At 42.0% G+C, this 135,253-nt stretch overlaps 4 protein-coding genes and 1 long non-coding RNA gene across 11 annotated transcripts; 4 read left to right on the top strand and 1 right to left on the bottom strand.

Moving 5' to 3' along the window:
* Window positions 1-17,064: 17,064 nt before the first annotated feature.
* DCAF4 (DDB1 and CUL4 associated factor 4) lies at window positions 17,065-31,349 on the top strand. 3 transcript variants are annotated; one of them, XM_082202445.1, is made up of 14 exons: window positions 17,065-17,168; window positions 18,948-19,100; window positions 20,225-20,313; window positions 23,576-23,733; window positions 24,292-24,374; window positions 25,781-25,883; window positions 26,208-26,351; window positions 27,125-27,174; window positions 28,433-28,512; window positions 29,212-29,307; window positions 29,383-29,480; window positions 29,843-30,019; window positions 30,140-30,254; window positions 30,924-31,349. In XM_082202445.1, the coding sequence occupies exons 2-14, from the start codon at window positions 18,991-18,993 to the stop codon at window positions 31,172-31,174; spliced, it is 1,554 nt and encodes a 517-aa protein (XP_082058571.1). In that variant the 5' UTR covers window positions 17,065-17,168; window positions 18,948-18,990; the 3' UTR covers window positions 31,175-31,349. The 3 variants fall into 3 exon arrangements, with proteins under 3 accessions (XP_082058571.1, XP_082058570.1, XP_082058569.1); XM_082202444.1 differs by lacking the exon at window positions 17,065-17,168 and adding an exon at window positions 17,352-17,498; XM_082202443.1 differs by lacking the exon at window positions 17,065-17,168 and adding an exon at window positions 17,522-17,678.
* A 295-nt stretch (window positions 31,350-31,644) lies between these two features.
* Window positions 31,645-34,382, top strand: LOC309520549. Its single transcript, XR_014214267.1, has 2 exons — window positions 31,645-32,253; window positions 32,295-34,382. It is a non-coding gene; the product is annotated as an uncharacterized lncRNA (long non-coding RNA).
* A 2,288-nt stretch (window positions 34,383-36,670) lies between these two features.
* ZFYVE1 (zinc finger FYVE-type containing 1) lies at window positions 36,671-61,002 on the bottom strand. Of its 2 annotated transcripts, none has more exons than XM_082224716.1 (12): window positions 60,726-61,002; window positions 59,009-59,822; window positions 52,236-52,740; window positions 48,711-48,925; window positions 46,234-46,340; window positions 45,321-45,429; window positions 44,662-44,759; window positions 44,435-44,552; window positions 43,658-43,828; window positions 42,661-42,865; window positions 39,298-39,411; window positions 36,671-38,794 (listed from the first exon to the last, which is right to left on the bottom strand). In XM_082224716.1, the coding sequence occupies exons 2-12, from the start codon at window positions 59,498-59,500 to the stop codon at window positions 38,562-38,564; spliced, it is 2,367 nt and encodes a 788-aa protein (XP_082080842.1). In that variant the 5' UTR covers window positions 59,501-59,822; window positions 60,726-61,002; the 3' UTR covers window positions 36,671-38,561. The 2 variants fall into 2 exon arrangements, with proteins under 2 accessions (XP_082080842.1, XP_082080843.1); XM_082224717.1 differs by having other exon boundaries at window positions 42,685-42,865.
* A 6,167-nt stretch (window positions 61,003-67,169) lies between these two features.
* On the top strand, window positions 67,170-98,157 carry RBM25 (RNA binding motif protein 25). 3 transcript variants are annotated; one of them, XM_082224714.1, is made up of 19 exons: window positions 67,170-67,317; window positions 73,461-73,579; window positions 73,833-73,882; window positions 74,513-74,683; window positions 76,751-76,808; window positions 77,422-77,582; window positions 81,764-81,946; window positions 83,947-84,000; window positions 84,257-84,340; window positions 88,006-88,286; window positions 88,790-89,003; window positions 89,490-89,579; window positions 90,753-90,826; window positions 91,605-91,755; window positions 92,128-92,452; window positions 92,779-93,053; window positions 95,460-95,558; window positions 97,416-97,463; window positions 97,608-98,157. In XM_082224714.1, the coding sequence occupies exons 2-19, from the start codon at window positions 73,474-73,476 to the stop codon at window positions 97,698-97,700; spliced, it is 2,517 nt and encodes an 838-aa protein (XP_082080840.1). In that variant the 5' UTR covers window positions 67,170-67,317; window positions 73,461-73,473; the 3' UTR covers window positions 97,701-98,157. The 3 variants fall into 3 exon arrangements, with proteins under 3 accessions (XP_082080840.1, XP_082080839.1, XP_082080841.1); XM_082224713.1 differs by having other exon boundaries at window positions 67,275-67,417; XM_082224715.1 differs by lacking the exon at window positions 83,947-84,000 and having other exon boundaries at window positions 67,275-67,417.
* A 4,582-nt stretch (window positions 98,158-102,739) lies between these two features.
* PSEN1 (presenilin 1) lies at window positions 102,740-133,471 on the top strand. 2 transcript variants are annotated; one of them, XM_082240522.1, is made up of 12 exons: window positions 102,740-102,844; window positions 110,361-110,491; window positions 113,886-113,924; window positions 116,408-116,667; window positions 117,782-117,923; window positions 119,312-119,379; window positions 120,383-120,603; window positions 123,174-123,272; window positions 125,160-125,246; window positions 125,789-125,965; window positions 128,608-128,726; window positions 129,951-133,471. In XM_082240522.1, the coding sequence occupies exons 2-12, from the start codon at window positions 110,408-110,410 to the stop codon at window positions 130,104-130,106; spliced, it is 1,452 nt and encodes a 483-aa protein (XP_082096648.1). In that variant the 5' UTR covers window positions 102,740-102,844; window positions 110,361-110,407; the 3' UTR covers window positions 130,107-133,471. The 2 variants fall into 2 exon arrangements, with proteins under 2 accessions (XP_082096648.1, XP_082096649.1); XM_082240523.1 differs by lacking the exon at window positions 113,886-113,924.
* Window positions 133,472-135,253: the final 1,782 nt, after the last annotated feature.

Here is a 135,253-nt window from a genome sequence, read left to right as displayed (position 1 = left end):
GCTCTCACCCTCACCCGCCATGCTGTGCCGAAGCAGCGCTGTGCCCGGAGCCTCCATCTGCCATGGCAACTGCAGCATGAAGCAGCCAGCTGAGCTGGGAGGCGCTGCGTCCAGCCTCCGCCTCTTCCCCGCCAGAGGAGCTGCCCTCCAGCCGCTGCTTGCCTCCTCCAGCCCCGCTGGCAGTGCCGTCCTCCTTAAAAAAAACTCTGGGAAATGGGGGGGAACGCCGGAGGGAGCTTTGCACCACGGGGCCGTATATGCCGTGCTCACCCTTAGCAGCGGTGGACATTAGAGTATCAAATTTCAGTTGTGCCATGTGCAACGCCAAAATCCAGCACCCCTTGCCTCTTGCTTTTTGTTGGATGTCATAGTTGCAGAGTCCCAGAAGCTCTGCACCAAGTGCAACAGCACCAGTAGCACTCCCCTAGATCTTCCTTTGCCTTTGGAGGCACACTCCATTGTCTCTCGTGACAGATGGATAGCAGTAACAACACCACATTGAATTGTTAAAAGGCATCAGCTAAGAATCCTATATCCTCCCTTCCAAAAAAATCTTTTAAGACTGTGTAAACGGCGTTTCCGTGCGCTGCTCTGGTTTGCCAGAAGCGGCATAGTCATGCTGGCCACATGACCCAGAAGTTGTCTGCGGACAAACGCCGGCTCCCTCAGCCTCTAGAGCGAGATGAGCGCCGCAACTCTAGAGTCGTCAGCAACTGAACCTAATGGTCAGGCGTACCTTTACCTTTTTTCTCAGCTATGAAAACAGCTTCCTTTCCGGTATATAAATTACTGCTATGGAGCAACTTCATTACTACAGCCCTGGTACCCTGAAAAATGTACAACTGTAACATAGAACCTAAAGAGGCTTGGAGAAGGAGAGGAGCTGTTTATTTCATTTTCCGAACACTTATTGCAGCCACTTTGGCTAATCTCATACAATTCAATGGGATGGTGAAATGGACTAGAGAGGATCTTAAGCAATGAGTTGAAATCTTCTGCATTTGAGTCTGATATAGTGATAGCACCGTGTGTATGTGTGTGTGCGCGCAATGGATGAGGCTGGCCAGGGAGGATGTGGCTTTTGCATTTTTTAACAACTGCTGGCTGTGCACTTGTGAGCGGGTTGCACAGCCTATGAAGAACAAGAGGGAGGGAAGGGACTTCTGAAATAGGGCACTCCTGTGAGCCAGCAATCACACACCAGCTTCTTAGTGTGACACTGAGGCAGCACTTGACCTTGCAAGTATTTTTTTTCTTTTAAAAAATAAAATATTAAATATAACCTGGAGCGCACAAAGTGGTGCAGGCACTGCTGCGAGGGAGGCAGCAGCTTGTATTGCACAATACCAGTAATGTCATGGGCCTGCTAACACCCACACAGTCATGTTTCACGGAATAGTGCTGCAATCAAAGTACTAGCTGGGGGCTACAGGATCACATTTTCCTAGTAACAGTATATGGTATTTTGAGCATTAGGAAAATGTGATTTTCCTGCTACAGCAGCATTTGCTTGAGGGAGGCCAATTGGATCCTTGGCGCCCACGAAGGAACTGCTGTGCATTCATTGCTCAGAAAAGCAATTGTCTGCATTATACAGACTGCATAAGCTCCAAAGACTCATCAGGCCAAAAGCTCTAGGGAGAATCCATGCCTAGAGCCACAGTTAAACACATGCAGTTCCAGCCACAAATTTAAGGGAGCAAACTCACCCATTATTGCAGGCCTGTGCATAACTCAGGGAAGAACTACAGTAGATAAATTGCCGCCTTTCCCCCTTGAATAGGGGAAAAGGGAAAAAGAACAAATTTTCCACAGAGAACTAGATAGTGACCCACATGGAGAAAGGTTTCGGTCATTTCAAAGCACCATAGCATTTATTTTATAAGACAGATATTATTTAATTTCATATAAAGCATTGTTTGTGTCTGAGGCTTTAAGAATATTTTTTTACCAGCGAGTGTTGCTTACCTAAAAGGGCCTGCAAAAGAAAAGATCCTGAACATTACAAAATTGTTGTTACAGGTTCAAGGTCCTTGTATTAATTTACAAAAAACTTGCTTCCAGGAGACCTGGGGGACCCCCTGAACCCTTATACCTTTGCTTGATCACTGAGATCATCTGCAGGAGTGTCACAGGTTGTTTCCCAAGTCGGTAAGGTTCATTTGATAATGGCAAAAAACTGAGTCTTTAGTGTCATCCGCCCAGTATTGTGGAATACCCTGCCAACAGAGATTCAGCAGGCACCTTCTGTTTCAACTTTAAAATACAGTGGTACCCCAGAAGCCGAACGGAATCTGTTCCGGAAGTCTGTTTGACTTCCAACATGTTTGGAAACCAAAGCACGGCTTCCGATTGGCTGCAGGAAGCTCCTGCAACCAATCGGAAGCCACAGAAGCCGCGCCTGACGTTCGGGTTCCAAAGAATGTTCGCAAACCAGAACACTCACTTCCGGGTTTGCGGCGTTCGGGAGCCAAAACGTTCCACTTGCAAGACATTTGGGATCCAAGGTACGACTGTATGTGCTGAAAACTTTACTATTGCATCAGGCTTATGCAGGCAATTAATAATGCATCGTAATAATGCATCTTTCCATAATAACTGATTTCTATTTTTAATATTTTTATATGGTTTCTATTGCATGGTTTTATATGCCTGTTGTCTTTGTCCATGGTTCTTGGCAGGGATACTGGAGTGGCTTGCCAGTTCCTGCTCCAGGTGGATCACGTTTGGTCAAAACTCTCCACTATGACCTGTCCATCTTGGGTGGCCCTGCATGGCATAGCTCATAGCTTCTCTGAGTTATTCAAGCCCCTTCGCCACGACAAGGCATTGTTGCAAACCATTCTGATAATTTTTATGACTAGTGGTATATAAATATTTTTAGGAATAAATGACCCCTTTTATTTATCTGACACCACAGACAACTCACATGTGCTGTAGCTTGTTGGCTCTTGGAGAAGAGACAGTAAATATCATTGTCAAATCCTTCAGCCTCAAAAGCAGATCCTCCTTGCAAATACAAGTCATCTTTCTGAAGAGGTAACAATGAAGATCTGCAGCAGAAGCAGACACCTTTTGCTAACCCCATACAACAGCAGGAGCCACATTATTCAAACCATAGCTTTGTTTTTAAACACAATTCCTTCCAGTACCACCATAAACGTGGAATGCCTCAAGGCTATCAAGATCTACTCAGCATCTTCTGAAACTGATGGCAATCTCAGAGTTTACACAAATCCATTGAATTCTGGTACTATGGGTCCTATTTTCCAGGATAAATGGAGATGGAATCAGTGGAGTTCTGTTTTTTAAAAGAACCAAGCAAATAAAATAAGTAGGATTCATGGTAGACCTCCAAAGACATAACAAAAAGGCTACTTGTTTTGACCTCTAAAGCTCTGATCACTTTAGGCTCCTCAGACCTAAAAGTCTGCTGGCATTTTCACACCTAAGGTTTAAAATGCCTTTTTCCTTCACTTTGTAATGCAAATTATAAGTGTATTGGCCATAATTCTCATTCACATTACAATGCCCCTCTTCTAGGGTCTCTTCTGCATTTACAACAGCAACCAGACATAAAACAAAAAACAAAAAAAGAAGACTTGGAAGGCAATTTGAGCCTTGTTTCTGAAATTGCACTGCTTCTCTCCTAAGTGATGGTTTAAGTTGCTATTTCTTGGGAGGAGGAAGGTTGGCCATCCTAGTCAAATAAAATGTTGTGCTAGCTAGTGAACCCAGATCAACGCACCACTTTTGGATTGTGCCAGTCTAGACAGGAGCCTTATTGGCATGTATGGCAAAATCTGCTGTGTATTTCCTCTGTCTCCTGCCCCAACATTTTAAATCGACAGTTTTCCCACCATGCTTTTTCTCACCATTTCCTGAGATTTCCATCACGCGTTCTAACTTTCTAGAAATAATGGTGGTGGTTGGAATGGCATGCTTTAAGAAGAGAAGAAGAGCCCTGCTGTATCAGTCCAAAGGCCCACGTGGTAAAGCAGTGGCTAACCAGATGCCCATGGGAAACCCAATAATACTCTCCCTTTCATTCTTTTGATCCCTCCTCCTCCTCCTCCTCTTCTTCTTCTTCTTCTTCTTCTTCTTCTATCACTCGTAGCTAAGGTTGTCTTTCATGAATATGGCCTTAACAGTGTGTCTGTAGGTGACTCTGGAGGCCAGTTCTGGACCCACTTGTCCTGGACATAGGTTTCCAGGTAGGAGTTGATTGATCACAGTGAGGATTTGCCAAACTGGTACTCGAAGGCAAGCTGTCTCTAAGGGCTCCTCCACACTTCCATTAGCCCTGCCACTTTCCCCTGAGCAGCAGAGAGACTATCCATTCTTTACCACTGAATCAGAACAAACTACATTTGGGTTTTCCATAGACTGATGTTTGTTGCGATTCAGCAGTAAAAAGCGGGTTTTCCCAGGGAAAGCTGGGAGGCAAACGAGAAACCTCTCAGATCTGTGCTTTCTAGGCATGGGACAAACATGTGTGCATGAGCTGTAAGAGTGGAGACAGAACATAGTCATCATGAGTATTCCATGTTGGTTGCCATCACTACATGTTATGGGAGTGGATTCCAGAGTTTAACTAGGCGCTGTGTGAAGAAGCACTGTCTTTCGTCTGTCCTGAAATACTGCCTCATATATTACAGGTTAAAAGCGAGATACACGCTTCTCATTCTCTTAACATTTAACCACTTCTGCAGTGGCTGTGCTGTGATTGAGAAAGTCATGGGATGGGAGAGCCAGGTTCCTGGTTAGTGGCTGCTTTGCCCCATTAGACCACTCTGCCTTAGCAGGAAAGTGCTGCAGAGGACTTGTCAAGACTTATTATGAAATTCTCAGGGATGGATCAGTCGGATCAGACATATGCTGCAGGGCTCAGTACTATTTTTGCTGCTGACCATGTCGCAACACTGGCACACGGTTCGTAAGGATCCCCAGCAGAATGCTCATCAGACTCAAGGTGGTTTGTCATGGCCCAGGAAAGACAGATTAAGGCAATGAGCCTGCTTCTAACTTCACGATGGGCTGAGGTACATCACTTTAATTCAAACAAGCCCAATATTTATTTATAAAAGTATTTATATGCTGTCCTCACACAAAAGATCAGGGGGGTGCACAGCAACATAATAAAGCTTCAAAAGCAATACAGAACCATCATTAAAACGGCTTGCTACTCAATAAAAGTTTAAACAGCTACATAGTCCTGTTGTCATAAAAAACAGAGAAAAACCCAGATAACAGGGAAGTTAACATTTTCACCAAGTGAATGAAAAGCAAAGCAAATACTAATTGCACCTCAAGTTGTATAAAACTCTAGAATCAGTCTAAATAAAAGCACATTAATATTTTGCAGGTACCAGAAAGCCAGGCTTCTGAAGTTCTTAAATCCAGCTATAAAGGACACTACGGCAACTTAGTTACGTCTGAACAAGTGCACTATAAATCATTCTGGTGCGTGTGTGGATTCCAAGAAATAATAGCAGCAGCCCGTTCCTATGCATGTTTGCTCTAAGAAAACTCTTATTTCAAATACTCACATGCACAAGATTTCAGAACCACACTGAAATCCTATGCCCAGCCTACAAATGGAAAGGTGAGACTAGAGAGCTACCCACCTTCTACATCCCTGTGTTTCAGCTGAGATGGTCTCTGCTTCTGCCAGTGAGCAGCACAAGGCTACTCAAGAACCATCTTGTTGCATCAAGGTAAGAGGAACTCTAGTTCTCAATAAAAAAAAATCCCTCCTTGTCATTTGTCTATTTCTTCCCTGTTACATAGTATTAACGGATGTCCATTCAACTAATGTTTCTATGTACACCTCTTGGAGAGGTTCACCTGAAAAGTGGTATATAAAGAAAGGAAAAGAAAAGAAAAGAAAGAAAGAAAAGAAAAAAAGAAAGAAAGAGCCATCATGCATTGGAGGATCAGGTTGCCATAAACAGAAAATAATAAATATCCCAAGTATTGATATTGAAGCAGCTTGTGTGAACATCAAAAAACCTTCACACAATATCCTAAACACTAAGCTTTTTCATTCCTTGAATGTACTGACTTTAAGAGAATATTGTGATTTAGATATTGGAAGCTGCCTTGGGACACCATGGCCCTAAAAGGTGACCTAGAAATCTCCAAAAGTAAATGAATGAATGAATGAATGAATGAATAAATAAATAAATAAATGCAGGTTTATTTCCCAGACCCACTCTCTGGGATCTCTTTTGTACAGGGACCTTCAATTGCCTTATTTGCCCTCCTCAGGGCCAGGTCCTGAACCCAGAATCTCTAGCACTCTAAGTTAAAATCTCAGCATCTCTATAGACTGACCCACCAGTTTTAATCTACAAGACACATGCATCCTCCTGCATTTTCTACAGGTGAATTAGTTGGTAACAGTACGCACTAGTACCAGGCATGCTGCAGATTCCGTATTCTATTTATACGTTTGGAACAATTCCCCACCACCACCTAATGCTTTCCCTGGGTAAATAAACACCCACAGCGTGGAATAGATCCCACATTTCCAGAGTATGGAGGTTGCACACCAAGGGTCAGCATGCGAAGCGGAGTGCCAAAGATATGCAGCTGTTCCCTTCAGTCACTGTCTGCACTTACAGAACATGGGAATTCCGCTTGTAGTCCAAATCCCAACGTAAGCATATTATATTCAGAAGAACTCTGGAAGCAGTCCAGCTTGCAGCCCTAACAACAACCCGATTCAGATTCCTGAGCGGCATGACAACATTGGTGCAATAAGGGACAGATCCCTTCTGCCTTACTGTGAGAACTTAACCCTTGCCCCGTTCAGGCACTAAAGGTTCCAATCCTATGTTGAAAGATTCAGGGCCGATAAAAGAAAGTACTTCTTCACGCAATGAATGGTGAGATTATAGAATGTGCACTCACAGCAGGCAGTGATGGCCACCAATTTGGGTGGCTTTAAAAGAAGACTGGACAAATCCATGGTTGGATGCAGTAATGCTTATGAATACCAGTTGCTGGAAGCCACAGATGGGAGAGGGCTGGGCTAGATGGGCCATTGGCCTGATCCTGCACGTTCTGTCTTTTTCAGGTAAACACAGTCTGAAACATTTGCAGAAATAAAAGCAGTGCTTTTTTCTAAAAATAAATAAATAATAATGTTTAGGGGTCCTCTTATTTTGACTCAAGAAAACCACCATTTTATAGTTAAAATTGGGAAAAGTAAATACAGCAAATGGACAAAAGTACAGTGGTACCTCGGGTTAAGTACTTAATTCGTTCCGGAGGTCCGTTCTTAACCTGAAACTGTTCTTAACCTGAAGCACCACTTTAGCTAATGGGGCCTCCCGCTGCTACGGCACCACCGCCACACAATTTCTGTTCTCATCCTAAAGCAAAGTTCTGAATCTGAGCTACTATTTCTGGGTTAGCGGAGTCTGTAACCTGAAGCGTATGTAACCTGAAGCATATGTAACCCGAGGTACCACTGTACAAAGATTCACAAAATGTTTAGGGGTATGCGTACCCCTGAGTACCGTACCCCTGACAAAAAGCACTGAATAAAGGTATACTTTTTTTTCAAGAAAGAAAAATGCAAATGGAGAAACACCCACCACAAAACAGCCCAATCAGAACTAAGCATGTATGGCGGCCTCCAGGAGAATGCTGCGCATCAGATTGAAAATGAAAAACCAACAGAGAGCTGGCGGAAGGGTGAACTGGCCTGCTTCAGCCCCTTGCAGCTTTGCAGTCCTAGAGGAGGCCATGGCTGGCACTCTGAAAAGAAGCACTCTTGATCAGGTGTGAGAATAGACTGCAACATTCTGTTGCAGATCCTATTAGTTTAGTTTATTTTAGACACAGATAGGTAGCCGTGTTGGTCTGCCATAGTCAAAATAAAAAAATTCCTTCCAGTAGCACCTTAAAGACCAACTAAGTTAGTTCTTGGTATGAGCTTTCGTGTCCATGCACACTTCTTCAGATACCAAGAATTCTTCAGGTATCTGAAGAAGTGTGCATGCACACGAAAGCTCATACCAAGAACTAACTTAGTTAGTCTTTAAGGTGCTACTGGAAGGAATTTTTTAATTTATTTTAGACCTTATACTTCCCTTCTCTACCTGTCAGGACAGCATATTAAACAATGGATATATTTGAAATATCTAGACATCAACACAATGAACAAACCAATATTTGCAAAAGACAAAGCACCAGAAGGTAATAAATGCCCAACTTTTAAAATGGCATATTTTCATAATTAAAAACTATAAATGATTGCCTAGAATGGTTCAAATATCTTTGGAGACATTATATTTGCCTCAAGTTCACATTCCTTCCTCTGATTCTCTGTAGTGCATTCCAATATCTACAAACCTCCATAATTATGTTGAAAAACTAAAAAAGACGTCCATTCAGCTTAGATCTGCTGGGTTCCAGTAACCTCCAGGACTTATATATGCTAGTTTCAATGTTTTGCAATAACATTCATAATAGTTTATACATTTTCAAAAGTATACCCTAATTCACACGAGACCCCATTTCAACAAGATTCTTTATATGCATCAACCCACCACATATAATAGGTCCCATCAGGACAGTTTTATAGCACAGAGACGTGCTATCAAAGCATAATCTGCAGGGTCAGGTATTGATGGAGTGCTCCACCCCAGTCTATAATGTCCCAGATGTCTCTGCTCATACCACAACAGATGCTAGACTTTCGTATTATGTGACCTATGCTAAGATCTCAGCCTCCTTGATGGTCCCAATAACCAAAAGATATATGCAGAAAAAATAAGGCCTAGGCAATCCAAGAAAAGATACATTCTCCATCTGCATATATTATGCAGATTGGTGGAACTATAGAACTTGCATATTTCCTCTTATTTTGTATAGTTCTAAAAGTTTTGCTATCTTGCATAATTCTTTTGTTGTTTTTTCCTAGTCAAGGGGGGATGAAGAACACTGACGCCTCATTCAAAAGAGTCTCTGGCTTCTGAGTTTTCAGTAACCATTGTCCACATAACCTTCAGACATCTTTACAGCCATAAGGACTAGTAAAGTACTTGGTTTTTTTAAAAAAGTACACTACTACATTTTATGCTTCTTCTCTGCATAAAGACATAGCCCTGTCAATAAGGATTTCAACACACCCTGCGGCACTATTTTATCTATTTCCAGATGAGCCCCAGTGACCAAAATTTATTCACCAAACTCTGATAGAACCTAAATGTTCTATCTAATCAATTCCTTTCCCCTGGACATTTTGAAGTGAAGTTTAATTTTTGCATTAATTTTTCTACAGTGGGAATACATTCTTACAAAATTTAAAATGCCACATAAGACCTCCCGTGACAGTTATTTCTGCCACCACCACCTCACTGTGGCATTAATTACCAAGGGAGAGAAGATTTTGAGACACTCAGCAAATGTCATTTGGTGGCATCCTAGTTGTAATAATAATAATAATAATAATAATTTATTATTTATACCCCGCCCATCTGGCTGGGCTTCCCCAGCCACTCTGGGTGGCTTCCAAAAGAATATTAAAATACTATAATAGATCAAACATTAAAAGCTTCCCGAAACAGGGCTGCCTTCAGATGTCTTCTAAAAGCCTGGTAGTTGTTGTTCTCTTTGACATCTGGTGGGAGGGCGTTCCACAGGGCGGGCGCCACTACCAAGAAGGCCCTCTGCCTGGTTCCCTGTAACTTGGCTTCTCGCAGTGAGGGAACCGCCAGAAGGCCCTCGGTGCTGGACCTCAGTGTCCGGGCAGAACGATGGGGGTGGAGACGCTTCTTCAGATATACTGGACCAAGGCCGTTTAGGGCTTTAAAGTTCAGCACCAACACTTTGAATTGTGCTTGGAAACGTACTGGGAGCCAATGTAGGTCTTTCAAGACCGGTGTTATGTGGTCTCTGCGGCCGCTCCCAGTCACCAGTCTAGCTGCCGCGTTCTGGATTAGTTGTAGTTTCCGGGTCACCTTCAAAGGTAGCCCCACGTAGAGCGCAGTGCAGTAATCCAAGCGGGAGATAACCAGAGCATGCACCACTCTGGCGAGGCAGTCCGCAGGCAGATAGGGTCTCAGCCTGCATACCAGATGGAGCTGGTAAACAGCTGCCCTGGATACAGATTTGACCTGTGCCTCCATGGACAGCTGTGAGTACAAAATGACTCCCAGGCTGCGCACCTGGTCCTTCAGGGGCACAGTTACCCCATTCAGGACCAGGGAGTCCTCCACATCTGCCCGCCTCCTGTCCCCCAAAAACAGTACTTTTGTCAAGATTCAACCTCAATCTGTTAGCCGCCATCCAACCTCCAACTGTTGTAGCGCTGCCCAGGCTGCAGTGGGATAAATCCATGACAGGCAACAAGGTTATGACTTGCACCTGAAGCTCATCAGGCATTGCTTAGCCACCCTGATTGACCATCGGATGTGGGAGGAGGTAAGTGTTTGAACTGGTTGCTTGCTCATGAGTCAGCCAACCAGCAAGCAGCTGGTTGATAGGTTGCAGCTGAGTAAGAGAGCAGGGAGGTTGATAAGGTTTCTCCAGTGCAACGAGGGAATTGGGAAAGTAGTACAGACTGCTCTTGAAAAAAGGATGGTCAGCTGTTTAAATTCTGAGCAGTGTGGGACCCTGGGACTGCAACATGATGATTTGTGGACACCTATAAATCCATAAAACTAAATTTAAAAAACGAACATTTTAAAAACAAGGATTCCACTCCTAAACACACAGGTCACACAAAAGATGTGAATGGCATATCTGAATTTCAAGTACATAATATATGCAGGATCCATCCAGCTCTCTAAGAGTCCAGGTTCGCAGGTAGGTAGGTAGGTAAGTAAGTAAGTAAGTAAAGGCCCAATTCCCTGATCTTTCTTGGATGCACAGAAAGCCCTGAGATCCTTCATCTATACTACAGTGATAGGCATGTAACAGCTGGAGCCAGTGCAATGGGACTTCACCCCCTTCCTTCCTTCCCTCCCTCCCTCAGAGCAGGAGAACCCCCAGTACTTCACAGGGGAGAAGAGAGGAAATATAGTCTTGTCTGTACAAGCATTTCTGCTTCCCCTTAGTGAGTACAACCCAGGATCTTCTCCTTAGAGCCAGAAGTGAAAATGTACAGTAGAAGCCATAAATATGGGCTAGAGTCCTGCTCATAATTAAGCTGCAAAATCTCAATAATGACTCAGTGAGATTTAGACTGCCATGATATAAAAACTATGATCCAATAGGATGATGCAGAATGTCCATCAGGTGTCCAATTAAAATTTACCAACTTCTGCCACTTTAGCTCTTGTATAAAGACAGAAACCTCACTCTTGTATAAAGACAGAAATCTCACTCACAGAACTACCTAGGTTTGAGGCCTTGTAAATAATAATTTACAGGCAGTTAACCCTTTACCATTCAACTATGTATAAAACCCTTTACAACCAATGATTTCTTTCTTTCTTTCCACTGTATAGAAGATACATTACTTGAAACAGCAATGTGATCCTTTGCTCCTTTCCTTCGGGCAAGCCATAAGATTTTTACTGATACTCATCCAAACTCACAATAACTTTCATCATTTCTGTTGCCATCTTCAGATTTATTTTTTCTGTAAAAATGCTCTGGAGTGAAACCAAACAGTTCTTCAAAGAAAGCCGGACTGTCATCTGAAATTACCATTCCCTGTCATCCCTGTTGTATGTTACATAAATTGCCTTCCATGTCAAAGTCAGTGCCTGCTGTTGCTGAATCCGGCAGCTCTACACACTTGCAAGTAGTTGGTTGAGCTACAGAATCAGCCGTTCCCTCTGGAGCAGTGTTTCCCAACCTTTTTTGGGCAAAGGCACACTTGTTTCATGAAAAAAATCTCGAGGCACACCACCATTAGAAAATGTTTAAAAAATTAACTCTGTGCCTATATTGACTATATATAAAGTAACTCTCTTTAATAGGAATCAAATAAACACAAAGAAAGTATTTTATAATTACTTTATCGAAAAAATTCTGAGTTGTAAGAATGGGCTTGTATCATGCCAGATGGGGAAAGGTCACTTTTTACTTATGTAAAAAAAAAAAAAAGTAACAGCATAGAAGGTAATGGTTAGGCTAGCATCCCTCTTCCAAATATGCTAGGTTTTTATTTGCAGGGACTGTTCTACATGGGAAAGCATTCAGCACTGTCATTCTCCCATCTGCCATCTGAATTGGTACTATTCTGGGTCAACTTACTCTGCTGCATGTGTAGATGAGGCCTTATTAACATTTAAGCTGAGAAAAGTATGATGTTTCAGTAGACAGTCTGCAAAATGGCACCAAGTGTGGGGAAGGGGGCAGAACAGGTTTCAGATACAGGATATTAAGCATACACGTACCTCAGATTGAACTGGTTGCTTGCTTTGCAAGTTTTCATTTCCCAAATGACTGCCTTGGCAAGCGCAATACCTGCCAGGCTCAACGCCGGTCTCGTGCTGCCGCTTCCCGCGCTCTCAAGGCCCCGGGAGGAGGAAGGCGTGAAGGGAATCCCGAAGGCGCGAAAACCTCGCGCATGCGCAGGCCTTCCGCCTGCGACAGCCCAGTAGGCAGGCCTAGCCTAGCCGTGTGGCAAGAGCAGTCAAGAGCTAGCGTGCGGCAAGAGCAGTCAAGAGCTAGCGTGCGGCAGAGCGGCGATGGGATGTGGGAGGGAGCTCGCTCCTCGCCGCCGCCGCCGCCCCGCCTCTCGCCGCCCGACTCGCCCGCCTCCCTCCCACGGCACACCAGGTAACGTCTCGCGGCACACTAGTGTGCCGTGGAACACCGGTTGGGAAACACTGCTCTGGAGGAACTGATCACACACAAAAAATCGTTGTTTGTTTGCTTCCCTTGGCTTTACTGCACTTCCAAACCGCCTATCAGGAAGGGTTTAATCACTCTGTTTGTAATAGTGCAATCTGACAATGCCTCCTTTGGCATAATTCAAAAGTCAGCAATGGTAAAACCTTCACCTACTTATAGCTTTGGGTTGATCTCATTCAAAACAGACAGTAGTCTTTCATCATGGGATGACATCCCTGATTCTTCTGATTGTGCTTTTTAAACTGTTGCAAGCTCTGTCAGTTTGCATTTCTTAGTGCAGAAAGTATTGATCTGATGTGTAGAGATCATTCCTATTCTAATTAATTCAAGAGGGTTCTGGAAGCTTCTCTGCGTGAAAGAAACAAGCAAGGTTCATGACATTTGGGTTATTCCTTCAGAGAAGCTGAATACAGCTGGCTTAAACTGGTTCTGTTATCTTTTTCTGTCAAGGTCATGCTGACTATAATCGTAAGACTCACTCTCTTTCTTCTCTCTTTCCTTCTAGTGTGGTGTACTGTATATAGTGTTACGGTTTAATCTTATTATAAGTTATTGTAAGTTTAAGTTAAGTCTGCTGCAACTGGATGTCTTATGGACAGTGCCAATCCTGAATGTATGGATTTGTGACCATTATGCTCATTTGCCTTCAGTAGCGGTAAAGCTCTGCTGGATGAAATATTAATTTACTCTGCTAACTATATGTTGGAATCTGCTCTGGATCAATTAGAATACATGACAAGCTCATTCTACAATATTTGTTCACTTGATTTTCTTTCATTTGTGAACCTTGTTTTTGGCATCCATCTGCCTCTGGAGACTATAGATGAGTGCACCTTTGTGGGTGAAGTCAAACTGTTGTAAGGCTGCAGCGCCTTCTGTGACTGTGGAGACTGATGCAGGAGAGACATGTTTTCTTGCAGCTAGGGAAGATTAAGGTGTCCAGTTGTGCCGCTGCAGATGTGGGTCTTCTCTCTGTGCTCCTCCCAGCAGTCATTCCTTCAGTGATCCATAATCACTGTTATGGATACATGACCTGACTCTGTCCTCTTCAGGCACTGCAGTTGTCTGCAAGGGATTCCCATACGGCAGAGTTGATGTTGCCAGCCTTCATGTCACATATGCAGAAATCTTCGTAACGCAGAGTTGGTCTACCAATGGGCCTGGTGCCTGAAGCCAGCGCCCCATACAGAATGTCCTTGGGGATCCTGCCATCTTCCATTGCGTGGACATGACCAAACCAGCTTAGACGTTGCTAAGATAGGAGTGCAAACATGCTAGGAATGTGGGATTGGGAGAGCACATCTTTGCTTGAAACTCTGTCCTGACATGTGGTACCCAAAATCACACACACACACCCCAGTAGCTATGACCCTGTGTGTAATTATAGCTGGAAAAGATTCCTTGCAAACACAGGATTACTCTTGGTGTATTATACCATCTGCAATCATCTATCAAAATAAATATACAGGTGCCATTGTGCAAAATTCTTTTAAGTGTGGATGGGGCTGTATATACATTAAAAAACAAACAAACCAAGGGCATATCATGTCTCTGCAGTAGATAACTAGAGAAGCTGGGGGTGGGAGATAGTTATAATAGCTAACCATCTAATGATGAAGACTCACCTGCCTGATCAAATTTTCCTCTCAAAATATGATTGCACTTCAAGCTAGCCTATGCCCATTTAAGTAATCACTCAAGGGCCAAGAGTCAATGAAGGACCTGCGTATTGCACCCTGAATGGAAGGGGGAAAATAGAATTTGCTTATTCTGACATCATGGTTAAGCATTTCTGGAGCTTACATCCATTGCTTAAATGGAAGCAAAGACTGTGCATAAAGTATTGCAACAGGATGTAACATCAATATATTGAAACCAAGGAGATGCACTGTAACTTTTACTAGCTGCAACTCTCAAAAGCTCAGTAAAAATACTGTTGCTGCTTTTGTTTCTTTTAAAAGGAAGTATGGGAGTTTAGTGGTGGGAAGATGAATATTGACTGTTCATTCAAACATGAGAATGTCCAAGACCGGGGAAGTTGCATGTGAGAAGTTCAAGACACATCCCAAGAGGTGAATTCACTCCATATGATTTAACATCACCCATAAAACAGCATTAAGCTCATCAGTATGAGCATGTGGGGGTTTTGCTAGATCAGTTAGCTGGCTATTTTCCTGCTATGAGCTAGCACGGGACTCCACTTTCGGAAGAGAATCTCTCCAGAGAGGACATCTGCTATGGAAGAATTGCATCCAGATGCAGAGGAACATGCAAATGAAGCCCTGGCCTGAATCTTGGGCCTCAGAGACCAGGGATTTAGTAATAAGACCAGACTGCCTGTTTTTGCCTCTGGGTTGGCTGCGGGGGAGAATATGCTGCTACTGCTGTAAGAATTTTTACCTGGCAACATTGGATGGAGAAGTGAAACTTTTTGCTTGGTACTTGGGGGTTGGCGTGGGACAAGCACTTGACTCTTGGCTATCAGCATCTGATTAGCAAGGAGAACATTTGCTCAGTGGTCAGTTTCACTATGTAAAAGATCAGCCCTGTAGCTTTTGCTAAAAAACAGTGTATAACTGCTGCCTGCAATATGTTTATTGTGCTGTTTTATACTGTTTCTACATAGTTTTATTATTGCTAGCCATTCTTTTCACTCTTTGGAGAGGGAGGTCAGGATATAAATTAGAAATATAGAATAAATAGTAATAATACCAGATTAAACTATAAATGGAATGGTAAAAACAGCACAAGTGGTAAATTTAAAGAGAAAACCAATTCACCGATGCAGCATGTTAATTTTAACACCACATCTTCTATTAGTCAACCCAGAGGCCAGTATGACAACAGAAATGGTGCTGTATGTGACCACTTCCAAAAAGATTTTTGAATTGTCCTAACATACACTGCTTCACAACAAACGTAAAGTTTTATTTGTAAAAGAATGTACTCCATTGCCATTGATTAAAACAGAAAAAGTAAGTATACTGTGTTAATGCAATGCTGCTCTCTACTGGCTGGAATGAGTCCTGAGACTGAGCTTGTAAAAAAAACCCACCCTCATTCAGTGTTAAAAATGTTACTTACGGTATTTAAAATAAATGAGCAGATGTACTAGTAATCATGTGCAGTACTAGTAATTATGGATTTAAAAGTTTGACAAAGTTTGGCCCAACACTGCGAAATAGAGAAACAATAAAAAGAATCAAGAATACCTGGATTGCCAAATAATTCATTAGGGCAAAATGAAAAATCTTTGTATGAGACAATTAAGACTTCACAGCACAGTAACGCCACACATTTCAGAATCATGATTAAACAAAACAGACTGAATTAAAGTAACTGAACGTGCTAGCAGAAGCCCATACAAAGATCTCCACTAATGCAATGGGGTTTCCCCACCTCATATCCCCCTACCTAAAAAATAGCTTGGAGTGGTCAGAACACAAAAGAACAGCAAGGTGTGCCATCGCTAGTTACGATTGTTTCTGGATGCGAACGGGGCTCCGGAACGGATCCCGTTCGTATCCAGAGGTACCACTGTAATCACTGACTGGTGCAACTAAAGTCCAAAATTCCTCAAGCTAGAACTCACCCAATATCCATACCAAACAACACTAATTTAAAGGATTAAATCCATCCCAATTTTGTGTAGCCAGTAGGATTTTCACTGTATTGCTATATAGAAGTTCCACAGAATTCAACTCAGTATATATACTTATGGGTGGCATTCAATGAAGTCAAGACTCCCCTGAAGTCAGCTCTATGATCTATTTCATATATACATTAGTTGTCCTAGGATTTACTTAGCAGTCCCAAGGATTTATTTGCAGTTTCATAAGGGTATATATTGAAAGTAAATAGTTAAATGAGCAAATTAAATGAATTTGGAAGGTATTTTAAAAGGGGGGGAAAGAGGGGGGAAGGAAGTCAAACTTTGAAATGTTAAATTGATTGTAAAACTAATGAAATGTATAAACTTGAAAAGTATAAATAAAAACTTTTTTTTTAAAAAAAAGGATTTACTTCTCCCTAATTGTACTATTTCTATCTTAACACTAGGCTTTCAAGAGAAAGAGCTGAGCTCTCGATGCCCGCGCCTCCCGGGCGAGCAACAGCGCATCTCTGAGGTAAAACCAAAACCAAAAACTTCTCCCGACGGCAGGACGCCGTTTCCTAAACCCGTTTCTGCGAGTTGCTCGAAGCCACGCCCACACGGGTTCGTCGCGTGGCCAGAGAATCCTCCGCGCCCCGCCTACTTCTTCTGAACGGACAATACAGTAACCCCTTCCCCGCCGCCAAACAGTCACGTGACCGTCAGCGAGTCAGGAGGACCGCACGCGAGTGAGGTTGGGCGGAGGGGACGCGGGGAGAGACATTGGAGATACATAGTCCGGCCGCTCTGGATCTCTCTCTCTCTCTCCCGGCGAGGAAAGCAAAACGGGATATGATCGGCACCCCGATTCGACCAATTGAAAGCCTCGGGCGGGCGGAGAGGCGGGACGAGGAAGGGAACCAATGAGAGAGCAGTTGTGAAGGGGGAAGCTGAAGGAAGTGCTGAGTCGAAGTAGCTTAAAGCTTCCGAGTGAACGAGCGGCGGGGGGGGGGCGAGGCAGAGAGCAGTTTTTCCTGCCACGTCGCTGCTGGAGGTGTCTGGAACCTTGAAGATCAAAGATTAGGTGGGATATGCGTGCGCGCGCATGTGGTCGCTAGCAGAGGGAGGAGCTGGGAGGAGGAGGAGGAGCAGAAGCTGGGAGGAGGAGAGGCAGGAGTAGGAGCGACTCCTTGACCACTTCCAGAGTTTTGAGGGAAACGGAGCTGGAAGGAAGGAGGCTGCTGACGGCTGCTGCTTGAGGCTGGTAGGATGGAGTCCGGGGGGGGGGGAGCGGGAAGTTATGGGTCTTTGCTTCACTCCTTGAAGCGTGGAGGGCAGAGTCGCCGTGTGCTGCCGACTTTGTGGACTTCCCACAGGCACCCGGTTGGCCGCTACGGCCCCCTCGGCACAAATTGGCTGGTTTTTTTCTCCTCTGACTTTAGCTGTGGGTTAGGTTTTGGTTGGGTTGTGATAATTTTAGCTTATATTTTAGTGGTCAAGATTTAATGTATATTCTTAACTGCTGCTAAATCTGAATCGTCTCTGTTAAACCCAGTTGCAATTCAATGTATTCCTGTTGTGTTTTATGATTTTTCTGATCTTGTAAGTGAGCCGGAACTGGTCTGTGACTGTAATAATAAAATTCATTTTAATTGTTGGGTTGGATAGCCTTTCTTCCTCTTAAAGAGACCCTTGACTTAATCTAACCATAAAAATAATAGTTACAGGTAGTAGCCGTGTTGGTCTGCCGTAGTCGAAACAAAATAAAAAAAATACTTCCAGTAGCACCTTAGAGACCAACTAAGTTTGTTATTGGTATGAGCTTTCAGGTGCATGCACATTTCTTCAGATAGTCTGGCTTGTATAAAAATAAACAACTTCCATGAAAGCCGGTATAGAAACAGTTTCCATTAAAATCGGCCTAACAACACAATTGCAATACAAGGCTAATAATACTAAGACAAAACTAACCAGTAGTAGGAATAGCCAATACCTATATCCTAACAGAAAGCTTGTTACAGGTTTCACGTGCTGTCTTAAATGAATCAGAGAGTAAGTTGGATGAATGTTATTGTGTAGCGGCTAGGATCCAGAGAGTTTCTTTACTGCAGCTCTGGTTTTACTTCTAGCCCGGTGGACTTCTTTCCTTATTTTTTGTTTTTTAAGTTGAAGAACACATGTTTTATGTACAGTGGTATGTACAGTATGTACAGTGCTTCAGGATGAGAACAGAAATTGTGCGGCGGGGGCGGGAGGCCCCATTAGCTAAAGTGGTGCTTCAGGTTAAGAACAGTTTCAGGTTAAGAACGGACCTCCAGAACGAATTAAGTACATAACCAGAGGTACCACTGTATCACAAACTACTTTTTGAAGTAATTTTCCCAAAGAATCCTGGGGGAGCTACAATTCTCAGCAGCCTTTAACACACTACCATTCCCAGGATTCTTTGGGGAAAGCCATGTGCTTTCGGGGTGTATGATGTGGCCGTGAACACAGAATTTAAAGCAGCTGAATTGAGGTGTTATTTGTGTAGAGCTCTTCAAAACTGCTGAAAGTTGTGCTGTACAGCGCACAGAATGAAACGAAACTGTTGGCGAGGCAGAATCTGCTGGCGAGACAATCGAAGGCCAGGTCCCAATCAGACTTGGAGGATACGCCACCGCTGGACTTCTTCAGCAAGGCTAGGGTAGGTGATGATACTTTCAAATTTTTAAGGATTAATGCTTTAAATAGAATGGATGAGTCTTGGATATTTACAGTGAAAGTCCACGCTTAAATATTGGCACAATAGTTGCCCTGCCGCACTCAGTTTGCAACTCAGTGCTGCAGAACATCAGTGTCGGTGTCCATTGGAGGAAGCAGAAAAACTGAAACATTAATTTTTTTCATGCACTTTCTACAGTGGTTTACAGAAATAAATATGCAGATAGTTAAGAAAAGTAATAATAAATATGCAGACAATTTAAAATATTTTCTACAATTTTAAATTTTATGTGATTTCAATTTGTACGTATAATTGCTGTAAACCGCTTTCATTGTTTTTATGAATTTGAAGTATACAAGTATTTTTTAAATAAAATAAATATATAAACAATGAAGCGTTTTGGCCCTTAAGCATTATCTAAGAAGGTCTTTAGGGTTTTATGTTAATTTTTTGTTCACAGTTCATATGTGATATATGCCTTTTAGATGAAAATGGCTAATTTTTTGATCGCCCCTATTAAAACAGATAGCAAACTAACTAATGTTTGTGTGGACGTCACTCCGAGTCAATAGTAAATTATCTGAAGTATGTATAACTGGATAACTCTGTAGAGATTAGGTAATCTGTCTATAAACTGCATACACACAGTAAAATTGATTCCTATATTGGGATAGAGTAGACCATGGGACTTAACATTTGGTTATTGTAAGCAGTGTTGTAGGAGGACTTGGAAGTGAAAGATCCAGGGGGATATTAGACGAGGTGGAATTTGAGTATTATACTGAGAGGTGGGACATTTTTCCAATGCGGGAGGGGAAAGAAATGTAATAGCGGGGGAGAGAGAGAGAAAGCAGGGGACGTGTTCCCTTTTCTTATTCCGTTCTCTTCCTCAGCGTCCACCAACAAAATTGAGTTCCCCAATAGAACACTGGAGTAGGTGGCTTTATATTGCTCAGGGTAACGACATTTCTTGAAATTAGTTTCCTGCTTTTTTATTCACTCTTAACCTTTTCACTGATAGTTAATTCGATATTTGTACTTGTTTAATATTTAACCCACCAAATATTTTATGGAATCTTTCTTACTTATGTATCTCCTTCTTATAGACAAGAACCACCACTGCACCCAGACATTGGCGAAAATGAATCTCCCTCCGCTGCATTAGCTGAAATACTCTCGAACATGCCACCACCTGGTAAGGAATTTACCAAGAAAGTTCCCACTGCTTTCATGAGTTTGAGACCTTTGACATGTATTGCCACTCAACTTTTCAAAGGGTGCCTGCCGCCTGTGTCTAAGGAATATTTTAATCAGTTTTAAAATATTGACAAGTTAAATTGATAAATGTAGGGACGCGGGTGGCGCTGTGGGCTAAAGCCTCAGCGCCTAGGGCTTGCCGATCGAAAGGTCGGCGGTTCGAATCCCCGCGGCGGGGTGCGCTCCCGCTGCTCGGTCCCAGCGCCTGCCCACCTAGCAGTTCGAAAGCACCCCCGGGTGCAAGTAGATAAATAGGTACCGCTTACCAGCGGGAAGGTAAACGGCGTTCCGTGTGCGGCTCTGGCTCGCCAGAGCAGCGTTGTCACGCTGGCCACGTGACCCGGAAGTGTCTGCGGACAGCGCTGGCCCCCGGCCAATAGATGTGAGATGGGCGCACAAACCCCAGAGTCTGTCAAGACTGGCCCGTTCGGGCAGGGGTACCTTTACCTTTACCTTTAAATTGATAAATGGAAAGTAGCGGCTTTCTTGAAGTCAAATCTTTTTTTCAAACGATAAATATATAAACATTTTTTTCAAACATAATTCACATAAATGAGTATTTCAAGGCCTTGCCATGCCATCTTTATTAATACAGGTTTCTTTAGGGTGCATCTGCCAGACATGTTGTCAACTTCAGCAACTGAGAGTGAGGTTTCCATCTTCATTTCTGTACATAAGAACTGCCCTGCTGCATCAACCTGCATGATTGACAAATAATTCCATTACTAAATTCATAGGGTTAATATGCGGTTTAAAGATTCTCACATTCTAGCAATGTCAATAGGGATGAGTGGGGGACGACTGCCATATCTGGTCAGATAGAAATCAGATACATCTGTCCAGAGCAATAATTCATGTTCATATTGTAAAAGGAATTAACCTCCCTGAAGCCTTTTGGAGACTGTGAGTATAATGTGCTAAAAAAGTTGTCTGCAAAGTTACGGCAGTTCAAATCCCCGCGGCGGGGTGCGCTCCCGTCGTTTGGTCCCAGCGCCTGCCAACCTAGCAGTTCGAAAGCACCCCCGGGTGCAAGTAGATAAATAGGTACCGCTTACCAGCGGGAAGGTAAACGGCGTTCCGTGTGCTGCGCTGGCTCGCCAGATGCAGCTTTGTCACGCTGGCCACGTGACCCGGAAGTGTCTCCGGACAGCGCTGGCCCCCGGCCAATAGATGTGAGATGGGCGCACAAACCCCAGAGTCTGTCAAGACTGGCCCGTTCGGGCAGGGGTACCTTTACCTTTACCTTTAAAGAATGACTATGCTGTCTCCATTCCAGTTGGTGAATGCAGTAACTTTGATTTGCTGCTTTCATTGTAAATAGCCAAGGTGGATACAAATCAGTGATTTAAAAAATAGAAAAAAATGATTTTTAAAAATAAAATGCTTTTGGAGGAAAAATCTTTCTAAAGATAGTTTTCAAATAAGGATCTGCTTTTAATTATGTAGCATGAGGCTTTATATGCAATGTTTAAAATTTTTGGTAAATGAATTTCATTAATCCATTCACAATGTCATGCTCTTCCAGAGATTATTTGGGGCAGTTTTCTAACAAGAAGGTATTATCACAGATGCTTGTTTTTGCAGTTCTCAGAAGTGTGAATTTGTGTCTGCAGATATAACATGCCTTTTCTTCATAGGAAAAATGTTATAAACATACAGAGTTGAGGAAAAAAAACTTAATCCCATTGTTCCTTTCCAAATTTACATGCACAGAATCAATCCCATACCTCTTAAATGCTGAGTTCCAAGAGGTCCAATGAATAGATTGTTTGGAATGGAATAGATCTGCACAAGTAGCTAAGTGTGAAGCTGTAAAAATGAAAGTGCAACCTCGTGAGCAGAAAACTCCGCAAGTCTTGGGATCTTTGTGTAATAATTGTGCAAGTCCGTTGTTTAACCACATCAGTTAACAAACATGGATGCATATGCTATAATGTTACTGTTTTAGTTAAATAAATTGTTTAAATTGTTATTAAGGAAGTGGTTATTTTTCTCCTTCCAAAAAAGTACAGCAGAAAAGTTGTCCAAATATAAATAGTTAAATTATTAAATCTCACAATAATTTCATACTTATGTATTTCTAATAGTAAAACCAAATCAGTAATTTTTGCTATAACAGTAAAAACTACTCTGAAAATTTATTATTCCAAAAATGAGAGCTTCATCTGGTTGTAAATATTAAGATTATACCAGGAAGAACGAGTCTTTTTGTAAAAAGATTATTTAAATCAAATCTTTTTTTAAAAAAAAAATATTTTATTTGATTAGATGCTAATACACATACACTTACAACCATAATAACATAACAACAAAAAGAAAAAAGGATAAGAAGAAAAACAAAAGAAAAAAATTAAGGTAAGAAAGAAGTACATAAAATAGGTGGATGATAATACACCTTGGTGACTTCCCTCCACTAGCGCTTGTCATTTTTTCATTCAAGTTCTTATTTACATTGCAAATAATGTATCACTACATTATTTATTTTAGTATACTATACTATACTATACTATACTATACTATACTATACTATACTATTATATTATATTATATTATCAAGACAACTTTACGAGCTTAGTCTAAACATACCAGCATGGTACCTTTAGAGCAGTGTTTGCTCATGTACTCTTCAAACCATAACCATTGTGACCTTAATTTCTGATGTGTTTGATATCTTATTGCCGCAGTTAATTTTGCCAGTTCTATAAATTCTGTTAATTTATATAGCCAATCCTCTTTTGTGGGTATATAATTTCCTTTCCAGTTCTTTGCAAGGAGTAACCTGGCTGCTGCAGTTGCATAAAAGAGTATTTTTTTTCCTTTCTTGTGGTATCTCATCTCCTACTATACTTAGTAAGAATGACTCGGGTTTTCCCCCTAAAGATATCCTGAGCATCTTTTTTAGTTCCTCATGGATGCATCCATCCTATTTAAATCAAGTCTTACTGGCTAGTGATTTAAATAATGATTTAAATCAAATCCACCCTGTAAGTAGCTACAGTTGTCCTTGGCACTGAGTTTTTATATTTATTTGTAAGAGAACTACCAACTACTTCCTTGTGTTAAGCTGCAATGGTGGATGCTTTTCCTACCACAGAAAGTAATTGTATGAAGTCCTACAAATGTTTGCCCCTTGTTATGCAGTGTAATCTATGGGGAGGATGGAAGAGGGTTCTGCTAACAGTGTTTGATTTCTTTTTAAGAATTACCAGGATTTTACTACGATCCTGAAAGGAACCGCTACTTTCGCTTGCTTCCTGGGCATAACAACAGCAACCCTCTCACCAATGAGAGTATTCAGCAGAGAAGGATGGAGAGTCAAAGGCTAAAGCTCTTGGAGGAGGAAGAGAAATGCATGAAGGTGAGCTGTTGCACTTAATTATTCTCTCAAATCAGGTTCGCTTAACGCGTAAGGTCATTGCCATCAGCTGCTTTAAGGGTACGTAATTCTATGCCGGATTCTGGTTTCTGATTTCAGTTTACACGTTTCTCTTACGTATGAAAATCTTATTGTTCAAGCTTTAATTCATAAATTGAAAGCTTACATTAGTCATTTGATTAAGCATAGAACAAGATTATGTGAAGTCCACACACTTGCTTGATGTAAGAGTGACAATTGTACATGAAGAGTTCATGGAGTTGTATTCAATGAGGTCATTGGATGAACAACTTCCAGTGGTGCAATGGAACTTCCTACCTTTTGTCCTTCTGAAAGTCACCCCCCCCCAAAAAAAAAAAACTGCTTTGGGAGTTCCCCCGTTCCTCCAGAGCAGGACGGCGTTTGTGTGTACTCAAGCACACATGTGGAGGTTGGGAAATTCCATTGTGTGATAGTTCTGCTTATGGTTTTGTTGGATTCAGCCCATGATTTTTTTAAGCACAAGGAACATGATTGTGCACTTTCACCATTTTTAAACAGAAAGCATCCAGGTCTGGGCTGAACTCTTCAATCATTTTACGCAAGAGGCAGTTAGGTTTGCCTAGCTCTATCAACTATCGCAGGTAAGATGATTTAACATTCCTTTTATGTTGCAAAGCTCTTTCTCTTAAGCTCTGTGGAAAAGGGGAACTTCTCTAACAGGCCAGAGTGACTACAAGGTGCCCAATTACTGAATATACATTGTTACTTATGGGTTTATTTGTATCAGATTCTACAGTATGTGGAGGATGGATCTACAACATACCTTTCACATTTATTTGGTTTGCAGCCTACCTAAAACCTGTTTTGCTTGATTTGGTGGAAGAGATGGTTATCAAAGTACTTTTTTGATCAAATGGTAATCTTTCTCTGTTCATGGTACTTTAAAAACAATGTGTAGTTCTTGTATATAAGTTACTTATACTCCATTTTTATCCCACCCTTCCTCCCAAAGGGCAGCCTTTATTAGACTAGATTTTATTTCAGCTAAACAGTCTAATTGCTGCTGTCACTGAGGGTGATATCCAACTAACTCACTTGTAAATGCATTTGCGCGATTCACCTTACAAACCCCATCAGCAAAAGCCCTATGCGAGGGCTTCCACTTGCATGATGGGGCTTTCCCTCGTCTCTCCTCCCACCACTGTATGCCACCTGAAATTGACTGGTGGGGAGGTGGAGGTGAAGCCCCCAGAGCAGTGAAGGGGGGGATCGATCCATCTGGCAAGTAGATAGGGGAGGAATCACCTATTCAAATCAGCAGGCTTAAGTCTCCTTTGAGTATGGTGAACGCTGGATATCATCTATGGAATTTCACTGATGTTGATAGGCAATACACTGCAATTTATTCCCCCCCCCAAAAAAAAAAAAACAACTCCACTATTGGACTCTGCACTGGAAATGATAGGTTTGGGAACATTCAGGTATCACTCCTATGGCTAGTTGGTGGGGAAATATGAAGGCATTTTAACCACCCTTGTCAGACTCCACTGGCAGAATAGAAGGGAGTACAGAGTGCAGTCCTTCCATGACCATGTGTAAAATATTTTTAAAAATACTTTGGTTTTTCCTCCTGTTGGAAACAAGGGGCCGGATACATTTAGATAAAGTTCAGAAGTGTATGTAAATCTCCGAGTTTTGGACTGTTATCAGGAAACCAGGAGGGCTTTGGACCCAAGCAGCTTCCTAAAATGTCTTCACCCTTTTGGCCCTGCATCACGTTGGGCCAAGGTGTCAGAGGAAGCTGGTGCCATTGGAGAAGGATGCTCCGACACTGGTTCTCCCTGACCCACAGTTCTGTTTGTTATGTAGAAGGGTTAGATCTGATCTGTCCTATGAGCACTGCTACACCATCTCCAGGGGCCACAGGACAGCACTCTTAATTTATCTGATCACTCTAAAATAACACTTGATTATTAGCACTGATACTGGCTTGTTGACATTAAATGCCAGTTTCCTTGGTTGTTCTCTTTTCCTCGTTCTTATGTAGGTCGATCCATGAATTAAAAGTGAATTGCATGCAGAGAAGGAAATTGGAAATTGAGACCCCAGATTCCTCTATTTGTGGAAGCAACAATTTTAAATTGATAATGGTAAGTTGGAGGGGTTTTGTTTTGTTTTTTTACTTATGTTAGGACAGTCATTTATCTTGGTATTAAGGTTGCAATGTGATCTTACAGCAAGAAGGATCTCTTCCAGATGCATCCATGGGTACCTTTAGAAATTCTTCTGCCATTCATTTGGAAGAATGGCAGCTACTAGCTGGATCTTGGGGCAGGGTGGGTGGCAGGGGGGCATTTGGCAACTGATAAACTTTCTGTAACATTTTGAGATGAGCTTGCAATTTTCTTCATTAGTGGAAGAGCCCTCCTTGGGGAAAAAGTAACCCCTCAGCAATTCACACTTTGCTTTTGCAGGCAGACAGTGCCTCTGAAAGAATATTCACTGTGAATGATGTCGAGCATGGAGGATGTAAATGTGGTATTGTCAACCTCAGTGGTTTGGGGAAGAATACTCTTACTGTGGAAATGTACGACAACCTGTATTTTACAAACCGCAAGGTACTGCTCTGTCCTTTCAAGTTTAGAATTTATTTATTCTCTTTAACCCTAACTATTGAGACCAAGCAGAAATGTGGAGCACTTAAGTAGATTTCTGAATATCAGTTGCTGGGGAACAACACTTGGAGAGGAGACCAATTTACTTGTGTTCTGCTTATGGGCTTTCCATAGCCATCTGGTTTGACCGCTGTGGGACATGGGATGTTGAACTAGATAAGCCTCTGGTCTCATAAGCTGGTCTGCTCTTGTGTGAGAGCCTAGCCACAGTTATCTGTGTTCCAGGTTAGATTATTGTAACTCATATGTGGTTTGAATATGGAAGCTCTTTTCAGAATTCAGTTGCAAGACTGCTAAACCAAGACCAGACATTAGGAACATGTTTCATCTCTGCTTAAACAAGTTTTTGGAGGGTGGAATATCAGTCCTTATAACCATAGGGATGAGACCCTTTTCCAAATATTGTAGTGCACAGTATAAAAACACAAAATGCCTAACATTAAAAAAAGAAATAATTACACACATCCCACACAAACACACTTTTAAAAGGCCATAAATTGTTTAAAAGGCCTGGTTAAAGAGCTGTGCCAATCTGTATGAAATCTATGGATTCTCATTTATTAACTAGATTGCGTTCAGCTTCCTATTCATTTTCAGGGGGCAAGGGGAGCAGGGTTATACTTTCAACACTAGCCTGTTCAGTTAATCTATCTGCATTCATATATCCTTGTTCCAATAGGCATTTTCTGGTTTTTTTGTTTTTGTTTATTTTCAAGGTGAATTCTGTGTGTTGGGCCTCGCTAAGTCATCCAGATTCCCATGTGTTATATCCTTCTTATAAAAAAATGAAATGCTATCGACTGTCTGGCTCCGAAGCACCCTCTCTGATTGCATGAAGCCCAGCTGGCCCTGTAGTTTTTGCTGGAGATGAGGATGATGAAACAATCGCTGACACTGCTAGAGCACCGGTGGCTGAAAACTCATTCCGAGTCAGACCAAACACTGGTTAGAGCTCAATGTTGAGCCTACCAAGTGGTGATAGTGACGGCGACGAGGACCTTCTTCACTGCCTCTATTGCATCTGTAGAGAACAGCAGCAGGAGACTCTTTTCAAGTGGTTCACAATCTAGCGAAACCACCTTCACCATCAGGGCCTTGTGACGACCCCAATTATCTCCTGCAATGATTTTGAAAAGTTCTTTGCAGATAGTCACTCAGATTCAGAAAGAGGTAGACTCCACGGTGGGATCCAGGCTTGGGTGGAAGAGTGCTAGGGTCCTGTCTGGTGATGTTGCATGGGATCAATTCCAATGAGGATCTGGACAGGCTGCTTGGACAAGTGAAACCAACCACATGTCTCCTGGATCCTTGCCCATCCTGGCTCATAAAAGCGAGCCGGGCTGGGCGATGGGCTCCACGGGGTGGTGAATGCTTTCCTCTGTGAGGGAGCCTTCCCAGACCCGCTGAAAGTGGCAGTTATTAAACCGCTTCTTAAAAAACATCTTTGGACCTGGCCAGTATGGCCAACTATCACCCAGTCTCAAATCTTCTGTTTTGGGGCAAGGTGATTAAACAGGTGGTTGCTGAACAACTCCAGGCACGCATGGAGGATGTGCACCATTTAGACCCCTCCCCAAAAACATGAAAATCATGTTCTCTTCAGTATGACTCTAGAAAAATCAGTTTTCTGTTCTGGGGCTTTGAACTTAAATTAAGTAACGCTACTGCAATGTTTTTGTGCTTTGTGGTAGAAAGAGGAGGAACATGACTTCCATCATTTATCTGTTTTTTCCTTCTGTTTATTCTTAGTATCCATGCTAAAAGTAGGGAGCAGAGATTGGAGACATTGGTTTAAATGGGGGTTGGGAACCCCGTAAGTTAACACTTTTATCTATGATGCTTTCTTGATAGTGCATGTAGTACATCTTGAAATGCTCTGAAATCTCCTGTTTTCTAGTGAAATATTTATTAGTGCAACTGTGGCAGAGGCAGATCCGCCTCTTGGGCTGATTTAAAGTGACACATTCTGTTCCTGTGAGAGCTGTCTGTATTGTCTCTTTAATATCCTTAACTACCTCCATCAAGCTGTGCCTCATGGGCATTGCAGAAACTCTCGGCTGTGCCAGCCTGCTTCCAGCATCTTTGTTCAATAACTCTAATGCAGGTAGTGTATATCTGTTGGGTGAAGTCTTAGGCATGCGGAGATCCTATATGAGACATACCAGTTTTACAGTTCCCAAGTATGATTTTTCTGAGTGTTATAAGAATAACACTGACATTGCCTTATGTCCAGGCCTCTGGCTTTTGTTGGTTTAGTTTAGGTAACCAGTCAGCCTTCTGTCGGTAACTGTTTTGCTCCCTTTATTGAACATGGTTTTTTAAATTATGTCCGAAGCACGTTGCTAATGTTCAGCCACTGAAAGAGGCAAGCATATGCTTTGGGTAGAGGGCATACTTATAAAAGATGGGATTTAGGGATGCATCGTGCAATTTATTCATCATAAGGGAAAAGAGAATGTTAGCCGCTTTGAGACTCCTTAAAGGGAGTGAAAGGCGGGATATCAAATCCAAACTCCTCCTCTTCTTTTTCTTCTTCTTCCTCAAAGCAGTTTGACTAAAGTAAATGAGACTGCTTTGGTCTAAGTGGATTATGGCCTTGCTCCCTGGCAGGCATGCAAAGCAGGCATTGGGTCATCAGTTAAGCAGTTCAATGCAGCAGAAGCTCTTCAAGTCTTTTTTGCATTTGAATGTTTTGAAGATACAGTGGCGTGAATAATAAAAGATAGGTACCCTATACCGTTTTTGGGAGACAAACCTGGTGTTGAGGATGCTTTCCTAATGACTTCTTCCTTTTTCTTTTTAGGAGACCAGCCTGGAATGTTGTGCAGCTTCAAGATCTCCACAGCCTGGTCCTGTGCTTGGTGTCTGAATCCTCAGGCTGATAATTACTTTAGCACAGGTAAGGTGCAATACTTTACCACTATCATTATGGAGCTAATTACTTGTCTGGTGCTTACATTTCGTTTCATCTTAGGTTTAAGTCAACAAGTCCATGTGACCAATGCAGTGACCGGTCACCGTCAGATATTTTCTATCAGCAGTGATGCTCTCGCACAGCAGTTTGCCACCCAGGTAGGAGAGACTTTTTGTGCAACAAGCAGACCCAGGCAATGATAGCCCTGAATTTCTGTGGTTAATGTTGTCACCACTCAACTTAAACAAGCTTTGAGGATACAGTAAAGTTGTACTATAGAGTAGTGGATAGAGCACTGAGCTTTGGTGGAGAAAACCTGGGTTCAGATCCTAGTCACTGAATTTGCCTGGTTTTCTTTGGTTGGTATCATGTAGCTTATTTCAGATGGTTGTTGCTTGGATAAAATGGAGGTGGGGGAACAGCCCAGGTACACAACCCCTCGCTACCCAAGAAGGAGGGTTTGGGTACAAGTAGTAAGGCAGTGTTGAAATCCACTGAATTTGTTCTTTGGCTTTTATAGGCTCCAGTGCTGTATAATGGCTGCCGTTCAGGGGAGATTTTCAGCATTGATATCCGCCGCCCCATGAATACAGGGCAAGGGTTGAAAAGCCTCCGTCTGTTTCATGACTCGGCAGTCACATCTGTGAATCTTCTGAAGGATGAGCAGTACCTCTTGGCTGCAGACATGGCAGGCCGGGTAGAGATCCAGTTTGTTTCACGAAATATTCCACGAATACTGTTTTTACTGCCTTGCCTAAGCATTCCGAGGGTTTTCCTTTAAGTGATGTGTTTGTTCTCTTACTCTGTCCATTTACAGATAAAACTCTGGGATCTGAGAAAACTAAAATGTGTGAAAGAATATCACGGTCATCACAATGAACACAGCATTCTGCCTTTGCATGTCAATGAGGAAGAAGGGCTTCTTACAGCAGGTAAGGCACATGGTCATGCACAAAATGGAGTTTGCCTAAAAAAAAAAAAAGACTGTTGAGACAAAGCTGTCTGCAGTTGTTTTTGACAAATGTTTTGTATATCTCTAGGGTAGTGAGAGTTTTTCCATCGTTATTCAGCCACTGGATCCAGTGCATTTCACTCACAGTAACTGTACCAAGTCAAAATATTGGTCCATCTGCCTTAGTGTTGTCCACACTGGCTGGCAGCAGCTGCCCAGTGTTTCAGACGGACTTATATAACCTATAAATAGAAAATAATGCTGTCCTGCATTTGAATTGTGAAGAAATCTTAATAGCTGACAGGAAACATGCCCAGGACTCTACAAAATGTGTTTAGTCTGCTGACCCAAATTTTCAGAAAATTTCTCCTCTTTGGGAGATTCATTTGCGCTTTCTTCCACATATGTATTTCCTGGGCTTGTGTTTTACTCTCCACAAATGGCTGAGCTTTATCCTTGGCCTCTGATGTTGTTCGCCACCATCTCCATAAATCCACAATCAGTCCCATCCTCCTGGCATAACTCTTGCAGCTGCAGCAAGCAGCCTCGCATGACTGAGGAGACAGGGAGATGTAAATGTATCAAGTATTTCAACAAATGGACGCAATGGGCTGTTCGGTGCTAGAATTTTTGTTTTTTCCTTCCTCAGTGGGTCAGGATTGTTACACACGAATTTGGAGTCTCCAAGACGCTCATTTGCTACGGACTATCCCTTCTCCACATCCATTTTCCACTGACTCCATCCCAAGTGTGGAGTTTTCATCACACCTTGGAGGCTCCCGAGGGGTTCCCGGCTTGCTTATGGCTGTCAAGCAGGATCTCCATTATTTCTCCTATAAAACAGACGATCCATATTGTCTGCCTGCCAAAGAAGCGGACAATTCCACTCCACCTGAGTGATGGAGAACAAAAATGTGGAGGCTGTCTGTATGGAGATGGGCTGTGGTTCTTTCCTTTAACATTCTTTATTTTCTTATTTCGTGAACACTTCTCTCCTCAGTTTTCATTTTTTCAGAATATTGTGAATAAAGTCAACTGGTTATGGGAGCAGTTAGTTGCTTTTGCTATTTTCAAACACAGTTCTTTGATTTTTATTGCATATTGTCAGCTTCAGATGTTGAAGCTCATAGAATAAAAAATTCAGTATTTTCAGGTGGGTCTGCTCGTGTTCCCAACGTCCCAAGAACTAGAATTATCTAAGAGATATTTCAAGTGACATAAATCAAGCACAACAAATACTTGCTTCCCAAAGTATGTTTCTACTTTGATGGATAGGAAACAAGTGCATGCAGATTTATTCTAAACCTGACCTGTTCAGCACACCATTTTACGTTTTTTAAAATAAGTGGATTTATATTTTATTTTGACTGTTTGTTATTTGTTGCTGCTGCTGTTTTTAGAGATTCTGCATCTTCATCATTCCACTATGAAAATGTTTCTTAAAAAATAAAGGGAGACTGAAGTTCTTAGTGGATGGTGGATTTGAAACCGCAGATCCATTCCAGCACAATAACAAATGTTTTTGCAAAGTCTCTGGAAAAGTGGTATGGTTTTTAAGACAACAGCAGCTGAAGGAGGAATTTAATTATTTTACTTGGAGCTCAGATACCAGCATGTCTGATGACATCTAATCCACAATAGCAGCTTGCAATTCTAAAATGGGTAAAGAGTGAGAGACGGCTGCCAGAACAGAAATTGAGACTCTCTTGTCCACCTTTGGGGGCTTGGAAGACAGTTTTGGAAATATCAGCACAGCTTTTGCTGAGATAACTGTTAAGCGTCATTTTCAAAGGCTCCAAAAAGAAAGCAGTTCTGGGTGTTCTCATCTATGGTTTTAATGAGCGTTTGGAACAGGATATGACAGGTGTTTATGGCTTGCAGATATATTTGATTTGAAGGTCCCCCAGGGCTGTGGATTTGAGTATACTCATTGAGTTAACTTTTCCACTGGAGTGGCAAATGGGACTTAATGACATATTGTAGTTAGCATTCAAAAACAATATAAGGCACTTATTCCTAGACGTAAAGTGAAAACCTTCCTTACCAATGAGGATCAGCACAGTATTTCAAGACTGATCTGCTGGGTTGTTTCATTGCAGGGAACAATTTTCATTTAAGTGGGTCATTGAATCCTTAAGATACTTAGGTGTACAAATACCTACTCAGTTGTCAAAACTGTAATTTCATACTACAGGCAACCACCACCTCAACCCCCCCTGGAGAAGGAGAATCTGGAATATGATGCTTTTGAATGAACTGTATAACTTGCGACTTTGTTCATAAGCATAACCGAGAGTCTGTTCCATGTTCAAAATATTTTAAGACACCGTAGGCTTTTTTGACGAGTAGGAATAAATTAAATATTTTGGACTGAAGGTTCTGAATGTGACTCTCCCAGACATCCCTTTAGTGTGCACCAAGTTCCCTCACCATTCCTTCTTCTTCTTTTATTATTATTAATTGGGATTCCTTGGCGCTTCCTATTCCTTTCTGCCTCCACACCCCATGTAGACTAGGTCCTGGGTAGCCAGGGTTGAAATCCTGCCCTGGGCCAGTCACTGTCTTAATCTAACCTGCCTCGCAAACCTGTGACAAAGATTAGAGGGTGGGAGAAACCTTGCACTCCTTAAAGGAAAAGTGAAATACGTAGAATGAATAAATAAAAATACTTTATAGGATTGGAAAGGAAGAGAGTGTAGCAGGTGGCGGAAGCCTGTGCATCTTAACCTCCTGCAATATTTCCAGCAAAGCACACCTGCTACTGCCTAGTAATTCTGAGGGATCAGGGAATGACCAGGAGTGCTTTGCTTAGATGTGGTGACAGGTATCTGCTTTTTAAAAAAAGCTTTGGCCAGTTCTTGTGGTTGGCCTGTTGTTTTGGCCCGTGAACCTCTCCAGATAGGTTTCTGCTTCAGCTTGAATCCTAAGCTGGTAGCAGGCACTCCTAGCCACTGGCTCTTCCAGAGTCCAAGAGAACCACCAAACTCTATTCTTGCCCCTTGAGAGGAATGCAACCCTATCCTGATAAGACACAACAGTGAAGACTCTCTGGATGACCTTCCCAGTGCTTTCATGTAGAGAAATCATAAACGTGTCACCATAAATCAATTAATGGAAGACTTGCAGTTACCTTTTTCAGAAGGGGAACAGTAGGCTTGTGGGAAATATGATTGTTTTTACTGAATCTAAAACAGACTTTAATAATTCTCTTATTCTACATTGAATCTTTACATTGAAATAATATATAGTGAAGGCTGAATTCAAATACTTCATTGTAAACAAAAGAAGAAATGCTTCATTTTTGAAACCAGTATCTAAGCCTATCTTTCCATTCGCCAGCTGCCACGTTGGAAACGAATGATAACTTTGTCACGGAATAGTTGACTCGAAGCCTTTAATTTTGTAACTTTTTTTGGTATGTTTTGGCATGGTTACTTCATCTTACTACAGCCGGATCCCAGACTGAGAAACACACCTGTGTGCTGGGTGAACCATGCACTGCGCCTTGTAGAATCTGTAAACCAGGAAAATCCCATTTTGTGGGGATGTTTATGGTATGGTGTGTGAAGAATATTTATTTCATTTTATACAAAACCTATGTGGGATTTAAACTTCAGTTTGGCAGGGGTGTATCACCTTTTCCTACTTTCTTTATAATGGCAAGCCAAAGACACTTCAGTAATTTGTATTATCTTATGACAATTCCTTTGTGAGCAGACACCTACTTTTGGCTTCCCATTTAAACTCCCATCCTGGCTGTGAGTCCTGGGAGAGCTGTTCCCTGCCCTGCAAGCCTTTTCCCACTTGGCCTGGGAGGACCTGGGCCCTGACTGACTTCAGCTACAAAAGCTGAGGCCGCTGAACAGACTTTGGGGCTCGACTGACTGAGGTGGGGGTGGGGGGTTGTTGCTGTTACTTTTTTTTGTATTTTTATGTTGGTGTTATGATTTATATGGATTTTTTAATGTGGTTGTGTACTTTTTGATGTTTTATTGTTTATGACTACTTTTAATAATTATGTATTTTTCATTTTGTAAGCTGCCATGAGCATAGTTTCAACTATGGAAAGGTGCCATACAAATAAAATTATGTATATATGTTTGAAAAATCTGCTAATTTTTATTTGTATTTTTTTGTGCTAGTTACTCCTAGCTGTACTAATTTAGCACCAGTACACACATCTCTTTTTGTCAACAGATTATGAAAAGGGTGTAACTAAAGTCCATGGCAAAGGTTGATATTTTTGGCATATAAGCCCTTCTTACTGATAAAATCCCAGTTAGGAGATGGGAAGCAGCAAGGTGGAAAGGGAAGGAGAGAAGGCTTTTCAGATATCTTGCCTTCCTTTTATTGACTTTGTGCACACTAAACTTAATTTGGACATTCATAGTTGTTATGTTAGCCTGGTACATTTGCTTATTTGTCTTTTTTTTTTTTTAAGGAAGATGAATGCCATTTCCCCCAGGCTCCCTTAGGCATATCCCTCTAATGCAGAGGTTTTCAACCTCTTTTGAGTCCATGGCTCCCTTGACCCAACTACCTTCTTTCTTGTGGAGCCCAGTTATGTCACCCCTTGCCTGCAGAGTTGGCAGCCCCTCACCCCTTTTTGAACACCCTCCCTTGTGGAGTGTTCCCTCAGCCCCCTTTCCTCGGGAGTCCTCTGGGCAGCTGCAGCTGCCGCCCCTGCCCCAAAGAGAGGTGCCTCCTCACACTGCCCCACAAGGGCCTGGGAAGCACCCCCTGGCCAGCCCCAGAGGCAACATTCACCTGCTGAGCTTGTAGCCAGGGGTTCTGCAACAAACAGCTATGCATGCTTTTGGGAGGCAGAGACGCAAGAGGGCATCAGAGGGAAGGAGGGAGGCAAGGAAAGAGGGACAGAGGCCAGTGTTGCCCGCAGCACCCCGACCATCATTCAAGGCACCCTAGGGTGCCACAACACACGGATTCAAAACCACTGCTCCAATGGCTCACTTGAGGTGGTCTGGCTTTGGCTGGAAAAATACCTCAGTAATGTCTTTAAAAAAAAAAAAAGTATTTACACATGCAGCAATGCCAGCCCCAGGCTTTTTAATCACTTGAGGCAAAACATAAAATGGTGCACGTCCCCCACCTTTGCCACCACTTGAGGCAACCAGAGGTGGCTCAGGGACACTTCAGTGTGCTGAAGGTGATGAGGAGGGGGAAAGGAGGTTGGAGAGGAGCAGATGGCGACAGCAGTGGCTTTGCTATTTCCAGGCAGCAGCCACAGGTGACAAACTCAGGAGGCAGCGGGTGACGTGCTTCTTGGCCTTCAGAGCTTCTTCAGAGCTCCTGTTCTGAGGTACCAGAGGGACCGTTCCCCCTCAGGGGGCGACTGGGATGACAGCAGCAGCACATAATTACAGACAAAGGAGCGGCAAAGGTTCACAAGGATCCCTTCACCTTCCTTTCCGGATCTGCTGTCCATGGTGACTGCCTCAGGGTAATGGGTGGACAGGCCCTCCCTATTGGGGAAAGGATACTAGACTAAATGGGTCCTTGGCCTGAACCAGCAGACACTCCTTATGTCTTAGCAGTGGCGTAGCGTGGGTGGTGCAGGGGGGGCCGGCCGCACCGGGCGCAACATCTGGGGGTTAGGGTTAGGGGGCGCAAATCCACGGGTTAGGGGGCACAAATTACTTGTCTTGCCCCGGGTGCTGACAACCCACGCTACGCCACTCTGTCTTAGGTGCAGGTAAAGGCTAAACTCAGTCCTTGTGCTGGGCTTCCACAGCTGTGGCAGGTTAGCAGAATCCCACCAATAGTATTTCTCACAGAGAGCCCCAGTAGTTTGAAGTCTTGTTTCTTGCTAGAAATTTTCTAGATTTGTTTGGTTTGCTACTGATACAGCTAATCTTTTATCTGAGGGGTTGTAGTCATTCAGATACCTAGCTTGTCTAGAAAAAAAGGCACCCTAATTATTTGATGCCTTGAGTCCTTTTGTATCTGGAGATTCCAATCTTTTACTTGGGTATGATTTTGAAACTAAGGGAAAGCAACCAGTTGCTCTTGGAAGCATAAACCTCCCTCTTGTTTCCAATATAATACTGAGTATTGCAGGGCCAAGCACAATTACAGGTTCAACTTCCCCATCTCCTAAAAATTATGGCACGTTATTTCTACTTTGTGGAAACTGAGCCAGTTCTTAAGAGCATGGCCACTTATAAGCTTTCTCCACTTTCTAGAACAGCCAAGTGACTTAAGGGGAGAGGGGAGGGCAAGGAGAGTGAGTGAGATGGTGCTAACAGGCTTTCTGCTATCCCTCAGATACACTGAACCCACCATGGCACGCATTGTAGAAATGCAATAGCTGGCTTTAAGAGAATGAGGCTGTTCTATGGTAACAACAAAACCCAGACAAGTCAATGAAACAGAAGCTTACAAGTGAAGATTTTATACAAGGAATGCCAAGGGTGGTCTCTGGGTGTGCAATAACATGGTAGAATACCTACATGCATGGAGAACATACAGAGGGCATGGACTACACAACAGGTTTCACTTGTATTTTCCACCACAGAGTCAAAAATAAAACACTTCAAAGTGCAGTTACCTAGGTTGAAAAATCACTACAAGATAACTTCTCCCACTTCTATCCCTTGAAGAAAAAAACCCCAAACCTATCAGCTTCTAGTTACAAAACACATATTAATCCCTGTAGAGTTTAGACAGCAGGAATGTACTACTACATAATCCAGTTCCATTTTGGCATGCAAGCCGGAAACTGTCTCTCCCTTCCCAAGACACAGCAAGATTAGGTAGATATACAGAAGAAATCAGCACACTTGTTCAGAAGGGATAGTCCTTTATAGCACTTAATTTCATATTACAGTTCTAAATAGGGGTCAGTCATCAAGGTATACAAGGTTATATTTTAATAAGTGGAAACAACAGTGCCAGGGTATTGTGCCTGACTATCATGCCAAACTCCAGCTGTTATGAGTGACGACAAATCTCTGCCATGGGAATGTGCCATTCTCAGGAGTAAAAAGGAGAAGGGGATTCATTCTTCAAACTGATTGGGTTTCTGAAGGTCTCTTGTCATGGAAGCAGAGATCCACATCAAAGTCTAATGCGATAATTTTACTCAGTGGTTTGATCGGTGTCTCAAAGTGGTTCAATGCAGGGTTTTCTCCCTCCAAAAAGACAATCCCCCGATGTCATCAGAAGTACATCACTGTTTTCCAAGTTGGTTTATATGAGTGCTTTAAGGGTGGTTCACATAGATACCACTAAGAATCTATACTTGGGACCATTTACAGAAGACAAGTGACTAAGATGCTAAGCAAACACTACACTGCAGGTTTGTGGGTCTTGCCTAGTACTTACCTTTGCTCTTAGCCTGAAGATTTTTGATGGGGGGGAGGCGGGGAAGAGTCCATCAACAAGGAAAACCAAGCATAGAGGAATGTGAACAAGAGAAATAAGGCCTCATCAGCCCAAAGTGAAGCTGAAATAGCTGTTAGAAGACCAGCTTTAAGTTTTGTGTTACATTGTTTGATTCCTCCCATACTTCCACTGCCTTTAGCGCATGGCCCTTCTAAGATTACCATCCTTTCTGCAGCAGCACATATTTTTATCAGGACCTGTACAGAGCAGCTTCCTCATTTCTCCGGCTGTTTTCAGCCATGAGGAAACTCCTTAGCTCTGGATGATAAGGCCCTATAAACAGAACAAAAGCCATCTGGGGTAAAATAAATATGGGTGATGGGAGTTCCAAAGGGTCAGACCCAAAAGCTTAGGACTCACTGCTCGAAACAGGGAGTATGAACATCGGTTAGCTCAAGGTGTATAGAACCAAAGCCTTTGTAAGTCTAAGACGCTGTAAACAAACAGCAAAATGCTTCACACAAAAGAATTCCAAGGCACTCAAGAAGCTGTATGTTTGACCCCCATTACATTTCAGAAAACGGTTCTATTTACCTTTGCTTGTTTTAATTGTAAATCATCAATGCTTCATCAGCCAGCTGCATTCTTAGCATACTCAATAATATAGATATAGAGATACATACTTTAAACTGGTATATAATACACTGGATTTTTGGATTCCTCATTTTACTGCAAGCTTCTCCATACATCCCAAATTGGCCAAGTCCTGCAGAACTTGTTAAAACTAGCTGTTCAGCAATCCTATAGAAATCCGCACATGGGGAAAAAGGGCCAGAGATCAGGAGCATGCACTCTGGCTGTAAAAGGTTAAAAAGGGTGACTACTGTTTTATCTAACCCTGAGAAGCTAAGGTGTTACGGAGGACCCAGAAAGGTAGGTAGGGTTAAAGGTCACCAGGCTTTTTATTGCAATTAAAGCAGACTCTGACAGGATGATCCCAGCCACGGGAAGGGACAGCTCTGCGCTCCAGAGAGCACTCGTCACAGAAGCCCTGGCCACAGGCACGGCAGTGGTGCTTCGACAGCTTGATATTAAATTCCTTCTGGCAACTGTGGCAGTGTAAGATTTCATGGTCGGGCACCCAGTAGGCAGGTCTGGCAGCATCCTTCACAAGACCTACAGAGAGTTAGGGGGAAAAACCCACAACACCATTTCTGTTTGTTACCAATAAAGAGGAGGAGGGACTGTACAAAACCCACCTCTGCTTTTGCTGCCCTTAATGAAGGATTAAGACTAATCTATAGGATGGTTCAAGTAATTCTCAGGCTGTGGCTTATAAAGGATTAGTGAACAAGTTGTCGATAAGCCCAAGATTTCTGTTTTCCCTGCTTGCGCTTTTGGGTGCAACCTTATGTATGGGAACCAGGTTTAGAGAATAAAACAACCTATTGCAAAGCTCTGCAATAATAGCATTAACTTGGTGGGGGAGAGGGAAGGATGGCAGTACCTGTGCAGATTCCCCACACCTGCCACCTGGAGAGCCCTGGTCTTCTGCTTCACTGGACTTCTTTTATTTCACTAAATGCTACTTGCTGAGGGGGAAAGAAAAGCCTCCAATTCTATACATACCCAATGAACTGAGAAGCTAAAAGGTTTCTAAATGCACCAATAACACTTACCCAACGGGATATCAATGGCAGTCACTACAGCTCCAAGAGTGTTCTGCACAGCTTCACCAACCTTCCTGGCAATCACTGTCCCCCCTTCCTCATCAGTTGGAGCCTCAGGCACATCTGCATGACAGAAGTTAGGGCTCAGAGACAAAGGCACAACTCCAGCCTAAGACACAGCTGTTCTATTTAGAATTAAAATCGACGTTCCCCCAGAAGTTGCAGCCAGCTGCAGTCAGTGGTTGGTCCCTAACATTGTAGGGGACAATAACTGAAATCCATAGATCTTCCATACTGAGATCTTCATCAAAGGCTACCTCCTCAGGATGATACCACCAAAAACTGTTTTGTGGGCAGAATCCATGAGTAAGAAGAGATGAAAGCTCACGATTTGCCTTTCTTGTTACCTTTACTTTCAGCTACTGCCAAGTGGGCAAGGCACAAAGCAGGGCTATATCCTCACAAAAGTGTGAGTAAAACTATTGTGCTTCACTACCCTATCAGTGGCATAGGCTATCTGTGTGACTGTGAGGGTTTTCAAGGTAGCAGCAGATGAGGGGACTATCTGCCATAGGAAAATTTGCTGTGATTTCTCATGCTTAGGCAACAAATTGTTCAGTCTGCAGCTTACTTATCTGTCCATGCTTAAAGACATGGTTTCTACATGAGCATGAGTTGGAAATGAGCTGAACATGGGAGAAACAGGTTCTTGATCCCCCTTTGTTTTATTTCAGGTTAAGTAAAGGTAAAGGTACCCCTGACCATTAGGTCCAGTCATGGCCAACTCTGGGGTTGCGGTGCTCATCTCACTTTATTGGCCGAGGGAGCCGGCGTACAGCTTCCAGATCATGTGGCCAGCATGACTAAGCCGCTTCTGGTGAAACCAGAGCAGTGAACGAAAACGCCGTTTACCTTCCCGCCGGAGTGGTACCTATTTATCTACTTGCACTTTGACGTACTTTCGAACTGCTAGGTTGGCAGGAGCAGGGACCGAGCAACAGGAGCTCACCCCGTCGCGGGGATTCGAACAGCCGACCTTCTGATCAGCAAGTCCTAGGCTCTGTGGTTTAACCCACAGCGCCACCCGCGTCCCACTTTCAGGTTAAGAGACCCTGTAAACAACAACAGGCCCATTATACCAGGGATAAAAGGGTGACTGGCGTTCTTGAATTCATTGTAATGCCATAGGATCCTTGAGACAAAAGTGTGTGATTGATTCTTCGGGATGCAAACAGATACGCCTTCAAAGAGGAGGAAGGCTTTTCTGCTGTGGAGGGAGCTCTGCTTTCAGAAGCGGCTGGCATGGCAGGGTAATGCAGCAGGAGTGCCTTCCTGGTACAGCAGCCCTGCTGCCAGCTACTGGCAGTGGCAAGATCAGGGATGTGTGGGTTCACTGGCAGAGCCAGTCTGGCACTCCCACCATTGCCCCAGCGAAGTCCTTGCCACACTGCCACTCTGTCCCATCCCACTGCACCAGCCACTCCTGTCTTCTTCCCTACCACCACTGCCACTCTTGCAATGGCACCGTCTCACGTTACGCTTCCGGCAGATGCCTGCTTTGCAGGGTAGGGGGTCAGGGAGAGAACCTAAAACACAAGGATCTTGGCTAGCTATCTCTTGAAACATTGGTTCAATGCTATAATAAATAATAAATAATAATAATAATACAAGTTATGCGTTAAGCTTTATAAAACTGCTTTTGAGAAGGAAGTGGATTTGTGAATGACAGAATGGCTAGCCAACTGACACGGTCAAATTCAGCATCTGCTGAAAACCAGAACATCAGGACTTTCCTGAGTTTGATCGGAGCAGAGGAAGGTACATTTCACAACAGGCTCACTGCTGAATTTTTTTTATCTGTCCAAACACTATGATACCCCCTTGTTGAATCAACTCTCATTTATCCACAGGTGTATAAGCAACCTCTATAATACGTTCTCCTAGCTTGAATCATGCACAAGTGTCTTGAAATGGTATGTTATCAGAGTCATAAACAGCTCTGGTATAGCCCTGGGCAGGTTGCCCTCCAAGGCTGCACACAAGGCTTCTCTAGTGAGCACCAGACTGAGTGCTGCCTCCTCCTCCCTTTGTAAGCTCATCATGGCAGCAGCAGAGATGGGTGGCAGCACTCAGCCTGGTGCTCCCCAGCAATACGCCGAGCAAAGCAGCTGTCTGCTGCCATCTTTATTAATGCAGAATGCCTTGGGAATTCTAGGGTATGAAAAGATGATAGCTGCTGTGTTCAATTAGCTCAGTGCTCATCAGAAATTAAAACAAAACAAAATAAAGAATGACAGCATCAGCCCAGTCAGCTCTCCAGGGTCCATGGGCAACTATGATGAAAGTGTCGGTTTGGAACTGAGCAGCTTCAGGAGCAGAATGACAAGAAAGCATCAACAACCTCCTTCCTCTGGGGAAGCTACTCAGTACATACACACTGTTTTCTCTATTGCCATTAAATTGATCATTTTCTTACAACCGGTGAATAAATCCATTGATTCTAGAGTTAAAATGAAGGAGATTTAATTCAATCTGAATAGCGATTTCTTAAGATTTAGGTGAGTTGTTTTCCTGGAGGAAGAAGACTTCAATTGTAAATGCAATGAGAAATTTGGAAACTAAAATGTATTATTATGCTCCTTCATTTTGCTTTCTCATTATTCTGCTGTTTGGTGGGAATTGCCCTCTACTTTTGGATACAGGAAGGACCACAGGTGAGTGTCAGGCCCAAACTAGATGAATCACTCAACTGGAAGGGACAGGAGATCATCTTGCCTGATGCAGGAAATGCAGTGCTACCACATCTCTTATAGGTGGCCACCCAGCTTCTGCTTAACACCTCTAATGAAAGAGATGAGATGTTGGAAATCCACAGCTAGATCCCCCAATTTATTTCATAAGCAACCAGAAGGCCTTAAATCAGAACATTCTCCCACCCATGGGGCAAATAGTGACTTTGGGGTGTATTTAGATCAGGTGTTGAGAAGCCTTTGGTCCTCCGGATGCTGCTGGGCTACAATTCCCATCATCCCTAGCCACTGGCCATGCTTGCTGGGATTGATGGGAGTTGTAGTTCCACAACAGGTGGAGGGCCAAAGGTTCCACACACATTATTTAGATGATGCAAATAGCACAGGTTAACAGCTTCCTTCAGTGATGCCATCCCAATCCAACTCCGGGCCCCCATGGCTGCTTTTGAAGAATCAAAGCAAGACATCCAATCACAGATCTTCAACATCTCACATAGCCTGACCTCAATCTCAGCTGGGAGATGACAAAAGGCAACAAGAACAAGCATTTAAAAGCACAACATGATACACCAACACACACACACACAGAAGGTTATAGGTTCCCCCCCTTTGGTTCACACACCTACTATGGTCAGGATGGGATTACCTAACTGAACGCCCCTGCTGTCATAGCAGCCATCACACACTCGCACAGGTGTGGGGCCCCAGCCACGTTCGGGAACAGGGCGGGTCTTGGATGAACAACCATCACAGAAACCTTCTCCACAAGCCCGACAATGGTGTTTGGTGTCATTATCTTTAAAAGAGATGCCACACTTTCTGCAATTCTGAAGGAGATAAAAAAACACAACAACAAGCCATTGGACTAAGTAGTTTGGTGAAAGAGGGTGAAGAGGCATTTTTAGTCTTTCAGCCAGCTAAATTGGTGGTGGGAACATCTGGCCAGCAGAGAACTCAAGCCATATCCACTTGTTCCTACACCTGATATGGCATTGTGTGTGTGTGTGTGTATGGACTAGGAGTGCCAACTTGAATATTGGGAGGGCCAAGGTAAGCTCCACCCCACATAATCAATCACAAGTCACAATGCACACACACCATTTGAATGGCAATGCCTATCAACTTGGGGGCCCCAAACCACTCAAATATTTCAGGGGGGGGGCAAAGGGACCTTGCCCCTAGGAGCTGGCTCCTATGGTGAGGACACAGCTCTCTGCTAAAGGCCTCCTGAGACAAGCTAGGGCAAGGCAAGCAGGTGTGAAGGGGTCATTAGCATCTACTACAGCCTCAGAGCTAACCACAGGATGGACACAATTCATTTTGTCATGAGGCTCAGGATTGGCACCTGCGTCAAAGGTGTCTGTGGCCCAGCTGTTGAGCCTCGAGCAGAAAGGCTTCTTTCTTTTTTCCTGGTGGGAAGCAGGGGAGTGAAAGCCCACAAAGGGGGAGACTGTACACAGGGCTGTCTCACTGTGTCTGCTAGAGGCAACAGATTTGTAGAACACAACAAAGGCATTTCATCAAGCAATAAACCATTATTTCATCTCTTTGGAGAAAGAGAAGTAGGGGAAAGGAAAAGAACTTCTCATCAGCATGCAAGTATGATGACTGCTAGATACCAGAATCTGGGAATTGGGTTTCCAGTAGGCTGGAGCGATTTGATCTGTCAGCCAAGAGGTCACTGCTTTTGTGGGTCCCAGGCTCAGTTCAGACACTGATTGTGCCATAAAGTTCATCCCGTCTATGAGGCGCTGAGCAGCATTGTTGTTGTCTTTCAGACTGCAATCCGTCTGCAACAAAAATGGATATTCAGCACAATTAACATCTCATTGTGCCTGCCTGCTGCCGACCTGCTGACCTCTACCAAATATTAGAAGATATACATTGTCTTTTATTTGGAGAAAGGAAGTGACTCACCGGTACAACCACATAAGGAAATTAGACTTCTGTTACTGACTGGGACGCCCCAGATTTTCATGTAAATTCCTTAGAAGGAATTCAAAATAGGAGCTCTGTCTAGAGGCATGGAAATTCCTAATGCAGGGCTCTGGTCCCTTACTCTCACTCTTTGCTTTGGAATGTGTGGTCTAAACACACTAGGATGCATCTTAATGGAGAGGTTAGGAGATGAACCAGGATGAATACAGGAAATATTTTTTGAAGCTGGGCAGGAGAGATCTGGTTTACATATTTCTCAATCCATTTCTCCAAGACACAACATGGTGGTGTCAAACTTGGCTTTAACGGCCTGGGCATGTAAAACGTCTCTCATCACCAACATCTCCTGAAATGGGATGATTTAACACAAGAGGGGTGGAACGCCTGCTACTGTGGCAGCCTAATAGTTTCCCCTTCAATTAAAAGGACAAGAAACAAATGTATGCAAGTAGACTTACACCTGGCCAGATGTGCACAATTTCTGTCCTCACCACGGTATCCACAGGGTCTTGGTTGCCAAACCAGTACTGTCGGCTGCGGTACACAACTCCGCAGTTGGGGCACTCGATCACATACCTGCAGTCAAGAAGGAAGAAGAGCTGGTCACTCGAGCATGCGCCAAGTGAAGAGAATGGGAGCAGGGAAGGATGAAGGGAGAAAACAGCTCCTCTGCTCCTGTACGCACCCTGACCAGGCATACTTGGCAAGTCCCATCCAAGGGGAATCAGTGGAAGCGGAGGTTTTGGGCACCACTCTAACTTCATTCCCACGTTCATAACAGGCCTGGAATGCAAAATATCAATTAAAATGACTTATCTTCAGATTTCAAAGTCCATGCCTTCCATTTACAACGAAGAGTTATGTGTTAGTTCCCCCAAAACGGAGGCAACGAGGAATGGCATGGTTTGAACATATGCACGAAAATATTAACAGCATTAAAACTAGGAACTTACTGTTCTTCAGTAGACAGTGGGTGCCAGAAAACAGGCCAGGGAAAACCCTAGTTCTTTCTAGCCCAAAGCTGTGAAATATTTGACCCACCAAAGTGAATTCACAGCCCAGCAGAGGCTCAGAGATCCTCTTGTTTCTGCCTCCAACTGCAAACATAGATGGGTTGTGTAATGTACAGAGGAAGGGGGATGCAGAGTTTCCTCCTTAACCTCTTCAGGTAAGTTGACAAAACTTCAAAAATACAGGGAATACCCATCAGAGGTTGCAAAGCACCTTGCAAGTTACAATAACATGGATTGATGGAGCTACATTAATCTTAGCAGGTTATAAGCTATGCAGGCTCTTCTTGTCAACCTCCAGTACCAGAAGCTCTCTTTCACCTGCTCCACTCACCTTGCATGTAAACACTCTGTTATCGTACTGATGGGTGTATCTACACCGATTCTTGGCTTCATGAGGTACCCCTTCTTTTGAATGGTTCATGCTGTTTTTACATCCACACCTGGAGTTTCAAAGCAAAGCACATAAATACTCAGAAGGCAGATTGACCGGAAGCTCCCCAGTGGATCTCTAAGGCTCCCAATCATTCTTTTGCAGTTGTGGCTTGCAGTGGTTGCTATTTACAATTCCAAGCCACATGCAAGCCACACTGCTTCAGCTGGGAGTCAGATCAACCTTATGTCAGATGACTGGCAGATGGGCAACCCTGCCCACCTGTCAAATGTGGCCCATGGGTTGTTGGTTACAATTGGATCTGGCCCACTAGCTAAAAGTGGTTCCCCACCCCCAAATATATAGATTCCAGGTTTATGATGTTACCCAATGCCTTACACACTAAATATATATACCGTACAGTGGTACCTCCGGTTATGAACGGGATCAATTCCGGAGGACCAGCCGCATCCCAAAAACTTCGTAACTGGAGACGCCCTTCTGCGCGCGCACACGGCGCAATTGAGCGCTTCTGCACATGCAGTGAACCCCGGGAGTGTATGCGTTTGCAACCTGAAGTTTACGTATCCAGAGGGATACGTAAACAGAGGTACGACTGCACAGTAATGTTGGATTTTATTTAAAGTTAATAAGATCGTTTCGGAAGCAGTGTACTCCCAACAACACAAGAAACAAAGCAATTTTCCGACATGAATAACCAACCGCAAAATTTCTCACCCAAGTTTTATTTAACAGTGACACTGGCAACTCCCTATGACTGAGTTGCTTGTAACATAGTCATTATATTGTAATATATAGCATAATTCTGACACTGTAGATCTTATTCAAATAGTGTTCTTCCCATTCCACCTACCCGCAGCTGAGACATACAGAGGAACAGGTGAAATACTCGTCTGGAAAGAAGGAGCTGTGGGCCATCTGATCATCTGGGATCTCACCGCAGAACCTATCACTCAGTGCCTGCAGAACACACAGAGAGAAACCAGCAGTGAGTATAGAGCTAGCGGGACACCAACTTTTATGGAACGGCATAGGAGCGTGAAGCACCTCTTATGTGTTAGATCAGGGCATGGAACATTTTCAGCCTGACATGTCAGATCTTTCTCTCCCCGCACCCTGCAAGCCAACTTTAACAGATGCACAGTGCCACTTCCCTGACAAGCATCTGATGGTTCCACTAATCTGTCAAAACTGAACTGTGAGGGAGAGGTCTACTTTGCCTGCATGTTCCCCACAGGAAACACAGCACCTAGCAGGACAGACCTCTCTGCTCACAAGCTGATGAGCGGAGGGTACAATCTTGCCCTCTGCAAGGGTCTGCTGTCAGTGAGTTCCTCCTCCGCTGTAGGGAGGACTGACGAGGCTCTCTGCTGTGGCGGATATATATCGTGATAGATTGAGGCATTGTGATGTTTAGCTGGTGATACATTGTGATGTTGAAAACCAGCTATTGCCCAGCCCGATCTCCAACAAGGATGGAAAGACTGTCAAAACTGTTAGGTTCTAGCCATATTGCCATTCATTTATTCTTTTCGTAAACCACGTTGAGGTTTTTATTACAATTAAATGATATATAAATTTCATAAAATAAAATAAAATAAATCATAAAACCCAAAATTTCCAGGAAAGAGAAAGAGAGGCAAAGAGCTTACTCCTACATTGGCAGCCTACTGGCAGGAATTGTAAGCAACTTCTCTCCACATTCCCTGCTCACAAAGACTGAATGTAAAGATTGCAAAACCACCAAGCAGACCCTGGAAACCTTTTAGACTACAGGGGTATCATTGCCTGGCCATGACATGCACTTTGGGAGAAGCAGAACTTTACAAACTCCTCCCTGCTGCACAGTTATTAAAGCCACAAAATCTCTCTTTGGCCCAGCAGGCAAGAACCGTAGATTAAGACAGTGCAACTGATTGCAATTCAGATGAGAAACTTTTCTTCTGGCAACAAAACATTAAATACCTCATGATCAGAAAGTGTATACTTCACACTGCAACATCCATAAATAGATAAGCCATGAATGAATAATGAACATTAAAACCATGGGTAACTATACTCTTCACGTACTGTAAAAATGCCTGTCAAATCATAAACTGAACAAGGAGGGGTTGTGGAAAAGAAAAGTTCAGCTGCAATGCCATGCACAATTTCCGGGAAGTAAACCCCACTGAGCGCAGCCTAAATAATCATAGGATTCTGAGAGAACATGTTAAGGATTGTGTTGCTAGTGACAACACCACAATAAATATAGGAGCGGGGTTGTAGGGAAGAAGTAAAAAAATACATCTTCTCATTACATGGGAAAGATCTAATTGTATAATAAATGCTCAGTGGAGGATGTGTTGCAGTAAAACTTCTAATTGCAAACATATAAACTCTCTCCTCCAAAAACATATCCATCCTCGTTTTAAAATACTCAAGCATTTGCTCACACCCTTTCCCTGACAGCCACTCAGACTCTTACATTGTCCCCTGAAGAGCTGTGCTCCTGACCTCCACTAGCTCCAGATGTTACATCTTTGCTATCAACAGATGAAAAACCATTTAAGGAAACTGAGGGAAAAAATCAAGGCAAGTCAGAGAATAGGTTGTTGCCTGGAGACCATGTCCTGACTCTCAGTTACCCTGGCAACAAGAAGGCTCTTTCCATTGTACTACAGCAGCTTAGTCCTGCCTTGCTTAGCCATTTATGGCACATTACTACTAGTAGAAGTACAGTGTCTGTAGAAACTACATTTGTAAACACTGGGGGAAAGTATTAAAGAGACATGGGCTTGATGAAGTACTCTTTTCACCTACTCCACAAACCCAATCCAAAGTTTCTTCTGGCCTTTTTTTAAAAGAAGAAAACAACTCACAGAAGCTGATATGCCCTGGGCAACTGGAATAGTCAGGAAGTACAAATCAGACCACAGTGTTAGTTGTAAGCCTGCCAATGTCCTCAATTTCCCTCGGTGTCAGCCTAACTGGAGGCGGGGTGTCCATTTTCTCTTGGCATGGCTCCCTTGCCGTACTGTTCTGGGTCTGCCTACTCTTCAGGAGCTCTGATACACTGTCTACTCTGGTCAACTCTCATTCTTTGCTGTTTGCTTTATATTATGGGAGTTGCTCCGTGGATAGGAGGAGTGCGGGTGACCCTGCTTTGGGACGGGGGTTGGACTTTGATTTCTAAGGGACCTGATGGCAATCAAAGTCCAACCCTCCACGAATGAAACTGGAGGAATTTGCAATTTGAAATATAGCCACCTGCCCCCAGAGCTGCTGGCTGTGACGACGGAATCTGTGGTCTTTGTATAGAGGAACAGTAATTCACCATCTTACACTTACTTTGAGTGCCTTGTAGATAACTCCAGGAGGCCGGGGAGAACGGGTCGTATTATTTTCTAGCTGCTGCTCCACGGCATGCCTGAGCCCAGAGAAATCCGTTGGGGGGTTATGTGTCCTTGTTCCTTTGTAATGGATCGAGCTGAAGGCTTCAGGGAAGAGCCCAAGTTTCCGGAACCGATCCTGGACAAGCTTCTCAGGCACCTCAGAAGGGTGATCTAAAAGATTCAATCACTTTAGCTATATTATCGTGAGGTTTGCACACATATTTACATTTTTTTTACATACGTATTTACACGTATTTGCATGTGCATTCTTGATCAAAACAACAAATTCTCTCCTAAATAATAGGAAACACCTAGAGCAAAGCATAGGCTGGACCCAAAGGTGACCTTCCTTTCCCAGAAACAACATTTCTGTGAACACAAGGGCCTTCAATCCGATGGAGGGGCAATTTCTTCCAATCCCTGCAGCCCCACCACCACCACCCTGCCACCTATGCTGTTCTGGAGTAGATTAGAGGGAAGGGGGGAGGCTGGTAAAAAAACCAACTGCCCTTTTCTATTAGCAGATGACAGGATCACTGGATCCAACTCCATGCTGCCAGCACATACCTTTAAAAAAGTGCCGTATTTTTCGCTCTATAACACGCACCTGACCATAACACGCACATCGTTTTTAGAGGAGGAAAACAAGGGAAAAAATATTCTGAATGAAACAGTGGACATATCATTTTTGTGCTTCATGCTGTGGCCACAGACATGTGATCTGATGGTGAATTTGGGGTGACCCAATGCAAAAATCCTGAGAATCCCTGTGGATCCATGCTTTGTAACCACGTTTTTGCACCATTGCAGCCCCAGGCAACAGTGGGTGCGTGATTTTGGGTGGGCAGGCTGTAGCCATGGACATGCTATGTGCTCTGATGGTGAATTTTGGCTGACCCAATGCAAAGATCCTGAGGATCCATGTGGACCCATACTTTTTAACCACGTTTTTGCACCATTGCAGCCCCAGGCAACAGTGGGTGCGTGATTTTTTGGGGGGGGGACAGGCTGTAGCCATGGACATGCTATGTGCTCTGATGGTGAATTTTGGCTGACCCAATGCAAAGATCCTGAGGATCCATGTGGATCCATGCTTTGTAACCACGTTTTTGCACCATTGCAGCCCCAGGCAACAGTGGGTGCGTGATTTTTTTTGGGGGGGGGGACAGGCTGTAGCCATGGACATGCTGTGTGCTCTGATGGTGAATTTGGGGTGACCCAATGCAAAGATCCTGAGGATCCATGTGGATCCATGCTTTGTAACCACATTTTAAGTGGGGAGGGAAGGAAAAACACAGAAGGCTAAGAATGCAGGAGAGGGCTATAACGTGAGGAAAGGAAGGCAAAAGTCCCCCACCCACCCACCCACACAAGCCAGCCAGCGTGTGCTCTCTCTCTCTCTCTCTCCCTCTTTAAATGGAAGAAAGCATATTTGAATGCTGTGTGTCTCCAAAAACAAAAAGCAGGAAGTCAAATCAGAATTTTAAGCCGAACCTGTAATCTCTCTTCCCTTCACAAACATTGTTCCCTCCGGAGCAGGGACAGGATAGAGCGACGCTCTGCTTTCCTCTCTACTTGCCTGGAGGGGAGGGGCTTCCCCTGCTCTTTGTTCCGTTTGAGCAAACACAGTAACGAAACAGAGGAGGGTGGGCAGTAAGACCCTGAGGCAGAATGCAGGAAAGCAACAGCTTTCTCTCTCACGGAGCTCCCTTCTCCCTGAAGCGCGGTTTGATTTTTGCCTTATTTTTCGGCTCCAGCGACCACACATTCGCTGCATAACACGCACAGACATTTCCCCTTCCTTTTTAGGAGAAAAAATCTGCGTGTTATAGAGCGAAAAATACGGTAGCTTACAAATTGTTAACCTAAATAGATTATTAGAGGAAAGAAATGGGGAATAAGAAGAAGAAGCCCTTTATAGGAAACCTTGCCATCAATATTACATCATTATTTAGATGCAGGTCTGCAATTAAATTTCTGCAATTTTAGTGCTATTGCCTTCACTTGTATTGATGGCCTGCTGATGGGGTCACATTGTTTTTTTAAAAGTGTATCTACTGCAAGGTGCAACTGATGAAAGCCTCCTCCTCCTCCAACAGCATAAACTACTTGTACTCCCATGGTCTATAAACAAGGGATGTTTAATTTATATAATACCGCTTGTTTTCTTGTGTGCACAAGTGGTGGCGGAGTTTTTTTGGTTGGTTTTTTTTTTTTACTACTCTACCTATTTCTGTGAAATCAGTGGCAATGGCATTATACTCCATTATACTCCAGAGATGGCAGAATCATCTCCTGCAAGAAAGTTCCAGGAACATGTTCTTGAAACTCCTTTAATTCAGATCAGATCTCAGCTGCTGAATATACCAGCTGGACCACTTACCACTGCTCTTTAAAATGCCTATTTGACTGTCTTTACTGTTTACTGCTTGTTTTATTAATTTACATTTTGTTGTTGTTGATTATATTGTTGCTTCAAAGCTCTGAAGCATCTTATTGAAAGGCAGATTTTTAAAACTTCTTAAATAAAATAAAATAGTTTCTGCATCTTTTGTCAGTTTTTCAGTTGTCTCACTGGTGTTCTCCAGAGCTACTGGTACAGTGGTGCCTCGCATGACGAAATTAATCCATTCCGCGAGTCTCTTCGTCTTGCGGTTTTTTCGTCTTGCGAAGCACAGCTATTAGCGGCTTAGCGGCTATTAACGGCTTAGCGGCTTTAAGAAAAAGGAAACAAACTCGCAAGAACTTGCAAGACGTTTCGTCTTGCGAAGCAAGCCCATAGGGAAATTCGTCTTGCGGAACGACTCAAAAAACGGAAAACTCTTTCGTCTTGCGCGTTTTTCGTCTTGCGAGGCATTCGTCTTGCGAGGTACCACTGTAATGCTCAGCAAAGTCAGTCCACAGGGAATTCCTTTCCTTTTAGTGAGGGGCTGATACCAGGGACATACATACTGCCAAGCTTTTTATTTTTTAAAATATGTATAAAAGTACTCTATAATGTGCAAGCAGGATTTGCATCTATTGCATAAAAATTTAGTCTGCTTCTGTTAGGTATCAAGGGAAAAACTATGGAAGACAATGAAGCCATGCTTCCTGCCACTGGAAATTCTGATCAACCCTGCCTTTGGTTTCTGAGATTTCAACAGGTGGTATACACATGCTTTCAGCCCTAGCTTTACAGCTAGATTATCTAGAAACTTCCTTCTTCTCCTTGCTTTTAAAAAAAGGACGATGAAACGTGATCCCAAACGCCATATTCACACAAAACACACATAATCTAAGCTAACTGGCTTATGCTTTGCTATTTGCCAGATGCAAACTCCCGGCACATTAACTCCCCACCTTCTATATTCTAGATAGTGAGCTAAGTCAGCATTCAGACCCCAAATCTTCCACGTAGCAACACCCAACTCGGGCTGTGTTATGATACAGATCCATCCCAAGTGATTGACATTGCAGCAACCAACGTGCGTCTACTCACCAGCACCTAGTAACTGTGTGTATACAGTCTCATGGAAGATAATGACTCCAGGGCCCAAAGTGGACAAGGGAACATCCAGGCCACAACGGGCTGTGGTTGCCTTCAGTTCTTTGGTGAAGTGTTTTAGGTAGGCCTCTGAGGCATCTCCAAGAAATTTGAAGAGATCGTTGTGAAGTCTGTCAGCATGAGTACGGTAGATGATAAGGTCCGAAATAGCCAAGACCTTCAGAAGCAGCCGGGTCCTCTGACTCAGGTTGACAGTGGCCCCCAGAAGACCCTCTGTGTCAATCACCACCATTTTGTGGACAGGGTCATAGGCTGCCCAAACCCCTACCGTACAAGACTCCTGAGCGGGAGATGTTTTAAAAACCTCACGGCCGTAGAAGAAAGTGTGGTTAAGGGTATGAGATTTGCCATCCCCAGTGTTCCCAAAAATAGACACCACCTTTACGTGTTGATCAGGTTTGCAGTCCAGTTTCCTGATAAATTCGTCTTCGTTTGCCACCTTCCAAAACAAGAAGAGAAAGATTGTGTTAGAACTTTTTAATGGAAAGAACCCACTGCTGAAACGGTGCCGCTTCTGGGACATGACTTGTAACTGCAAGTGACATTCTTTTAGCCAGTAACACTCTGAGATACTGGTGCCTGCTAAAGACTTTTTTGTTTAGGCAAGGAATGGACGGTAACATAGCTAGCCCACACAGGAATATTTGGATTTCTTATCCTGCCTAAGGATGTCACATCTTAGCAAGAGGGGCAAAAAACATAAATGATTGTGCAAGGATTTATTCCTTTACTCTTACTCTATTTTAAAATTCTTAGCATCTAGAAATCATTCTGTTATTACAGTGGTACCTCGCAAGACAAATGCCTCGGAAGACGAAAAACTCGCAAGACAAAAGAATTTTTTGTTTTTTGAGTTGCTTCGCAAGACGAATTTCCCTATGGGCTTGCTTCGCAAGACGAAAATATCTTGCAAGTTTGTTTCCTTTTTCTTAAAACCACTTGAAGAGGTGCAGTTGCGACTTGATCGTGCTTCGCAAGACGAAAAATTCGCAAGACGAAAAAACTCGCAGAACGAATTAATTTCGTCTTGCGAGGCACCACTGTATATTTGAGCGTAGTTGAACTATGCTGTTATCTTACCTCCAGGAAAAAATATGATCCAATCATACCATATTTTTCGCCCCATAAGATGCACTTTTCCCCCTCCAAAACTGAAGGGGAAATCGGGGTGCGTCTTATGGGGCGAATGCCTGCAAGCCTCGCGCGCCCGGCAGGAGTTCCCACCGGGTGCGCGAGGCTTGGGGCGGCAGCCTGTCGCCCGAAGCAGGGGGAGCCCTCCGGAGGGCTCCCCCTGCTTCGGGCGAGTGTCTGCAAGCCTAGCGCACCCGGCAGGAGGTCCCACCGGGTGCGCGAGGCTTGGGGCGGCAGCCTGTCGCCCGAAGCACGGGGAGACCTCGGGAGGGCTCCCCCTGCTTCGGGCGAGTGTCTGCAAGCCTCGCGCACCTGGCAGGAGGTCCCACCGGGTGCGCGAGGCTTGGGGCGGCAGCCTGTCGCCCGAAGCACGGGGAGACCTCGGGAGGGCTCCCCCTGCTTCGGGCGAGTGTCTGCAAGCCTCGCGCACCCGGCAGGAGGTCCCACCGGGTGCGCGAGGCTTGGGGCGGCAGCGGACTGCTTGCGCGCACCTAGAAGCTTGGGGCGCGCTGACCTCAGCTCGCCCCAAGCTTCTGGATTAGCGCAGGGGTCCGCTAGCCCTGGGAGAGGCGCCCGGCTCTCCCACGCTAGCGGATACCTTACCGGCACGCAGAAGCTTGGGGCACGTTGAGTTCCGCACGCCCCAAGCTGCTGGTGTAGCGCAGCGCACCTGGGGGGGAAATAAATTTTTTTCCTTTATTTCCCCCCAAAAAAACTAGGTGCGTCTTATGGGCCGGTGCGTCTTATGGGGCGAAAAATACGGTAGATTCTTTGCCACTTTAATTACATACAACTGACATACATTTTTCCAGTATGGAGTGAGCCAATGAAAATGTGAACTAAAACTATGAACTATTGGGGGGGGTCATATATGAATGGATGTCATGTATTTTCTTGTCCAACCGCAGCATCAATTTGACTTTGTCAATGAAATATTAAATTATACATATAATTTGAAGCATATATCACATAAATTGTACCATCTTTCTTCTCCTTAGCAGAACTACTCTACATCTAACAACTGTGTGATAAGCAAAATTTAGCGGACGAGGCTTTTCCTGGCATACAGCTGAAGCGAGAGGAAAAGTTTCTGCTTGTCTTGCAGCCTTTAAAAATGGTACAGCAATTCTCCACAATGTACACTATTTAAATGAAGGTAGATGTTTTGAGGGAGAAGCCACATCTGAATTCTCTTCTACTTCTTTGAGGCTGTTAGAGAAGCAGACTCTCCAGGTTGCAAATCGGCAACCTTAATTGTCAGGGATCCACTTTCAGAGAATGGATGTGCTGCTAAGCCATAACTGAAGGCCTTATAGCCAAGCCACAGGAAGGTTTGTCCTCACTGAAGTCAAATACAACCTTGACATCTATGGCATTAGAAAACAGCTCCATCCACCCACCCATTGCTGATGAAACAGCTAGAAACAAGGACATATGAGATAGAAAACTGAGGCTGCATCCTACAAAAACCTTCTTGGGAGTATGCCCTGTTGAACAGAGTGAGATTCACTTCCGAGTACACCTGCTAGGGTTGTGTTGTTAATTCAACAACTTTTGTAGTTGCATCAGAGAGGTACCTCTTTCAAAAGAACTTTCAACTTTAAAAAGATATAGAACAGTAATAAAAAAAGAAAATCCAAGACAGCATGACAGTCAAGCTATAAAAGAGCTAAAAACAGCACCCCACAATAAAGTCAAAGTTAATAGGTAAATCATTTTTTAAAAGCTTTCTCTAAAAGGATATTCATAACTGCTTGCTGCCCATGAGATATGGCACCCTTGCTCCTAAGAAGTCTATTCAAAGTCAGTGGAACTGCACCTGTTTATAAATGGGTTATTTTCAATCTGACCTGTAGATGAGGAACCATACCACCAACTTCTCTAGAGATGGGATGGCCTGGAAAAAAAACAGAAAATTGGGAGAAAAACCAGGGGTTTTTTCTGTTTTTTTCCAAACAGGGAAAAAACAGCTTTGGGGGGCAAAACAAAAAAAGGGGGGGACTGGTTTCCCCCCCAGTTTTCCGGGGATTTTCCAGGCCTTCCCGTCTCTAGACTTGCTTAAGAAGAGAACAGAACTTACAATGCATTTTACAAGCCTGTAAGCTTTCACACTGTTGTTAGGGCTGCCATTTTATTTCACTTGTGCTCTTCTTCTGCCTGCAATAGCAACCTCATACCCAGAACCCCACCCAGTTACACTTTTCCTTATCTCTGTAACAGAGAAAGCTTTACCTCAGTGTCAGTCACTAGCATTTGACTATACAATAGAAACAGTATAGATGGATAAGGGGAAAGTTATTCCCTTATCACTAAGTATGGAAACTGACAATGAATGCCTTACTTAGGAAGTGGCCTTATACCTAGTCTGATTATTTGGTCCCTCTATTGTTCGGCTTGAACAGCCCTCCAGGGTGCCAGACAGGGGGCATTCTCAGCCCCACCTAGTCAGTCAGTCAGTCAGTCAGATTTGTTTGTTAGAAAGCATTGGACATAAATGTCCAAAAATGGTACATGTGGTGAATCCATAGTGAATTTGATGCAGGAATCAACCCTGTTCAGCCAAGTAAGAAATTCCAAAACACCCAAATTCTGATGAGCAATGTTATAAATATATGTCCTACTTAGAAACAACCACAATTTTGTACAAAGAGAAAAATCCACATGTACACTGCATGGCATATATCACTGATATATATCACTGATGATATATATCAGTGTGGGTTTAAATAGTGGTGTTTGGGAATTTCTTACCTGGATGAACACAGTTGATCCTTATATCACTAGTGCACATGGATTTTTAATAGATTTAATGTTTTACTAATAAATATCACTGACAAATTTGTGTAAAAAATACAGTAAACCAAGCGACAAGAACATCGTATTATATATTAAAACAGGAATCATTCCACATGTATCACTGCCATTTGGACAGTTTCTAAGACTGAAATATAATTGTCCAATATTTTGAATAAAGGGACACAGACACACAATTTGAAACAAAGAGATTTTCATCAAGAGGGTATAAAGAAGGCTAAATATTTAGTATGAGCTATTGTAGGATAAGAGGTCAGTTCAAAACCAGAGGGGGAAAAACCTTTTCAGGTATATGAAATGTAACAGAATACCTTTCCCTATTAGACATATTGTACTGAAACACGGATACTTAATATAAGATACTCCAGGATTTGCCTGTTGTAGGATATTGGATCTTTAAATGTGAAGAAAAAAATAGTATATTCAGTTACAGTTTACCACATGAAACCCCTTATTACTAAAGGACATTTTAACAAAGTTAATTTTCCAGATCTGTACAACCTGTACAAACAAAACAATTTTTTAATCCTAAAGATGGTAAAGCTTTTGTTTTAAGGGATTTCATTACATGTCACTTCACCCATGTGATCTATGTGATTGCATATCCTTGTCCACGTGTATATGGAGAAACAACAAAAAAGTGGAATTTTGGAATTATGGATCATTGAGCAGTGAGATCAGAACTAGAACAACTGAAACTTTATTACTTCCATATTTCATGGTATACAACCATACACCGTAGCATTTGAAGTTTTTGGCAACTGAACAAAAATTTCAAATCCTCAGCAATATTACTCAGCAAGAGTCATATTGAATTGATACATTAAAGACAGTTTCTCCCAATGGTTTAAATTAAAGATTTGATTTCACAACATTTCCGTAATAAGGTCAATGTTATACTACGCCTTCCCACTTTGGATATATTTTGATGGGCATTTATGTTATTTAAAACGTGTATGGAAGAAGTATGTCATTGTCCTGTCAAAGGAGTGAAGGTTGTCCAGCTGACAAAACAGAGAAGTAATATTAGGAGAGTTTCCTTAGGCCAATAATGTTACAGTAGTATTTCAGACAGCTTGTTTTGTTCTAACTACTGAAGCACATTTAGAAACCAATAAATATGAGTTGTTGTTGTTGCTATTTTAATGTGATAAAGCTGGGAACTAATGTACCTTATAGGCAATAATTTTTCTATAGAAGAAAATACTTTTAAGTTAGAAGAACTGCAGCACACAGCTATCTAGGAAAAACAATTGCACTATATAATTCAAGTTGGAATCCATCTAAGAAATGTAGAAGTTGTTTTTCATCTATGGAGCTTGAAAATGGATGTTTTACGGGTGATTTGTAGTATATGTTATTGTTGTAGATGGTTGATAACTTTTATTATTAGCACAGTATGTGGACTATTTGGATATAATTTGGGTTCCCATTTGTTGTGCAAACACAAACACGAAGGCAACAGTAAGCTTCCTTAACCTTAAAGGCATATTACAGCTGAGAGTTTGATTTTGGCAAGACTCTACAGGAACTCATCATTCTCTTTGAAGCTCTTTACTTATCTGCTCAATCTCAGCCTCCCTTTAATTTCCTTATACCAAGTAGGTTAACTCTTTCAATGGATTGCAAAACTAAGAACACTGTAAGTATGATGATTAACTGCCATGATAGTTTTGAGGTCCAGCAAACACCACTCTCAAACCTGAACAGACTATGCAAGACACAGTGCAGAAAAACAGAACTATTATGCAGGCACCGTTACAAAAGAAATTGGAATGAAGGTTCAATTCTGACATCCAACAAATCAGCAAGTATCTGTCTGTTTACATCTTAACCAACTTGCATTGGTCATACTTATGCAGTTCAAAGATGCTTGTGGACTTTGGAATTCAAATTCTAAGATGTCAACTCCTCTAGCGGCCAGACCAAAGGTTCCTTCTGTGACATCAGAGCAGTTAACCCAGTGGCAGCAAGAAGACTTATGATGCCTCTGCCTACTGTGACATCATAGCAAAGAAGCCATTGCTTCCTGACTTCAGTGTATGCTACAAACTACAGAAGAGTTTCTCTGTTAGGACAGATTTAAGTGACTTTGACCATGACCTCATTTGTATGTATTTGAACCAAGTGGCTTTGTTAAAGTTTGCAAGTTGAGGAGTGGGAGGGAAAGTGGGTGGGCGGAGGAAGAAGGGGAAACTGATTTTGCTATTGCTAATACTTGTTATATGCACTACATATAGGAGGGAGGGAGAGAGAGAGAGACAGATTTAAATGTAAGGCACATATGTAGAGGCTCCCAAAAAAAATTTCTTTAAAGACTGAATTGAGGCTGTAATGTTAGCTACTTACCGTGCATCTTGCCCACTTAAGAAAGTATTCACGCCACAACTGTCAAGTTGAAAAGTCACAACGAATAATCCTATACTATTCCCCCCAATATGATGCTGCCTTGAGTCCCTCAGATAAAGCAGGGAACTAATGTACCTTATAGGCAATAATTTTTCTATAAAAGAAAATACTTTTAAGTTAGAAGAACTGCAGCACACAGCTACCTAGGAAAAACAATTGCATTATATAATTCAAGTTGGAATCCGTTTAAGAAATGTAGAAGTTGTTTTTCATCTATGGAGCTTGAAAATGGATGTTTTACGGGTGATTTGTAGTATATGTTATTGTTGTAGATGGTTGATAACTTTTATTATTAGCACAGTATGTGGACTATTTCATTATGTCTGCCTTTCAAAATTCACAACATTTCTTACCTGGATCTCCTCTGTTTCATCTACCAACAGGAAGCTTACAACGTTTTCTGTCATCTTCTTCCTCTTGGTCTCCTCATCCATCCCCTCCTCCTCCTCGTGAGATTTGTTGCCATGGTAAACAGTAATGGGGTGCTTCCTCTTGTTTCCACCCGCATGAGTCCTCTTCTGACACTCTACACAGAGGTTAATTTTGCATGCTTGGCATCTTATTGCTGCCCTCTGTCTGGAGTTTATGATATTGCTCTGCATGATATTCCCACTGGCAACCTTGCAGGTGTCACAGTATGGGACATGGCCGGCTTTAATTCGGGTCCGTTCATGGTTTCGTAGCCTCTCCTGCCTGTGTAGTTCTTCTTCACACCGCTGGCACTGCAGGCTTCCACACTCATCGCACTCAAAGGTTGCTTCATCTGTGCCACTGCAAGCATAGCTTTCCTGGCACAAAAGGGCAGTATTCAGTCCCTTATCTGCTGTTGGAGGCTGGGCACTCATTTTCAGAAATTTTACTGTTAGCTTTACAATTTTTTAACAGATATGTACATTGGTTTTCCAAAGGATTAGAATTTGTATTTATCTTAACATTGAGGAAACTCTGCATATGTTGATATTTCTATTAAAGAATGTGTCCGTCTTGATTTTCTCTCGTCTATAATGGTATCATCATATGCAAAGCCAATGTAAACACTGCAGCTTTCCACAATTAAGGACTGGCCCAAATGAATTATGGGCTTAAAAGTCACACTGAGGTTAGATATGTGTAAGCAAAACAAGGATATGTTTCTAAAATGCAAGCCAGATCTTTCCCCTGAAAGGCCTGAGGAAAAAAATAGGAAAAAGATTTATAAAGATAACATCAGTGGTTTTAAATGTAAAAAAAAATCAACAGAAAATTCAGACAATATTAGTAAACCTTGTGCTTTCCTGCCACAATTCAACTCCTCCTGAACAATGCAAAGCACTTGTGGACATTTTCTGGATCTATGTTTTTTGCAAAACAAGGAATGTATTTGTCTGCTCACAGCAATGCTATCTCAGACAAGATCTCTATTTCAGCTGCAATTATATCTGAACAAACTAAAGTTCATCACACACAATAAGCAGAAGGGCCTTTATAAAAATAAGTGGCATAGGCCCCAGTTCTATGTATTTTCACTCAGAAATAAGTCTGACTTAAGTCTGGTGGCAGTATATAGGATTACAGCCTTAGGAAGCACGGAAACAATTCTGACCAGGGCGAGCCACATCAAAGCGCCACATATTTTTAAACCCTACTGTCTGGGTTTTTATTTTTCCCAGCGGTGAGTATCTACTTACCTTAAATAATAAATTAAAAATGTAAGTCAAGCAACGTTTAAGCCAGCAAACAGGGTAGGAGGGAGGGTAGGGGTGTTACAGTAAGACCATTCCATCTGTTTACATTTGTAACTTATTTGCTTCCAAAACAGGACCTTTTGCCTTAAAGCACAATAAATATTTATCTGCCCATATTGCCTAAAAAAGGGCAAAACATATACCTAACGAGCTGCTTACTTAAGGTTACTTTAAATCACAATAGGAAAATATTGCTATATACTAAACATTTCTTTTAAACTAGTAGATCTTCTCATAAACAACAACGGGGTGGGGAGGAAACAGAATAAACGGAATGACAGGGTCTGCCTAGGAGTAAAATATCCCCCCAACATCCCGATCTATTGTTTACAAAAACAGTAGGCACCTTCCTCCTCCTCTTCCTCCCTGGAAGTCTTAGTGACTAAGTAATCAGATCACAGTCTCCTCCTCCTCCTCTGAGCTTCAAGGATCGAGCTGTGGGCAGATCCTTCCTCTCCCCCGCAGGGTTAGGGCTTAACTCCCACAGTGCCTGAGCCCCACCATGTAGACCTGGGACCCCCTAGGAGGGATCGGGGCCAGTCCAAAGCTCTTCTCCTTCTCCCCTTGTTGTCAGTCTTGATCAGCTGATCGCAGGGAACTTCAGGGTTATTTTTTTTTCTAAGACAGGAAGGTGAGCGGTCGAGGGGGGAAAAGCCGGGTGCATTGTGGGAATTGTAGTGCTCAGGGGGCGGCGCTTCAACGCGTTCGGAGCGGGGACAGAACTACATGTCCCAACATGCACTGCGGAGAGAAGTTGAGCCGACTTGCACAGCATCCCGGGAGATGTAGTTTCAACAATCCCTCGGCTCGTAATTGTGACAAGCCGCGGCGACAGAGTGAGGTTTCGGAGAAGGAGGAGGAGAATGCATGGATGGGTGTGATGTGGCGTAACGTGTTGTGTAACGCGGAGGGATAAAGAGAGATTATCGGGTAGGGGTGGAAATTCGTATAGATGTAAGCTCTTCGCCTTTATGGAATATTAGGGTTGACTGCGGCGCACCTGCGAGTTCAGTTTGGCTAAGGGAGCAAGGAGGAGGTTACAACAGAGCCCCATAAAACTCCCCTCTGGTTTATTCCCAAAGCGAGGCTTCCTTCTGGTTATCTTTAGAATTTCAGTTTAGCCGCAAAAACTTGGGATCCCAAGGGCTGCAGGAGTTGTTAACAGAAAGCGCTTCGAACCTGTTCTCCCGGTTCCATCTTTTTGATGGATGGTGAACTTCTGTCCAATTGCTAGCAGGACTTCCGTATAGCTATGAGTGAAGTTGGTCCGTTAAACTTGGCTTTGGCACTGGGAATTCTACTGGCAGAAAACTCGTATAGTTGGACTGGAACCTGAAAGTGATTGCGCTATATAACAATCTGATGAAGGATGAAGAGGATGTCAGGCGCGGTCTGCAGTCACAATACAAGTTGCACTAAAAGGGAACAGATAAAATGGACTATACAATTGTAGTTAGAAGGGACCTCAAGGGTCATCTAGTCCAAACACCCACAATTTAGAAATCTGAGCTGGGTCATACATGACAGGTGGCCATCCAATCTCTACTTAAACCTTCAAGGAAGGAGAGTCCATCACCTCTTGTGGGAGTCTCTGCCACTGTCGAACAGCTCTTTCTGTCTTCAAGTTCTTCCGGATGTTTAGTCAGAATCTCCTTTGTGATTGTCCTTCCTATACACCAGTTCCCAAACACACTGGTGAGCACACACTCCCAGAATAATTGTACTTTGAACTAAAGCGCCTGAAACTATGATATATATGTATAAATGGAAATCTTCAAACTATTCATCAATAATATAAGATTAGTTGAGCATAAGTGATTATGTTACATTAACACATTAATAGAAACTGATGCTATACATAAAGTACATGTATTTGGTATTAAACAAAGATGCCAATGCATATGCTAGTCTGAGCATGATACTGAATAAATGTGTTGCCAATAAAGTCACTTAGGATCAATAAGAGATGAACATCCTAACGTGTAAATTAGCAAAGATTTCTATAGGCGTATACAAGGCTTTTTGAGACCCAAAATAACCAACATTTTTTGAATTCAATAGAATTATTCATGAGAAAAACCTTTTGTTTCTATTTTGCATTCAGCTGCAACATGTATCTTCACTCTCATTGGACTATAGGGTTGCAATCCTTTAAACCCTTAGTAAATGGCTTATTTCTGAGTAAACAAACGTACTAATGCAGTGCAATGCTACAAGCCTGTACACATTTCTCTGGAAGTAAGCTTCACTGAATGCACTTGGACAAAATTGTACTGGGCTGGTATGAACAGTAGAGTGCAACCACTTCGGATATGAACATTTTATACAATTTTTCAACCATTTTTCTACTCACATGGTGAACCCAAGGCAACATTCAAAATTCCATAACTACAACACAGATATCTCATAGTTTAAGGCAAACAAAATGGGATCTCTATCTACTTATTCCTGTGATGTTGACTCCTTCTTGCTGCCTTTATACAAATCTATGGTGTGATCACTCTTGGACTTCTCTTGACAGTTCTGGTTACCACAGAGCTGGAAAAGGTGTAGAAAATGACAAACAAAATAATCAGGAGGCAGAAGCAACTCACTTCCAAGAAAAGGCTACGATGTTTGGAACTTATTAGTTTACAAAAAAAAATTAAAAAATTAAGAGTAAGCGGACATGATAGTTTATAAAATGATGCATGTTGAGAAAGTTGTTAGAGCTAAGTTTGTGCGTTGAACCACCATCAAAGCACAAAAGCTGCTGGTTGGCAACTCTACAGGTGTCTTCTGATTTCCCCAACATAGTGTGATCTGGTTGTAGCTGACTTCAGGAGGTGAGTGTAAGGCAGGGAGCTGGATCTGCTAATGGGCAGCTGCACCTCCTTTCTCTGTTCACTTAGGTCCTGTAAGCTTTAAGAGAGCATGCTTCCCAGGCTACTCAAATAGAATAGCATACGTAGTCAGTTGGTCTAGATAGGATGATGGAGTCCTGCTGCAATGCTACCACATTGGGCTTATCAGGCAATACAGGGAAAGTTGCCATGGGGAAAAGAGGGGTCAATATGGCTAGCTGGCTAATGGAGGGGCAGGATTTTACTCCATGCAGCATTCCTCCTGGTTAGCTCAGATGTGTCTGAGTGTGGAGGCTGATCCTTCTTTCCTAGTGTGCTGTGTACCCTGAATTTGACTTAGGGCCCTCCAAGCATGCAGAAATTGTTCCACCAGCCCAGGGCTCCTCTTGCATCACCTATGTTCCTGGTACCTATGTCTGCATGTTGGGGTTGTGGGCTTCAGAATGACAAATGTTCCATGACGTCTGTACTTGCCTTCTGCTCTTATGGCTAAGTGTGTAGGCAACTGCTCTGTGGTATCTGAAGTGTGGTCTCAAGTCCTATATCCACTGGGAAGGATTGTTGGGGTGCTTCCCATTAGCCCACTCTCCCCTGGTGATGTTCAAACTTCTTTCCCAAACTGTGCCTTATGGAGTGTGCCACTATGTCTGTTGGAGTGAGTACACTGTAGCAGTGTACGTTCTGGGTGGGGAGGTTGAGGAAGTGCCTGAATCATTGCAATGATACTGGCTGCCTCCACATGTCATGTGGCCATTGTTAGTGGTTGTGGCATATGTGTGAGCTGCATCAGGGAGCGAGGGTGGGCACATCTACCCTTGTTTTTGTTTTTTCTTTGGAGATGTGTTATTACTAACCTCATGTCTAGCAGGCATAGGGTGCATCAGCTATAATGGTGTATTGGAGGCAATTCTATGACCTGGCGTAAATAAGAATATAGCACAACTTTATCTGAGTGGGGAGCTTCGGAGCTAGCAAAGTAAAGCAGTATTTTTACTGCACTTTGCCTTGGCCAGTACAAGAACTGGGCTGTACATGTGAAGCTGGCTTTGCCACTCCATCAAGCTCTGCTGAACGACGATTAGGATTGTATTCTAATTTTTTGAGAGCAACTGTTGTAGCCCCAACCAAGGCTGCATCACAGTTTAGCTAACACTGTCCAAACTCTCAGCATGATCAATTTCTGTTAGTCACACAGAAACACACACACCTTTTCTCAGGAAACTTCAACCTTAGCTTCTATTGAGGGAATGCCAATTTGGGACAATTTGCAAGCAAATAAATCTTGAAATTGTATTGTATTGTTTTGACTTCTTAATGCGGAGTTGTCCATCAGCCAGTGTAATGATGTGTACAAGATCAGAATGCAAGGTATATAAATGTAATTGCATAAAGAATAATTTAAAATATAGTTGTTACTCTACTGAGTTTAGTTGGAAACTGCTTCATCAATAGCCAGATCATCTGCCACATCTTAATATTCCCACTGAATATTATTACTTGTATCTTCATTACTTGTATTGTAAGGCTGCTAGTTGTTTAAAAACGGTTGTTACTCTGAGCCTATGGAACAACAAAGGCTAAATATAAATCCATGACCCGTAGTCTTTCTGTCTGTCCTTCTACTCTCTTTCTATCCCTATTCAGGCATTATGTTAATGAATAAGTAATATACAAAAGCTGAAAGAGTGGGGCCAGGTATGCTAGTTCCACCACCACCCCATCCTCCTTCACAACTTACATTACAGTACTTTACATCAGGGGAGGGGAACCCTTTTCAACCCAAGGGGCCACATTCCTTTCTGGACAACCTTCCTGGAGCCACATGCCAGCGGTTGGTAAAATCACAGGCAAATGTGGGCAGAGCAATGAATCTGTATTTTACCTTTGTGTGGTAAGCTAGTTTATTCACAGAATTGCACACCCCTCACTAACCTCCATCTAAGCAAGCAAGAAATGTAATATGTGTTAAAGGACAGTTTCTAGCCATAAAAAAATCACCCGAGGGTGCAAAGCAGGGATGGTGAGAGGTGTGGTCTGGAGAGGCCTGAGGGCCAGTTAGAGAGGCCTGGATTTACATGATTAACTAGTACTTTTTTATCCCAGGCTAATACTGACATTTACTGTAATTCATGTATTAGCATAGATTCAACTGTACTCATGTGCAGAAAGACACATGGAATTTTATGAATAAATGGGGGTGGGGGAAGTGTCAGTTTTTCTACTTAAGAGCTTGTAAAATATGAACAGCCTAGAGAATAATGTAGCTTGGGCCCTGAGCGTATGTACGTGAGGTGTTGTGTATTAGTGGTTTGTAATAAGAGTTAAAAGGGGTCCTTCTCCAGGAGGGAGCCTGGACCTCTGGCAGAGCACAATTGAAAGCCCTTACTGGCTAGTAAAATGACAGAGACCAGATCAGAATTCTAGTGAAAAGCAAGACGGCTAGTTAAGCCTGATCTTTATTTTAAAAAACTGTTGCAACAGGGTGCTCCCCCACACGCAGGAGAGAGGAGGAGGACCCAGAACAAAGGTGTGCCCGCTGTTATATAGACATTTCAAATTGCCCGCCCTGGAGTCCAAGACCACCCCCCAGATACATCATCCCTACATCACAGAAATCTGAGTGCATTGTTTTTACCCTGTCTGCCAGGTTACCTGTTAATGGTCACTTGACCGGATTACATGGGGAGTCTGGCCATCCTTCTGTAAAGATAATACTTAATTCCTGAGCCAGGTCACAGGCTCACCCTATTCACACCTTAAATGTGCCCTTAAGGCAGGATTTGTGAGGACAGGGACAATGGGGAGGTTTCTGCATTTCCTTTGACCTTGTAGAGAAATATCTGAGGTGACTGAAAGAGTCAAAATGGCTTTAGGACTTTTCCTATGGGTTTCAGACATGTGGTTTTATATATTTATATATGTGTTTGCTTGGTACATTTATGAACATTTGTCATTATTATTATATATCATAGCTGTCAACATTTCCCTTTTTAAAGGGAAATTCCCTTATTCCAAATAGGATTCCTCGCAAGAAAAGGGAAAAGTTGACAGCTATGATACATATATATGACCTAAAAATTCTTGTAACAGGTTATAATGCCAAACCACAACAGGGGAAATCAGACACAAGTTCAAAATCCCCCCCCAATGAATTTTACTTGGTGACCTTTGGCCAGTTACTACAGTACTCAACTTGATCTACCTCACAGAGTTGTTTGGATTTCAAGTTTCAAGAATAAAGCTGGCCTACACCAAGACACCTTGGCTTCGCTACCTAGGAACAAGGCCATAGCAGGTTCCTATTTTCATAGTTTTTCCGAAGGCACTCTGCTATTGAAGTACGGAGCCCTACAGTTCAGGGTTCCTGAATGCTTATCGTGGCTGTGCGTGTCTAGGAAGCCATTTCGGAAACGAAGAGAGCCCCAATAGCTTTGCTTGTAGCGCTGGCGTATGCTTAGGTAAGAAGGGGTCGATGAGAACAGAGACGCTCTACAATGTTGGTTTTCCATGGTAAGAATCCAAAGAAGCTCAAATGTGACCGGGAAATGGCGGCTCGCCGCAAAACATTATGCGGTGGTGTTGACGGCCCACAACAAAGATGGCGACAGAGTCGTCAAGCCGCTCGCCGCCCTCTTTGCAGGTATTGACAAGACTTCATTCCTTTTGATGCTCTTCTTGTGTGAGCCAAAGGAGGCCGCTACTCCTAGGAAACATTGCAGCAGGGGCAAAGGTTCGCACTTTTCTCTAACTCAGCTTTAATCCTCGGCGATTTTGCTCAATGAGAAAACTAGTCAGTTACAACTCTACCCTCTTGAGAGACGGGCGGACAGGCCGTGGGGAAGAGCTGAGGTGATTCCTAGAGGTTTCTGTTTCCTTTCGGAGAGGGTGTCGCTCTAGCTCCTATCTCTATGGTCGGCCGCGCGCGCTGCAGCTCGGTCTTCTGACGAAAGGCGCTCAGGGGCGGCCCCTCACGTGACCAGCGGCGTAACGCGACGGCGCCTGTGGCTCATTGCGGTGCGTTCGCGGCCTAGTTGTCTTTGCCGGGTTTAGAGGCGTCGCGAGGGAAAGGCCTCGTTTCCTCCGGCAGCGCTTGCGGTGAGAGGCGGGTGACGTCCGGGCCGCTGCCGCTAATCCTCCTCAAGGAACGGGGAGGGGGCGAGGACATGACGGGCCTCGCCGGCATGGGGCACCTGCGGTACTGGGCGCCACTCTAGCAGGGGGCGGGAGCGGGTCGAGGGGGTTGGGGGGGGTCCGCTCTTGGTTTCCCCGGGGGAGGGGGAACGGCGGAGTCCGCGACCTACAGGCCACGAGGGGGGGAGGGGAGCTGGGCGGCGGGATCGGGTCCTCTTTCGCGGGGAGGGGGGTGTTAGGAGGTCCCCCCCCCCTTTCTTAGCGGATGGGCGGAGGGAAATGATGTGGGGGGCGCTAGTGGGCGAGAGCTTCTTAGGAAGGGAGGGTCACACGCTCAACCGCCCTGCGAGTTAGCCCGTTTAGAACGAAGCCTTATAGTTGTGTTCCTGGAAGCCCCCTGCGTGTTTTGTACATGGGCCCGATTCACGACGTGCGTGTTCAGAGCTTGACGAGCATCAAGCTTTGACTCGTACGTGTGAATGGGGCCATCGCAGATCACGCACCGTAGGCAGAATTGTCAGCTTGTTAATGCGCAGTGTTCTTGAAAGGTCTCACTCGTGCAAAATAAGCTTCTATATGGCAGTGCGTTGGCAAATGGGTAATTTTATTCCAAAATGTTGAGCAGCAAGCTGAACATCACTATCTTTCAAGTTCAGCGTGTAAAAAAAACAAAAACCCTGCAGCTTCTGTACTTGCACATGCAGATAATCTCATAGAAGTACCTGCAACATGCCCACATAATGTGGTTGGGATCAATCATTCATAACTGTGTTTTAAGTAGCAGGTTATTGTTCCTTTATTGCAGGCAAGGCTGTGGGATGTAACAGTAATGAATCTGCACATCTTCAATGGAGGTTTTCCATTATGTGTGTGAGAAATGTGTTTTAAGCCTTAATAACATTTACCTGAAATGAAACCCCAACGGAACTTGGTATGAATTAGACTTGCAGCAGAAATAATGCTGGGAGAGCTGGCATATTGATCATAGCTCAGTGGTAGAGCATCAGCTTTGCATTCAGAGGGTCTCAGATTCAGTTCCAAGCATCTTCAGGTAAGGCTGGGAAAGACTCTAGTCTGAAATCTTGGAGAGACTGCCAATCAGCCTAGGTATTGCTGAACTAGAAGGCTGTGTGGTCTGACTGCTTTTTATCTCTAAATATCTCCAGAAAATTCATGTTAAATTAGCACTGAACATTTCAGATCTTTTTATGCAATTCCAAAATACAGTAGTTCATAGTCCTCTGGCTCTGTTTCCGGTGACCCTCAAACTAGTTGTCTACTTGTGTTTAGGCAACATTTTGATAAAATGTTAAGAAAAAATGCTAACTGTATTGCATCTATAATTTCTTGTTTTTTTCTTGTTTTTTAAACCAAGATGCCACCAGTTAATCCAAACTTGCAGTCTCTGGTGCAGACTGATTACTGATATTTGTTCAAGCATAAAATTATCTATAGCAGGATGAAGAGGAGTACCTTAAAACAATTAATACAATGTAAATAGTATAATTTTAGGTGTATCAAAACAAACTTCTATATAGTCTTGGCATTTTTTTTCTTTTCTAAGCATAATAGTATTGCAAATACTGTACTTTTTCATGTATAACATGCCCCCTTGTATAGCACGCCCCTATTTTTGGGGATTCCAATTTCAGAAAATGGCCCAAAGTTGTTGAGCTTTTTTGGGGAGAATGCAGTAAATCACTAACCCGGCAATTGCAATCGCTTGCGCTGCTCCTTAACAATCTCATCAGCTACAGGAGGCTGCCTGATCGCCAACAGCGGAAGCAAATAGCAAGCACAATTGCCGCAGTGGCAGCCAATCCCCAGCAGCCCTTGACACAGCAACCAATCACACACCCATTTCCCACAGCCAATACAAAGAACCCCATGCCGCAGCCACCAATCACACTACAAATCGCCAATGACAATCTGCAGCTCGCGGCTGCAACCAATCACCTGTCACCCCTACCCACTACCCATGTATAAGACGCCCCCAGTTTTTAAACCTTTTTTAGTAAAAAAACCACCCATGTCTTATACACAGAAAAGTATGGTATTTTGTTGGACATCTATATTTATTAATATATATATTTCTATGTCACCATACATTTCAAGGTGATATATATACATGTTAAACATGAAATATCATTTTTTAAAAATACAGATTAACATTAAGATGACTTGGTAAGCAAAAATTAAACAGCTGCAAAAACCTGTTGGTATTTATAGGATCGCTGGTGGAAATGTGGTTTGGTGTATGACTATGTCCCTCTTAATTTAAACTTTATTAAAACTATTTCAACAGATGAGAAATGGAAAATATTCTGGGATCATATAACATGACCAGGAACATTTCTCTTTCATGCATCTAAAAGCCTGACTTTGTCCAAGATTTTTACTATCTGACTCTCCCCCCCCCCCAAAAAAAAACAACTTTGAATTCTATGGAATTCATCCTTTAACTCCTTATTTTTCTCTTTTTACATACTGAACAGCCTCATCATAAAAGCTGGATTCATTAAAATGCCATATTTGCAAGACATGTCTTGCAATGTCTACTCATAAGTACCATTGTTTTTCATGGAATTTACTCTCAACTAAGTGCAAATGGAAATTCAGTCCTAATGTCTCATCTTTATTACACACACATGTATCTCACCTCTCAGGATACACATGCTTCCGAGCTAGCTTATAAGTAACATTAATCTATGTTAAAAAAGTAAAGCAACACATGGTAAGAAGTAGCAACATACAGAACCATTGGGATTCTTTCCACAGTACATATGGTGGTAGATTGCCCTCTGGGAAATGTGGGGAAAATCTACTGGAGCAGGTTCTGATGTACTCTTTGCCTGCATTCCCATCTCTCCTGGAATCCTTCCCAAAGGACAGTTGATGGCTCTGAGGTGATTTTCACCTGCATCCCTCTCTCCTGGAATCCTCCTGAGCTCTGTTTATTGTCTAGCTGTCTTGCCAGTATCCAGAGTTCAACATGGCAGAAATAAGTTTTAATTTATTCCTTTATTTCTTGGCATTTATTCAATACACAAATCTTTTAGTTTTTTTGGGTTTTTTACATTTATATGTATGACTATGGCAGAACTCTTTATTTTAAGGCAGCATTCTAGGAATAAGCACTTTTCTCCATCCATGCCAAGGTTTTTGGCCAAGTTTTATCAGTCATTCAGTCTTTCCAGGTTTATCTATCTCTTTACTGCTAACTTGTTTATATATGGTTATAACTGGTTTGAACTTCTGTGACTCCTGCCTGCTAACCTTCCTTCCAGCAGTCAAATTAGAATGCTTCTCTTGTAATCTTCAGACCTAACACTTCTGTAATTTCATTCGTTACATGCTTTCACATGTTCCCCATTAATTAGAAAATGTAATGCTGCCCTAAACTGTTTGGATATGGCATGCATGTTTGACTTTTATATAGTAGTGAGAGGTTAAAAAGTATATCATGCCAATTTTTCATGCTGTATAAATATTTCTTTAAAATGTACTTTGTGTGATTTAAGTGTTACATTCTATATTTTAATTATGGGTGTTTATAGTTGTACAGTAGTTGATTTGTTTACTTGCAAACCCTTTATTAGTTTGTTTTGGCATGAAGCAGTATACAAAAGTTGGGTCTTCAATCAGTTTCACCTTACTACACCAGCAAAAGCCATATCTGGATTGGAATATTCTGGCCACCATAGTCCATGCATTGGTAACTGGATTACTGTAATGAACAGTCAGACAGGCAATGAGGTGGTGGACTTACGCATGCAAGTGGTGAGCTTGGTGACTGAGCATGGACTTTATCCAAAAAAATTAAAGCAATACTGCATGTACGGGAGTGGGCGGGAGGCAGGTGTGGTAAATATGTCAGTGATATATCCATTGTATGATTGCCAATCCTGCCTTTTTAAAATAGGATTTTAATTATTTATTGGTTAATTTATCCTTTGGAACAAAGAGTAGCAGTAATAATATTTTTACTAATCTTCTAAATGTTTACTCGTAATTGGTAGAAGATTGATTCATGAAGCAGCATCTAATACCCCCAAAATGTTTAGGTTTTCCACACCAGACAGCTGAAGGGCTTTTTTCTCCTTTACATTTTTGGGTCTTTCATCCCTTTGTTTTTCTATTACTGTACTACCCAAGACTCCCTCTGTTCCTTTATCTCCCCGTCTTTCAACTTGTTTTCTTTATTTCCCATGCCTGCATTCCTACCTTGTGCTATAATCTTACTTATTTATTGACCAGCCATTCCATTTTCTGCTCATGAATCCACACTCCTTTCGACTTTCAGATGCTCCTCGGACCAACTACTTCTTTCTTCCCTAGGTCATTATAAAGTCAACACTTCTGTATCCCTTTGATATCAGTTAACCTTTCCCTTGCACTATTCTTACTGCTGCTTGGTTAAATTATCATTCATGTTGTAATGTAGAAGCTGCCTTATATTGACCACTTTCAGACATCACATTAAACTTTGGTATATCATGAGAATAAGCCTAAGCCTAAGCAGAGAGGACTTTAGACAGTTTTGATTTCATTTTTTATTAACTGCAGCTTGAGGTGACATACCAATCTGACAAACTCTAGTTAATCTTAACTACCTGTGGTTGGAAAGTAATTTATTTGAATAAATCATAGTTAAGATTAACAGTAGTTTTTCAGGTTCAAGCAACACAGACTTATTACAAAAATTTAGTGACTATTAAAGAAGATTTAGGGACACGCAAACCCAAGGCTCACCTAGACTCATTCTCATTATGATAAAGGATTGTTTCTTGTGTCATCCAGATGCAGCAACTGTTTGTTCGTCTTGTCCTATATTGTTCAGTCTAACTGGTAAAAGCTTTCTGGTACTTAAGAGTCTTTCCCAGCCTGAAATCTTTTCATTACGGATGCCAACAACTGGACCTAAAACCCGCATGCAAAGGGTGCTCCACTACTGAGCTTAGCCTGAGGTCATATGGTTAGAGCAAGCCTTCATGCTTTTTATTGTTGAGCTTTAGGTTATTTTTGGTCTGGTGCACCCATATTTCATTTACTTGGAAGTAAGTACTGATTTCAACGGGACTTGCTTTCAGGTAAACATGTATAGAATTGAACAAATAAAAGCATTAAGTGCCTTGTCTAATATTTACTTTGTTTTATAAATTTATATGCCACCTCTTTAAAATTTTATTTTATTTATTGTAGTAATAATAAAATAACACAGGCAAGCAGTAAATACCAAGATGATACAACATCAAATCTAAAAACAGGGCGGCAGCAGACAAAAACAATCCAAGCAAAAATTCCAGCTCTAAAAGCAACCTCAAAAACATAGTAGGTTATATCCAGTTGATGCTGTTGTCCAAGCACAAGGGCTTTTGATCCAGCAGGAGCAATCCTCCTGAGTCAAAGCCATACTAACACTTCATATAAAACACCAGTACCAGAATTGTACTTGGAAGCACATGGGAATCTAGTGAGCCTGCTTAAAAATTTGTGTCATATGGTTCACATAACGGTCCTAACCGATGCTTTCCCCATGGGAGAACTATTTTCTCATTGGAGATGCATCTTATCACTGACATTGCTGACTTTTGGTAGATTGGTGAAGACACTTCTCTTTGACTAGGACTTGGGGGGGGGCTTGAGGATTAGTCATCCAGCATTGGATATAATGGGGAATTCTGGCTTAATACAAGCCTGGGTCATCACATCAAAGCTGGTGTGCAATGAAGGGAGCAGCAAGGAAGGAATATTCAGCTCAGCTGCAATTCTTATCCAGACTGGACCTTTGTGGCTATTAGGATCAGCTGTGTTCCTGACTGAGCCTTTTATCTCCACAAAACTTGCTAGCCCTACCTACATAGGGGGGTAGTTTGTGTAGCAACAACCTGAAGTGAGAACCATGCTCAATGGGCTTTCTCTGTAGGTGTTTCACAGTTAGGTATCTCATATCTGATAACTTGGAGCAAGATGTGCTTAGGCAGCTAGAGTTAGGCTAGAGCTCCTGTTTTCTACTTGGTTTTAAGCATCTTTCTCATTTAGGGGTAGAGTAGAAACACATGTAAACAAGCACTGATTTGAAGCTAATAAGTTCATTCTTTTTCTAGGTTACTGCTAAAAATGTCTTTTCCGCCTCACTTGAATCGCCCTCCTATGGGTATCCCAACGCTTCCACCTGGAATTCCACCTCCACAATTTCCAGGTTTTCCTCCACCTGTACCTCCTGGTAAGTTTTCTATCAGAAGCTTGTCTGATAAACCTCATTCTTCTATATTGGTCAGCAATATCTTAACATTTTAGGTTGGTGTTTAGTTTTTCTTTGTGACATGTGAACAAAATAATCCTGCAGCTTCTATACTTCCTGAGAGCACTTAACAGTTCTGTTCCGCCTATTTAATACCGGATTTGAAAATATATATATATATCGGTTTTTGATAGCTCTTGCTCAGAGACTATTAATGCAACCTCTTATTTCACAGGGACACCGATGATTCCTGTGCCAATGGGTATTATGGCTCCTGCACCAACTGTAAGTATTGCATAAGCCACTGTTCACTGCAAATATCTTTTTAATTTAAATGATAACTTTATAAAAAAGCATTAAAATAAATAACAATAAAGACAGTTAGCAGCATCAAATATTAAAACACAGCATAGTTGTGTTCATCTTCTCCCTACTGTATATGTAACACTGTACTGATCCCATATCATAGTTAGCAAATTGGGAACCATTCCCATGAACACATGACCCACCCTCCTCCAAAACAAAGTCCTACCTCCTTTTGCTTTTTGGCTTTAACCATGTTTAATCATTGGATCTGCACTGACACTAACTATGGTTGGGGTGACGTCTTTGAATTTGAAAAGAATGCGCATGAAAAATTGCAAGGCTGTAACAGTGTAACACATTTAAATACAAGGTTCCTGACTTATATGTTATTTCCTGTGTGCTTTTATTTATAAAGCACGTGTATTGCAATTTGTGAAGTAGAATCGACTCAAAGGAACTGTATGAAATTTCCTTTGCAGGCTAATCTGTTCAGGCAGAAATAATTAATGCTAAGTTCCTGCTTGGTACCTTAGGAACAGTGCTTTTTAAACTTACTAATTGTTGCTGTGGGGAAAAAATCACAAGAGGTATTTGTTCCTCATTTTTCAGGTTCTGGTCCCAACTACCGTGTCAATGGTTGGAAAACATATGGGAGTTAGAAAGGAACATCCAGGTCTAAAGAACAAGGAAAATGATGAAAACAGCGGTCCCACTACTACTGTTTTCGTAGGCAACATATCTGAAAAGGCTTCAGACATGCTTATACGACAGCTTCTTGCCGTAAGTGGAATTGCCTTTTAGAAAGCAACCTTGCATTGTGTTGATTAGAGATTTTAGTGTTGCTTAATTTTTCATTGATTTCATTGACTTTTTGTATTCTTTAAAATGTTAGCTAAATTCTTTCATGTTAAGTGTTCCATATGCATGCAGGGCTTTTTAGCTCACCTCTTCCCCATACCTCTGGAAAGTCCACCCTCAAGATCAGGGCCCTCCAGACCATATCTCATGACACATGAGGGGCGGCCCTACAAAGATAAATAATCTACCCCCAATAGACATGCAAAAAATTCCTGCATTGCAGGGGGTTGGACTAATGACCCTCATGGTCCCTTCCAACTCTACAATTCGATGATGGTGGTGGTGATGATGATGATGATATTTATACTTCACCCATCTGGCTGGGTTTCCCCAGCCACTGTGGGCGGCTTACAGCATATAAAAAATTGTTGAAACATCAGACATTTAAAATTTTCCAGTACAGGGCTGCCTGAATCTATGAAATGCTAGATTATTGCTACATATTATTTCAGCCCTGAAGCTAAGTACAAATTTACTAACTTACCAATCTGTTTGCATTGTGTTAGGATAGTCAGTGGTGGGTTGATGTAGTTTAGGCTGTTACCAAACTAAACTCTTGGAGTAGCTCTTTTCATGGAAAATAAGGCTAGGTTATGCCTTCACTAGCAGTATGTCAAGGGTAACACAAGCTGGGAGAGGTACAGTTGCTCTCAGGTCCTTCTTGAAGATTTCCCATAGGCAGCTGGTTCACCGCTGTGAGAACAGGATCCTGGACTAGATGGGTCAGTGGCCTGATCCAGGATGGCTGGCCTTATGTTCTTTAGTGGAGAACACTAAAACATATACATTAAATCAGAAACTGAAATAGCAAATACAGTCCATGAAAATAATAACAATAACAATCAAATATGAGCTACAAATGAATTTCAAAATTAAAACCAGATTCCTATCTAGTGGGTTACAATGGCACAATTAAAAAACTTAAATCAGATTGGATTTGAAGGGCAAATATCCAGGAAAGAATAGGTTTTCATTGTGTAAAGTTTAAAAGGTATTTCTGTCTAGGAAAAAAGTTCCATAGCTGGGGCACCACTACTGAAAAGACCATATCTAATTGCTATGCCTCAGATAATAGGAGCAGATGTAACAGGGCCTTATTGCAAAGACTTCAGTCAAGGAAATGAGTATTTGGAAGGAGATGGCAGACCTTCAACTCACCAGGGTTGCAGAATAGGGCAGCCTTTAGAATCATAGAATTGTAGAGTTGGATGGGACCCTAAGGATCATCTAGTCTAACCCTCTGCAATGCAGGAATATGCAGCTGTCCCATACAGGGATCGAACCTGCAACCTTGGTGTTATCAGCACCATGACCTAACCAACCAAGTGATCATAAATTATCATGATTAGTAGGGTTTTAAGAAATTATAAGTGAGATCCAATTCTGGCAACCCATTTGCAGAATGAGACTTTGATTTTGATTTTTCCCTTTCCAGCCACATACAAACCCCAGAATTTGCTCTGGTGTGTCGCCTAATTCTCCAGATTTTGGTACTGCAAGTCCCAATGTACGATCATGCTTTATAAGATGCAACCCTATCAATATATAGAAGTACAGTTCTTAATTCATATTTCATTTTAAACCAGGTTGTTTTTAAAGAGACACTTTATAAATAGGGAAGTGGTAACTTGAAATTTTGTTTAGTATTTTAAAAAATCTGGTTATTTTTCCTCTCCTTTTAAAAAATAATCAAACCCACTGAGAGATAATAGAGGATATGTTTTAAGACAAACTTTTATGTACAAGGAGTAAGGAGCTGTCTGTGGAGGTGGTAGAAGAGGTTAAATAATGATGATTAGCAGAGTTGTGATAACAAAATACTAGACGCCACCACAACTATTAGGTGTGTTAATTTATTTTAGGATGTCTTCTCAACTGACACAAAATTCATTGAGAACTTTCAAGAGTGAGAGAAGTTTTCTGAGTAGCAAAAAATAAAATAAAAAAATCAATTGCCTCAATAAACATTATGTCAAAAATATTTTACAGAAATGTGGCTTGGTTTTGAGTTGGAAGAGAGTTCAAGGAGCATCTGGAAAACTTCAAGGTATATATACTTTTATCCTTTTCTTTTCCCTCTAATAGCTATGAGGATATACACAAGCTTGGTTAAATTACTGAAGTGCCCACGCTTCAGCAGCAAGGGCTTAATTTTATTTTTACTCTGAGCTATTCTGTGAGTCAATAAGTGTATCGGATGGAACACAGGTTGTGCCTTCCACTGCAGATCAGTGGTGATCTGGGCCCTTGATCTGGTACTGCTTGCTACCCAATTGTACTGTACCAACATAGCACTGAGAATTAATGCTGCCATGCTAACCAGCTTCCCCCACTACTGAAGAGTGGATTGTAACTTTATGCAGCCAGTTAAATGTTGCAGCAACCTAGTATTTTTGAAAAACTAGTAACTGACCGTAATGGGATTTCAGATGAAAGGCAGCAGCACAGGACGGGTGTAGCCTTCATCCTCTGAATTGAAATTGCTTGGGTTTATGGGATTGGGCTGAAAATGTGTTTTAACTGAGGTCCTGCCATATATTTGGTGAAATCATAAAACAAATAGTTGACATTAAAGGCAATTGTGTGTGAGTGTTGCTCTCCTGTGCATATATAATTTTTTTAAAATTTGCTTTTATAAATCTCAATTATTCATTCCCTAGCCTTTGGGTTCTGCGAGTATAAAGAACCAGAATCCACACTACGTGCGCTCAGGCTACTACATGATCTCCAAATTGGAGAAAAGAAACTACTTGTGAAAGTTGATGCCAAGACGAAGGCTCAGCTAGATGAATGGAAAGCGAAGAAAAGGGCTTCCAATGGGGTATGTTGTGTGTAACTATGCTAAACTGGGACAGGAAACAATTGAATTACAAATAAATTGGATTGGCATTAAGTGCTCTTTGTTCTTTTACCTGATTTGCTTATTCTCTGTTGCAATTTAACCTGCTGTGCTGACTTTATTACACCTTTTCTGCAGATGACTGTTGCACTGTTCTTTTGTTTAATTTTCATGATCAGAATTTGAGTGTAAACTTCAAATCCCCAACAAACTGCACTTTCTGCTTGAGAAACTGGATTATAAAACTTTGGCTGACAAAAGAAGGTTAAGGGATGAGCAGCTGGAGTCCCTCAGATCAAACCCAACCATTTTCAGGAGGAAACCAGATGCCCTGCTCTCTGCTAGACTTGCTGATCCAGAGCAGAGTCTGCCAACTCCAGAATAAAAAAAATCTGATTCCAGCTGGGTATGACCAGCATGAAAAGCTTTGCTTAATGTACAAAGTTGTACACGTGCTTGCATGTCCTCTGCCAACAAGCACTGTGTCCATATATGTTCTCAGGCCACCATAGTTCAACCTAACCATTTAAGTGATAGCTTCATAACAAGCACAAGCAGGTGAACCTAGCCACAAACTGCATGTCAAATCACATTTGTAAACACCCTCCCAGTTAAGTATTTAGAAGAGAAAAGAGTAAGATTGGAAGAAGTGAGGCATATAATAGTCCCAAGAACAGTCGGCCCTGGCTAAGATGCAAAACATGAGGAAATCAGTCTAGAAAGTGAGTCATTTCACACAGGTGCACTATATCAAAATTTCAAATAAGTTCACAAGTTGCAAGTCCTTGAATTTTTTTACAGGCTTGCCTATCAACCAGTGATTTCACTTTAAAAAATGTATATAATAATAAGCTGTCTGCTAATAATACAGTGTTAAAGGGTCTAAACCACTGATCCTCTTGGGCTTTCCGATCGGAAGGTTGGCAGTTTGGATCCATGCAAGAAAGTAGATGCTAGTGCAAGTAGATAAATAAGTACTCTGGTGGTAGGAAGGTAAACAATGTTTCCATGCGCTCTGGTTTCCGTCATGGTGTTCTGTTGTGCCAGAAGTGGTTTAGTCATGCTGGCCACATGACCCAGAAAGCTGTCTGTGGATAAATGCTGGCTCCCTTGGCCTGAAGCAAGATGAGCGCCACACCCTGTAGTTGCCTTTGACTGGACTTAACAGTTCAGGGGTCATTTACCTTTATACTACAGCTTTTCTGAAATGATAATGTTAGAGAGAGAAAAACACAAGATATTTAGAATTTTTTTATCTTGATGTAAGTCTATAGCCAAGGCTCAGCCAAAGAAGATGTGAAATATAGTGCATTTTCTTAATTGTAGTAACTTAAGCAATCTTGCATAGCTTGCAGTGTTGCTGTACTCTAGCAGCTTCAGCAGACTCCTGGTTAGGAATACATGCCTCACCATTCAATGTAATTTGTCCTTGGGGCAAGGAAGGGAGAAATAAAGACCAGAAGCAAAACACAGCCAACCCGCTCACTGAAACATCTTTATAAGTGTTTTAATGCATTGTTAACTTTTTTCTATGTTTGTGTGATAAAGTAGTTAAAAGCTTTTAATGAGTTAAATTTAGTTACCCATGTGCCATAGAAAGGGGTTCAGGGTTTACCCTTTTGATACACAGCCTGTAAAGTAAGAGTATTTTAGTACAGTGCTACCTCATGTTATGTACCATCCGCCTTATGAATGCTGTGGGTTACACGCTCCGCTAAGCCAGAAGTAGATGCCCCTTGTCCCAGGATGCGAGCGGAAGTTGCGCTCCAGGGGCACAGGAGGCGCCATTAGCAAAAGCGCGCCTCATGTTACGAACGGACCTCCGGAACGGATTAAGTACGTAACACGAGGTATCACTGCGTTTATTTCACATGAGCAGACAAGAAAGCTCTCCATAAATTCCTGCTGTCTTAAAATATGGAGAAACTAAATAAGGCAGATGTCTGGCTCTCCTTAACTTCCATCCCTGACTAATACTGTTACCCCCTTAATTTCTTTTACTACCACCTAAGCAGCACTACCTATTAGGTCATTTCAGGCTGTTCCTCCTTGACATTGCAGCGTCTGCACCAGCTGAAATCCCCTCCTGCCCCTACTTCTTAGCTACTGCTTCTCCATAAGCCTGTCTCTTTTCTATTCACTCTTTATCCACTTGGCATTTGACTGGACATCCATCTCTTATTCTCAGGTGAGATTCCCATCCCCTCTTTTTAAGGCAAGAATTTATTATTTAAGTTTAATACAAGTGTATGAAAAAGGGAGGGAAAACATGGTAGGACATTGCCTGTTTTTCCCCACTGCTCCTCAGTAGCAACAGCAGTGACAAATGTTTGATGGGATGGAAGATTTTAAAAAATGTAATATGCACATTCTTTTTCTGTATTTAGGTTTTCCTTGCAGCCAGGCTATAGGCTGAGAATGGCCTGGAGCAAGTTGAAGTCACTTGGCCTCAGGTCATTCATACTTCTATGTGCAGATGAGAATTTATCTATTTACTATTTGTAAGGAGGAAAGTGGGGATTTTCATTTCTTACTGTATTTGATTCTGTGATTTATTTATTTTTAGATTTAGAATTGTTGTGAGCCCCTTTGAGCCTTCCGAGAGGCAAGCTATAAGCCTTTAAATATATAATCATTAAAGTTTTGTAGGCAACTGTGTATATATTAATGTTTTTATTAATAGTTTAAGGTCTATGTTACATTCATCTTACACGGAAAATTGAAATTCAGCAATTCTAGTGTGGAAGTGACAGTCTACAGATATGTATGTTAAAGCATTTTACACACATGTATTGTCATTGTGCAGTATGACCACTTACATCCAAAAGTCTGTTTTATACTGCAGACAAACTTTGTGTATAAGTTTGGTAATGTGTGACCCAAAGGGTAGGTTGGTACGGTGTTGCCTTGTATGTGTTCTCCGCTTTGTTGAACAGCATTCTTAATCCTACAGAACAGAATATTTCTATAACTGCTGACATAGCGTATTAATTTGAAACCTGCACTGTATTATGTTGTACTTGCTGCATAAAAATGTCACATGAATCCACACTAAATTATTTCTATTTCTTCAGAGAGCACACACATTGTAGTGTAGCATTCTCTTTAAAGTTTGTGCCAGGCTTCAACATGCCCTCTGTCATGTGTGATGAGTGGCAATCGTTATTCTCAGCTTGAAAGGTACATCTGAGCAGTAGAGTGGTGGTTCCTGCCACTGCCCCAGCTTCAAAATTGGGAGGAAGGTGGTATGGCAGAGGAACCAAAAGAGACTTAGCTATAAAGGATTGGCAGGCACGAAAAGTGTTGGATCTTGCTGCCTAAATGCATCTTATGCACCTTTGTGCAGCACCCAAGAGTGCATGCTGCTCTCTTCACCCAGGAGTTATTGGGTACCACTTCCCAGAAATGCACAGAGGACCTTTCTGCAGCAAGTGCCGAGCACTACTCAGCTGGTCTTTACTGAAGGCAATGCTGTTGTGTGTGATCACTCTGCAGCTTTGTCAGCTGGTTGGTTCTGTACAAAATAAAACATTTTGAATTCTTGCAGCACAAGCAGTGCTTTAGTCATTAATTTAGCTTTGTCTTCCAACAATGAAAATAAGTAGTAGAGTGCTAGGAAGGCCTTTTGTCTTGAGAAAATGATGGGGATATATGTGAACTTTCTGGGTTTGCCAATTGAAAAATTCTGTGTATCACTCTTGTGAGGACTAAGGCTGGGCAACGTATTGATATATCATCCAAAACTGGTTGAAGTCCATATCATTATATCGGTTTCATAATTTTTGGCCTGGCAATATATTGAGAATCATGGGGTGTGGCTGTGTGGGTGTGTTAGTTATGCAGAAATCCCAATGTGGGAAAACTGAAGCCAGCCAATGCCTCTACATAGCTCCATCCTTATTTCAGACCTTGTGATGTATCAGTATATTGCAATGTTTAGCTGGTGATATAGCACAATGTTGAAAACCAGATATCGCCCAGGACAAGCGAGGACCTACTAGAATCCGTAGTTAAAGGCTGATTGTAAGGATGTTAAGTACACCAAACACTTCCACTTGCTAGCTACATGTAAAAGACCTATTTAGTTCATATGAAGTAAACATTTTGGATGCCGTTCTGCTATGTCCCATATGCTTGACTTCAAGATTTGTGTTATTCTTTAGAACACCAGGCCAGAAACTACACCTGATGATGACGAAGCCCTCGATGAAGAAGCAAAGAGAAGAGACCAGCTAATTAAAGGGGCCATTGAAGTCTTAATACGGGAATATTCCAGCGAGCTCAATGCCCCCTCCCAAGAGTCTGACTCTCATCCCAGGAAGAAGAAAAAAGAAAAGAAGGAGGATGTATGTGTTTTGATTTTGGACACAAACAGATTTACTTCATCTCCCTACATAAGGGCCAAACCCTGTGCCAATACATTAGCTCAAAGCATCTGATGAGAACACAAATCAACAAACCTTGATGTTAGCAGAAGTTTTCATGTTTCATACTGAAATTAAATCAGTTCTAGATGCCAAACCCTGTGGATGTTGTAGGTCTGTGAACACAAAGGTCACAAATGCCTAGACTTCTTGGAGCTACAGGTTTGAATCTCAGCAGGTTTGATTCAGCCTTTCATCCCTTCTAAAATACATGTATTGAAGTAATTGCAAAATGTTTTTTTGAGATGGGGAGATGATTTTAAGACCCTAAAAGAGATTCTGCCTGTAATGTTTGACATCTTAAATGCCCTAAGTCACTGGGTCATAGAGGTTTGCACTGGTGTTATAGCCACAACTCAGCTGATTGGCAGCCCTTCTTCACTGTCCTGATTTAATTATGTTTGTGCACATAGCTAAGAAGCTCTTTCTTATCCTTGAGGGATGAAAGCCATGATGTTACAAAATGGTTTGTTAATATTTGGCTGTTGGGCCAGTGACGTCCATACTTTATAAGTGTAACATTTGACCCAAAATGCTATAATCCCCCTTCTGTGGATAACCCTGCTGATGATTACACTAATTTTTGCTTTCCTCTGGGGGGGAAAGGGTACAGCTTAGTAGTAATTATGCCAGCCATGAAAATGCGTCATGATTGTTTCAGTGATGGGCTCTTAATACCTGCCACTCATAGCAAGAGATGGGGGTGAATTTTGGTTTCTGTCTGCAGCCTTTCTTACTAAGCTTAACTTTCTCCCTTATGTTGTGCTGATAGCAAGCAATAAGATAGCTTGGGCTGCTGGTGAAGTGTATGAAAAGGCAGTGCAAGAAATAATGCTTCTCACTCAGGGAGTGAGTGCACCTCCCACTGTTCTTTAGCCTCCACTTAACTTAATCTTGCACTGATTTTTTGCATTCTGCACTTATTTATAGGCAAGTCATGTCTCTCTTTAAAAGTTATTATCCATGCTATGGATTGTGTTATGTGTATAATCAAGAATATAATGGTATTGAGAGACATAATTGTACTGAGAGGTTACTTTTTAGAAGCCTATATTAAAAGTACTGAATATTGATCTTCCTCCTTTAATAACTGCTAGTTTTAGGGTGACCTGTAGCCACACCTTGCTGATGTAGCTGGGTTTTAAATTTAGTGTGGTCTATCAGAACAATGAAACATTTAACTGTGTCCTTGTCTTCCTGCCCCTTGAAATAGTGGAAGTGCATCTTTATTTTGTAAGGATGAACATGGGACACGAGCATGACTTCTCATTCCCTTATCTGTTGGGAAGTGTGGGACTAAGAAAGCTCTGTGCATGGTGGGGGGAGGGAAGTATATAAAACTGTGGTGGGTGCCGTGTAAAGCTGGTTTTGAGGCACTGTTATCCCCTTTATTGAATGCTTATAATTGTGACTGGTTCCCTTGCCCATTCTGTTGGTTGAAAAGATGAGGGATAATGTGGGAAAATTGAGAGTGCGGGGAAAAGCAATGGCAAGTGAAATCTGACTCTTGATTTCAGATGTGGGGAACCTCGCTAATTTGCAGTAACTGTTGGCAACCCGCCCCTTGATATAATTACAATTTTGCGAATTAGCGAGTAAGAAACAAAACAAGGCTTATAATAGTACCACAAAAGGCCACTTTTAACAAGCGTAGCTTAGCTTGCAAGATTTCCTAGAATGTTAATGTTCTGCAATTTTAAATGGAGACATGCCAGGGTGAGGTGGCACCCAGCAAACCTTTGCCGAGAAGTAGATCAGTAAACGGAGAATTAGCGAGGTTCTTCTGTAACTTTGTTGAGTCAGACCTACGGTCACAGCAATGCAATATTGCTTATTCTGCAAACATACAGAACATTGTTTTTTTTCCAGAGTAGTGTGCAATCTATTTTTTAAAAAAGAAATCTCCGTGGATTTTTCCGCAGATTTTCCGCAGATTTCCAGTGGCCCCACTGATACCCTATCCACTCATCACCAAGGTTCGTTTACATTGTAGGCTTTGACAATGACTATGTTTACTGCTAGTTACCAGATTTGTGACTCGTGTCCATCTAATTTTTTTTTCATTCATTTAACATCAGACTGTGAGGTTTGGTACTGCAGAAGGCCTTTATTTATCTCTTACAAGACTGGTACAAAACATCTAACCTTCAGCTTTTCTTTTGGTTCTCCTGTTTCTGTGCAGATGGGTTTTAATATTCTGTCTCCTGTTCTGCCCCCCTTTCTCTCTTACAGGAGGATATAAATGCTATTGAAATGGAAGAAGATAAAAGGGACCTGATATCCCGAGAGATCAGTAAATTCAGAGATACGCACAAGGTAGTATACTTGTTTTTGTACCTTATACAAAATTAGGTTTTTGCAAAATCCAGTTTCCCTCCCCCTTTAGAAAATTTAAAAGCACATGACCATATCACATATAGTAGGCATAATGTGTGTCTAAAGAGCCACTAAGGACAAAATCCCACTTAAATCATCTTATTTTGTCCTTTTTATTTTCTAATGACTATCTTGCAGTCTCCTCAGTGTGAATACATTAAAAAATCAAACACATCTACCCCACTTTTCTTAAAATTAACCCAAAGCAGCTGAAACCATTTACATAAGATCCAATAATTAGACTGGGCTGCTGCGTAAAACATTCTGGCCCCCACATCATTCAAGCAGTTGTAAGACATAATTCAAACTCTGTTTTACTGAGCTCTGCTGCTTAATTTAAACTTGATATTTAATTTAATAGCTCTGAGTTGAGAATGGGGGTGAAATTAAATTAGGTTAGTGGTTATCAGACTTTACCAAAATTTAGATGCATGGAAGAACTGTAAATTCCCATTAAGCTAATCTATTCATTGACCCCCACCATTATGATAGAGATCATATGGTGACTAATGCAAGATGAAAAACACAGCTTGGAAAGTAACATGGAATAGGATGTAAGTATGAGCTTCTGTTTTTTTTATTATTTATGGATGCCCCCTCAGAAAAATATGCAAAGGGGTAACTGGCTTGGAAATGTGTTTACACAGCAAATCCTACCTCAGGGTTCCCACCTACAGAAGTTTCTGTAATGTGAATTTGTGAATGTGTTCCGGTTGGGAAGGGTGGTTTAAGTGGGGGTGAAATTCAAGCTATGCATGCACTGTCTCTTGATGTTAGCTTCTAAGGGAATATGAACTGCCCACCAAGGCTGGAGTACTGCACGCTCAGTGAAGTATTTATCCCTGAAATGAGTGCTTGTAGTTTGCTAATATTGGTATAACGGTGTGAATTTACAAAACGGGTAAAAAGTACTCTGGTTACAGGATCACACTTACTTTAAAGCAAAAATGGATGTACATTGCTGGCAATGCAACATATTGTAGTATAACTTTGGAATGAGAACCTGAGGATAATTGTTCCAGAAGATGTATGAAACTGTTCAGTGGTGAAACATCGTCTTATTTCCAAGCCCCAACATACCTCTGAAATGTAAAGAAATAATGTGGTTAAAACAAAATCAAAATATGCTTCACTGTTTCAGAAGCAATTGGGCATTTTGCTGCCTTTGATCTATCCTATTGGGGAATATTTTGAATTAACCTTTTCTAATAGATGGAATTAAATCTAATACAAAATGGCCATTTCATATATTGGGTGGGATGTTCAAAAAGGGGCTGGCTAATGAGCACAGTGAACCTTTGCATGTTTTTTGGTTAGAATTTACAAACAATCGGACTGTTAGGGTATCAGCATTGCAGGGGGTGTCCATTTACAGCACAGATGAGTCTGAAGAGAACCGAAGGTAAGATTTTACTTTTTTTTTCCTACCTACCTTCTTTGCCATTACTTTATTAGCATATCCTGAATCCTTTCCACCCCTCATTTCCTATAAAACATCCTTTTGTTCACTTGGAAGCAGCCTATTACTTAAATTTTCAATATGAAGCAGCAGTGCTGATTTGGCTTTTAAGAAAAGAGAAGCTTGAAATAAAAGCCTTTAAGATGCCAAAAGTCAATGCAAATTTTTATCATGGCTTTTACTACAAAAGAAATTTTTGCGGGGGAATCCCGGAACTTAACCAAAGACATTCTTATTGGAACAACTAAAATAATCTGTAAGTATCGATCATTTCAGTATATAAACTTTTCTATAAAAGTATACGAAATTTGAGGTAAGTTCTGCTTTTGAAAGTTAATATAGCTAGCATAACCTTAATACACTAAATGAAATTATATTGTATGAGAGCATTTCACTTAGAAAGTAGGTTGCCACATTCTGTACACTTTCACTTTTTCCTCCTCCATTATGGCTGTTCTCTACCATTCTCAAATACCCTTTTCTTTTGTGAGTTCAATGTATCTAACACCACCCTCCCTATATTTCACTTTTGGTGCCATTTAGTGTGGTGGTTAGATATATTGACCTTTTGTTTATTAGTTTTATTACTGTGACTTTGTTTTGGTTCTCTGGTCCATGAGCGCACACGAGAAGACTGTCTGACAGGTAAGATTGTTTTTAAAGTTGTCTTAAATTCTTTGTTGAAAGGGAGAAATAAATGCGCACTTTATTGTTCCAGTTTATAAATTATTTCAACGGTGGTAAACACGGTGCCAAATGGGGCGATTTTGCTCTTCCCCCCTTGCATCAACTGCATACCATATATTTAGGGTATAATCCTTCCTCACTCATGCTGCACCCATGCACAGACAGACCCTGTAAGGAATAATGGTGCTCTGTTACTTTCTCCTTAGCATACATGCAGGCAATGAACCAGGCCACTGCTGGAAATAAGAGGCTTGTGCACGTCTCTTACACCCTCCTCCACTTGCCACTTGGTGAAGGAACGGATCCTGCTCCTTCCACCAAGTGACAAGAGGGGGCTGAGTAGTGATGCAAGAGCCTCTTATTGGCTGAAATGGTATGGTGCACTGGTTGCACATGTGCGCTAAAGAGAGGAGGCGTGAGAAATGGGCTCTGTTAAGCCCTACGTTGATCTCTTCAGGCACAACACGTGGATGTGGAAGGATCATGCCCTTCATATTTTGGCACCCATCAGGCTGATATTTGGCTTATGTTTTTTTTTTCCTTCCTTTTTTGGGTTTACTTGTGAACCATGTACTTGCTCTTCCTCCCAGAAATATAGCTTGTAGGCAAGGTTAATCCAGTGTTGGCGGTCCATGTCCTAGCACAGCACCTGTAAGTTAACACACACCAATTGCTTCCAAGGATGGATTTATCTATCATTTTTATGAGATTTTATTTTTCTATTGTCTTCATGGGAGTTTTGGTAATAGGCATGACTTTTTGAATTTAAAAAATGCACTTTTGTATAGAATTCATTAAAAATGTACTGTATAACCTTTTAGTCTTGTCTATGTGCGATTTCCAACCTTCTTGAGGATCCTGTTCTTTAGAAACCATTACTTTAAGCAGTGAATGCAAAAAAATAAAAAGTTGGGGAGAATAAAGTGATTGGTAAGATGTATCCTTCCAAACATTTCAAGTAACGTACACAGTTGAAGTTGATTTTACTTCCCATCCTTGCACAGAATGAATTTGGTTTGGCTGTGGTATGAGGTAATCTTGTCTGTCAGCATCCTACTAAATGATATGACTACATGGGCAGGATTAACTTTGCCAGCTAAAAATTCATCTGTGTTCAAGCTCTTTTCTATCTTTCGTGGCTCGGGAGTTTTCTGTGAACTATTGATGGCAATGCACTATGTAATTGTCAGCATATGCATATATGAGGTGAGCATTGCCCTTCTTTCCAAGGTTGGAGATTGCCAGTCTATGTTAGATATATGCTTTTTGCACGAAATCTAGCCTTACAATTGCAGAACTTTTTTTCTTATGAGCTGTCAGTAAGCTGTTAAATATTTAAATGTTAAATTATTGGTGTTCTTGAAATGCTCACTACCAGCCTTGGGTGTTGTGCGTGGTGGTGGGGTGGGGCCTCCGACTATAGCTACGTGCTAACTTTGAAAATCCTCTTGGTTTCTAGAAATTGGAGGAGGAAAAAGGCAAAAAGGAGAAAGAGAGACAAGAAATTGAAAAAGAACGGCGTGAAAGAGAGAGGGAGCGGGAGCGTGAAAGAGAAAGAAGGGAGCGTGAAAGAGAGAGGGAGAGAGAGCGTGAAAGAGAGAAGGAAAAGGAACGGGAGCGTGAACGAGAACGGGACAGAGATCGGGACCGCACTAAAGACAGAGACCGGGACAGGGAAAGAGATCGAGACAGAGACCGCGAAAGAAGCTCAGACCGAAATAAAGATCGGAGCAGATCCAGGTAAATTGTGCGGTGTAATGAATACCTGTTAATAAATTTGACAGTGGTTCTTAAGGAAATAATTCATGGATGCAACCTGTTTTGAAGACCAGCATGCAATAAGCCATGAGGCAATGAATTAAATAGTATGATTTGCTGACAGCCGTGGTGCCCTGTCCCTCAGGCCCTTTTGTATGGTTTGGCTGACGGAATAAAGCCACAACCAACGTACAGAGAGACGTGTGTGTGTATATATATCAATGTAAAGACAGCAGACTGATGTACCGTGTCTGTTCAAAACGTCATTTGTCTAATCACTACACAAGCAATGTTGTGGCTAATTTGAAAAACTTAACAGAGGTTTTGAGTTTTGGCTTAATTTCGGTGATCTCAAAATCACTACTTTTGTAAACCTCGTATTGTATGGTGTTTAAATTATCTAGTAGAGTTAGTTTTGTTAGCCCTAACCTCTGTTACCAGCAGTATTAAATGCATTAATCATTTGTCATGATATTTGTCCACAGAGAGAAAAGTAGAGACAGAGAAAGGGAGCGAGAGAGAGAACGGGAGAGGGAACGGGAACGAGAGAGGGAACGGGAGCGGGAAAGGGAACGAGAACAACGGGAGAGAGAGCGAGAAAAGGACAAGAAACGGGATAGAGAAGAGGATGAAGAAGATGCCTATGAGCGGCGCAAACTGGAAAGGAAGCTCCGTGAAAAGGAAGCAGCTTATCAAGAGGTATAGGAGGATGTTGCTTCTGATCTGGGGATTGGATACTAAGGGATTCTGTTGCAAATGGAAAACACCTGGTTTTCAGGGGTGGGGTGAGAATATTAACTCTACCATCCCACCCACTGGCTGCAGAGCCCTGCATTGAAGCCCCTCTCCCCCAGTACCCCCAGTACCCCATGCTCCCTTAGGAGGCACTTGTTGAAAGGAGGTTGTCCCTTTTCAGGGTGAAAGCCCCATTCTCCGAATGGAGGTCTGATCACAGTTGTTAAAGATCCAACTCCATTATCGTGGAGCATGTTTCCTGCCCATACCTGTATTCTAATCATTTTGTAGCATTGACCATCAAACTTCAGAGCATTTTACAGAACCTCTGTATTGAAACAGAAGACTGGGTGATATAATTAAATGTGGATGGTTTTGCTTCTCTCAAGTGACATATGGGATTTTTTCCTCTCTGGTTCAGTAAATAGTAAACAGATTATTTGGTTTCAGCGTCTTAAAAACTGGGAGATCAGAGAACGGAAAAAAGCTAGAGAATATGAAAAAGAAGCTGAGAGGGAGGAAGAAAGGCGAAGAGAAATGGTAAGGGGTTCATTATTTTTTGCAGTGCTTTTATTAGATGCTCAAATGGCAGAATCTCTGTGCTGGTATACAAGGGTGTCCTGTAGTGGCAGTAGTAGTAGTCGTAATATTTTTGTGACTTAAGTGGTAGCTCACAAATGTGAATACAAAATAGCTGAGTCTGTATATTGCCGCAATTTTTAAAAAAGCATTATGGGAAAAGAAAGTGTTTGGCTGCTTTACAGACTTTGTTCCTTATAAAGTGAAAAGGTCCGCTTCCCACCTGAGAGATGCCCGCTCCCACTCCAGCTTGCATGCAAGTAGGACTGGGATTGCTCACCTGGGGAGTTCAAGCCCTTCCTCCCAAGCTGAGAGAGCCATGATCCCGCTTCTCCAGCCCGGCAGCTGCATCCGAGAACCCCTGCACTGCCTCTTATGCAGCTGTCAGGCTGTCTCCGCCTTGCCAGGTGGTGCTCATTTAAACTTCTCCATTGAGGGGAACGTGGCCACACATCTCTCACAGGAAAAGTGTGATGGAGCCTGCACCTCCTCAGCTGATCCCTCTTCTGCTCCCATGCAAGCAGGAGTGGGGTCAGAGATCGCTCACCTGGGAAACAGGGGCTTTGCACTCCCCAGCTAAGCAGCCCTGATTCCACTCCTACTTGCGCAGAAGCTGGATCTAGGTTTGCATGCCTAGTGACATTTTTACATGTTTCTTTCAACAGCTGGACCCATCCATTTTCAAAAGCTATATTGTAGACTGTTTTCAAAAGTGGATTGGCACAGGAAACTGCTTTCTAAAATGCATGCCCAAATTCCTCTCATGCATTTAGAGCTCATTAACTTGGTTCTCTTGCATCCTAGCCAGAACTGACAGGCTACTTGAGGCAGATTTGCACTCAAAGCGATTATTTCAGGTCCCTTTTGCAAAGCCTGGCTAACTTATCTCATGCCTCTACACTTTAGTTCAGAACTGGGAAGTCCATTCTCAACTCAAGCTTCAGAGGGTTCAGTAGTTTGTGAGGAGGAAATACCGTTTCCGAAGCAGGAAAAGCAAACTAGTAGTGACTTGCTATCTACTTAAAGGAAGGTGCTACTCTAGAAACTTTCTGGTAGGGAATAACTTCTGCTCCTTCAAGGGTGATGAGCTAATTTCTGTCTGAAATTAATTAAATGTTTTCAACTCTCTTATAGGCAAAAGAAGCTAAGCGTCTAAAAGAATTTCTAGAAGATTATGATGATGACAGAGATGATCCAAAATACTACAGGTATGCTTAGCATGAACTGCAGGAGATTTTTATTTATTCATTAAATTTGTATACCCTTCTATACCTGCAGTTCTCAGGGCGGTTCATGAGATAAATCAGTTTGTGTTCTCAGGTTTTGTCAACGTGACTCCTATCAGAAAGACATATGTAGGAAACCTTGTGTTCCAACATGTGATGAGTAGGAGAGGTTTACAGTGTGATTCAGAATAATAGAATTGTAGAGTTGGAAGGGATCATGAGGGTCATCTAGTCGAACCCACAGCAATGCAGGGATATTTCTGCCCAATGTGGGGTATGTAGTGAGTGAATCGGGTTAAGCTGGCCGAAGGTGCTCCACGCCACAAAGGAAACCTGTGTGTCAATGATGGAAATGGCAGCCCCAAATTTGTAAATTTAATGCAGCACCAATAAGAGTGATCATTAGACAAATCCTAGCAAATACCTCTTTTATGAAAAGCACTGAACATATTCAGATAACTTGGTGTTGGAAGAATGAGGAGACTCGTAATCACTTTCAAACTAAAGGATCTTTTATTTCCCTAGTTTTAAGAATTGCTATTCCTTCCTGGCATGTTCTTGTAAGAATTCAGATGCAAAGAAGTACATGGCTAAATCCTACTCCAAACAGAATATTTTATTTCTCTGATGTAGGGAATGAAACATGAAACTTTATAGTCAATATTCTGTATCGGGTGCTTATGGTGTGCTGTTTTTGACAAATATTTGTGGGAAACAAGTGCCACGAGACCTTTAAAACAAAAGTGAATACATGTTACAGGGGAAGCGCTCTGCAGAAGCGATTGCGAGATAGGGAAAAGGAAATGGAAGCAGATGAAAGAGATAGGAAAAGGGAAAAGGAAGAACTGGAAGAAATCCGGCAACGTCTTCTTGCAGAAGGACACCCAGATCCAGATGCAGAGCTACAGAGGGTAAGAAACTCCTTTTTTGGCAAAGGGTGGTGAATGAGCATTTTTAGAATAGTACACCATGTCATGCAGTTGACTATTGGTAAGCTAGAGATTTGTGGCTGACACTTTTGGTTGACATGTCCTGGGTTTATCCCCATGTTCATGTGGAAAGCAGTTTTTTTGTTTCAGATCTCTTTATATAAGTATCATAGTATTGTTAATCTGGATTATTCCTTACTTATAAAGCCAAATAAATTTGAGCTTTTGAAAAACTGCCTCGGATTAACTAGGATTATCCATTTACGGGGACAGCCAGGCTTGCTTTGCATGTTTAAACTCCTAATAAGTGCATTTGGTGAAGAATGTGCATAAGACCACAATTTTGTTCCATAGATGGAACAAGAGGCTGAAAGGCGTCGACAGCCACAAACCAAACAGGAGCCAGAATCCGAGGAAGAGGAGGAGGAAAAGCAAGAAAAGGAAGAGAAGAGGGAAGAACCTGAAGAGGAAGAGGAAGAGCCAGAGCAAAAGCCCTGCCTTAAACCAACCTTGCGACCCATCAGCTCTGCCCCATCTGTTTCCTCAGCAAGTGGCAACGCAACTCCTAACACTCCTGGGGACGAATCTCCCTGTGGTATTATCATCCCACATGAAAACTCGCCAGATCAGCAGCAGCCAGAGGAGTACAGGCCTAAAATAGGGCTTAGCCTCAAATTGGGCAAGTTTTTTCCCCTTGTTTCTATCCATGTGAGGAAGGAGGGCACAAAGATAGGAAGTCAGATTCTGTGCTTCCCTTCTTTGAACCTTCTGATTGTATAGTTATTATTGATCCATTTGAGAGCAGAGCAGTTGAGTGAAGCAGCATAGAATAAACTCTTTAATCGTAGCCACTTTGCTCTATGGTTGATTTTTCTCTCCCCAGCCTTTTATTATTATTCTTTTGTTGATATCCCATTGTTTTTAAAAGTGCAGCTCTTACCTGAATTTGGAAGAGTCTCCAGATTGTGTTTAAATATATTAGAATGAATCTTCTTTATATTTTAGGTGCCTGCAATAGTCCTAACCAGCCCAATGCCGTGAAAAGAAAGAAACTCACTGTGGACAGTGTCTTCAATAAGTTTGAGGATGAAGACAGTGATGACATGCCACGAAAAAGGAAACTGGTGCCCCTGGATTACGGTGATGAAGACAAAGGCTCCTCCAAAGGCAGCGTCAATACTGAGGAGAAGCGCAAGCACATTAAGAGTCTCATTGAGAAAATTCCCACAGCCAAACCAGAACTCTTTGCTTATCCTCTTGACTGGTCTATTGTGGATTCAGTAAGTGTAAATTTTTACAAAATCTTGAGTATGAACTACAGGACATGTGTTGCACTAATTTGCCAGCTCTTGTGGTTCAACACTGAGTATAGGTAAAATTTGTGCACCTCATTGAATAATATGAGCTCTGTGGGAAAATCCTTATTTCAGTACATAACCAAGCCCCCATGCCTGCGATTTATCTTTAACTGGGGAAAAAAATGCTACCCTATACATAGGCATGTCACATCATTTTAATTTAATTATGTTTTGTTGAAAGCCGCCCAGGGTGGCTAAGGTAGATATTTATTTACTTACTTACTTACTTACTTACTTACTTACTTATTTCTACCGAAATGCAAAGATTGGCTTGGATCCTAAGTTTCTAAGCGCCCCTCTGCTTGTGAAAGGCTTCCAATCTAGCAAAGGATTCCACTAGCAGTAGGAAGGGGAGACAATATTCACTTGTTCATCTTACAGCTCTCCCACAATGTTCTGGAAAGTCCCCGAAACCTATGGAACACATTACAGTGGTACCTCGGGTTGCATACGCTTCAGGTTACATATGCTTCAGGTTACAGACTCCGCTAACCCAGAAATAGTACCTCGGGTTAAGAACTTTGCTTCAGAATGAGAGCAGAAATTGTGCTCCAGCGGCAGCAGGAGGCCCCATTAGCTAAAGTGGTGCTTCAGGTTAAGAACAGTTTCAGGTTAAGAATGGACCTCCAGAACGAATTAAGTACTTAACCCGAGGTACCACTGTATGGAGGACACAAGAGGCTGGGGGGAAGAGGAAATCACTTCTGCTCACTGTGCTTTCATCAGTGAAAGAGAATTCTGGATTCAAGCCGTTTACCGTATTTTTTGCTCTATAAGACTCATCTTTTCCCTCCTAAAAAGCAAGGGGAAATGTGTGTGCGTCTTATGGAGCGAATGCAGGCTGTGCAGCTATCCCAGAAGCCAGAACAGCAAGAGGGATCGCTGCACAGCGATCCCACTTGTTGTTCTGGCTTCTGAGATTCAGAATATTTTTTTTCTTGTTTTCCTCCTCCAAAAACTAGGTGCGTCTTATGATCTGGTGCATCTTGCAGAGCGAAAAATATATCAGATCATCTAGTAGTGGTAGCATGGAATATATAGCAGGCAAGAAGTAAGGAGGCATGTTGCTGTTCAGTCAAACTTGTCTCCTTGATAAGATCTGCAGGCAAAGGGAGGCAACTAAAACCTGTTGTATTGATACATCTGCTCATGTCCTATTTTGGATCCTGGCTTGCAAGTTTGGCAAGAGCTAGCTACCAATTGAATAATGTTAAGTTCATAAACATTTTGTCTTTAAACTGGTCTACTTAATTTTTTTTACATGTTACATACAGTACATGCCTTGAAATCGAAGGAATTTAAAGCAAATTTTGATAAAGGAAATGCCATCTTAACTGTGCAGTCCTGTGCATATTGTCTTAGAAGTCTCATTGAGTTCAGTGGGACTTCTTTCCAGGTGTGTAGGGTTGCAACCTCAAACATTTTTTCTTTTTCATTCTGCTATAATTAAACACCAGAAGCAGATAAATCTTTAAAAAATAGCACCAGTAGTTAAAATTAATTCAAGCTTTACTTGGCTTATTTACTGATGTAAGCCCATTTAAATCTTGTAGTCATAAACACAATAGGTACTTCTTTACACACTACATTACAAGATGTGGTCATAGCCACCAGCTAAAATGGAAGTAGACAAATTCATAGACAAGGCTTTCAATAGCTATTGGGCATAATGGAGGCAAAATTCCTCAGTAGAAGTCACTGGGGAACAGTGGGAAAGGGCTATTTCATTCATATCTTACATGTTAGTTTCCCAGAGGCAGCTGGTTGGCCTTTCTGGGAAACAGGTTGCAGGACTAGATAGGCCTTTAGTCTGAACTAGCAGAGATTTTCTTTCAATGTTAATACAGTATTATTGCTATAAGTGACAAAGGGACGTGGGTGGTGCTGTGGTTTAAACCACTGAGTCTCTTGGGCTTGCTGATCTGAAGGTTGGTGGTTTGAATCTGTGCAATGGGGTGAGCTCCTGTTGCTCTGTCCCAGCTTCTGCCAACCTAGCGGTTCAAAAGCATACCAGTGCAAGTAGATAAATAGGTACCGCTGTGGCAGGAAGGTAAGCAGCGTTTCCGTGCGCTCTGGCTTCCGTTACGGTGTTCTGTTGTACCAGAAGTGGTTTAGTCATGCTCTCCACATGAACTGAAAAGATGTCTGTGGACAGATGCCGGCTCCCTCAGACTGAAGCGATATGAGCACTGAACCCCAGCCCTTGACTGGACCTCAACATCCAGGGGTCATTTACTTTTACCTTTTATAAGTGACAAGGGATGAAAGCAATGTATGTTCCAAATAAAAAAAAAGGAAACTTTAAAATGATAATATTTTCTATTCTAGACATTAATGGAACGTCGAATTAGACCATGGATCAACAAGAAAATAATAGAATATATTGGTGAAGAAGAAGCAACGCTAGTTGACTTTGTTTGTTCAAAGGTAAACTTCTTCATAAATACGTATTTTAGGTGGCTGGTGATATAATTTCGCTTGCCAGTTGGGCTTACTTGCACCTCTGGTGGACTAAGGCAGGAATAGCTTTTATAGCAAATAGTCTGGCTCCTTTTACTCTTTCATTTCGGCTTAGCAATTTTCTTCTGTGATTCCGCTGTTTCTACTGTTCTTTCTATGTATAGATACTAAAAATAAAAATTAGACTTTCTTTCCCTCATCTTCACAGACTGGCTTCTGAGAAGGAGACACAAGAAGCTTGCCCCCCACCCCTACTTTAGGGATAATTGGATTGCCCTCCTTAGCAGCAGTGATACAGAGAGATCTACCTCTCTGCAGGCTTTAATTTTCAGCCTTTACAGAGGTGTCATCGGCTGAGGTGGATTCTTAGAAATGTATACTGTCATCACTAGTCAAAGTACGAACTGTTTCCCATTCCCTATGCACCCAAGCCACCAAGGCCTGAAGTAGGCCAAACACTCCTGAGCAGGCTAGACCAGGCCTAGAGGACACCACAGCTGTGTGTGGCATTCCCTTCACCAATGGAGCTAATATCCCCCTTATAGGGTAGGATGGCAGTCTCAACGCTACATGAGTGCATTGGAGCACATTGCGAGGGGCAACTGGTCCAGGTGGATGGGAGACCCTTTGAGTCACAACACAGCATTGACTGGCTCAAACTTCAGGCAGCATGTCTGGCCACTCAGTACTTCTACAGCATGCCTGTCTCACACCCTTTGCTTCCTCTGAAACAGCATTGGCTGGACTAGTAAGTTGTTGCCGTTGAGATCCACCCTAGTTGGTTGGGCTTTTGTACATCCCAACCCAGTGATGCTACATGGGCAAGTGAAATAGCACCATTGTACCTATCTGAAGAGTCGTTTTGCTTGTCCAGTGTAGCATCACCGAGGCCACACCCTTGCATAGCCTGCAACACCTCTTCCCACCTTGGGTAGCACGGTCGGCTTTCAGTTAATGGTTTGTTGTAGGATATAGGTTAACATTAGTCTGAGTTTCATTTCTGGACTGTTCATGCTCAGTGAGTATGCAAAACTAAAGAGGAGTCAGCCTATTTCCTGTAAAAGGTACTCCTCCCTTCATCCACTAGAGGCGCAAGGAAGCCCAACTCAGTGATGCTACACTGGACAAGCAAATCTACACACATAACCTGCTGGCTTGTGCATCAGTTATTTTGGGAAGTACAGTCTGCTCCAACATGACAGCAAACAGTGTGAGGGTTTTGTTTTGAGTTAACTAAGGTGGCAGGACACAAGTGGTAACTTTCCTTTCTCACTGTTCTTGATCTACCTCGGTCACTTACAAATGCAATCAGATGCCTGTTATGAATCAAACAAGAGGGTTGAAACTAAAAATGCCTTTTGGTCCACCTTTCAAATCATTTAGGTTTGTATCCAGTTGTGTTTCTACTCACAATAAGGGTTTTTGATCAGCAGAGGCTTGTGTAAATGGAATGGGAAGAGAAGCCGTTTCCTAAATTCCCTATTTCACCTACATACCTGTAACACCTCCCGTGCTCTTCCAAAAGCCCCCCCCCCCAATCTTCTGGAACAGGTTTTTGAGGTGCAAGGAGCTACAGAGGGAAGGGGGAAAACAGTAAAAATCACAGTGCTTGCTTCCATTCTCAGAAGCTTCCCCTGGAACAAACAACCTTATTTAAAATTGAAAGCAACGGGCTTGCTTTTCATGGATTTTATTTTAAGACACATGTGTTTACTACCTGCTAGAATGTTACTGTTATGCGGGTAACAGTTCTAAATCTTGCATGGTTCAATTTTCAGTCATACAAGTGCTGTGTTCTCAATGTTAATATGCCTCTTTTTTCAGGTTATGGCTCATAGTTCACCGCAGAGCATCTTGGATGATGTTGCTATGGTGAGTAAAGGAAAAACACGCCACATCCAGAATTTCTAATTTGTGTAAACAGAGCTCTTCTGTGAGAATCACCTTCACTAAATGTATTCAGATGTACTTTTTCCTTTGGTTTTTAATGCCCTATTTTCTTCTTTTTTGGTGTAGGTGCTAGATGAAGAAGCTGAAGTTTTTATAGTCAAAATGTGGAGGTTATTAATATATGAAACAGAAGCCAAAAAAATTGGGCTGGTGAAATAAAGAATCCCTTTTTGTTTTGGGGGCGCCATTTCAACTTTTGTTCTGCATCACTGAAGAACTTTGAAGTTTCTCTGTCTTCAAGAGACATTTGTGAGACCTGTATTTTTTAAATGTAGAAAATGTGAATTTTTTCCCATCTTGTTACACTGAGGTCCCCTCTCCCTCCCTCCTGCCCTCACCCCAGCTTCCTTGGTTGTAATTATCTGAATTCTGCATTGGTGGTTTTTCACTCACCAGGTACAGTTACAGGTATTGTTTCATAAACTACTGCAGCTGCTGTACACAGTCTCTGATATTCATCTTCTAAACTGTTCCTTGTAAATATTAAAAAGACCCATGTTTTAGAAACATCTGTGCTTACCACAAACCAAAATAATTGAATTTTATGTAAATACACCAACCTCTTCTTTCCCTTCTCCATTTTAAAATATTAGAATAAACTTTAAAATTCTAAAAATGGATGGGAGTCATTTTGTTGGCACACAGTTTTCATCTGCATGGATAGGGGACCATTCCCTTGTTGGACTTTATAATATTTCTAGAGCAGGGGTCTGCAACCTTTAAGACAAAAAGAGCCACTTTGACCCGTTTCCGCAGAAAAAACAACAACTGGGAGCCGCAAAACCATTGCGACATTTAAAGCAAATATATCTCTGGAGCCACGATCTGACAGCGGGCGGGAAGGTGACGTCGGGACGGTGTGTGACTAACGCACGCACCACCCCCATGCGACGTCACAGCCAGTACAGCGCCCGCCACAGTGAGGAGTGTCGGGGCGCACAATGCGCCTCCTCCCCTCGCTAGTATCCGCCCCGGAGCCGCAGCAAAGATGTAAAAGAGCCACATGCGGCTCCGGAGCCGCAGGTTGCAGACCCCTGTTCTAGAGGAATCTATAGAAAAACATGGTGGACTTGCTTCAACTCAGGCATCCTTGTAAAGCCATTGATAATTTTTCTCCTGCTCGTTACATGAGGCCTTTTGTTCAGTTACGGTGGTGACAGAATTTCATATTCAGTTGTGTTTTTAATCAAGGATAACTAGTGCACAAATTTAATTTTAGCTTCCTACTAATACAAGTCTGACATCTAAAGTATTTTTTGATTATTTAAAATAAAATCCATAGACAGGTTTGGGAAACTTGTGGATAGAAAAGGTTTAAAAATGTAACTTGAGCACAACAGTTTACAATGTTAAAATCATATGCTTTCGAACAATGGAGAAATTTGTTTTTATGTAAGTCATCAAGTCAGTTGTGACTTTCTTTTTGTACTGTAAGCTGTCTGTCGGATAGAGGATGATATTTCTTGTCCTCTTACTCTGTATGAGTTTTATACATATGCTGATGTGGTATCAATAACAATGTACTGTAAACTGGATTTTTTAAAATCTTCACAAGTAGAAAGACTGTACGCTATGGGCCTTCTTGATTGCAGGATGAACACTTTCCAGGAAGCAACAATTCTCACTTTTTAAAATACTGCTCTTCTGATATCTCTTTACCTGAAGGATACAGGTTGACCTGTTTAGGAGGTGCAACCATGACACTGAGTTACTGAGTACATGCATTATAAGAAGACAGCTGGAAAAAACTGTTCTTAATAAATGGGATCCTATAAATGGTTCCACCATGTAAATATTTCAGATATTAAAAATGTATATATTTGATCTGGATTTTGATTATTTAATTACGTTTCAAAATATACTACCACTTCTACGTCATTTCTGGAAGTAATGGATTAGTTGGCTTGTTGATCTGGCAAAAACTTCCCAGTATGGAAATACAGCTTCAAATTCTGCACACTGGCCAAACTATATAGTGTTGAGTTGGATCTAGAATAAGCTGGTTGCACTTGGGTTTGTTGAAATCAAGTTAGTCATGTTAGTCATGACTAACTGAAGTCCCTAAGTACAATTTGTTAAATTTGTAGCCTGCGTTTCCACCAAATGTTGCTGTGACTAACAGTAATAATTTAAATAGAGTACAATAAAACACCAACAAAATACAAGTTGAAATAAAAACAAAGTTGCCAAACTTAATCTAGATCCCACCTAGTGAATTGTATTGTTACAATTACTGGGGGTGGGGGGAAGGAATGGAATCTCAAGAATGAGAACCATACCACTTCTAGGAGACAAATTATATGTATTGACCTGTTACACAATGATAGAAGTGATAGCCTAACTAATCAAAGAACAATAAAAAACTGAATAATAATGGTCAGTTTTACCACAACCCTTCATGAAAAGGGAAAGGGTCCTAGCATTTCCAGGCAGATCCAGCTGAACTGGAGAGTTGCTGTCAGGCATTTCTCAATCTGATGCCCTTCAGATGTGTGAGATGATGACTCCTGTCATCTGCTGATCATTGACCATGCTGTCTGAGGGTGATGGTTTAAAGTCCAATCTGGAGGGGAAGCCTATGCACAATGAACAAGTGGCCTGACTGCTATAAAGCAGCTTCTATGGTTGGTTTATCGAAAAAGCAACACTGCACACTTGAAAACGAGAATGCATGCTTGATATGTATGGACACACAGTGCTAAATTAGCAACAACAGTGCAGCAATAAAAGGTAAAGCCAAAGTTTGCTGCATGACTCCCTGGAGTTGATGTTGTTGGTAACATTAATCTCATCATCAAAATTAACAGTTTGCATCCTAACCAGCAAAAAACAAGTCGAGAGCAGCAAAAATTACAACTGAAAAATTAATTTTAATGTACGTAACTCCCAACCGTCTACTGAAGCATACGTTTTTAATGCAGAATTGACCTGATAGTGTCTTTTATTGGTCCCTTTTTTTAGCAGACATGTAAACTCATGTAACTTGTGTATTTGTTTTGAAACTACTGATTTTACCTATGTTTGACAACATTTTCTGTCTTCTTGTTTTCAAAGTTTTATTTCACTGGCATTTTATTACAACTATATTCTGTGAAAACCACATGGGAGTTTTTATTGATTATCAGCATATACATCTTGTAAAATATAAATAAATAGATGGGGGGGAATAGTTCATCATCCCAACTTGGCCATGCATGCATCTGATGGGAGTTTGATACCAGCAACATCTGCAGCACCATAAGTTCCCCAGCACTTATTTTATATAAAAAGTTTTTCAAGGTGTGTATTAACACAAGGATATTGGTTTATAAGAGCTGCTGAGATAATAACCTAGCTCAGGGTTTTCAAATGCCTTGCACTACACTTCGCATCTCCAGCCAGCATGGCCAGTAGTTGGAGATTATGGGAACTGTAGTCCAAAATTTAAGTACTGGAACTGTAGTCCAGTGTCTTCCAAGTTGTGGGACCCTTGATTGTATGCTCCTCACTTTAAATCAGGGTAGATTTGTCTAGCTGACAGTTGGGCCAAGTTCACACACTAGTAGTCACAGCTGTAGCAACATAAACTGGATACCTTGTACATCTTAAAACATAACAAAGCTTATTGTTTCCTGCTTGGCAGGGGGTTGGACTCGATGGCCCTTGTGGTCTCTTCCAACTCTATGATTCTATCTAAAACTATGAAGGCAGTCCTTGTTCCCAAACTCAAAAGGTATTGTAGGTTAGGATGTTGGAAAGCCATGAGGCTTGTTTGTACATTACTTTAAGTTCTTGCATTCATGAAAATCACCACCACGGACAATCTACAGTGTTGTGTCTACATGTAAACAGCCTTGTATCGATTGTGAAAAGTCAGGAGCCTTTGCTTGTCAGAGTAAAGCAGGGGTCAAATCCCCAGTTAAGCATGAAGCTCACTGGATGACCTTGGGCCCCTCACTGTTTCTCAGCCAAACCCACCCCACAGGATTGTGAGGATAAAATGAAGAGGGGAACCATATACAGTACCCTGAGCTTGGGGAAAAGGGGGTGGGGTATAAACGTAATAATAAAATGAAATAAACCTTGTCTCATGGGGCACATGTAGCAAATGGTAGAGGTAAGATTGCTCCTAAACTGCTAAGGCAGTTGTAATCCTCTGCACACTACTTGAAATTAATCCTAACTGAATAGGATTTTAGTGTCAACATACATGTATACATAGGGTCGGGCTGCAAAATAAAGTGGGTGTGTACCAAAGATGTCAAGGACTTTGAAGACGCTCGAACTCAGGACGAAAGGTAGAAATGCGCTAAGAGAAAGGCACGTTTGGCAAACCCTCACCACGATAAACTCCCACCCGGAAACCTATGTCCCCACTGTGGAAGGACGTGTGGATCCAGAACTAGCCTTCACAGTCACTTACGGACTCACTCTTAAGACCGTGTTCATGGAAGACAATCTTACTCGGCTACAAGTGATCGCCAAAGCATAGCTGTCAACTTTCATATTTGAAAATAAGGGATCAGCATCCTCACCTGTCCCGGGGACAGTCTACGGGATATCTAACAATCCGGGATAGCAGCGGGAAGCGGCGCTGGAATAAGGGAATTTCCCGCAAAAAAAGGGAAGGTTGACAGCTATGCGCCAAAGAAGAAGAATCGCATGGGACCTACCCAAGAAAAAATGAGCGACTTCTGTTGATCCTCCACGAACAGAGCTAGTATTTCCTCTCGGCCAAATTAAACCCAATGCGCAGCCCTTCAGAAAGAACGCAGCTGGTTTTGAGCTTTAATGTATTTATTATCCCCCTTTTGCTCCAATACAACCTGACCAACCTTAGTTACTAGGAACCTACACTTCGGTGGAAGGCGGCGGGCGAGGACCTTTAACTCTTAGGCAGCGGAATGCCTGGGCCGGCCTTGCTTCGAAGAGAAACGTGCAGATTAAGGCAACCCTTCTCCAAATTGAGCTGCTGCCTTTTTGGCGCAGCGGTTCCTGACGTCATCAGCCCCCGCCCGCTTCCTCCGGCGGCGGCTGCTGCGGGTGCAGCTGTTGTCGTTGCGCGGCCTCGCGCGCTCCTTCTGATAGACAGCTGCGGTCCGCCGAGGAGAAGCTCGGCTGCGCAGGCGCACCACCACCCCCGAGAGAGCCTGAGTGGGCGGGGACGAGGCGCCGACTCCCGAGGGGAGGGGGAATGGGGGGCGGGGCTTCGACCGGAAGCGCCGTGCGTGTCGCGGGAGGAGGGGGTGGGAGGGAGGGGGTTGTGCTGTGAATTCGGGCCGGGAAGAAAACAAACCGGTGGGACGGGCTCCGAGGGGGGACAGGTAAGGAGAGGTGGGCCCGGGGCGGGGAGCTGCGAAGAGCGCGACGAGGAAAGCAGGCCCGTGAGGGGGAAAGGAAGCGGGGCTCCTCTTTCGGGGGGATGGGGGCCCTTCCCCTTCTCCTCGTCGCGTCGCCCCTTCCTCACACGAGCGTTTCCGAGGGGAGTCGTGGGACTCCGGAGCCAGCCTTCCCTCACACCTCCGTGGCCCTCTTTGTCTCAGATCAGAAAGGATGCCCCTCCCCACACGAAACCTCCTCCTGGCTTCAGACACTTTAAACAATACCGGCTGGAATCCCACCTCCCCGCCTCCCCTTCGTGGGTGAAAATGCCCCGGAAAGAGGGCGGGTCTCCTCCAGCCACTCCCGCGGACCTCCAGTCCGTGTCGGAAGTGTGTTGAAATCTGAATTAAAGGGCACTCCTAGGCGTGTCTACTCCTTAGTAAGCCTCGTTAAGTTTGTTGTTGTTTAGTCATGTCCGACTCTTCGTGACCCCAGAGCACGCCAGGCACTCCTGTCTTCCACTGCCTCCCGCAGTTTGGTCAAATTCATATTAGTAGCCGTCTCGCCCCTGTCGTCCCCTTCTCCTTGTGCCCTCAATCTTTCCCAACATCAGGGTCTTTTCCAGCGAGTCTTCTTTTCTCATGAGGTGGCCAAAGTATTGGAGCCTCAGCTTCAGGATCTGTCCCTCCACTGAGCACTCAGGGCTGATTTCCTTCAGAATGGATAGGTTTAATGGGATTTATTCCCGGGTAAAGGTGCGTAGGATCGCGCGACCTTAAGTGATTTTGAGCCTACAGCATAGCCAGAATGGACTTGGCGTGCTAGCAGTGGCTTTAGAAGCTCTGAGTGGTATTTTAAGTTTTACTCGGAGAGTAGACCACTGGAATTGATGGGATTAGTTGCGTTCATTAATTTCACTGAGCCTACTCTGAGTAAAGCTTAGTTGATTTTTACCCTCTGTGTCTTTTATAGTTGTACAGAATGCAGAAACTTGGAGCTTATGTCATCATGGGGATGTGGTAATGGGGAAATCTTTTGTCTGTTGAAAGTTCTCTTCTGAGTTTTTTTTTTTTTACAAGGGTGTTTTTTCTTTGGCACAATGTTACGATAGTACTGGACTGCTGTTTGTGTCCAGTTGTTTTCTGACTTATTTCAGAATAAAGACTAAGTGCTCCTTCTGAAGTATGTTAGCCAGTTCTTTTTTGCTTTCCACCAGAGGACTTGAAGCCTCTAAACTGGTGCTTATCAATGAGATGCAGAAATATGCAGCGATGCACATAGTTCTGATTGGCTGTACTGATGAAATTTGGTCTTAGGTCTGTTTTGCTACCCCCCTCCCCCTTTAAAAATAGAGTTTTGAGGAGATTATCTGATAGGAAAGGGTTGTAGATGACTTGGATGGTATAAGACCTTTTAAAAAAAAATCTAACCATATTAAAAATTGTAAAAAGTGCAAATCATTCGTATAGTCTGGATAGTAGAAAGTTGGACTTTCCCTTATTTCTTTGCATATTTATCATATGTAAAGTAGGGTTCTAATTGGCATTGACAATGGAAATATGGGACCCAGCAGTGTAACTGGGGTATATTCCAAGCTAAGTAAGTCATATTCTAAGCACTCTTGGAAACAAATAAAAATGAGGTAATGCACAGAATTCCTTTTTAGTGCTTTTGAATTGGCCACAGCTCCTTCTAATTGCTATTACTATCACATTTCAAAAAAGTTGGCAGGACTATCATAATCTGTCTAGACTGTTCATGAATTGATTGGTTGCTAAGCAATGGATTATGTTTTCCTGTCATTTTGTTTCAGTGGTTTCCAATCAAATAATGTCTGTTAAGAGAACACTGCACAGGAACCTTGGTTCCAGCCATGATTAATGTCACTGCTAACATAATAATTTGTTGTCACTTGACGCTAGTTTGAAATCCTCTGTTAAGGAGGGCGCTAGTCGTTGCTATCTGTAGCAGCTAAGCACACTAGGTCCAGCAAGACAAATTTGTGTTCTAGAAAGTAGAAAGGATTCAGTCCTGTGGTCTACTCCTGACTGCTTAACTGTGATTAATTTCCAAAAATTATAGTGCTCCCTTCATTGTAAAAATAATCTCAGGGTGAGTCACAATAATAGTAGAGCATCCACAACATAAAATTGATAATAGAATATTGCTAATATGCAGATTAGCATCTAAAAGAAATACAGCAACCCTTAATGATACAACAGAAAACTACTACTACTTCTTTTGCCATCACTCGTAGCCGAGTAAGATTGTATTCCATGAACATAGTTTTAACAGTGAGTCCATAAGTGACTGTGAATGCCAGCTCTGGATCCACACATCCTTCCACAGTGGGGACATAGGTTTACATACTGGAGTTGATCAGATAACAAGGTTGTGTTTGTACTGGCTTTGTGTTGTAAAGCATCTCTGTGCTGAAAATAAGTATCCAGAGAAATGTTCCTGTTTAAGAACAGATCATCTCTACCTGAAATAATAAAGCATTAATATGTTTTTAATCCTATTTACAACCTGTCATGCACTTTCTTCCTGTTTTTAAACCAGCTTCATTTCTCAGTTCCCTCCAATCATTCTAGTTTGTTTCCTTAAAAGTTTAATTCTCATTCATTGTGCCATGCATGCAATAACTTCTAAAATCCACTTGGTCCACATGAGAGATATTTCTTAATAATTAATACATGCATCCCTTGTAGTCAGAGGCTTTTTCTAGGTTGCTTCCACATAGTTTATGAAAGTTCAGTGGAAATACTACAGAAGAGAGTACCAACACTTCTTTCAAAGAATCAGTCTGAGTAAAGTATATCATTTATTTCATTAACAAATGTGAAGAAAATTATGGACTCTGTGTTTTTATAAGCATTGCAACATCCTTCCTTTATAATATTCTCCACCTCCCACATTCACTTCTCCACTCTATCGATTTTTATCAGAATGATAACTGGCAATGCTAACTGCAAGAATACCAAACCAGAAAAAGTTAACTGTCTACTAATAGATGGTGCTCATTTATTACTACATATGGTGTTCAAATATCTGACTTTTCCCATTATTGCATTCCTTCACTGATAAATGGCTGTGGAGAAATAAGTATGGAGTCTTATTTAGCTCTCTTAGTAAAAGATAGTAACAGTATACTACTACTCAAACATTGCTTCCTTAGACTTGATTAATAGAATACAAACTTGAATAAACAACAATAGATGCTATGACTATATATTTTAATTTTTCTCTGTGATTGTTTAATGCTGTCCTACTGGACAGTTAATAATATTCCATGTGTGTATGTCTCATAGAATAAAGTCAGTACAGAGTGAACACTGAAATTTTAAGCAGTTTTCAGTGAAGGTGAAAGCAATGATCAACTGTCTGAGCCTATGCAATTATTTATTCTAGACATTCTTCAGGTGGAGCTTGGCCAAACTTGTCAGTAGAAGAAGGATTACTATTATACACATCAGCTAGCCTACCAATCTTGCCACCAGGGTGGAAAGTATAGAAACCATCATTCCTGATTGCATCCCCAAAGCCTTCTTGGAGCATCTGTTCATGATGATAATGAAGTGTTTCTGCCAGTGAACTCTGTAGCTGTCTTTTATTTTAAATCTCAGAGCAGGCACATTATTGAAACAGTATTTTTCAGCAGCGTACAGTCATAACCTCGGGTTGAATATGCTTCATGTTGAGCGCGTTCAAGTTGCGCTCCGCGGCAATCCGGAAGTAACAGAATACGTTACTTCCGGGTTTCACCGCTCGCGCATGCACAGACGCTCAAAATGACGGCATGCGCATGCGCAGAAGTGGCAAAAAGTGACATGCGCATGTGCAGACATGCCGTCGCTAGTTTGCTTCTGGATGCGAACGGGTCTCTAGAACGGATCCCGTTCGCATCCCGAGGTACCACTGTATAGAATAAATAAGTCTAAAGTGTTGAAAATTTCCCTTGTCTCTGTTGGTTATATCCTACCTTTTTATGTGATTTTCTACAGACCTATGCTTGTTTCTTAAATGACCTTATCCAAAGAAGAGGATGGAAGGGCGGAGTAGATTGTGTCCCAGTGGTATAGTAAAGAGACATGGGTGACTGATTTCAACTAATTAGTGTGTTATCAAGTTATTATTTGAATAATTGCATTCACCATAGGTTTAAGAACGCTAGTGTGTAGACTGTGTATTTGGAAGTTTAAGAAACAGTTCTCTTGGCTCTGGTTTTGCAAAACTTTTTTTGTAATAATGTTGCACCTAGTAGAGCTGATTGGCTTGTCTTCCGTTCTTTCTTTTATGTGTCTAAAACTAAGATTTTCCCCATCCTTTTGATTTTTCAGAATTACCATATATCAGTATTAGATCTTATTGTGTACATATTATTCTAATTGGTTTTCAGAGGAGGTGTTTGCATTGTTTTTAGATAACAGTTAGAAATCTTGAATGGCTGTCACATTTGAATCTGTTTCCCTTACTACCGCCCATCAGTTCCATGTTTCTATGTTGCAGACAGCTAAGGCTTAGAAGTAATTTCCATTTAGCAATGTGGAACTTTTCTGTTGTGCTCAGTAGGGCTGGGCAATATATCGATATATCGTCCAAAACTGGTTTGAAGTTCACATCGTCATAATTGTTTCATAATATTTGAGCTGTCAGTATATCACAAATCACAATGTATGTAAGGACTAGGCGATAACTGGTTTTCAACATTGCAATAACTCACCAGCTAAACCTCACAATATCACCAGCTAAACGTTGCAATGTTATCAGCAGCTAAACCTCACACAATATCACCAGCTAAACTTTGCAATCCATCACATCTGTAATAAGGATGAAACTATATAGAGGTGAACAGGACAATATCCAGGCAACTGCTGCTACTTAAGAAGTCTAAAATGGGTAAATGGCAATATTATCAACCACCACACAGTCAGCTTCATCAGCAGTCAAGCCAAAATGCATCCCAACAGGACTTTTGGTTTTGGCTTGGCTACCAAATGGTGGTATGCAGGACAATCCAAAGTACAGCAATGAGTCATAGTGAATACATATAATCTGGGACTGCCAGTCTGCCAGCAGGAGGCAGAAACAGCTCTGGCAGAAACAGTTGGCCATAACCGCGGTATGTGTCGGCAGTAGAGGTGACAACTTGCAAGGCCTCGCTGTGACAGCCCAATCAGTGGTGGCCTGCGAGTCCTTGTGGTGGTGACGGGAGGGGGCAGTAGTAGCAGCGGCAGCCTGCAAGGCCTTGTGGTAATGGGAGATGGTAACAGGCTGCGACGCCTGGCAGCGATAACAGGGAGTGACAGCAGTAACCGCAAGGCTTCGTGGTGACAACAGGAGGTGGCGGCAGTAGTGGTGGCAGCTTGTGAGGTCTCACGGCGGTGGCTTGCAGGATCTCATGGCAGCGACAGGAGATGACAGCAGTAGCAGCGGCCTGCAAGGCCTCGCAGCGACGATGGGAGATGGCAGTAGTGGTGGCAGCCTGCAAGGCCTTGCAGTGGCGGCACAAACAGTGGTGGCCTGCAAGGCCTTAAGGCGGTGATAGTGATGGCAGGAGTGGCAGTGGCCTGCGAGGACTTGTGGCAGTGATGGGAGGCAGCGGTAGTGTCCTGTTGGCCTCTGCGTAGTTCCTTCCTTATTTCAGATATCATGATATATCAATATACAGTGGTGCCCCGCAAGACGGAAAACTCGCTAGACGAAAGAGTTTTCCGTTTTGGAGGTGCTTCGCAAAACAAATTTCCTATGGGCTTGCTTCGCAAGACGACAATGTCTTGCGAGTTCCTGCTGGGTTTTTTCCTCCCCCCCCCTTTTTCTAAGCCGCTAAGCCGCTTATCAGCTGATCCGATCAGCAGATAAGCCGCTAAAAGCCGCTAATAGCGCTAATCGCGCTAATCCTCTAATCCATCAATGGGCTTGCTTCGCAAGACAAAAAAACCGCTAGACGAAGAGAATCACAGAACGGATTCTTTTCATCTTGCGAGGCACCACTGTATCGTGATGTTTAGCTGGTGATATAATGCAATATTGAAAACCAGTTATCGCCCAGCCCTGGTGCTCTGTACCTTCTGCCAAGCTGTTTCCTATACATTTCCCCCCACCCCACCCCCCAGTTTATTAAGTGACCTCTCCTATCTTTAGGATCTTCTTTCAAAACCCAGGACCTTAGCACAGCCTTTCTGCAACCAGTCTTGTCTCAACTTACTTACACTTCTACTGCCATTTGACATACCTTTTCCCTTCCTTCTATACACTGGACCCAGAACTTACACTTAACCTTTCATTCGTATTAGGAACCTTAGGTGGGTGAGCAATAAATAAATGGAGAGCAAGGAAAATACACCATTCCCTGCTCTCCATTTATCTATTTTTCCTCCCCCGCCCCCACTCACCCAGTGGGTTTTCCTTCTTACTGGGCTCTGGGAAGGTTGCAGGAGGGCTCTGGTAGCATCCTAGGGCCAGGGCCCTCTCATGATCTCGGATCCTGGTAAGCAATCCTCTGCAGTGCGGGAGGGGGCAGTTCTGGGGTTACTGACTTTGCATGATTTTGCCTTTGTGTGCAGACTCCTGCAACAGAACCTTAATGTAAGTAGCAGGCCAACTGTATATTTATAAATCCTGGGTGTTCCCTTTATTACCCATTTCTGGTGAACAGAACTTGCAAACTGTGTACAGCACATATCAAACTTTGGCAAATGGTGGCAATAGTAATGGTGGTTTAGATTAATGTTTTATATTGATTTAGGAAACCATCAGAACAACAAATGTATCAGATGGTTGCATGTAAAGCTTGGTTTCTTTCTGATGTAATCATTTTATATTCTGTTCTTATCCCTTTTGAGTTGCTTCCTTAACCACTGACAAGAAATTCTAGATCACTTTCACACTTCCTGGTATGCCAGATTTTTTGTGGGGGAGGTAGATATGTTGAGGGAAGATGGCAGACAGCATGTTTGTCTAGGCACATGTTCTTGTCTTGAGCACTATCACCATTTAGTTTTCAGGGGTTCATTGGCCTGCTCCAAGCATAGACACTGCTCGACTTTCTAGCCATGGTTTAGAGACAATTGAGTGTGTTCTGTGGGTTCACGGGCTCATCTTGTGTGAGCATTCCTCAGTCTTGTGGCCAGCTGTGGTTAGCACTGTCTCTGCTCGATGTCAAAATTAACCATAGGGAGTGACAAACAACCATTTTCAACCCAATGGTTAGAAACTGGTTTGTGCTAACTATTGTTAGCTTTTTAACATCAGTGCAGATATATGAACCACAATTATCTCCAAAATGGGAGGGAGTGCCCACCCAGGACAGGAAGAACAAATGACTCCATGGTGTACAACAGATCACCTAACAATGGTATGGAAATAGTTAGATGGTCAGGCAGCAGTGTACTTGTATTCAATTACTTTCCCCTTCACTCTTGTCTTGAAAGACAACAGATTAAAGCAAGAACATCATTTCAGTTCAGGGTAAGATAACAAAGGATTTCAGACTCTCTCTTTTTTAAAAAATTACAGTTGCAGTATCTCAAGAAGAAGGAGCATTTGTGGAGTACCAAGTTCCAATGGCAGAACTATCTGCACACTTATCACAAGTCCAGCGTGGGCAGCTGAGAGAGAACTTGCCTGACAACCATCAGACCAATACTGTACGTAAGGGCTGTTTTTTCACTTGCCAGATTATAAACTACAAATGGTAGCTGTGTTACAAAATGCTGAAAGATTGTGTAAAGCCTCTTGTGTTTGTTAAATGGGTCTTGTAATCTTGAATGTCATGAAGAAAGCAACATTTAGCAGGTGTAGTGAAGTGGTTAGAGCAGGCATAGGCAAACTCGGCCCTCCAGATGTTTTGGGACTACAACTCCTATCATCCCTAGCTAACAGGACCAGTGGTCAGGGGTGATGGGAATTGTAGTCCCAAAACATCTGGAGGGCCAGGTTTGCCTGTGCCTGGGTTAGAGTGTTGGACTAGCAGTGAGAAGACCAAGTTCAAATCCATGCTTGGCCATAAACTAATTGTGCGATCTTTGTCCAGTCACTATCACTTAGCCTAACCTACCATTATAAAGTTGTTTTGTAGATTAAAAAGTCATGTGTGCTGTCTTCAGCCCTTAGAAGAAAGACAGGATACCAATGTAAATAATAATAAAAATAATATAAATGCATTTAAGGAAACAAAATTCCTGTTTCATTCTTTGCTAAATCTTTCACACCACATGCATATTATACTACTTCAGAAAGCACTGACCAGTAAGCTCTTTAACTTTGATTTATTAAGTTATCAAATTGTATACACTGGTACCTTGGTTCTCAAACTTAATCTGTTCCGGGAGTCCGTTCGACTCAAAAACCAAGGTGAAGCTTCCGATTGGCTGCAGGAGCTTCCTGCACTCAAGCGGAAGCCGCATCGTATATTTGGCTTCTGAAAAGCGTTCACAAACCGGAACACTTGCTTCCGGGTTTGCGGTGTTCGGGAACCAATTTGTTCGGCAACTAAACCATTCAGGAACCAAGGTTCCACTGTACTCCTTAGTTTTTATAGACAGTACAGATTTATTTTATTTTATTTGCTGTGTGAACATTAGGATTTATTTGTTTATGTTTTATTAAAATATTTACAATCTGCCATTTGTCTGTACTGGTATCAGGGTGGAGCACAGAACAAAAAGTAAAAGCAGCCACCTAAATAATAAAATAAACAATACTGTTAAAATATACCATCAAGCAAAAAGAAAATGTCTGAGAAAAGAAATAACTCTTAACCTGGTGCCAACATGAGGATAGCATTGGTGCTGATTGTAAGGAAAGGGTGTTCCACAGACAGGGCGCCACTACGGAGGAGGCTCTGTTCCTTCTTTTTCTTCTCTTACTACACATAATGCTAATTTAATGGTGCAACTGATGTATCACACTTTAAGAAATTGGCACTGCATACTGTGTTGTGGCATCTGCTTGAAGTTTTGTACTTGTAGTATCCTCTGTGTTTGCGACATACTCTTCCAATCTCACTTGCCTGATAAAGAACCACAATCTGGGCTCAAAAGCAGATGACTGATGAAGTAACTCTGGAAAACTTCTTGCTTTAAACCCTTGTCTTGTAAATCACATTGTGAGGGCAATGTAGCCTGCAAAGTGTCTTATCTTTTAAATAAAATAAACAAAAAAGGCCTTATTCAATCAAAGTTTCTGAAGATCTGAATTCAATAGAAAGCTGCGTGATCTAGTTCATATTCAGAATTACTGGCCTTGTTCACCTATCACAGTAAACCACAGTTAATGGTTTATGGTCAACATATCAATACTGGATGTTTTGCTCTTACCCACTTCTGCTACATAGGTAGAAACAAACCATAGTATCTGACTTAGCCTTACGTCCAAATTAGTGTGGGCCACGGGCCATTTTCTCCAAACCATACCCTTCAGCTCATCAGCTGATGTCACTTGTCACTTAAGTCTCTGCTCATCACCTTATGAATTAATGTTAAAACCTGCTCAGTTTGGCAGAATTACATGCAAACCCCTTTCTGATTTCTTGATTCAGGAAGGGATATGCTTTGTAATCCAATGCGAAAATGTGGGATGGGGGCTTTGTATAATACTACCTTGCAAGATGCTTTGAAGTCTTGACTTTGAGACTTTCTACCTTGATAAATTTATGGCAGTTCAAACCATGCGCAATTGCAGGCAGCTTGGGCCAGTTTTGGAGCCCCACAAGCTATCAAGGAAGCCAAGAGAGGGTTTTACATCTTAAGACACATGAGCGTCATCTCTTCTGATCATTTAGCTTACTCATTCAAAGCTTCACCTGTTTCATCAGGTCGCTGCTAAATTCTGGATCTTGTCTCTGTGTCCTGATCCTCACTGAAATTTTAGAACTCATAAGGCTTCATGGACAATTTGGTCATTAGCTTTACCAATAATGTTGCAATACATTATGCAGGGAAAGTCATGTCTTTTATTGCTTTAACTGTGTTGTACTAAATTCATTCAGAATGGGACTTTTAGAGAAATATCATAGCACGTGCTGAACAATGAGGGGCCAAACAGAAACTGACATTTGTGAAGAATTTGTAAGACATTTTGAACCAGTATTATTTCGGTATCATTTACAAAATCTTAAACAGCTTGTGCCATAAAAGTGGAAATTTCAGTATTTTTTATTAAAATAAACGCATAGGTATGGTTCCCATTCTGAGTGGCCAGTACAGATGATGTTAACTTGGCAGGTATACACAAGATCAGTATGCAGGAACAGCATCATTTAAAAAATATTATTGCTCCCTAATTTCCTGGCAAAGATCGCAGACACTTGTAATACCTTACCAGTTCATTGCTTTTCAACATGAGTTTCAACATCTTTTTGAAACCTTAGTGCCAAGCAGACCTCCCAAAAGTTTCCATACTGAATGTGAAGGTTTCTCAGCATTAGTTCACCCAACTCCTGATACAAGTTTTTCAAGTTTCGCTGAAAATCTCTTGCATCTTAAGAGATAGTAAACACATTCATTTATACTGAATGACCCAGAATCTGTGTTTCAAATATTGCCATTTTCACATGCTACTTGAAAACCATTTATGGTAAGAGCCGTGGTTGGAAAAAGGTTCCCCCCCCCTAAAAGGTTCACTTACTGCACTGACTCCTTGCAGAAACCAAGGCTCATCCTACATAGAATCCTCAGTAATTGAAGAGTCAGTGGTCCAAAATTTGGCAAAATTTTCAAACCCTACACACCATCATATTTCTTTCCTGGAGCTGCCTTCTGCATTTCCAGTTGGGTGAAAAGGCACTGACATAGTTCAGGAAGTTCGCACGTCCCAGTTCTGCGCCTCTGGGACTATTGCTTGGGTTTGATATTTAACTCTTTTTTTTGATAGTTGCCAAGGCTGCTGTTTATCTTTGGTATTACTCATTCACCTTGAAGATATACAGTCATTCTTGCCCACACACCAGAAGTACAAGGGTCTGGTTCAAACCTCTTTCAAGGCTTTGCTTCCATAATGGCTGATGAAACTGAGGAATCTGTTCCTTTGCTTCCACTGCAGGTGGCACCTCTGACCTGTGATCTGTTTAATGCTAATCAGGTAGGGATTTGTGTTTTGTCTGTACTGGAACAAAGTGCAACAAATATGACACAATCCCCAGTGTCATAAAATGCATCTTTGCTCAGATATGCCTGCAGGTTTCACTGTTGTGCATTATTTTATCTTCTGTTCTGAATTGCAATCCTCAGCACAGTTCTTACTTGGAGTAAGAACCATGTCATAATGTCTTTTTTCCGTCTTTGTGTACTTGTGGCCAAAACCCATCATGCCACCCTTCAGAAGAACTGATACGAAAACTATTTAGTTCATACAGCCTGTGAAAATTAACTCCCTCTAGGAAGCAGTCATCACTATTCAATTGCAAGTGTCTTTGAATTGTACTTAATACTGCACTTTTTCCCCCTTCCAAGGTAAGGGCCAAAGATGTTTCTTTGAATCCATCAACAGTTATTTTCAGTTTCTTTAAATAAAAATGTGATGCACTTGACTCTCACCAGGAGAGGAAATTTAGGATCATGGATGTGGTTGTGATGTATATTCCTGTGATCTGTATTCTTTTATTACGCTATAATGTTGCGGCTTTTGGGAGAGTAGTTTTACTTAGATATTTTTTCCTCTCTAAATTGAAATTATTTCATATGGTGTATTACGTTTGAATGCTACAACAGCATACAAGCTAATGTTTCATGTTTTTATGCCACCACTGCCAACCTCCACAATCTCATAAGCAAAAGTATTACTGCTCTTGTACCTGCTCCTGTCTTGTGGTGATGCCGTACTTGTTTATTTCCAACACCCTTTCATAATTGGCCTGTGTTCCCTTTGCAATTAAAAAGCAATTGGAGAAGGCAGAAGTGTAGGAATGGATATGGTTGCACTTACGGGAACAAAGGATAAGTTCAGTCCTACTTTGTTACTGCTGTTGAGGATATAGATTTTACCTTGGACCCTCTAGCACAGCATTGGCGTTTATTATTTATTCACAAAATTGGTTGCTACACTATACCTAATGCAAGTACACCAAAGGAAGGAAATGAAAATCTTGGAAATTTTTGAAGTCTTCTTGCTTATATCCGCTTCCTGTTTTCCTACTTCCTCTATTCCCACCTTGCTCTAAAGTATTACCTTTCCCATACCAGAAGGTGCAGTACTTTTGCATAGCATTCAACTGAAAGGGAGGCACTTCTCAATGTCATTTTTGGCAACACTGAAAAGCACGCTCATCCCCCCAGTTTAATTTATTTTATATTTTGTAATTGTATCAAAAAGGCTGGAGGAAATCTTTGTCTCAGGGTCGTGGCAACATTTCAGTTCGGAGTGATATCAGCCTCTAGCCAAAATTGATATTGTATTTTCATGATGTCATCCTGTTTATTACATCATCCCTGATTTGCTGTCCCTGTATGACTAATTGAGGGGGGGAATCAGCGCTGTGAGGAAAGAAAGAAAATGGTACAGCAGACTTGGTAAATGGTACAGCAGAGTGAAAACACTGGCATAAAGAAGGGGGTGGGGAAACATTCCTGCATGTATTTTTTAGGAAATACCTTGGGACTCAAATCCAAATGCATTACTTTCTATCCAAAAACCAAATGGGAAGAATATCTGACACAGCCATATTATTTCAAGGCCTCGACTTAATGCCATGAAGCTCTTCTTAAGGGAAAGGTGCTGTGGCAGAAGGGGAGGCTGCTATTTACTAAATGCCCTAGTGGAAGGGAAAGATGTGCATCAGTAACAAGCACATGAATCCTAATGTGCTTGTGTGTTCCTTGTTAAAATACTGAATGTAAATTGCAGATTTTAAAACGTTTTTATATCTCTTCAGGTTGTAAAGAAATTACAGATAGAAAAGTGATGGGAAAAGGGATCATGTTGAGGAACGAGGAGACTAATAGGTTGAAATTTACCAAAGTTCTTTCCCCCAAGAGCTGATTCATTTTTTATTTTTGGCACATTAGTAAATAGCAATATCAAGTAAGAATATTGTAGACAAAATTATTGAGGTAAATTAACTTTGGCATTTGTCGCATATGTACAAATAGTACACGAATTAACTGAATAGAGGTAACTGATATCTGTCTAATTAGCATAATTACCCCTGAGGATTGTAACACTTAACTGCCCTGCCTAACATATGCTTTCTTTCTGCTTCATCTACAAGTGCACATTTACCATTTATCACTTCTTTTTCTTACAGTGTGACTGTTATCATTAATTGCCCCTGTATATTAGATGCTCTGCTGGTCTTTAGATCCTTTCAGCTGAATCTTTCCTTTATTTCACATGTTGCCCTTTAGTAATATAATTTTATTATCCCTATAACCGACAACTTCATGGGGCTCCTGGCAATGTCCTGTCTGGGCACAGGCGGGGCCCACGCCCACTTAGCTTCAGCAGTGCTGCAGCATCAAATGCTGCCAGACTACTCACTGAGCTCTGCCCTTTACGATTACAACATGGAATATACCTGTTGCATGCAGGTGCTTATGGATCTGGGATTTTTAAAATTATGTTTGTAGAATGACAACGTTGAAAGACGGCGTAATGAAAGCAGCGATCGAAGAGGCAACGATAATCCCGGTTCAGCCTCTAACGGGCAGCCACAGCACAGCACTCGGCAAGTGGTGGAACAAGATGATGATGACGATGATGAAGAGCTGACGCTGAAATACGGGGCAAAGCATGTGATTATGCTGTTTGCACCAGTCACGCTTTGTATGGTGGTAGTTGTTGCAACCATCAAGTCTGTCAGCTTTTATACGCGGAAGGATGGACAGCTGTATGTATTATTATTTTTCTTTTTTGCTCTGATGTCCTCTGATATCTACCCCCTTTTGTGTTCTGCCATTACACCAGTCTTTCACAGTCATACAGTGAGCAAACAGGAAGCAGGAGACAAATGTTCCCTTGGTTGTGCTTTCTTGGGGGGGGGGGGCTTCCCCTAGCTGCTTTTCTCCCAGCCACGCTCTGAGACTAGAAATGAGCTCTACCAGGAGAAAAGCAACTGGGGGGGGGGAGGCAGTTTTGGAGGGGAAGGATTAAGCTTTTTCTTCCTCCCACTTCTCTTCTTTAGATCATTCTGGACCCAGGTCCCACTTTAAATGACCCATATTATAATACTGTACACTGTTACATCCAGTTATACCTTCAGTGACATTCTGTGAACCAAAGGATAACTTGAGGTTTCTCATTTTATAATGACAAGCAACATTGCTCCTATTGATGCATTCCCGTGTAAAGTCAAGTTGCACCTAGTACTTTATAGATAAATAACCCAAGTTTTTATTCTATATGCTCAAGTTCTCAGTCTTAAGGGTTTTTTTTAGCATGGTAATCTTTTATTAACCTCACTACAAAAAGTAAGCTTTCTGACTACAATGTATTTCCTGTGTCTGCCTTTGGTTTTGTTCACAAGTGAATGAAATATTAAATTGTAATTCATTCCATATCCACTAGATGGTGTGGACATAAAGGCATTACAGTGGAACCTTGGTTCTCGAACGGCATAGTTGACGAACAAATCAGCTCCCGAATGCCAAAATCCCGGAAGTAAGTGTTCCGGTTTTCGAATGTTTTTCAGAAGCCAAACGTCTGATGCGGCTGTTGGCTATTTTTTCTGGGGCGCCAGCGCCAATTGAAAGGCGTGCCTTGGTTTTCGAACGTTTTGGTAGTTGAACTGACTTCCAGAACAGATTAAGTTCGAGAACCAAGGTTCCACTGTATTTAGAAGAATTATGGCTCAGAGTATGTACTGTATGTACTAATGCTTGCTTATTTGTTGAACTCTCCTTAGGGTTGGTCTCTTGCACTTAGTCAAAAACTTACCACAGTTTAAGAACACATTCATATTGCACAAACTTCACCTTTTACTTTTTATCTGTATTCTATTGCAGCATCTACACCCCATTCACGGAAGATACAGAAACAGTTGGACAAAGGGCTCTGAATTCTATTCTCAATGCTGCCATTATGATTAGCGTCATCATTATCATGACCATACTCCTGGTTGTGCTTTATAAGTACAGGTGCTATAAGGTGAGCTCAGGTTTACTCTTACTGTATCGAGGCTATTATTGAAGCCTTCAGCATGTCTATCTCATTGTTTCTAATAGTATACTTGGAATATTTTCAGCATACAAAGAGCCAAAATAGTTGCTAAAATAGTGCCTAAGCTAAAGATCAACTGTGATAGAGCAGCACAGGATCATAATAATAAAGATAGCCGTTTCTTTGATATTTCACTATAGATAAGGATAGTTATGAATATCTAAATTGGCAACTAATGTGTATTTTAGTGGGCCTGTTTTCAGGGAAAGAATAAATATTGAATTAAATTAAAGCACCCTTTAAAAGCTGGGAATAATATGGAAATGTGCAAAAAAACACACAAAACCCCAACCTATTAGAGTATGGTTTTGTTGCATGCACTCCAATCTCTGATCAGTAAGAGACTCCAGGGTGCCAGTGCTTACCCAGGCTTTAGTTTTCTTGGAATGAAGGTCAATGGGTACTGTGGTGTCTTTGGGATATATTGCTTTATTTATGCACATGAGAATAAGATGGAAGGGCTCACAGCATTAACAGTCTAGGGTGGAGGGGGAGGGTCACCAAAGTCATAGTTCTGGATTCAGCACACAGAGCAAGTCAAGCTGCTGTGTCTCTCCAGCTTCCTCCTCTAGTTTCAGACCAGACTTAAGACAAAGGGCTCACTCTTTACTGATGTTTTCCTTGATCTTGTACTCCTAGGATGATGTAACGTTCATTCAGGTGAAGGGGGCAAAGGCCCACTCATTTGTCTCTATAGCAATATGGTCAGACTTTCCTTGTGTAGCTGAAGGGTGCTTCCAAGCCCAGCTAATCTTACAGAGAGACTGGCTTGACCGGTTCAGTGGTTCCCTCTGCTAGATTCCAACCTAACAGATCCATCATCACAGACTTGGAAGGGACCCACAGGCACCATCCAAACCACCAGCCCAATCCTGTAACAGTTTATTTGGACCTCTTGTAGTCTTTATCTGTCCATCATGCTGGTTCTCCCCCCTTTGTCATGGACTGCATGTACTTATGAAATGAACACATTTTACTTTATTATGTACTCCACGCTGTCAAGTATAACCATCTCCATATGGCTTGTTAAGCCAAACCTTGGCTTAGTTGCCACACACACTCAGCTAAAAAAACCCAGAGGAAGCCAATCACCTCTCTGGGAGCCAGCACATTTCCACAATCATGGTAAGCCATGGTTTACTGTGACGTGAACCAGGTTCTTGTCTTATTGACCAACAAATGACAGTTTTCTTTTTTATTAGTAGTTTAGGTGTATGTAAAAAGAAAGAAAAAAATCCAGAAAAACGGGCTTCAATTTTCATTATTATATTCCTTGTGTAATAGTAAAATTATACTGTTGTTTTTTGTGTTTTCAGGTGATCCATGGGTGGCTCATCGTTTCTTCACTCTTCTTGCTTTTCTTTTTCTCATTCATTTACTTAGGGTAAGTTTCCAAGTATCTTGACCTTTAGAAATGTTAGTAAGTAAGAGGATTAGCAAATTTTTGTTGGCTTGTAAAGTCTATACCCCTTGTCAAAAGTAAATATTGAAGTACATCTGGAGTAAAGAATACCATGGGTGCAGCACTGCAAAGCTTTGTGTATTTTTCCTTGGCCATTCCTCACAGCGAGGAACTAAGGATTCTTAATTCTCTAAGTCTTGTAGTCTGAGCTGTAGAAGAGTGTGCTTCTCAATCAAGACTAAAATAGAGATATTCAACCTTGGGTCCCTAGCTATGTTGCAAGTCGCATTATCCTAGACGATGGGTAGTCAAACTAAGGCCCGGGGGCTGGATCCAGCCCAGTCACCTTCTAAATCTGGCCCATGGACGGTCCAGGAATCAGCGTGTCTTTATATGAGTAGAATGTGTGCTTTTATTTAAAATGCATCTCTGGGATATTTGTGGGGCATAGGAATTTGTTCATTCCCCCCCCCCCCAAAGAATATAGTCCGGCCCGCCACAATGTCTGAGGGACAGTGGACTGGCCCCCTGCTGAAAAAGTTTGCTGACCCCTGTCCTAGACCATAGGCTAAGCTGGCTGGCTTGGTAGGAACTAGGAACATCTGGAGACCCAGAATTGAAGAACTCTTCTCTGGAACACGAGTGAATGGCGTTCAGTTATAGCGTAGAACACTTACATGTCTCACTGTTGTGATTTCTTTTCCAGTTATGGAGATTAGAAGGAGGTAGAAGGCAATAAAACAATGTGATGCACAAGCGAGCCTAAAAGCATGACAACACATTTGAAATGAAACTTGAATCCTGTGTTTCTTCTCAATGAATTCCCCACCCCTAAGCTTTAAATCTAGGCTAGGAAATGAAGAAGAAACTTTGAGCTTGCCGCACAAAATGCAAACATAATTTGCTGGGTTGACGGTTGCTGTTTCTTCTCCACCATCCTTTGCGTAACAAGTTTTTCTCTTAATCTTGTGTCTGTGTCCAATAGGGAGGTTTTTAAGACTTACAACGTTGCCATGGACTACTTTACCCTAGCGCTCATGATCTGGAACTTTGGAGTGGTGGGAATGATCTGCATTCACTGGAAAGGCCCTCTCCGGCTCCAGCAAGCCTATCTCATTATGATCAGTGCTCTAATGGCCCTGGTATTTATCAAATACCTCCCTGAATGGACTGCTTGGCTCATCTTGGCAGTGATTTCAGTGTACGGTAAGATCCGCCAAACACATATTTTACTAGGAACAACGTTGACTTACTGCTTTTATATTTTCCACTTTTATATTTAATGCCTAGAAAGCTAGAATCAAGAACCAGACCCTTTTACTTGTGTCCTTTTGAAGTCTAAGAAATCATACAGTGAGTCTGTGGAATACCTTGATTATGCTTCCGTGTGTGGACTATTCCATCACAAGAATGATTTATTTTCAAAGCATTTATTTTCCCAATCCTCTGTAGAAACCCTTAAGGCAGCCTGTCTCTGGTGAAATGAGATAGGTGATGCTAATGGGAGAGAGATATCATTCTCAGTACCCAAACTCAGAAGACATCTGAAAAAGAGGGAACTAGAACTTTTCCATATTTTGCTGCTTGATAGCAGCCAGTCCTAAGAAGAATCTCTTAACAAAAAATCTCATAACAAAAAAAAATTGCTATGGAAAATATCTAAGAACAACAACTCTTAGTAGTTTGCAGTTAATAAATTAATACCGTCCTATCTTTCATGACATACTTCCTCCTTGGTGATGCTGGACTAGGTTTACTCTTGGCCTGATCCAGCATGACTTTTCTTAATTTAAGTTGCTCTCATTCTAAAAAGAAAGAAAGGGGGGAAAGAGCAGATGTGAGCAAGCCATGTGACAAGTTTCTTCCCAAGCTTGATCTGAGGTGAGAATTGTGATGTCTTTGCAGTACTGAACAGCAGAGAACACAAAGAGCCGCCAAATTTCCCGACAACTAAAACATAAATTACTGTAGGAAAGTGTTCATTTATCACTTTAGTTAAGCGTTTAGAACAAAGTCTACTTTTAAGTATAACAAACATGTCGTTTATTTTTTTATTTGCACTCTTGTTTCCCCCTTAAGACAGTAAGGTATGATGTAAATGGAAGGATTCCTCAGGTTTTGCCATTCATAATTTTTGAATACCTACATCAGGTTTTGGCTAATGCTAAACACCTCTAGTTTTTGAGCCAGATCATATTTAAATGTAAGCTTTACCTTTTTCAAGTGGGAACAGGAGCTTGGCAGCCTTTTGAGATATACACACAATGTAAAACAGGTTTGTGAATGTCACATGCTTTCTCCTCAAATTGTATTTGTTCAGGAAATCCAAATGACCTTTATAAAGCATTCTTGTTCTTCTGCATAAGATGTACAGAAACAAAGGTTGCACATAAACACAGATGTTCCGTGTCACAAGATTATGCAGATTTGACAGTACCATCATATAACACTCTGTCATCATTCAAATTCTGCACTCAAAATTTGTTTGTTATGCATAAAGGCAATTTATATAACTCTTATTAACATCTATGCTGAATCTTGAAAGAATTGCCAAGTCCCGTGGAAATACACATTTGCATCTGCGTAAGACTGTAAGTGAGGATGTTTCGTTTAGGAAGAGTGGATGTTTCTCACACTATTGAATTTCAGGCATATCTGATTTGTGTGTGTGTGTGCTGCTAAACAAAGTGATGGCATTTAATTTGGAAAATAGTGTCTAAGTGTCTTAAAATTACATAGTTCTAGAGATAGCCACGTAATGTTTAATTTTAAAAAGAACCTGGAGAATAGGCCTGTGTCGTGTACATGTTGTAAAGGCAATTTTATTCTTTGATATGTGAGCTAAACCTATTGAATGCCCAGGTGCTAACATGTTTTTGAAGCCTGCCAGAAGCAGCCGCATAGGGTGGAGCAGGAATAGATTTAAGCCCCAGAGGCCACGTTGAAATGGAGGACAGCCATCATTTGCTAAGTCTCCCTTGCCTCACTAGTTAAGTCAGTTAATAAAGATGCCTGAACTTTTTGGTATCCATGGAGGGAACTTAGAAATGATCAGACTGGAAAGCACATAAACAGATACATTACTCTGGTTGCTGCATATATATTTTTTCAAATAAGACTTTATCTTCACAATCGTGAGACCTGTGAAGATTTGGTTACTGTAATATTTTGTCCACAATGTGGAGCGATATACAGGCAGTATCCTATCACATAACCTGAAATTTTCTGTAAGACTTCTTCCTGCAGGAACACTGAACTGCTTACTAAGCTCTTTACCTGATCTTTGACACCTGAGGCACAGTTTTTACTATTATTTATTAAATTTGTATATCACCCTTCATCCAAAGATCACAAAGCAGTTCCCAACATAAAAATACAAAAGGAGAACACAAAATATATAATAAAACAAAAACAAATCAATTATGCCCCCCCAAACAAACACCCCAAAAAAACCAAAAGGCCGTAGAATGTAAATCAGCCCAAGGCCTGGTTATAGAGAAACGTTTTTGCCTGGTACCTAAAGATATATAATGAAGGTGCCATGCAAACCTCCCTGGGGAGAGCATTCCACAAGTGAGGAACTATTTTTAGGACTCACCCTACTCTCTTTATGTAAATTATTTTTATTGATTTTAGTATGGTATTTTTATACTGTTGCAATCCACCCTGGTGTCTTATGGTGACTGCTGAGGTGTAAGCAATCTCCACTTTTAAGAAACTGTATTGCTAAAGGAGTTTTTTCTGTGTGGGTTGACCCCAATGTTGGTGTCTTTCAGATCTGGTTGCTGTATTGTGTCCTAAAGGACCTCTTCGTATGCTAGTTGAAACCGCTCAAGAAAGAAATGAGACTTTGTTCCCAGCACTCATTTACTCATGTAAGTATACAGAGTTGAGTTTTATATTCTGCAGCCTACTCCCAAAGTATGGATATTAAAAATCCATCTGATTTTCTGCTGAAGTTGTGTGACGCTAGATGTGCAGCTGTGTTGTCGCGTTTTCATTTCTTTGGGACTCAGATCTGCTTTTGGCTCAAGAGCTTGGAACGTGTGCTGCGTAGGATGTCCCAAGATGAAAAGAACATTATGTTCTACCTTAATTAAAAATGGAAAGAGAGAAAAAGGGATTTGGCCTGGTCAAAACACCTCTAATTGTTTTTAGCAGTATTAACTTACTGCATTTAGATCTTTCTTCAGCGGATCCAAGGCTGGCCCTGTTAACAAACATTTATAAAGATACAACTGAAAAATACAAAGTTCATCTTAGAGATTTGGGAGATCTCTGCCCATTGATTTGTATGTAACTTTCAAGGATTCCTTTTGAGGAGTGGGAGGAAACTGATCCACCAGTGCAGCAGAAGAAGGACATACAAATAGTTCAGCTGGTGGCCAACCAGATGCCCATAGGAGGGGCACAAAGGGGACATGAGTGCAGCAGCTTTCTCCCCACTGGTATTCAGACACATACTTCCTCTGACATTGGAAGTAGAACATTGTTACACCCTGCGATTTCATGCAGATACATAGCTGTCAACTCACAGATTTGAAAATAAGCAGCCTCCAAAATAAGGGATCAGCAGCCAAAATAAGGGATTTTAGTTAACCACCTGAAATACGAAGTTAAAAGGGACCAGATAATTTTGGAGAGCAGCGCCGGTTTTTAGCCCCTCGTTTCCAGAGGTTGCTGCTCAAGCTGATGAAACACTGCAATTAAGTAACTACAAGCAGCAACCACTTTTTGCGCAAAACGAAGTCCAAGCTACGAAGATGCTACCCCAGGCAGAGACGCTCAGTTCGGCGGCCGCAAGGAGGATGGCGGCAGAAGGGCCCGAGGCTCCCGCCAGTCCCGGTGGGGAGGGCCTCCTGGGGGCCAAGGCTGGTGAGAGGAGGCCAGAGGGGGGCGGGCCCTGGCAACCAAGCAACACAGTTGGAGCCTCCCTCCTCCCTGGCCGGCAGGGAGGGAGTGAGAGGAGCTGCTTCCTTTGTAACCTGGGAAATTTAAGGGACATCTTCAGTAAGGGACAGCAGCGGGACACGGCGCTGGGATAAGGGAGTTTCCTGCCAAATAAGGGACGGTTGACAGCTATGTGCAGATAGCAGTACAAATGATTTTATGGTTACGAACCTATACAAAGAAAACACACGTGCCTGTCTATTTGGATTAAGTCAATCTGATTTCTTTATACTAATCCAAATGATTCTACCATGGGTGTCTACTATGCATTTGTACTGGCAAATTTCTTTTTAAAATAAATAAATAAATAGCCTAATCATACTTCTATTTGATTTTGACATTTTGTTTCAAATTAAGATTGCATTATAGTTTTATGCAATAGAGAGGGGTTTTTTAAAATCAGCTGGACTTATGACTAGCCTTCCCAGCACTCATTTACTCATGCAAGTGATTTAATGATAGCTGTGCAGTTAACGAACAGAGAAAACAGCCTGGTTACTGTCGTCTTCCATTTTTTGCTATATTTATTTGTTTATTTAAAATAATTTTATGCTGCCCTTCAAGCTCAGTAGCAGATAAAACATCTTGCTGGCTTACAATCTAAACACTAGGTTTACAACAGGGATGGGGAGGGAAGAAGGGGAAAAGAAAACCAGTCACTGGTTCCTGAAGTTACAAATGGCATAATGGAACTCTGGAAGAAGAAAAAAAAAACCCTGAAAAATATACTTTCCTGTAATTGACGTGTAGTTAAAAATTTTAAAAAATAGGTAGCAGCAGTTAGTTAAGTATATCTCTGATTTTTCCAATAGCAACAATGATATGGCTGGTGAACATGGCTGAAGAAGATCCTGAATCTCAAAAGACAGCCACCAAAAACTCCACTTATGATAAACAAGGTGGGTTTTTTCATCTTTGCTTAGTTTAGTTCTTTTCACAATGACTTACTGATCAACTTACAAGTGACCCTCCTTTGCTAATAAAAAGTACTTTGCTCACCATGTACAAGGATTTTATGAAATTGTATTGAAGAATTTTGCTTTCTGTGATTGGTACAACTATACTGGAATGGTAGTTGGGGTAATGACACATAATGTTAATTCTTCTGGAATCCCATTAACCACCCCCCCATGCTCTTTTCCTTTCGTCTCCATATCTCCTGCAGACATGGAACAAAAATCCTAAATAACATTTACAACAAGGACATAAACATAAAGTACTATTCTGTTAAAGATAGTTTTCATGATGTTTTTAGATGTCCAAAACATTGGATTCCAACCATAAAATTAACCCTACAATGTATTTTATTATAATTATTATTGATTAAATTTGTATATTACCCTTCATCTGAAGATCACAGAGTGGAAGTTCTGTTACATGAGCAGAGGTTGTTCTGTTCATGCAATGATTTTGTTGGATTCAGCCTATTTTCTCTTTTCAGTTCCAGCAAATCAGAGCCAGAATGCAAGTAGTGAGGCAGATGATGGAGGATTCAATCCGGAATGGGTGCAGGAACAAGTTCGTAGAATAGGGAATCAAGAATCAACCCCTGAAACGCGACAACCTGTTCAGAATCTTCCCAGTAGTTCACCAGCAAGTGATGAAGACCCAGAGGAAAGTAAGTAACATTGCCAGATAAATATATGTCAGCTTAGCAGGCACCTAAAAGAATCTGGACCATTGCAAAAGGACTAGTTGTTGATATGCTTGTAGACCTTCACAAGGTTTTTGCTTCAGATTGCTTGTCCTAAGAAATTTAAACAGTGTTACTTTTATATAAGTAGGTGCCGTAAGAACCTGCTTCTTTGTCATTCTTTAAATGAAACTGTAAGCTTCAATGAGAGATGAGGTATAGAGCATAAATTGTAATTTCTGCTTTAATTATTCAAGTGCCCTGTTCAGGGGGTAAGGATGAAATGTAAACATTTGACTGGTTCATAATCAAGAGATCAAGGAGACAGTAAAAGTATTTGTAGGTTATTCATCATGTTTTCTGTGCAATAGTACTGGGCCTGCATTCATCAGAGACTCCTCTAAAGGTTTTTGGTACTATGCACACAGAACATCGCTTAATTTTTATGCCTTGTTGCAGCATTGTGTCCAGATGTTCATTTACTAATAGAACATGTAGATAGACACATGGTGGGGGTTTGTGCACATCACCTGACTTTTGGGACACCAGCCCACCACTGTGATAATGGATGTATATGATTAAAATAAAGAGAGAGAGAGAGGACAGACAGACCCTGTTATCCATGCCTGTAAGATACATTGGCCAATATAAATAAATAAAAACTTACTCCACATGCCCAAGCTGCATTCATCTTGTGTTTCTTGTATACCAGCCTCTTGTGCCACATGGCGGACCACTTTTGCAACCGGAGGTACTTTCAAAAGCATTTTGTGATACAATATATATGGGTCTTCTGTTCTGAAGACAGAACCAGTGTGGTGTAGTGGTTAGTGTGTTGGCTTAGGACCTGGAACACCAAGGTTCTAATCCCCACTCTGCCCTGCTGGGTGGCCTTGGGCCAGTCACTCTCTGCCTAAGCTACCTTACAGGGGTGTTGTGAGGATAGGGATAGGGAGCAAGAGGAACCATGTACGCCACCTTGAGTTCCTTGGAGGAGAGGTGGGATGCATTCAAAAGAAACAAGTTTTTTTTTTAAAAAAAAACAACATTCCCCCCCCCCTAAAATAAGTTCATATTTTGTGTGTTTCAGCTGAGAATTCCAAATCATTGGGGGTGGAGAGAAATACAATAGCCATAGTACTTCTCCCCACTCATCTGGAATTCCCAGCTGAAAGAGACAAAATAAGAAGTGCAACTGACAGAATTGTGGTTTTCTATATGTGCTCAAGATTGCCATTGTCACAGATACAGGCAAGGAGCGTTGGGAAGAATTTAGGTATTTCACCAGGACAAGAGTCCTTGCACAGAAATACCATCTACTATCTGGCAACAGAGATGCTTGAGGATAAGAACAGTGAGGAAAGTCTAGTGAGGACCTGGGTTTGGAAGTGATAGTCAGTGCCACTGTTGTAACTTAAAGACTTGAGAAGACATTAAGGCACTGCTTGAGTTGTATGGAATGGGATGAATATACAGAGGCCCTCCTGTTTTCTGTTAATTGAATGTTATGATTCCAAAAACCTTGCCAAGCTGCTGATTATCTTAAAAAAAATAAAGCTAACTCATACAGAAACCATAAAGATAGGTTGAATTATAAGGATGCATCATAATTAGACACATGTAACTTTATAAAAATCATTATAAGAATTTTGTAGGAGACACGAGGCACTGAAGCAATCTTCCAAGCAAACAAACTTATCATTTTATGCACAAACTGCAAACTCCAAGCTAATTATTTGCTTTCTAGGCAGAAAAACCGAAGTTGTCTTTTACCAGAAAGTTGTAATCAAGTAAGATGCATGATGAATGTGCCATAATTTCAGTCAAGGACTTCCCACTTACATGGCAGGGAGATGACTAGGAAACATGTGGGTAGAAGCATAGAGGTATGTCAGGCAGTATTTGTAATGTTGTAGGAAGGCAGTAATGTAGTACCTGACCACATTGTTAAGCCCACTGCCACTACAATTTCCTGCAGCTTCTTGGAAGCATGGAGAACACTGAGCTTACTGTGGAGTCAGAGGCTGCAGTCTGCCTCTCTACATCATGGGTGGACGTCCTTTGGCCCTCCAGATGTTGAACTGCAACGTCCATCATCCCCAGCCATTGGCCATGCTTGCTGAGGCAGATGGGGGTTATATTCATCAATATCTTGAAGGCCAAAGGTCCCCCCCCACCGCCTCTCCAAGTTCTACCCTATGATTCTTGGTCATCTGTTTCCACTCAATCTGAAGCTGTACGCTTAATTTGCATATGCTGATGTGGATGTTGTTGAGTGTCCGCCCCCCCCCCCCCGATTTCCATTCTAGTGATGTGCACTCACTCTTGAGAAATAAAGCTTCCAAGAAATAATTTGTGTTTCTGCTTTTTCCAACTCCCTGTTTTGGTTCTTAATTGACTCAGTGGAATTGAAATCCTGGGACTTCACCATATTTATTCAGGTCACATCTGTTTGATATGAAATAACAAGCATTTGGCACATTGCCGTAATATCGCCAAGAGAACTCATAGAAGGGCAGCAGGAAGAACCAAAATACTTTTAGATGCTTAAGATGGCCTTGATTTCAGGGTTGAATGACAGGAGTCATTTTGTGCCATTGCTTAGTAGTTCTCCTTTTCTTCGGCAGGGGGAGTTAAGCTTGGCCTAGGGGACTTCATTTTCTACAGTGTCCTGGTCGGCAAAGCCTCGGCAACGGCCAGCGGAGACTGGAACACAACTCTAGCCTGTTTTGTAGCCATTTTAATTGTGAGTATAATATTAAGGTAGCAATGTTAACGCCCCACTCTAAGTAGCAAAGTGAAGGGGATTCTAGAGATCACATTTCAGAGCTCTATTCTGTGGGATTTGTTTGTCTGCCTTGCCAGTCAGGCAGCCTCATTAGCGCTTCTTAAATGTGTGTTATCTTTCTTTTGTCCCCCTCAAAAATCAGTGGATGAATTGTGGTAGATTCTGAACCTGGTATGTAGTTTATGTGAAGAATGTGCATACCCAATTCGAATTCTCTGCATGATGCTGGGCCACCAACACCTACTTGCCTGGTGGAAATGAGGCTTTTCAGCTTGCCACTTTGATGATCAGCTGAAAGAGCCTCTACTCCCTGCAGATTCCAAGAGCAGGCGGGCTCTGGAGGGAAGCTGAGCTCAGAATCTGCCAACAGATAATACCCAGTGGCCATATCCATGTTGGATTTTCACCCAACAAGATAAAGTGTGTGAATCATCTGTAGAACATTCAGTGCAAATACAGTGGTGCCCCGCAAGACGAACGCCTTGGAAGATGAAAAACTCGCTAGACGAAGGAGTTTTTCGTTTTCTTAGCTGCTTCGCAAGACGCATTTCCCTATGGGCTTGCTTCGCAAAACGAAGCTTGACCCGCAAGCTCCGGGGATAGCGGGGAAGCGCAGCGCGTCTTCCCCGCTGTCCCCGGACCTCTTTTGAAGCAAGGGACGGCGGGGAGAAGATTGTTTCTCCCCATTGCCAGCCCCGCAATCTCCGGGGACAGAGGGGAAGGCGCGCACGCCTTCCCCTCTCTCCCCGGACCCCTTTTGAACCAAGGGGCTGCAACGGGGAGAAGCGATCTTCTCCCATCCGCCCCTGGCTTCAAAAGAGGGGACAGAGGGGAAGGTGTGCACGCCTTCCCCTCTCTCCCCGGACCCCTTTTGAACCAAGGGGCAGCAACGGGGAGAAGCGATCTTCTCCCCGCTGCCCCTTCCCTTGCTTTAAAATAGGTCCGGGGACAAAGGGGAAGGCGCGCGGCACTTCCCCTCTGTCCCTGGACGGTCTCCATAGGAACGCATTGATTGATTTTCAATGCATTCCTATGGGAAAACTTGCGGAACGAATTAATTTCGTCTTGCGAGGCACCACTGTAGTGCTTCTTGGAAGCAGGCAAACATAACCTGTAGTATTTTGTGTTTGTTAGAGTTCCACTGTCTAATTTGTGTGTCCTTTTTTGTCTTTTCCTCCCCAGGGCCTGTGCCTTACCCTCTTGCTGCTTGCCATTTTTAAAAAGGCCTTACCAGCTCTTCCAATCTCTATAACCTTTGGGCTCGTTTTCTATTTTGCCACAGATAACTTGGTGCAACCTTTTATGGACCAGCTTGCGTCCCATCAGTTGTATATCTAGCACACTCAGAGTTGATCACCCATGGACATTTGTAACGACTGTAGCAAATATGGGAGGGAGCAAAGATTTTTCCCTGTTTCTTAACTGCCGCTGTGCTGGGCACTACTGGTTTCTTCTCTTCTTTTTTCAAAAAAGGGTCTCTCAATGAAAGGGTTATAGCACATTAAGTCTTCAGCAAACTTGAGTTATACATCTTTGAAAGGACCTTATGTACAAGATACCTATGCTTTCACCAGCAACACTTCTGTTTAGCATAGCGATTCCACCTCCGCCCCACTGCTGAAGAGTGCTGAGAATTGTTGTGATGCTAAAGAAAGGGAACTGGTAAATCAAACTGAGATATCTGAACCATTTGAAGTCAGCCTGACTCCGGAACATCAACTCTTGCATCCCGGCTTCCACTTTGGGTTACCTGGAGAACAGTAACTGGACTTTGGATGAGAAGATTTATATCTTGTCTAAAGAAAAAAAAATCATGCAAGTCATTCTGTGTGTTTTGTGTTGAATTAGAAAATTCCTAATTATCATTCTGGCACAAAACCCTGTGTGCAAATTTGCACATTTCCAGCATTCTTTGGCACAAAACACACACTTTCTGATTATGCTGCCTAGTGTTCATTGGATTCCATTTACAACAGGTTCGTCATGAGATCAGAGTTGGGGTCCTTGTTTTTGAGACATTTTTAATCCCATATTTCTCCCTGCCCCCCATAAAAATATGCTGAATATTTAATGTCCTTTCAGCATTGTAATGAACATTATAATCTATAGAAGAATGAGAGATTTGAAAAGCTGTAGAAAAGCAATGAAACACACTGCAACCACAAACATTTATAGTTTTCTTTTCAACAGAGTAATGAATTTTGGAATTCCATCTTGTTTTCTCAGACTTTTTTTTAGCATTTCTTGGGATCATTTAGTAAAATAGGATGTGTTTATACTGTAAAAGTAAAAAAGAGTAAATATTTATTTTATAAGACTGAGGGCTGACACATAACATTTACCCCCACAGGACTGTTATGTAGCAAACTCTGTGAAAGCATACATGTGAAAAATACTACATCTGAGCTGGTCACACATATGGGTTTTTCAGACAAAGTCTATATGCAAAACAAGTTCATCCTCTGGCCTACCCATTGGATAATTCCAGAAAAATTATTGTGGTAACCACTTGTAGGGTAATTTAAAAAACAAACTTGTATTCTCCATTGGGAGTCATTCCAGAAGTACTCGTATAGAAGTGTCTGTTATGTTAGGGAAAAAAGGCCTAAAACCTACACAAAGACTATATTGGCTATGTTGGCTTTTTTCTTCGATTGCCTCGACTTGAGTGCCCTTGAGAATGTCAGATGCACCAGGCTGCAACCTAGAAAGTAGAACATCTCTATTGAAATGAGATGTACCTACCTACCTAATCCTGAAACACTGAACGGCTCACAATTACCTATTGAATTCAATTTTGATAAACATTAATAATGTGGAAAAACTCACTGTGGCTCTCAGGCTGAGATAAGCCAGAGCAAGCTGTGCAAATAACAGCTTTCTGTTTCCAATATTATTTGAGGAATAGGATCTGAAATGAACTACTGATTGTCAGATGATAAGCTGTTGGTGTTTTGTTTGTATTTGTACATTGTTCCTCACTTGAACGTTCATTGGGGGGGGGGGACTCTGTCAGTATGATTCCTATAGAAGGAGATTGACAAAGTCTGATACTACAGTTGATACCCCGGATCTACATCTTAGCAGAGCGGTGCAGAGATGTCATCTTACATGTGATGTTTATCTGCAGAAAGAAAGAAACTAGTCAGCGCCCGCAGAAACCAATAGAGGTCTTTACATGAATTTCAGGAGGCCCTGAGAAACTTGCTTAGAATTGACTCGCACTACTAGTTTTTGCACTGCTAAGATCAATTGCACCAAGTTTGTTAGGCCTCGGTGAAATGGGGAACCTATGTCTGTACAGGTTAGGACTATGGTGGAATGGGCCTCTGTGCAAAAAAATAAAAATAAATCCCTCCATTTAAAAAGGACAACATTCCTCTTTCTGACTTGCTAGTTGTCTAACCTTCAAGTTAGAAAATTCAAGATGGAAAGTGTTTATTAACTAGTGCATCGAATACAGTAAACTTTTAATGAAGTAAACTAAGTGATCTCTTTTGGTCTTGGCTTGCACCTAGGAAGTAAAAGTTGCACAAGAGTCTGAAAAAAGACCACTCACTAATTGTATCTTGTAAAATATTAAAAGAAGTGACTGCATTGCTGCCAGTTTCTTAATCAGTGGCAGCAACTAACATGGTTTAGGTTTAGTAACCAAAATCAAAACTTGGACACAAGAGACGTGTGCATTTAATATAATATTCATTTGGAAAGTTGTAACCAGAAGAGGTTGCTAGGTACTAACAGCTTCTCAGGCAGGACTAAGTCATTCAGTAATTTGAATTCACTTGAACACATTAGATTACAGTACCCTTCAAAAGACAAGACAACTGTAGTGTACTGTTTGGTTAGGTATGAATATAGTTCCTTATTGAACAGGCCATCAAATTTGACCTTAGCACTGAAGTCAGTGTTGTATTGCGAGCTCTGGTATCTGCAATTCTGCATGGCTCTTTTAAGGGGGATTGCCTGTAAACAGAAGTTTGAAAATTCAAAGCAAGAGTTACAGGAGTACTACTGTGAATGTGGATTTTCTCTGTCTTTTCCATATAATGGAATTTATTAATAGATTGACAACAGAAGTGGGGGAGGCGTCTGTAGCATACAGTATAGTAGCGTTTTAGAATGAGGCATGTAAGTTCAAGTGCCATTTAGAAATGTTGGGTTAATGCAGTTTATTCAACCTTGATGGTTACCAAACTTTTAAGGGCTGTAGTAAGCTGAAAATAGCTGAATCTTCTTGAAGTACAAAGCACATCCTGGATGTCTTTGACTTGCAAGCTCTTGATATTACAGTAAGAGCAGTTGCTTTATGGTGTAGTAAAAGAAACAAATAATTGGGGTACATTACAGAGGATGATTAGAATGAAGAACATTTAAGGGTTTTTTGGTAAATTGTTTTGGCAGCTATGTGTAAAGGCCATTATCAAGAAATCTACAGTACTTGCATTTGTACAGTGGTGTGATTTTTTAAATCTCACAATATTGGTCTGTCCGTGGGAATACTGGAAATGGGGTAGAATTGAATTATTTTACACTAGCATTTTGTTTTTTGTTTTTTCCAAACACTGGTTTGTATATAACCTGAACTGAATGTGAATAAGTCTTTTTAAAACACGTTTCCAATTAAGATATCATTTTGATAGGTTATTGCAATTTTCCCTGTATTTATCTGATTATTAAAAATAAAGAATGCATGGATCCTATGACTTTTTCATTATTTTTGCCGAACACTTTGAATTCCAGAACAGATGAAAATCTTGAAGGGCACCTTGTCTAGTATTTGTATATAAAAAACCCCAGCTAATATATTGCACCACCTCTATTACTGTGGCGCACCATTCAAGAGATAGCTGTGTAGCAAGAAATATGGATAACATTTAAAAATGCGAGTGGCTTAAAGCATATTTGCTTCAATTGGAATTAAGTAAGGTCACCTGATCTGGAAAATCTTTGCCACACTCCAGATTGAGAACTGAGCCAAAATGCAAAACTTGCACGTTGAAGCCCTCTAGGATAAATAAATGATTTGGTCAAGCTAATTGAGATTGTTGTGGCAATTTTTATTTCATTTCAGGAAAGCTGCTCAAAATTTTTAGTAGAAAGCATTCCTGTCAGTGATAGGCAAATTACAATGGGCAGAATCCAACTAACCTGTGCCATCGGGGCAAGGATTTGCAATGGTGCAACAGGACCTTTCTCCTTCTCATCTCCTCCAGATACTCCTCAGATCTATTCCAGAGGGTTGGGAAAATGCCTGGAACAACTTTGATGGACCTTTAGTTGTGCAATCAGAAATACTTGCAGTGATGGAACATTCATTTAGCAGCCTGTTTAATTCCTCTCCACGATGCCAGATTAGCATGATGCCAGATTAGCATTAGCCTTTCATATTCAGTTTTGTTTTACAACAATGTGGCTGTTCCCATCTAGAACAAGAGTTCTCCTTATCCCTAGGACTAGAGTAGAGATGTCTGAAAAACCACCAGTCACAGTTACAAAATATTGGTATATGTGGGCACAGTTTGGTGTCATCGGCTGCCAATTACTGACATTTTCTACTGATACCGAATCCATCTTCAGAAATTTCTAAATCCTTTGCCACAGCATTTTCCTTGTGGCAATAAGTTCCTTATCATTTTTCCTTCACACAGGCATTTGCTTTGGAGGCATAGTGACTCAGCTGTTTCATTTTAGGCAGAACCTGCTGCTCCAGAGACTGGAGAAAGCCTTTTTATTTTCTTTACTTAAATTAGTAAATTCATTTCCCGCCCTTCATCTCCAAGGAGCCCAGGGCAGCAAACAAATCAGTTAGAAAACAATGCATTTTAAAACACACATTTAAAAAAAAACAACCAAAAGCATGTAAAAAAACAACAACACTCATACCATCACAGCTAGCAATTTCAAGGCTGCCAGGAGCAGACATTGAAAGTAAATAATTGGGAGAAGCAGATGCACCACACCAGGGAAGGCATTTAACAAATTGAGGAGCTGCCACCAACGAGCCCTTGTGGGACAGCATCAACTTGACCGTATGACTTTGTAAGGTAAAGGTAAAGGGACCCCTGACCATTAGGTCCAGTCGCAGATGACTCTGGGGTTGCGGTGGTCATCTCGCTTTATTGGCCAAGGAAGCCGGCTTACCGCTTCTGGGTCATGTGGCCAGCATGACTAAGCCGCTTCTGGCGAACCAGAGCAGCGCACGGAAACGCCGTTTACCTTCCCGCCGGAGTGGTACCTATTTATCTACTTGCACTTTGACGTGCTTTCGAACTGCTAGGTTGGCAGGAACAGGGACCGAGCAACGGGAGCTCACCCCGTCGGGGAGATTTGAACCGCCAACCTTCTGATCGGCAAGTCCTAGGCTCTGTGGTTTACTAACACTTTAAATTGGACTCAGAGGCTCGGAGGCAGCCAGTGCAGTGCTTTCAGGACTAGTGCCGCACGGTTCTAGCAGGCTTCCCCACACTCCAGCTCACCAGCCA

This window comes from Podarcis vaucheri, assembly GCF_965113315.1.
Source record: "Podarcis vaucheri genome assembly, chromosome: 1".
Classification (NCBI taxonomy): domain Eukaryota; kingdom Metazoa; phylum Chordata; class Lepidosauria; order Squamata; family Lacertidae; genus Podarcis; species Podarcis vaucheri.
Note: the sequence above shows the minus strand (reverse complement) of the source record. Positions and strands in the feature narration are given on the sequence as shown.

Bases quoted from the DNA above. Each gene is read 5' to 3' on its own strand.
- DCAF4 (XM_082202445.1), top strand. From the start codon at position 18,991: ATGAAACGAAACTGTTGGCGAGGCAGAATCTGCTGGCGAGACAATCGA. The intron at 29,308-29,382 runs GTAAGGTGCAAT...GTTTCATCTTAG, and splicing joins TGATAATTACTTTAGCACAG to GTTTAAGTCAACAAGTCCAT. The intron at 30,020-30,139 runs GTAGAGATCCAG...GTCCATTTACAG, and splicing joins CTGCAGACATGGCAGGCCGG to ATAAAACTCTGGGATCTGAG.
- ZFYVE1 (XM_082224716.1), bottom strand. From the start codon at position 59,500: ATGAGTGCCCAGCCTCCAACAGCAGATAAGGGACTGAATACTGCCCTT. The intron at 43,829-44,434 runs GTAAGTCTACTT...TTTTTGTTGCAG, and splicing joins TTGTGCACATCTGGCCAGGT to ACGGATTGCAGTCTGAAAGA. The intron at 39,412-42,660 runs GTGTGTGAACCA...TCTGTCATGCAG, and splicing joins TCCCATCCTGACCATAGTAG to ATGTGCCTGAGGCTCCAACT.
- RBM25 (XM_082224713.1), top strand. From the start codon at position 67,386: ATGACGGGCCTCGCCGGCATGGGGCACCTGCG. The intron at 73,580-73,832 runs GTAAGTTTTCTA...CTTATTTCACAG, and splicing joins TCCTCCACCTGTACCTCCTG to GGACACCGATGATTCCTGTG. The intron at 97,464-97,607 runs GTGAGTAAAGGA...TTTTTGGTGTAG, and splicing joins TCTTGGATGATGTTGCTATG to GTGCTAGATGAAGAAGCTGA.
- PSEN1 (XM_082240522.1), top strand. From the start codon at position 110,408: ATGGCAGAACTATCTGCACACTTATCACAAGTCCAGCGTGGGCAGCTG. The intron at 117,924-119,311 runs GTGAGCTCAGGT...TTGTGTTTTCAG, and splicing joins ATAAGTACAGGTGCTATAAG to GTGATCCATGGGTGGCTCAT. The intron at 120,604-123,173 runs GTAAGATCCGCC...GGTGTCTTTCAG, and splicing joins GGCAGTGATTTCAGTGTACG to ATCTGGTTGCTGTATTGTGT.